The sequence below is a fragment of the Callospermophilus lateralis genome, chromosome 2, assembly GCF_048772815.1.
Source record: "Callospermophilus lateralis isolate mCalLat2 chromosome 2, mCalLat2.hap1, whole genome shotgun sequence".
NCBI lineage: Eukaryota > Metazoa > Chordata > Mammalia > Rodentia > Sciuridae > Callospermophilus > Callospermophilus lateralis.
The window spans coordinates 206,205,564-206,327,455 of NC_135306.1; the positions used below are offsets into that span (position 1 = coordinate 206,205,564).

The 121,892-nt window shown below is 40.0% G+C and overlaps 1 protein-coding gene, 1 long non-coding RNA gene, 1 other non-coding gene and 1 pseudogene across 9 annotated transcripts; 3 read left to right on the forward strand and 1 right to left on the reverse strand.

Moving 5' to 3' along the window:
* Positions 1-2,612: 2,612 nt before the first annotated feature.
* Positions 2,613-113,862, forward strand: Kdm2a (lysine demethylase 2A). Of its 7 annotated transcripts, none has more exons than XM_076847670.2 (22): positions 2,613-2,941; positions 4,041-4,166; positions 11,278-11,399; positions 59,371-59,509; positions 60,376-60,454; positions 61,058-61,104; positions 72,971-73,149; positions 79,416-79,522; positions 79,891-79,984; positions 81,871-82,024; positions 83,829-83,944; positions 87,650-87,776; positions 89,770-90,164; positions 99,978-100,061; positions 101,429-101,698; positions 102,213-102,344; positions 104,350-104,439; positions 106,276-106,988; positions 108,998-109,161; positions 109,686-109,844; positions 110,387-110,602; positions 111,082-113,862. In XM_076847670.2, exons 4-22 carry the CDS (start codon positions 59,380-59,382, stop codon positions 111,261-111,263), a joined length of 3,438 nt encoding a protein of 1,145 aa, XP_076703785.1. In that variant the 5' UTR covers positions 2,613-2,941; positions 4,041-4,166; positions 11,278-11,399; positions 59,371-59,379; the 3' UTR covers positions 111,264-113,862. The 7 variants fall into 7 exon arrangements, with proteins under 7 accessions (XP_076703785.1, XP_076703783.1, XP_076703779.1 ...); XM_076847668.2 differs by lacking the exon at positions 11,278-11,399 and adding an exon at positions 57,888-57,956; XM_076847664.2 differs by lacking the exon at positions 11,278-11,399.
* Positions 13,418-13,518, forward strand: LOC143393210 (U6 spliceosomal RNA; annotated as a pseudogene).
* On the forward strand, positions 47,733-47,837 carry LOC143393300 (small nucleolar RNA U13). Its single transcript, XR_013090594.1, has one exon. It is a non-coding gene; the product is annotated as a small nucleolar RNA U13 (small nucleolar RNA).
* Positions 113,863-117,710: 3,848 nt separating the features above from the next.
* On the reverse strand, positions 117,711-118,563 carry LOC143393067 (uncharacterized). The gene is made up of 2 exons (XR_013090441.1): positions 118,383-118,563; positions 117,711-118,062 (listed from the first exon to the last, which is right to left on the reverse strand). It is a non-coding gene; the product is annotated as an uncharacterized LOC143393067 (long non-coding RNA).
* Positions 118,564-121,892: the final 3,329 nt, after the last annotated feature.

Here is a 121,892-nt window from a genome sequence, read left to right on the forward strand (position 1 = left end):
CTCAGATCTCATTGTTTCAATGATTGTCTTCTTTGTATTGATGCACTGAAAATCTGAGAACTCAGAACACAACTGGTATAAGGATAAAGAATGGTATTGCCAGTGATTGAAACAAGACCATACAATGCTAACGAAGCATTTTTGTTGTCTGTAAGATGTTTCAGTTGGCAAGTGCAGAGTGCTGGCCTCCTCTATCAGAGTAATTATGCAAGCTGTTTAACCTTATACTTCAATCTTCTATCTTCAAATGAGTCTAAAGATACAAAGCATTTAGCTTGTCTTGGAAGGATGTTGAGAAACAAAGCATAGAATGTTAAAAAAAACTTCCTAAGAATGCATGAACGAAAATTTGGGGCTGTAATAAATACCTTGGGTTTATGCAGCACCTTTAACCTAGAGTTCAAACCTTCATAGAAATAGGTGGCATCATTGTATCAATTGTCTTTCGCTAAAGTCTTCAGAGAGTTGAAGGCTGTTTACGCGCTTATATGATTCACCATGTCCTTCCTCTCTCCTCCATTTCTTCAAAAGTTTGAAGAGTTGGAAACCAACGCAGGAAGAAAAAGATGTGTGACACCACTCAGCATGGACATAGTGAAGTTAAAAGTGCCGACCTCAAGCACTTGGATATGTAACGCCCAAGCCACCATTCTTTATGGGATTTATAATTTAAACGGGCCCCAAAGCACGAGATTGGCTGGGGAACGGCCCTGATCGCGGCTGGGCTGATCGCATGGCATTGCTCAGATATCTCCAGCCAGGCTCCGTCGACGTCCAGACCTTGCCTGCCCGTCGGGCGGCTGTCGAACCTCAGGAGCCGGTCCGGGGGCAGGGCCGGCGCAACTCGGGCCGCCGCTGCCCCGCCGCTGACCCTCGCGCGAAGCTGCGCGCACCGAGAGGAGACATCTTTCCGGCTGGGCCTCTTGTGCCCGGCGCGGCCCGGGGCTGCAGGGTCGGCCTGGGGGCCGGGAGCGGCTAGCGCACCTCTCCGTGGGGGGCGCCCCGGCTCGCCGGGGGCGGGGTCACGCCCCACCCGGGCCGCCGGGGGCACCGGCGCCGCGGAAACCTGAGCGTGGCCGGGGAGCGGGGGCTTCCTGGGCCACCTCCCCGGGCGCCAGCGGCCCGCGGTGGGCGCGCTGGCCGCCGCCGCCCCCGGGCCGTCGCGGAGACCACTCCCGCGCCAGGCACCTGCGGACGCCCTTGTCAAGCGCCCGGAGCTCCCCCGGGGGAGCCGAACACAGGACAGACATGCTACTCCCGTTTTCTGCCCCTTCGGAGCGGCGAGGAGTGGGTGAGGTGGGCCGGGCCGCTGCGCCGAGGAGCCCCCCGAGCCAAGGGCTTCGGGCCCAGTGGCGGGGGCGCCGAGGCCTGCCTGGGGATGGCGGGCAGGCCGGCCTTGGCCCACCGGCCGGCGCGCGACGGGAGGGCGGCCGACGGGAATGCCCCGGCTCCCTGCGCACCCTCTCCCTGGGCAGGCCCGAGCGGGACACCGGGGTCGGGCCGACCGGGCCCGGCGGCCTGACCCCGGGGAACCCCGCTTCGAGGCGGGCAACGGCTGCCTAGCCCAGTTCGCCCGGCCTTCAGGATGTTGGGACTGTGACGGGCCGCCTAGGGCAGAGGGCGGCCGAAGGGGGAAGGGGAGCTGCTCCCCACTGCTCCGGGGGTGCTGTGCTTGGCTGGGGGTCGGGGGTCACCACCCTCCCAGGAGAGGTGGGGGAGGGCGGCCGGCGCAGCTGGCCAGCGAGGGGCGGGGTCACAGAGGCGAAGTGTGTGTTCAGGCGAGGGTGTGTGGGGGAGGGCGCGCGCGGAGGAGGATCGCGCCCTGCGCGCAGGCGCCAGCAGCCGACCCGGCCCGAGCCCTGGAAGAAGGCCGGCGGGGAGCGGGGGCGGGCGGCCGGCGGGAGGGCGGGTGGGCTGACGCGAAGCGGGGCGGGGAGCCGCGTCGGCGTCGCGGGGCGCGGGCGATTCGAGGCCGACGCATCCGCGCGTGCGCGCGCAGGCGGCGTGTCCGCGTTAGAGGGGAGTGACGCGTGCGCGCTCACGTGCGCCTGGGAGAGCGGTAAGAAGCGCAGGGAGGCTTAAGGCGGTGGGGGTGGAGAGGTGAGCGGGAGGAGGGGTGGGGAGGCGGCGCCTGCGCAGTGCGCCGCGAGGAGCTGTGTGTATGTGAGAGTCTGACGGGTTCAAAATGGCGGCGGCTGCTTCAGCGGCTCCTCCTGTGTGAGGGAAACAACACCCCTCCCCGGCAGCGGCGGCGGCGGCGGCGGCGGCTGCGGCTCGCAGAGCACCTTCCCTGCGGCTGGGCCTGTCGCCGCTCTGTCTCTCCTGGGCAGGGACCGCTCCGGGAGGAGGGGCAACGCCAGGGGGCCCATCCCCCGGAGTCCCTCCTCTGTGACCGGGGAGTAGCCGGGGACTCGTCCCGCAGCGCAGACCCGGCAGAGCGGGAGACGCGAGGGCAGCCCGGCCCCCAGCCCGGCGCGCCGCGCCGCTCCCGCTCTCGCCGCCCCCCGGGGCCGGGGCCCGCGTTCCGGGGGGCCGGGCGGCGCGCGGAGCCTCGGCCCGGCCGGTCTCAGCTGATCGGCCGCCGCTCCCGGGCCCGGAGGCGGCCGGCGGCTGCGGGCGAGGGCACGGCGGGGAGGGCGCTCCCCGCGGCAGGGCCGGCGCGGGCCGGGGCAGCTGACCGCCGGCCGGGGAGCGGGGGCGCGGGCTCGGAGCCCGGGGGTCGTGCCCGGCTCCCGGCCCCTGCGACTCCCGGTTTCCAAGCCAGAAGAGGAGATCGACTCGACAACTGTTTCCTCTCCTTTCCGGGTCGCTCTGACCCTCTCTGGATACTGGGTTGACCCGCGGAAACACCGGAGACGACGTGTGGGATTTAATTTTTCCTCTGTCTTTGGACTCTTTTTTTACTTCTCACTTGGACAAGAACTCAAGAGCGAAATCCCCGGTGAGAATCCCCCTCCCCCCGCCTTGGGAAGTTTGGTTCTCTGTGTTGTCCTAAAGACTTAAAGTTTCTGCCTCTTTTCCCGGTGGGTGAACGGTCGAAACGCCTTCCCCCGGGGGAGCCCGGCGAGACGTGCCGGCTTCCCCGTCCCGCCCGGGGGGTGCAGACACCTTGCCCCTCCCGACCGCGGGCAGTGCCACGATCTGCTCTCGCAAACTATGTCATCGGGTCCTCTGGTCTCCTAGCAGTTCTGAAGGATGCTGCTGTTAACGTGGCGGTAGTGTAGTTACAAAAGAGAGAAATCTGCATTCCCAGTGGAAGCCATTATCCACGAGAGTGTTTAAAAAATGAAAACCCTTGCTTGGTGTTAATAGATTGACTGACGCGCCAATCGGTCTTTATTTAATTTTTGGAGAGGACCTAGTTTATTCTTATTTATAAGTCGAATCTTATTACTTTGTCCAAAAAGAAGACGGTATTTTTGTCTCGGATTTGCAACTCTCAAATTTGTTTCAGAGTTGTACACATCTTGGCTTGGGGGTGGGAGAGTAGGTCTGGGAAAGGAAGGAGACGATTGTGTAGGGCCTTATGGGAGGGGTATGGGGAATTGTTTGGAGTCTTTCTTTAAATCCTGATTTCTTGTCCTCTTTTTATATAGATAGTCTGCCCTTCTTTCTTCAGTTTCTAATTACTGGTGTGAGAACTAATTCGGTTAGGATCTGGATTGGTTCAGTGCGTGCTTCACCTGGTCAGCTCTCTAGAGATAAAAGTCCTGGACTTGTTTGCTTGCTTTTTCTTTTTCTTTCTTTGGCTAATGCTGAATTTAAGGGGAGCTTTGGTAATTACAATCCCTTGGGCAGAAATAAGTGGTATGGCCTGTCCATACGGAACTGAAACCAACATCTCCTTTTGCCTAGGCCTCGGACAGTTGTAATGTGGTGATTAATGTTGAACATGACATAGACTCACTTGCCCAAGAGCAGAAAGATCCTAGACTTATGAAGGGGAACCTCATTTCTACAGAGCCTTTAATTTAACACTCCTTTTTTTAAAAAAAGTTCAAGAATGAGTTCTCATCTCTGCCCATATCATTATTCTTCAGTGTTGCAATCTGGTTCCTTAAGGAGGAAGAGGAAGGCAGCCCTGGAGTGGTTTCTTTACAGTAATTTCGACAGAAGAGTGAGAGATGGAACCCGAAGAAGAAAGGATTCGTTACAGCCAGAGATTGGTTAGTATTTTCTGCCCCCAACCCCAGTTTTGAAGTAAAATAACTATTTTGTTTCCATTTGTGAACTTAATTTTATTTAACTTTTCAGGTGGCTTTTCTGAGCACCAGAGGATAGGGGGTGGTGGTATATTAATGTCCCATTTGGGTTTTGGCCAGGTGGTTAAGGCCTTAATATTCATTCTATTTGGAAATGGCATTATAGCCTTAACTTATATAGAAACCATTGTGAATCAAAGGATTTTGTGGATTACAGTGATACAGGATTCCTAATTTTGCAATATGGTATTATAATCAACTGAATAAATTACATTAGAATGTATATTTTTAGGGACAAAATTGAGGTAGGATAATTCTGTATAATTTTTTAGGATTATGTGGTACCAGGATTTATCCTTTTTGAACTGAAGAGTAAAACTATTATTTTAATAATTTAACATGTTGGTAGGTTTGGGGGTTGTCAAGGGGATTGATTGAAGGCAGGTATAATACTGAATGTTGATAAAGTTCTATATTTTGTATTTTGGGAAGGATGTATGAGATGTATCTTGTTAAAACTTTGTAGTCATGACCTGGAGGGATTAATTTGTGAGTAGGATTACTTTTCCTGTAGGCCTTGCTTTCTTATGATTTGTCTGTTGGAATTCAAGCATTTGATTTTCTCTTTGGTAAAAGAGAGTTTTATTAATATTCTCACCAAATAATCATTTCAAAAAATTGAATTCGTTTTTGTGGAGTGGGTGGTAAGGAAAGCCAAAGAATGGTATGTAGTAGTGAAATTTGCTGAACTGAAAGGCCTAGGAGAATACTAAAGGAATTTATGGTGGTTTTATTTGGCTCTGTGTTTTACACTCATTTTGGAGGAAAAAGGAATAATTCTCTAATCCATTTTCTGATGCTCCTCAGTCTTTTTGAGAAAAGACTTCATTTTTCTTTTTTTTCAATGTTATTAGTGAAAGGGTTTGGGCTATATTAGAATGTGTGTCCAGCAAGCATGTGTTCTGGTGAATCTTAGTTCAAAGATTTGTGCCTATTTCCAATTCATGTGTTCAGATTTTAATTCTTCATGTCTAACTTTTTCAAATAAAGTGTATCAGTAGTGCAGTTTTATGTTTAGAATTTATCTATGGGAAAAGAAAAAGAGGATTCTGCAAAATTCTCTTATCAGATAGTCACTGCTATATGGAATTTATGTTTATCATGTCAGGCTTATAGAATTGTTTAACTGTTAAGGATCTAAGTGATCTTGGGGTATAATTTTTTTTTTAAAGAGAGAGAGAGAATTTTTTAATATTTATTTTATAGTGTTTTTTTTTTCCGGTGGACACAAAATCTTTATTTGTATGTGGTGCTGAGAATCGAACCCAGGGCCGTGCGCATGACAGGCGAGCTCTCTACCGCTTGAGAGCCACATCCCCAGCCCCCTTGGGGTGTAGTTTTTGAAGGAAGAATCTTTCACTAAGCAAAACTTTTCATATTTTTAAGCAAGGATGAGAGGTATAGTGGTAAAGAAATCTAAATACTCTTATGACTTTTTTTCCTGTTAAGGTTTGTTTGTTTCTTTCTTTTTAAATGTAACTTGATTACTACCTGTTGCACACATTAACTTTTTTGGGGAGCGAAAGGGTGGGTATTGAGGATTGGACTCAGGGGCACGTGACTACTGAGCCACATCCCCAGATCTTTTTTTTATATTTTATTTAAAGACGGGGTCTCACTGAGTTGGTTAGTGCCTCACTTTTGCTGAGGCTGGCTTTGAACTCCCCATCCTCCTGCCTCAGCCTCCTGAGCTGCTGGGGATTACAGTCGTGTCCCACTATGCCTGGCACACATTAACTTTTATCTTTCTCTCTCTCTTTCTTTCTGTTTTTGTATGGGGGAGTGAACCCAGGGGTGCCTAACCACTGAGCCACATTCCCATCCTTTTTTTGTATTTTATTTCGAGACAGAGTCTCACTGAGTTGCTTAGGGCCTCACTAAGTTGCTGAGGCTGGCTTTGAGCTCAAATCCTCCTGCCTCAGCCTCCCAAGCCACTGGGATTTCAGGTGTGCACTCAGCCTCTTTTTTGTTTTTCTTTTCTTTTCTTGGTGCTGGTGATTGAATCCAGAGGCACTTTACCCATGAGTTACATTACATCCCCACCTTTTTATTTTATTTTTTTATTTTGTGACAGCAGCTCCCTAAGTTGCTTAGGGAGCTGAATTGCTGAGGCTGGTCCTGAACTTGTAGTCCTCCTGCCTCAGCCTCTCTAGTTGCTGGGATTACTGGCATGCATCATCATACCCAGCCTTATTGTTTCTTTTGGTTACCGTGCTTCTTCTCTGTGTGTGTGTGTGTGTGTGTGTGTGTGTGTGTATGGGGCTAGGGATTGAATTTGGGGTGCTCCAATGCTATACATTCCTAACCTGTTAATTTTATTTTGAAACTTTTGTTGTTATTGTTTTGTTACTGGGGATTGAACACAGGGGGAGTTTTACCACTGACCCACACCCCCCAGCCCTTTCTATTTTTTTATTTTGATATAGGTCTGGCTAAATTGAGACTGTCCTTGAACCTGTGATCCTCCTGCTTCCCCAGTAGCTGGGATTATAGGCTGTGTCATTGTGCTGGGCTGGTTAATGTGCTGTTGTAGTGGTATTAAGAGTGTATTATGTATTTGGTGGGGATCTTTCTTAGAATTTTGAATAATGGTTTTGAATATTAGGGTGACTGATATGTGTTTTCTTATGATTACATGACAAAATTATATCTGAAGTATGACTTTTTTTATTTTGGTGAAACCTGGATTGAATCCAGGGCCTTGTGCATTCTAGGCTAGTGCTTTGCCATTGAACTACATCCCAGCCCTCTTATAACTACTACTTCTTTTTCTTTTCTTTTCTTTTTTTTTTTTTTTTAATATTTTTTAGTTGTCAATGGACTTTTTTTTTAATCTATGTGCAGTGCTGAGAATTGAACCCAGTGCCTCACACATGCTAGGCAAGCATTCTGCTACTGAGCCACAACCCCAGCCCCACATAACTTCTTTTGATATGAAAGCATGTTGGGAACTTATTTGAGTGGCAGTCTGCTGACCAAACTTCTTTTTGGTACTAGGGATTGAACCCAGGGACACTTAACCACTGAGCCACATTCCCAGCCCTTTTTGTTTTATATTAAGACAGGGTCTTGCTAAATTGCTGAGGCTGGCTTTGAACTTTCAATCTTCATCCCTCAGTTTCCTAAACATTGGGATTACAGGTGTATGCCACCACACCTAGCTCCAAACTTTTTTCTTTTTTGTGGTGCTGGGAATTGAACCCAGGCTTACACATGACAGGTGAGTGCTCTACCATTGAGCCACATCCTTAGTCCTGGTCATTCTCCTGCCTCAGCCACCAGAGTTGCTGGGATTGCAGGTATGTTCCATCACATTCCAGCTAGAATTCTGTATTGATTTAAGTTAGATCCTATCCTAAGTTTTAAGATTAATGTATAGACAGGGTAGAGAACATCTATTAAATTAACTTACTATAAAACATTTTTTTTTTCTTTGTTCTCAATAAGTTATGCTCATTTTTGGTCAGGGGTTATAGCTCAGTGGTAGAGCGCTTGCCTAGCATGTGTGAGGCACTAACTTCCATCTTCAGTACCACATATAAATAAATAAAAACATAAAGGTGTTAAAAGAAAGTTTGTTTTTTTTTTTAAAGTCATGCTCATTTTTATAGTGGTTGACTATATTTAATTTTTTTGTTCAGTGCTGGAATTGAATCCAGGGCCTAGTGCCTCCTAGGTAAGTGCTCTACCACTAAGCAATACTGTGAGCCCCATTGTGTTATAGAACTTAATCTTTTTTGGTTTTGCAGTGATTGGCCAGGGAACGTGAAGTTTGAAAAGGAGACAAAATGACACATTTATTAATTTAGCTTAGTAGGTAAAGTTAGTTTGTTCCCATGCAATATATATATTTTTTTACTTATTTGGGCACTGGGGGTTGAACACAGAGGGTTACCACTGAGCTCCATTCCCAGCCCTTATTTATTTATTTATGTATTTTTTTTTTTTTTTTAAGAGAGAGTGAGAGAGGGAGAGAGAGAAAGAGAGAATTTTTAATATGTATTTTTTTTTTTAGTTTTCGGCAGACACAACATCTTTGTTTGTATGTGGTGTTGAGGATCGACCCCGGGCCGCACGCATGCCAGGCGAGCACGCTACCGCTTGAGCCACATCCCCAGCCCCTTATTTATGTATTTTTTGGTATCAGGGGTTGAACCCAGGGGCATTTTACTATTGAGCCACATTGTCACCTTTTTATTTTTTATTTTGAGACAAGGTCTTACAAAATAGCTTAGGGTCTTGATAAATTGTTGAAAATGGCTTTGAATCACTGGGATTACAAGTGTGTGACACTGCCTTCATCTTGACAAGTCATTTTTTAAAAATCAGAAATAGCTAGTTTATGGTCACTGTCTGTATATATTTAAGCATTCACTTACAGGGAATGTTCATCATCATATCTCACAATTCCCTAATTTAAAGTGTTAGTTAAGCTGGGCATGGTGGTACATACCTGTAGTCCCAGCTACTAGGCTAAGGCAGGAGGATCTCTGCCTCAGCAACTTAGTGACACCCTGTCTCAAAATACAAAACAAAAGGACTATGAGGGATGCAATTCAATGGTAGAGCACCCCTGGGTTTGAACCCTAATACTGCCCCTCCCCCCAAAAAAGAAGTTGTTAAATTCATATTAATTCAGTTGGTGAATTTTTAGGTTTTTGGAACCACATTATCTCTGCATAAATCTTATTATTGCTTAGAAAAACCACAGGCAAAATAATAAGCATCTAAAATAAATATATGAGTTTTTTTGCTGTGTAGTGCAGTGATCTTCAGCTTTAATTTGGATCTTTTAAAAATTTTATTCGAAAAGATGATCTGTGTTATGTATTATAATATACTGGGTTATGATATCTGCTCCCCATCTATATAGCATATTGTACACAGGGTTATATTTCATGGGAAAAAAAATCACTAATCCATTCCAGCGGCAATTGTAGAAACAAATGAACACTCAAGTCAATATAAAAAGAAGTGAGCATACTTCAGAGTAAAGGTTGTTATACATACAACCTGATAACTTTTACTCAGATTCACCTAATCCTGGTAGTATTATCTGAAGGGGGGGAATGTTGATTTACTTGAGAATTCAGTTTGCTTGTGAATTTTGATGATGAGATTTAAGTAAATTTTCTGAAGGTTATTATCCTTTAGTCCTGCTAACATATATTATATGTGATTCAGTCTTTTTTATCTATTGCTAGGAATTGGGGACACTGAAGTCCTGGTGATATTCCCACCTTTCCTGGGTTAACCTTGAATTATCTCTTTGAATTCCTTTTACAACATTCACACTTTGAATGGCTCCACTGTAAGGTCTTTCTGACCAGAAATGTATGAGGCAAAATAGAATACTGATTTTAAGCCATTTTTCCCTTCCTAGCCTGAAGTATCATATTGTTAACAACTAGCAAAAAAATTATAGGTGGTATAAATTGTTGCATTTGCTTACTTATAATTATTTCATCAGATTTAGCTTTCAGTCTGTTGGTGAAGGAATATACTGTTCTGATTGTTGTAGCCTCCTTCCTGATGATGCAGGAAAAACCGGACCATTTTTGGGTGATTCAAAATGCAGATAATGAGGGAGCTAATTCTTTTTTCTAACCCGGTAAAAGTATCTTGGGTACCCATAATGAGGATATATTTAAGCCCTATGACTTTCTCTTGTTATATTTTGCTGAATACTAATCACTACTTTACTTAAATGTTTGTGTATGGCTTTCTGCTAGAGTGTAAGCGCCATGAGAGTTAGGGAGTTATTTTTGTACCTGCTGTGTGCTGAGTGCTTCACATAGTGCCTGGTATGTAGCAAGTGTTCAGTAAGTATTTGTTGATTTTATTGAAATCCTTCATGTATACTTTGCTACCAGTTTTCTTAAATGCTAGGAGTGGGCCACTATAATGGAGGAGAGTTTGGTAAAAAGGGTTGATCAAGATATCTGGATATTGAGTCTTGCAGTTTAGATAAAAACCAGAAGGCCTAGCTGTAACACATAAAAACATGTTTAGCACACATGTCAGATGAATGCTTTTATAGTATTTGAGCCATTAGAACAAATAAGGAAATGTCTAGTTGACTTTAAAAGTGTAATCTGAATTTTAAGTTCTACCTCTATCCTGTCCTAAGACTTCTACATCAAGGTTTTTGATTATCTTTAAGTCTTGAAGTTGTGAAGTTGCAAGCAGTTGTGTTCATGTTATTCTTAGGTCTTGGTTTTGGCCATTAAGTCAGAGAGTTGATATGTTTACTATATATCCTGCAGAGGGATGTGGTCCTTTTGTATTTTTTGTTTTGGGGATATGGATATCCTTAATCAGGTTTCATTAATTTTTTTCTGTATATTTAATTTTGGAATGATACTTTAAATTTTGTTTTGTGCTTTCAGAAACATCAAAAAGGTTAAAAGTCAGTATATACTTAATTTTTTTCTTTTTATTTATTTTCTTCAATAAACATTATATGCCAATACTGTAAGGTAGATGGTGTGGTAAAGGGTTTTTATTTTATTATTATCTTGTTTATGGTGTAGTTTTCGATCTTAATTTAAAAAAAAAAAAAATTTATTTTTTTTTAAAGGGAGGTTCAAGGAGGGACCATGATTTGCCCAAGAATACAAAGTTGATAAGGGTTAGGATCAGACCTTAAACTCAAGTGCCCTGACTCCAAACACATTTCTTTTATACCATTTGATCCCTTTTGTGGTATACTTCATACAGAAAACAAATGATTCTCTTTTTTATTGTGTTAAGCTATAGAGTTGGTATTTCTGCTTTTTAAAGGCTACTTTGAAATTTTCTTCCCTAACAGCTGTCTGCTTCAGCATCTAAATGAGAACTATAAATATTTGACAGCTAGTGTTTGATCATGTTTTTAAAAATCTGCACATCCTTTTTGTGAACTTTGAATTCATTGTACTTGATCTATTAAAATAGCAGTTGTGCAGTTTGTGTGTATGTAAGCTTTTTATTTATGCATGTTACTCATATCATTGTTTTCTGTTTTAAATTTTAGGTTCTTGGGGGTTTTCTCTGTCTGTGAGTACTTGGTAAAAACTTAAACCCTAAAGATAAAAGGCAGCAAATAGTGACCAAACGAATGTTTTTGGCAAAAACAGTGGTGAAGGCCTCCTTCAGGTAGGTAGAGAGGAGGAGGGAAGAGGGCATACTTTCAGGTGGTAAAGACAGCATAAGCATTACTATGGAGTTGGAAGCCTTTAAAGCCTGTCCTATGGATATCTGATAGACTGGTAGGACCAAAGTAGGTGGTTTGTTTTGGGAGGCACTGCTGAATAATACTGGGAACACATTTTAAGCAACTTTGAAAGCCAGATACGGACAGCAGACAGCTATTCAAAGTTATGGTTTGTTTTAATAGAGATTTGATCAAAGTAGTGTTTTGGAAGAGTAATTCCTGCAGTTTTAGGTCAGGTGCTTGTCTAGAATAATATGAAAATAGATTACTTATTTTTTCTTTTGGGTACTAGGGATTACTAAGGGGCACTTGACCACTGAGCCACATTCCCAGCCCTGTTTTGTATTTTATTTAGAGTCAGGGTCTCACTGAGTTGCTTAGAACCTCACTTTTGCTGAGGCTGACTTTGAGCCACATTCCCAGCCCTGTTTTGTATTTTATTTAGAGTCAGGGTCTCACTGAGTTGCTTAGAACCTCACTTTTGCTGAGGCTGACTTTGAGCCACATTCCCAGCCCTGTTTTGTATTTTATTTAGAGTCAGGGTCTCACTGAGTTGCTTAGCACCTCACTTTTGCTGAGGCTGACTTTGAACCCCTGATCCTCCTTCTCAGCCTCCTGAGCTGCTGGGATTACAGGCGTGTGCCATGGTGCCTGGCATAGGTTTACCTTTTGAGGTGACAGGTACTTGACCTCTTTGTTGTTTTTTTTTTGGTACTGGGGATTGAATCCAGGGGTCACATCCCCAGCCCTTTTTATTTTTTATTTTGAGACAGGATCTTGCTAAGTTGCTTATAGCCTCACTAAATTGTTGAGCTGGATCTTAAACTTGGGATCCTCCTGCCTCAGCCTCTTGAGTTGCTGGGATTACAGGTGTGTGCCATCACACCTGCTAGTATTTGAACTCTTAAGGCAGTGGTTTTCAAAGTGTGATTCTCCTCAGCAGTAGCATCACTATTATCTAGGTGTCTGGAACATGTTAGAAGTACACATTCTTGGGCTCCCGCTCAAACTTACTGAATCAGAAACTTGTATTGGGCCCAGCAATCTGTTTTAACAAGCACATGATACTGATGCATACAAAAAGTTGAGTATTAATGCCCTAGATATATGTTAGTAGAAATGGAAAGGAAAAGTTAGAACGAAAACACATTGGTACTGAAGGAATGATAGAACTTGATGACTGCTAGATAGTAGTGTGTTATGATAGAAAAGAGCTTAATTGGGGATTGTGAGCCCTGAGTTCTAGCATCAACCTTATTACAACTGGTTTTGAACAAGACTATTGATTTTGGAGGCAAAGACAAGGTCAACTCTGGGGTTAAGCCTGGTTTACCAGGAACACAAGAGGTAGGAATCTTTGAATGGAAAGAGAGAGAATTCAGATGAATGTTTTAGATAATTGGAGATGTTGACAGATTTATTTAAAGCAGTGGGTTCTTAGATGGGCTTGATTTTGTTCCCCAGGGAACAGTTGATAGTATCTGGACACATTTCTGAGTGTCAGACTGAGAGAATGTGTTCTACTGGTGTTTTGTGGGAAGAGGCTAGGGATGCTGCTAAAACATCCTATATGCACAGATCAGGCCCCCACAACAAAGAATTAACTGGTCCATAATGTCAGTAGTGTGAAGTTGACAAACCCTGATAAAAAGGATTTGTTATTAGATAGGTTCTATTTGTATTTGTATACTAATTGTCTGCTGTTTGGTTAGAGTTATGTGTCTAAGCTATAACAGTCTAAAGATTCTGTTTCATAGGACTTTGCCCAAAAGTAAACATGAAGCATTTTTTTTTGTTGAATTTTCACAAAACAAACTACTTGGTCTTATCCATCCTCAACCCAATTGCAGATTTCTTTATTACTCCTTTTAATTCTACCTAAGATCAACTAGTTTTGATAACCTAAGAAAGGATTCAGTGTCATCATATAAGTGAGTTATAGCAAGAGATGTCTTTTTATGCACTCTTCAGCAGCACAGATACAAAAACTGGACCAATATAGAGATTAACATGGTTCTGCACAATGATGACATGAGAATTCATGAAGTGTTCCATATTTTGAAAAAAAAGAGAGCTGGGCATGGTGGCACATGCCTGTAATTCCAGCAACTCAGGAGGCTGAGTCAGGAGGATGGGGAGTTCAAGGCCAGCTTCAGCAGATTAGCACTTAGCAACTCAGTAAGTCACTTTTTTAAAAAAATATTTTTTTAATAATAGTTGGTCACAATACCTTTATTTTATTTGTTTATTTATTTTTTATGTGGTGCTTAGGATTGAGTCTAGCACCTTGCACATGCTAGGTGAGCGCTCTACTGGTGAGCCACAACCCCAGCCACCTGCCCCCCTTGTCTCTAAATAAAATATAAAAAAGGGCTGGGGATGTGGCTCATTGGTTAAGCACCCCTGGGTTCAATTCCTGGTACCCCCTCCCCCCTCAAAAAAAAAGAGTGAGAAATAGCTTTCTGATATTCTTTTTTTTTTTGGTACCGGGGATTGAACCTAGGAGTGCTTAACCACTGAGCAATCCCCAATGCTTTTTATATTTTATTTTTAGATAGAGTCTCACCAAGTTGCTTAGGGCCTCACTAAGTTGCTGGGGCTGGCTTTGAACTTGTGAATCTCCTGCCTCAACCCATGGAGTTGCTGGAATTATAGGTGTGTGCCATTGCACCCGGTTATTCACATACCCTTATATGAAAATTGCCTTTGTAGTTCTTCATTGCACAGCCTGTGTGACTGTACTTGGTGGCCCTTTGTGCTGGGTGCAGAGATAATATAAAGGAAAAATCAAATGTAAATGTGAAACTAGAGTAAAAAAACCCAGTCTGTGTAATAACACACATTAACTGAATGTGCAGTTGGCCCTTTGCATCTGTGGGTTCCACATCTGTCAACTTGTATTCAGTGAACTATAGTTCAAAAACACTTGAAAAAAAAATGTGTTGAGGGGCTGGGATTGTGGCTCAGCAGTAGAGCGCTCACCTAGCACGGGTGGGACCCAGGTTCGATCCTCAGCACCACATAAAAATAAAGGCATTGTGTTGTATTCATCTACACCTAAAAAATAAATATTAAAAAAAAATGTGTTGAACATGTATATGTTTCTTGTCATTATTTCCAAACAGTATAGAATAACTATAGCCATGTGCCTCATGGTGGCATTTCAGATAGACGGCATATACTATGGCATATACTACATAGACTAGGTGTATAATAGGTTATGACATCTATAAGTTTAAGTTCACTCTGTGATATTTGCAGAACAACATTAATACACAAGGACACATTTTTCAGAATATATCCCAATTGTTAGATGATGCTTGACTATTTTTTTTTTTTTTAAAGAGAGAGAGAGAGAGAGAGAGAGAGAGAGAGAGAGAAGGAGGGGGGAGAGAGAATTTTTTAATATTTATTTTTCGGTTTTCGGCGGACACAATATCTTTATGTGGTGCTGAGGATTGAACCCAGCGCCCCGCTAGGATTGAACCTAACCCCCGCGCATGCCAGGCGAGCACGTTACTGCTTGAGCCACATCCCCAGCCCAGATGCTTGACCATTTTTACTAATTTATTTCTCAATGATCCTTGAAATTCTATGATACCCATTTTTTCATATTTGGAAATAGAGGCATAAGATAGTTAAATAAACTTGCTTCAGATTATCCAGCTAGGTTAGTTCAGAGGTACTAAGCTATTTTACCACTTCTTCAGCTTTTTTGGGGAACAGTTTATAAATGTTTTGATGATGAATTTAGGGTGTTTCCAACATCATCTTTATTCATTTAGGAGATTTATTCACTTAAATGTTTGTTGAGTTGTTATACTGTGCCAGGCACTTTACTTGGGTCTTTAAAAACTATAGTTTCAGATAGTGCTGATTATTTTGAAGGGAAAGAGCACGGTGAGATACTTGTAGGATGGGAATTACTCCTTGAGCTAGATTGATCAGTGAAAGCCTCTCTAATAGGATAGCTGTTTTATACTGTGACCTGAATGGTGAGCAACCAATCTTGTGATGTTCAAAGGTTCAAGGGACCAGATCTGTATTTAGAAGCTCTAGATAGAGGGACTAGCTAATACAAAGCCCTAAGGTAGAGATGAGAAAATTTTACTAAGTATTTAACTATGTATCAGACACTATATAAAGGTCTTGGGATAGAGTAATGAGCAAGACAGGCATGGTCCCTTTGTCATGGACTTCTATTCTGGTGGGAAAATCAGACTTTAAACAAACACTTATGCTAGTAATGTTAATTATGGTTGAGCAAAGGGCTTCAAAGGTAAATACAGGATGCAGTGTGAGTGTATAATAGGATTGCCTAATCTAGACTTCAGGAGTGGGTTGAAACATCAGAGAACATTTTTACTAAGAAAGCCTTTAAAGCTGAGATGTGAAAAGGGAGGTGAGTAAGAGGTAACCAGGCAAAGAAGAGAAATGATTAGCATATGCAAAACCCCTAGGGTTGGAAAGAATTTCAGATGTTTGAGAGACCCTATCTAGCAACTAAAGACCCAAAAGGCTAGTGTAACTGTAGTGATGTGAGTAGAAGAGAGAACCTCTCCCCGCCCTTTACTGAAGATTTAACCAGGGCCTTGCCACATGCTAGACAAGCATTGTAGTACTGAGCTATACTCCTAGTCCGAGTTGGAATCTTGACAAGGTACTCAGGGGTCAAGTCAAATAGGGCATTATCTTGAAGGCAGTAAGAAGGCAAAAAGTCAGCCAAGGCATATTATGTGTACTAATATCAATGGATGAATTATAGAGAAAAGATCAGGAAGAGTGTGAGAATGATTTGAGAAGACCAGTTAGGAGGCCGCTTCAGTGGTTCAGGAAAGATGTGATGTAGTATGCTTGAGGGAGCTGACAGAATTAGAGAAGAGATAGTTTGAGAAATATTTACAAAACAGAATTACAGGACTTTGGTTTATTAGATGTATAGAGGATAAATGGAAGGAGGTACAACATGAAAGTGTGATTCCCACGTTTTCCTCATGGGTGACTTGTACCACAATCCCATTATTTGAAATAGGGCGCACTGAAGGAAGAGTAGTTTGGGGCATTGAGTGGAGGAGTTAAAAGTTCAGTTTTTTTTTTTTTTTTTAAGTTGTAGATGGACAGAATGCATTTATTTGTTTATTTTCATTTGGTGCTGAGGATCGAACCCAGTGCCTCACACTTACTAAGCAAGTGCTCTACCACTGAGCCACAAAACCAGCCTTAAAGTTCAGTTTTGAGGAAGTTTGGATAGGTTGAATGTGAAGTGCTTGAGAAACATCGCAATAGAGTTGTTGGCTGGGTAATTGGATATGATTCTGGGGGCCTCAGGAGGGTCTTATTGGCAGGTGTTTGAATTTCCTTAATGTATGTATGGTAATGGAAGAAGGGTAGACAGGAAGCGAGAGAGAAGGAAGGTCCAGAGAACTAGGAAGAGAATCAGGGTAGAGATATCCTGAAAGCCATGGGACTGTTCAGGTACTGTTCTAAGCATTTGTATATTTTTACTCATTTAATGTTTATAGCCTATGAAATAGGTGCTTTTATTGTCCTTATTATAGACAGGAAAATGATACAAGAGGACACTATATAACTTGCTTAGGATCACCAGGTAATAACCAGAGAAGTTGATTTTTGGACCTAGGCTGCCTGGCTCCAGTTTATACTTTTAACTACCCCTTGATATTGTTAGTGTTTTTTTTTTTTTTTTTTTAATTTTTTTAATTGTTGTAATGGTTTTATTTTTTGTTGTTGTTTTTCAGTGCTAGGGATTGAACCCCAACCTCAGGCATGCTAAACAAGCTCTCATCCACTGAGCTATATGTATCCCCAGTCCCTTGCCTAGTGTTTCAAAGAGGAGGGAGTGGTCTTTGAGGTTGACACTGCCTAGAGGCCGAAGATACTGAGGACTGCCATTGGATTTGGCAACATAGAGGTTATTGGTGACTTTGAACTGAAGTGTTATGCCATGACGATTTTTACAGACTTAGTCTGAGGCACAATTAGAGTCAATCAAATCTATTTTATAAATGCTCATCACACTATATAACTAAGGCACATCCTAATTCTAAGTCCTAACTCAGTCTACACCCAAGGGTCCCAGGTGCTCACCTGTGACGTGTACACCTAGGGTGTAGACTCTTACATCACTAACTTAAGTCTAAGTTCTGTAGTCTTAAGTTCTGCAGTTCACATTATGGAACATTGCTTATAGTCATTCACTATTTAATCAATTCACATTCACTAATTAACATACTCAGTAGTCTATAACATTTCTGATACTCATGTCAGTGGCATATTTTGGGGCAGAAAACCTTCAAAATAAATGTGAGACTAAGTAGAGTGAAGAAAAGTTCAAAAAAGTTTGACTTGTGAAGGGAGAAGGGGAGCAAGTTATACCTGAAAGTTAATGTAAGATCCAGAAAGGCTCTTTTGGATTTTTATTTTTTGTTTTAAGTTGGAAGTGACCGCTGAATTTTTTGTTTATAGCATTATCCAGGTATACCTCTTACTCTGTATCACTTCATGTTTAATTCATTGCTAAGATCTGATTTCTAGGGGCTGGATTTGTAGCTCAGTGGTAGAGCACATGTGAGGCACTGGGTTCTATCCTCAGTATCAAATAAAATAAATAAATAAAGTAAAGGTATTATGTCCATCTACAACTAAAATAAAAAAGATTTGCTGATTTTTTTTTAAATATTTTTTAGTTGTAGTTGGACACAATATCTTTATTTTATTTATTTATTTTTATGTGGTGCTGAGGATCGAACCCAGGGCCTCGCACGTGCTAGGCTACCACTGAGCCACAACCCCAGCCCAAGATTTGCTGATTTCTAATATTCATCTTGCAGTTCTCACTGCAACTCATAGGTTTTTTTTTGTTTTTTTTTTGTGGAGGGTGGGGTACTGGGGATTGAACCCAGAGGCACTTTACCACTGAGCCACACCCCCAACCCTTTTATTTTTAAAATTTTTATACCTTTATTTTCTTTGTTTATTTTTATGTGGTGCTGAGGATGGAACCCAGTGCCTCACACATGCTAGACAAGTGCTCTACTGCTGAGCCACAACCCCAGCTCACCCTTTTATTTTTTATTTTGAGACAAGGTCTCGCTAAGTTGCTGAGGCTGATCTTGAATTTGCAATCCTCCTGCCTTAAGTCTTTTGAGTCTCTGGGATTCCAGGCGAGCACATCATGCCTGGCTGCAGCTTCTAGTTCTGATATTTAGTCTGAGCCATTGCAGTAGCCTATTTCTTAGGTTATTATTATTATTTTGGGGGAGGCTTTTTTTTCGCCCCACTATTTCTTTTCTTTTTTTTTTTTTAAATTTTTTTCTTTTAGTTGTTGATAAACCTTTATTTATTTATACGTGGTATTGAGAATTGAACCCAGTGCCTCACACATGCCAGGCAAGTGCGCTACTGCTGAACCACAACCTCAGCCCCCCACTATTTCTTTTTTTTTTTTTTTTTTTTTGGTGGCGGGGGGGTACTGGGGATTGAGCTCAGGTGCAGTCGACCACTGAGCCACATCCCCAGCCCTATTTTGTATTGAGTTGCCTAGCACTTTGAGTTGGCTGAGGCTGACTTTGAACTTGTTTTCCTTCTGCCTCAGCCTCCTGAGCTGCTGAGATTACAGGAGTGTGTCACTGTGGCCAGCCCACTATTTCTTTTTTCCTTTTTCTTTTTTAGAGAGAGAATTTTTTTAATATTTATTTTTCAGTTTTCGGCAGACACAGCATCTTCATTTTATCTGTATGTGGTGCTGAGGATCGAACCCAGCGCCGTGCGCATGCCAGGCGCACTACCACTTGAGCCACATCCCCAGCCCACTATTTCTTAAGTTGTGCTTTCAAGGTCCTGATGTTGTCTTTCATCCTCCCTGACTTTCTCACTGTGTAGTCACTGGTGCTGTGGGATAGATCCTGAACTTAAATTTATGAGACTGGGCTTTGAATTTCAGTTTATAAACACTATGATATTGGGCAAATTACTTAACCTTGATAAACTTTATTTTTTCATCTGTGGAATAGTGAAAATAAATCTTACTTGGTTGACTTAATCGTTTTGGCATTGTAGACACAAATTCCTTAGTGTGGTATTCAGGCCCAGTTGACTGTCACAGTCTTATTTTCTACTTTTAACCTGTGTACATTTCAGCCAAACCAAGCTAACTGCTTGTTTTCTTCCACTTACATGTAATTCCTGTTTCCTGGTTCTTACACCAGTGCTCTTCCTATAAAGCTTATTTGAAATACTGAGTATGGAAGGGGACTTCTTTCCTAAATCCTAAAGATATTTTTTATACCTCTCATGATAGCCAACAGGATACATGATAGGAAGTTTAATTATATCTGGATAACTTGCTCCTTGAGGACAGGGCATGACTCTTTTTTACCATGAGTATTTCTTTTCTAGTGGTACATAGCATGGTGCTATTTATATCATTGAGACTCTCACATTGTTTGGTTGAAAATGCATGGTTTCAGGAAGACAAAGTAAATGTAATAAAAGTAATTTAGACAAAGTAAATGTAATAAAATTCTATGGTAAAGTGCTGATAGTAATATTAAGGGACTAAGTCAGAACAGGGTCAAAGAGGAGTGCCAAGGAATGAGAATTGCTCCATTTGCCTGGTTGTTAAGAGAAAGGAGGACCAGACTATTTATGTCCCTTGAGATCTCTAGTTACCTTTGCTCTTATACTGTGTTCACCAGGCTATTTTCATGGTTTGGTTCTCCTGGTTCCTAGATACTGAGAAATGGCTTCTCTGGATAGTGGGCATGAGTATTCATAGTTGGTACAAGGCATTCTGAAGAAGTTAACTGACAGTTCTTTTGTCTTACAGAGCTGAGAACTGGCCTGCCAAGATTTCTTTGTATTTAAAGAAGACAAAAATGTCCAATTGGCAGTAATAAAATCTACAAACACTTTCATTTGGGCAGGTGTTTTGCTTTTGAGAAGGCTGTTAGGACTTGTGTATGCTAAGGTATCATCCTTCACATCTTAGCTCGGGTCTTTTTCTCAGAAAAACATTTCTTTGACTAAGTCAGATCTTCCTACTGTAAGTTCTCATAGTATAGAATACTTCTTGTGCTTAGCTCTTTTAAGAATTGGCATTTTATATTTCCTTGGATTATTACTTGATTGTCTGTTTTCCTGTCAGGGTGTAGCATCATTAAAGGCTGCTACTGTGTTTTTTCCTCACACATGATATAGGTATAGTCTTGGTCCATGGTAGATGGTTAATGGAGTTTTTTTTCTGTGAACGTGCCTATCCAAAATGTTCTTTCTTCCACCCCATCCTGTCTTTTTTTTTTTTTTAATATTTATGTTTTGATTTTAGGTTGACACAATATTTTATATTTATGTGGTACTAAGGATCAAACCCAGTGCCTTATGCATCTTAGGTGAGCACTCTACCAGTGAGCCACAACCCCAACCCCATCCTGTCTTTTTGTCAAGCTGATTATCCTCCAATGTCCCCAGATGTTCTTTAGAGCTCTCTGTAGTCACATTCCCTAGGCCCTTTGTATGCATTCCCATTGTGGGACCAGTCACTTTGTGTTACATTCAATATGAATCCTATTTTTCTCAGCAAGTGTAGACTTTTTTGATGCAAGGGTCTTGTCTTTTCAAATACTTAAAATTGCCTGTTGAAGAAAAATGTGTCTGTATTTACTAAAAATATGTCATATAGAATATATAATGTAATAACAGTTCTAGCAATGGAAAGAACCTTAGATTGCTAATCAGGGAGCCTGAGTTAGTTTATTTTATTTACTGCAAAGTCCTCAGTTACAAGAGTTGAAGCTACTTGTTTTCAAAGTGTGGTCCTAGGCAACATTACTCGGGAATGAGTAAGAAATAGAATTCTCAGGTCCTAGTCCTGAATCAGAGACTCTTAACAGACTGACTGTGCGTACCTGTTATCCCAGCTACCTGGGAGGCCAAGAGAGGAGGATTGCAAGTATCAGTCTAGCTTCAGTAACTTAGTGAAACCTTGTCTTAAAATATCAAAAGAGCTAGGGGCCGGAGTTGTGGCTTAGTAGAGTGTTTACCTGGCACAGGTGAGGCATTGGGATCGTCCTCAGCCACCGCATAAAAATAAATATATAAAAATAAAGTTATCGTGTCCATATACAACTAAAACAATAACAAAAACAAAAAAAAACGGTCTGGGACTGTAGCTCAGAGGTAGAGCCTTTGCCTAGCCTAGCATGGGTGAAGCCCTGGGTTTAATCCCCAGTATCACCAAAAATAAAAAAATTAAAATTAATTCAAGACAGTGTCTTTGCTGAGTGGCCAAGACTGACTTCAAATTTCCTTTTTCTTTTTTTTTTTTAAAGAGAGAGAGAATTTTTTTTTTTTTTAAAGAGAGAGAGAGAATTTTTTTTTTTTAAATATTTATTTTATTTTAGTTATCGGCGAACACAACATCTTTGTTTGTATGTGGTGCTGAGGATCGAACCCGGGCCGCACGCGTGCCAGGCGAGCGCGCTACCGCTTGAGCCACATCCCCAGCCCCGAGAGAGAATTTTTTAATGTTTATTTTTTAGTTTTCGGCGGACACAACATCTTTGTTTGTATGTGGTGCTGAGGATCGAACCCGGGCCGCACGCATGCCAGGCAAGCGAGCTACTGCTTGAGCCACATCCCCAGCCCCGAGAGAGAGAATTTTTTTAATATTTAGTTTTTAGTTTTCGGTGGACACAACAACTTTATTTTATTTTTTATGTGGTGCTGAGGATCGAACCCAGCGCCCTGTGCATGCCAGGGTAGCATGCTACCGCTTGAGCCACATCCCCAGTCCTGACTTCAGATTTTCGATCCTGCTCCTGCCTCAGCCTCCTGAGCAGCTGGGATTACAATTTTTCACCACCTTGCTTGGTTTCCATTTATCCCCTGCCCCCCCCCTCTTTTTTTGTATCAGGGATTGAACTCACAGGCACTTAACCACTGAACTACATCTTCAACCCTTTTAATTTTGATCAGGATCTCCCTTAGTTGCTAAAGCTGATTTTGAACCTGACTTTTGATCCTTCTGTCTCAGCCTCCTGAGCTGCTGGGATTACAGGTGTGTGCCACTGTGCCCATCTGAAGGAGCTTGTTTTTCTTTGGTCTTTCCTAACATGAAAGTTGTCGTAATCCCTCTACTTAATTGCCTTCTTTTTCTGTTTTTATTTTAGTTGTAGTTGGACACAATACCTTTATTTTATTTTTATGTGGTGTTGAGGCTTGAACCCTCTACCACTGAGCCACAACTCCAGCCCCCTAATTTTCCTTCTTCAGAACTTTTCTAGCTATTCCTTGGTCTGATTATCAAACTACAAAAATTATTAAGAGTTTTACATCCTTTCTTGTTGCTCCCCCCGCCCCTTATTTACTCAGCAAATTCTATCAGATATACCCTTGGTGTTTAATGAATGTTCTTGGTATATAAAAATATCTTAGATGAACATGTGGCACATTCCTGTAATTCCAGTAACTTGGGAGGCTGAAGCAGGAGGATCACAAGTTTGAGTAGCCTTTGCAGTTTAGTGAAACCCCGTCTCAGAATTGGCCTGGGATGTGGGCTGGAGTTGTGGCTCAGTGATAGAGTACTTGCCTTGCACGCGTAAAGCCCTGGGTTCCATCCTCAGCACCACATAGAAATAAATAAGTAAAAATATATTGTGTCAGGGCTGGGGATGTGGCTCAAGCGGTAGTACGCTTGGCTGGCATGCGTGGGGCACTGGGTTCTATCCTCAACACCACATAAAAATAAAATAAAGATATTGTGTCCACCTAAAAAAAACTAAAAAATAAACATTTAAAAAATATATTGTGTTGGGGCTGGGGATGTGGCTCAAGTGGTAGCACGCTCGCCTGGCATGCGTGCGGCCCGGGTTCGATCCTCAGCACCACGTACAGACAAAGATGTTGTGTCCGCCAAATACTAAAAAAATAAATATTTAAAAAAAATATATTGTGTCCATCTACAACTTAAAAAAAAAAAAAAAAAGAATTGGCTGGGGATGTAATTCAATGGTAAATCACCCCTTCGTTCAATCCCCAGTATTGCAAAAAGTGGGGAAAAGTGGATATCTAGTACCCTGTTCTCATAGTCTTATATTAAGAGAAGCCACATAAATAAAATTCTATAATGTGATAAATGAAATTTAGGGGATATGAAGTACAGAGGTAAGTAGAAGAATGATTGAGGAGTGCTAAAAAATTCTTCAAGTAGGAGATAACTACTCAGTTTGGATATTGGAACCCTTAAGATTTGTCCACCTAGCCAAGGGGTGAGGAAGGAAATTCTGAGTACAGGGTCCAGCATATTCAAAGGCAGAGAAGTATGAGATAGTACCAGAGGTGCAAAATGCATTTCTAGGTTCATTATTGCCAGAACACAGGAACAGCATAGATATGAGTTGTGAAGAGTCTGAGTCAGTAAGTTGTTTGTACCTGACTCACTAGGTGATGGAGAAACCTCAGAGGAACTACAAATGTGGGGGAGACTAACCATATTTCTGTTTTAGAAAGATTGCCCTTGGACGCAGCAGAGTAGTGTAGTCCTATAATCCCAGCTACCAAGAAGACTGAGGCAGGAGGATTGCGAGTTCAAAGTCAGCCTGGACAAGTTAGTGAGACCCTGTCTCAAAAAATAAAAAGGACTGGGATATGGCTCAGTGGTAAAGAGCTCCTGGGTTCAATCCCCATACAAAAAAGAAGAAAAAAGCAGAATTATTGTCTAACATTTTTCATTTTGTTGTTATAATATCATTTAAATGGTTTGTGTATGCCTATCCATATTAATGAAATTCATCAACTTCTGCTAATAGAATGACAAGCTGAGACATGTCTATTGAAGGGAAATTTATTCATTTCACAAGTGATGATGGGTTTTTTTCCCTTTATGACTGAACAAAGAACACTGATTTAGGTGTATAACAGTCCCTGTTCAATTTGTGATGCAATATATTGTTTCAATTTCCTTTGGCTGTAATGTTCTTTATATACTATTAAATTCTAAAAATACTTTATTGACTAGTTATGCTATAGGATTAATTTGATATTAAAAAGACTCTTATTGCCAGTTGTACACCTGTAATCCCAGCAGCTCAGGAGGCTGAAAAAGGAAGTTTGAGGCTAGCCTTCACAATTTAGTGAGATCCTGAGCTTCTACTTCCTAAGTAGACCCTGTCTCAAAATAAAAAATATGAAAAGGTTTAGGGATGTGGCTTAGTGGTTTAGCACTTCTGGATTCAATTCTTGGTACCAAAAAAAAGGAGGGGGGCTGGGGATATAGCTCAGTTGGTAGAGTGCTTGCCTTGTATGCACAAAGCCCTGGGTTCAATTCCCTGCACCACACACAAAAAAAGGTGGGGATGTAGCTCAGTGAAAATTGCCCCTGGGTTGAATCTCCAGCAAGCCCCTCCCTCACCAAAAATAATTGAATTTGTTATTAAATATAGGAATAATGTATAAAGAACTTGAAAGAAATTTAAATAAGTTATTTCCATGAGTGAAATTTTGTTTTCTCTTTTATGGTACTAGTCAGTCTTTGGGAATGTAATACCGATGTTTCTTCAGCAGTTTTATTTTTACTTTTTTCCTCTCAGTTTTGATAGAATTAAAAAAAATATTTATTTTTTAGTTGTAGTTGGGCACAATATCTTTATTTTATTTATTTATTTTTTATGTGGTGCTGAGGATTGAACCCAGGGCCTCTCATGTGTGCTAGGCGAGTGTTCTACCACTGAGCCACAACCCCAGCCCCTCAGTTTTGATAGAATTCATACTTAGGACAATGAATGAGAAGGGAGTTTAAAGAAGTTTCCTCAGGGCTGGGGATGTGGCTCAAGTGGTAGCGTGCTTGCCTGGCATGCGCGCATTGCTGGATTCGATCCTTAGCACCACATATAAATAAAGATGTTATGTCTGCCGAAAACTAAAAAAAAAATAAATATTAAAAAATTCTCTCTCTTTCTCTCTCTCTAAAAAAAAAAAAAAAGAACGAAAAAAGAAGTCTCCTCAAAGGTGATACAAGTTAAATATTCTGGTTGTATAAATATAAGAAAATAAGGCACTCATAATCCCAAACTCAGGTATTATTGCTATTTTAGCATATTTCTTTTCAGTTTTTTCTATGAATATTTTTATATAATGAGATTGTACTTGATATAGTAGTCTATAGTAATCTTCTAAATTTGTAATAATTTTCCATGTCATTAAGAATTCTTATAAAAAGTCTTATAAAAATTGTGCATGATTTCCTACTGTAGTTTATTTGCTCATTTCTCTGTTATTAATCATTAGGTTATATATGCTTTTTTAAGATGTTAAAAATAAAACTGCAGGGCTGGGGTGGCATCTCAGCGGTAGAGCATTTGCCTTGCATACACGAGGCCCTGGATTCGATCCTCAGCATCACATAAAAAAAATAAAGGGCTGGGGTTGTAGCCTAGTGGTAGAGCACTTGCCTAGCATGTGTGAGGCACTAAGTTTGATTCTCAGCACTGCATATGAATAAATGAATAAAAAAAAAAGGCCATCAACAATTTAAAAATATATTTTAAAATTATTAAATAAAAATAAAGATATTGTGTTCATCTACAACTAAAAAATATATTTAAAAGTAAAACTCCAGCAGGGAAATGGATGGCATTAGAGAAGATTATGCTAAGTGAAGTTAGCCAATTCCAAAAAAACAAATGCCGAATGTCTTCTCTGATATAAGGGGCGGGTGATTCAAAATGGGGTTGGGAGGGAGAGCTGGAGAGGAAAATTACCTCTAGATAGGGAATAGGGGTGGGAGGGAAAGGGAGGGAGAAGGGGAATAGCATGGATGGTGGAAGATGTATGAAGATGTGAATTTGGTGTCAATATACCTTATATACAGAGATAAATTGTGTTATAAAGGTGTATTAAGAATTGTAATGCAGGGCTGGGGATGTGGCTCAAGTGGTAGCACAAGGCACTGGGTTCGATCCTCAACACTACATAAAAATAAAATAAAGATATTGCGTCCACCTAAAACTGAAAGATAAATATTTTTTTAAATTGTAATGCAAATAATAATAGAAAAAATGTAATTAAAAAAAAGTAAGACTCCAGTGAGCTCAAGTATATTTGTTTTTTTCTAAGTTTCCATTATATTCATTTGTTTGTGTGGGGTTCTGGGGATTGAACCCAGGGGCATTCTACTGCTGAGCTACACCCCCAGCCCTTTATATTATTATTAATATTTTTACTTTGAGACAGGGTCTTACTAAGTTGGCAAGTTGTACTCAAACTTAAGAACTTTATGCCTCAGACTCCCAAGTAGCTGGGATTATGTGTGTGCCACCATGCCCAGCTCCCATTATATTCTTATCATTCCTAGAAATGCAGTTATTTATTAAAGTTGTGAAATTTTTTTTTGAGAGAGAGAGAATTTTTTAATATTTATTTTTTAGTTTTCAGCGGACACAACATCTTTGTATGTGGTGCTGGGGATTGAACCCGGGCCGCACGCATGCCAGGCAAGCATGCTACCGCTTGAGCCACATCCCCAGCCCCAGTTGTGAACATTTTTATTTATCATGTCCCCAGTCCTTTTAATTTTTTATTTTGAAACAGGGTCTCACTAAATTGCTGAGGCTGGTCTTGAGTTTATAATCCTCCTGTCTTGGCCTCCTGTGTCACTTGGATTATAAGCCTTTGCTACCAGGCCTGGTTAAGGTTGCGGATCTTTTAAAAATTTCCTATTGAGAGCCGGACACGGTGTAATCCCAGTGGCTCAGGAGGCTGAGCAGGAGGATTGCAAGTTCAAAGAGCCAGCCTCAACACTTTAACAAGGTCCTAAGCAACTCAATGAGACCCTGTCTATAACAAAAACAGGGTTCGGGAGGCTCGTATTGTTGCTCAGCAGTAGAGCGTTCGCCTGGCATGTGCAAGGCCCTGGGTTTGATCCTTAGCACCACATATAAATAATAAAAGGTATGGTGTCCAACTACAACTAAAAAAAATAAATATTAAAAAAAACAAAAACAGGGCTGGGATGTGGCTCAGTGGTTGAGTGCTCCAAGATTTCATCCTCAGTACCAAAACAAAAAAACTTCCTATTAAAAAGTTTAAAACATACAAACAGTATAATGAACTCCCATATATTTATCACCAGCTCAGTGGTCTTCAGTGTAATCTTCTTTCCTCTGTACCTTCCACTTCTCTATTATATTTTGAAGTAAATTCGGACAAGTTTTACTTCACCTATAAACATTGTAGTTAGGCATGCTATTCATTTCAAAAGCATCTAATGACTTCCTTTCTGAAGGACTTATTTATTTATTTATTTATTCATTTATTTTTGTGATGCTGGGTGTTGAACCCATGGGAATGCTTTATCACTGAGCTGTATCCCAGAGCCATTTTTATTTTTGTTTTGAGGTAGGGTCTTGCTGCTTTGCCTAGGCTGGCCTTGAACTTGTGATCCTCATGCTTCAACTTCCTAAGTAGCTGGGATTACAGGTGTGTGTTGCTGTTCCCCATGCTGAAGGACTTTAAAGTAAGAGTACTGGTTTAGGTGTAAACTAGCCTCTATTTGCTATTTTGAGGCAGGGTGCCACTAAATTGCCCAGAATGACCTGGAACTTGCCATTCTCCTCCTCAGCCTCCTTAGTAGCATTAATTAAAGATGTGTACCATTGTGTCCTCTAATAAAAACTTCCAAAAACCATAGCCATCCTACTATAATCACAGTAAGATAGTGAACAATATCTTTGTGGCTTGAATTCTCCCATTTGCCTCTTTTTTTGTAGTGTTTGGTTGATTCAAATCAGGAGTCAAGGTTCATGCACATGGTGTATGATTATAAATGTCTAAAATCTTGCTAAACCTATAGATTACTTCTCTCTTTTCTCCCTTTTTTCCTGAGGATCGAACCCAGCGCCCCGCTCATGCCAGGTGAGCGCGCTACCTCTTGAGCCACATCCCCAGCCCCTGTTTATCTTTTAATTGTTGATTTATAGACCTATTTATATTCTGGATACAATTCTTCATTAGATATATATTTGCTATACATACTGTTTCCCAGTCTGTGCCTTGCCTCTTCATTTTCTTAATGTCATACATTGGTAAGCAGAATTTTTTAAATAATTTTTTTCTTTTATGGCTTGTCACATGCTTTTTAAAATTCGATCCTTAGGGGGCTGGGGTTGTGGCTCAGTGGTACAGTGCTTGTCTAGCATGTGCAAGGTGCTGGATTCGATCCTCAGCACCACATAAAAAATAAATAGGGCTGGAGTTGTGGCTCAGTGGTAACGTGTTGCCTAGCATGTGTGATGCACTGGGTTTGATTCTCAGCACCTCATACAAATAAATAAAATAAAGGTCCATCAAGAACTAAAAAATATTTTTAAAAAGTATTGGGGCTGGGGATGTGGCTCAAACGGTAGTGCGCTCGCCTGGCATGCGAGTGACCCCGGGTTCGATCCTCAGCACCACATAGAAACAAAGATGTTATGTCTGCCGAAAACTAAAAAGTAAATATTAAAAAAATTCTCTCTCTCTCTCTCAAAAAAAAAAAAACAGTATAAATAAAATAAAGACATTGTGTCCAACTACAACTAAATAAATATTAAAAAAAAATTTGGTCCTTAAGCCATCGCTTTGAGGAGCAATATGGTAGTATCCCCATTTTGCTCATTAGGAAATAGAGGCTTAGAGAGGTAAAGTGACCTCCCGTAAAATTATACAATTAGTAAGAGGCAGAGAAGACTGGAAACTGGGTTGTCTTATTTCGGGTTAAATTTCTTTCCGTTACACTGTATTCTCCCTTTCTCTTTTCCTATTACCTGAAAATGATACCATATTTACACTTTTTTCTTAAAGTTCTATACTCTCTTTTACTTTTACACCTTTGCATGTGTAATTCCTTCTCAGTGGACCACTTTCCCTTCTTTAACTCTGTCAGGTATCAACTACATCCTCTTGGAAATTTTTGACATCTCCTTTCTTCCTAGATAAGGTGCCTCTTCTTTCCTTTCTTTAACATTTGAGTTGTCTGTTGATGTAGGGAATAATACCCTTATTGCCTTTCCACTTATTCTCTTTAGATTTTGAGCATAAGCACCATAACAGTCTTTTTAAAAATTGGGGGTGGTGAGTGTACTTAGGACCTTGTGCATGCTAGGCAAGTGCTAGCTCCAAGTCTGAGTCTTATTTACCAGAGGATCAACAGTATCTAGATGTAAAAAAAAAAAAAAAAAATTAATGAATTCATGTGAATATAATTCTCTTACTGTCTACTGTGACAAATTTCTTTTTTGTTACCATATACATAGATCCCATAGTGTATTTACTTTAGTATTTCTGTGTGGCATTGTTATGTTCCATTTGTGAGTTTTAAAAAATTCTTGGAATACTGTAATGTATTTTATTTTTTTTTTATTATTTGTTTTTTTTAAAGAAAGAGTGAGAGAGAGGGGGAGAGAGAGAGAGAATTTTTTTTTTAATATTTATTTTTTAGTTATCGGCGGACACAACATCTTTGTTTTGTATGTGGTGCTAAGGATCGAACCCGGGCTGCACACATGCCAGGCGAGCGCGCTACCGCTTGAGCCACATCCCCAGCCCACTGTAATGTATTTTAAAACAAGGACTATAAATGTTTATTTTATATCCATGTATTTCTAGTAAGTATTAAAAATTATTGAATTTGCTGGGCGTAGTGGTGCGTGCCTGTAATCCCAGCGCCAGGAGGCTGAGGCAGGAGGATCACGAGCTCAAAGCCAGCCTCAGCAAAAGCAAGGCACTAAGCAACTGTCTCTAAATAAAATACGAAATAGAGCCGGGGATGTGGCTCAGTGGTTGAGTGCTCCTGAGTTCAATCCCCCGTACCCAAAAAAAAAAAAAAAAAATTGAATTTGCCAGGTGTAGTGGTGCATGCCCAGTGGCTCAGGAGGCTGAGGTCAGATGTTCTCAATTTCAAAGCCAGCCTCAGCAATTTAGTGAGGCCCTAAGCAACTCAGTGAGACCCTATCTCTAAATAAAATACAAAATGGGCTGGGGATATGGCATGGTGGGTAAGCATCCCTGGGTTCAATCCCTGGCCCCAAAATAAATAAATAAATAATTTGAGGGCTAGGGATGTAAGTCATTGGTGAGTAGTGAGTATTTGAATCTCCTAGGAAATTTTCTTTACAATTGGCAGTATTTTATAATAGCTTTTTTTCACCCCACTCTGTGATATTGGGGATTGATATTAGGCTCACACATGCTAGGCAAGTGCTCTGCCCAGCACTCAATTGACACTGTTCTAAATGTGAAAGTTAAGCTAATTTCATAGTTTTTCTCTTTGACTTCAAACGATTACATCTTTTATTCCTAAGAATAGTTTCTTCAGTCTTGGTAATTCAGTAAGACTGTGTCTCAAAGTGAAAAGTCAAATGGGCTGGGAATGGAGCTTAGTGGTAGAGTACCCTTGGATACAATCCCCAGTACCGTCAAAAAAATTTACTGAGGTATGCACCTGTTCTATAGTTGGGTGAGAAAATATCCTTATTTTTAGAAAATAATACACTTAAGTATTTAGAGGTAAAGGGCCATGGTATTTGCAGCCTACTCTCTAGATGGTGTGTTAGCCTTTTGCCTCTGTGATCAAAATACGTGTCAAGTACAACTTAGCTGGGGTGTGGGGGTGTATTTTGGACTCACAGTTTCAGTCATCTCAGCTCATGGTTATTAGTCTCCATTGCTCTGGCTCTGAAGTGAGGCAGAACATCATGACAGAAGGGCATGGTAGAAGAAAGCTGTTTAGGTCATGGCAGCCAAGAAGCAGAATGCAAAGCAGAGAGAATATGTGTGAGAGAAGAGTTGGAGACAAATTTCCTCAAGGACACACCTTCAGTGACCTAATTCCTCTAGCCACCCTCCATCTGCCTATACTTAACCACCCAGTAATTCATATTATTCATCAAATGGATTCACTACTGATTAGGTCAAAGTTTATGATCTCATCATTTTTACCTCTGAATATTTCTGCATTGACACATTAGCTTCTCAGGGAACATCTCATATCCAAACAATAACAGATAGTTTGGTGGCTGTAAGTGGGAAAATATACATTTACACATACATAAATGCAGGCAATTCTCACTTTGCATGGTAATATGAGACTGTATAAATGACACTATAAGCTGAAACCATTTATTAATCTTTTTTTTTAAAATATATAATTTTAGTTGTAGGTGGACACAATACCTTTATTTTTATGTGGTGTTGAGGATCTAACCCAGTGCCTCACGCATGCCAAGTGAGCGCTTTACCACTGAGCCACAACCCCAGCTCCCATGCATTAATCTTTTTTATTTATTTATTTATCTATTTATTTATTTATTTTGTAGTTTTAGATGGACAGAATGCCTTTATTTTATTTGTTTATTTTTATGTGGTGCTGAGAATCGAACCCAGTGCCTCACGCATGCTTGGCAAGTGCTCTGCCACTGAATTACAGCCCCAGGCTCATGCATTGATCTTGATAATCAACGATAAAAATCATGACCTGTAACCTACTAAATTTTTTTAATCAAAACATCATGTATGATTTTAATATTAGTTTAAGTGTATAAGAGAATGAGATAATAGCAAAACTAATATTAGAGATACCATAATTCTACATTTTAGAAATTGAATATTAAAGTCTTATTTCTTTGTTTTAAACTAATCAATAGTTAGATGTTGTGGAACAGGCTGGTAATCCCAATTAATCAGGAGGTTGAGGCAGGAGGATTGCAGATTTGAAGCCAACCTGAGCAATTTAGCAAGATCCTGTCTCAAAAAGAAGTCAGCTCTGTTGTAGAGTACTTGTCTACATATGTGAGGCCCTGGGTTGAGTACCTGGTATTGCAAAAATCAAAAACCAGTAGTTTGAGAAGTGCTTGTTTCCTGTTGTTGTTGCTGCTTTTTTTCCCCCCTTGATACCAGGGATTGAATTTAGGGCACTTGCCCACTGAGTCACATCCCCAGCCCTATTTTCTATTTTATTTAGAGACAGAAGTCTCACTGAGTTGTTTAGTGCCTCAGTTTTGCTGAGGCTAGCTTTGAACTTTCTATCCTCCTGCTTCAGCCTTGAGGATACAGATGTGCACCACTGCATCCAGTCATCCCTAGCCCATTTTATTTTATTTTGAGACATGGTCTCAGGAAGTTACCCAGACTGGCCTTGAACTTTTGATCCTCTGGTCTCGGCCTCTCAGTTGCTGGGATTTTAGGCCTGTGCACCACTGTGCTTGTCTTGTCTGTGCTGCTTATATAGTTTATGACATGGAGCGAACATCTTTTGGATGCTGTGGCTTCTGGTATTTTATCCTTTGTATTTTCAATGTTGTGAAATATTTTTAAGATTTTTTTTTTTAAGTCCTCTGGGATTTCTTTACCCTTTTTATCATAACTCCTTTCCTCATTTATAATGGTAAGTGTTGTTTCACTGAGTTGTTACATGTAATTCCATTTACTTTCTCTTTGAATTTCACTTCCAGCATTATCACTTTTTATTTCGTTGCTTCCATTTTCATCTTTGTTGGCCAATTCTCTCTGTAATTATCTTTTTTTTTGGGGGGGGGGTACTGAGGATTGAACCCAGGGGTTCTCCACCACTGAGCTATATCCTCAGCCCTTACTAATTCTGATTTTGAGATAGGGTCTTGCTACATTGCTGTGGTTGGCCTTGAACTGGGCCAATCTTGAACTTTCCTGCCTCAGCCTCTTGAGTAGCTGGAATTACAGGTGTGGGCCGCCAAGCCTGGTGTAAAGGAGTGTTTTAGATATATTTTAAGTTTATGGAGCTTTAGGTGAGGAGATTCAGGTTAAACATTGTGGCAAAAATACTACATAGGTGATATTGTATACATATCACTTCAAACCAGGAGACACAGTGTCCTGTTTTCTTACTCTTGGTGATGGTATGTTTGATCACTTTGTTACTGGTGTGACTGTCAAATCTTGCTTGTCCCAGTATATTTTTTCCCCTTTGTAATTAGAAGAAGCCAGGGCCTTCAACATGCTAAGCAAGTGCTCTACTACTGAATTATATGCCCAGCCCTAATCTATTTTTTAAAAAATTGTGTTACTGAATTTTAAAAGATAAGTAATATATTTTTCATTGCAAAAAGGAATAGGTGATCTCAAAAAGAAAAGTCTTTTGAGTACCATTAAACTTTTATCCTTTCATAATGAAAGACTTTGCAATTCCTGAGATATTTTAGAATTGTGTGCTCTATGAAGTATGTCGGGGCATTTTTCCGTATTCTAATTGTTGCATTCTCATAGAACACAATATAACACCACACAAACACATTTGGCTTATTAAACTTCTCTGAGTTTTCATCTTTGTTGTCTGGTAGTGGTCCTCGTCTTCCTCTTACTCCTTCTCCTTCTCTTCCTCCTCCTTTTCCTCCTCCTTCTCCTCCTTCTCCTTCTTCATTTTGCAGTACCAGGTGTTGAATCCAGGGGTTCTCTACCACTGAGCTACCCCCAACCCTTTTTATTTTTTTATTTTGAGACAGAGTCTCAAACTTGCTATCCTCCTGCTCAGTCTCTTGAGTAATCAGATTTACAGGCAATGTGCTATGAGTTTTCTTTTTAATTGGCATCAGTAATTAGAATGTACACTCAGTTGCAGAAACATCCAAGAGTAAACAGGGACTGGAGTTATTATGGCTCAGCGTAGAGCACTTGCCAAGTATGTATGAGGCACTGGATTTGATCATCAGCATCACATAAAAATAAATAAAATAAAGATACTGAGTCCATCTACAACTAAAAAAAAATTTTTTTTTTTTTTTAAAGTAAACAGAGGGCTGGGGATGTGGCTCAAGCTGGAGCGCGCTCGCCTGGCATGGATGCAGCCCGGGTTCGATCCTCAGCACCACATACAAACAAAGATGTTGTGTCCGCCGAAAACTAAAAAATAAATATTAAAATTCTCTCTCTCTCTCTCTCTCTCTTTAAAAAAAAAAAGTAAACAGAATATGATGTCTGATTGATTAGTCTCAAAGTGGTGGCCAAGAGTAATGTCATTATTATAAATAGATGATACTGCTGAGTGTATGGCACACACATATAATCCTAGTAATTTAGGAGGCTGAGGCAGGAGGATTGCAAATTCAAAGCCAGCCTCAGCAGTTTAGTGAGAACTGGGTCAAGGGGGAAAAAAAAAGGTTGGGGATGTAGCTCAATGGTTTAAGCTCCCCTTGGTTCAGTTTCTAGTATCAAAAAAAAAAAAAAAAAAAAAGTAGATGGTACTGTGTGGATTATGACAATAGCCATTTAGGAAGCAGGATTGATGTTGGCTTCTTTGGAATTGGGAAATCTTAACTGAGGAGAAAACCAGAGAAATAATAATTTTTGAAAGGAAGTGGGCAAGGTACCTTATATAATTGAATTGTCTTGAAATCTGAATTTACTGAGACTTAGTGAAAAGGTGATAATGAGAGTAGGAATAAAGAGAGAAGGGGTGACCAAGGTGGTGGGGAAGAATAGCCAGAATTGTTATGTATTAAAGTTTTGTTGTTCTTTTTAAAATAAGTCATCAGGTCATTTGTAAGGACATTGGGTAGAGCTGGGAATGGATTTTGGGAAAGGACTTTGAAACAAAGTGTTTATTTTATGAACTGAAGCTGTATAATGCAAAATGAGCAATATTGAAACTGTGGATGGAAATAACACCATTTATGTGTTCTCTTATTGTTGAGGAAACTCTTAAATTTAATGTTGGTTATAAACTATAAAGTTATGCTGCCTCCTTGCCTGAATGGGTTTTATATACTTCTTTCTTTTCTTTTTTTAACTATTTTTTAGTTGTAGTTGGACACAATACCTTTATTTATTTATTTATTTTTATGTGGTGCTGAGGATTGAACCCAGCGCCTCACACATGCTAGGCGAGCGATGTACCGCTGAGCCCCAGCCCCAGCCCCTGTACTTATTTCTTGAGGATAAAAGTATCGTATCAAAGTTTATCAAGGTATATAGCCTTCTGATCTCATTTGGGATCATGTTAATGTAAATGTTTGATATTGCCTCAGAACCTGGCTTAGGTCTAAAGTTAATTTGTAGTTATAGCAGTTAAGATTTCCTGAATCAGAAGTAAATAGCCAGAAAAGATGGAAGCTGAAGCAGAGCTAAGATTTATGAAAGTGTCTGCATGTAATCAATTTAAAAATATACAGTGTGACACCTATAATCCCAGTAGCTCAGGAGGCTGAGGCAGGAGGATCTCAAATTCAAAGCAAGCCTCAACAATGGAGAGGCGCTAAATAAGATACAAAATAGGGCTGGGGATGTGGCTCAAGCCGTAGCGCGCTCACCTGGCATGCGTGCGGCCCGAGTTCGATCCTTCGCACCACATACAAACCAAGATGTTGTGTCCGCCAAAAACAACAAAAGAAAAAAATAAAAATTAAAGTTCTTTCTCTTTCTTAAAAAGAAAAGAAAAGGGCTGGGGATGTGGCTCAAGCGGTAGCGCGCTCGCCTGGCATGCGTGCAGCCCGAGTTCGATCCTCCGCACCACATATAAACAAAGATGTTGTGTCCGCTGAAAACTAAAAAAAAATAAATATTAAAGTTTTCTCTCTCTCTCTTAAAAAAAAAAAAAAAAAGATACAAAATAGGACTGGGGATGTGACTTAGTGGTTGAGTGTCCTTGAGTTCAATCCCCAGCACTAAATAAATAAATTAACCAGAATATTATTGGTGATTTGGTGTAGGTGGGAAGATATAAGCCTTGTTTATGTTTTATCCAGGCTTATCTCGATCTGTGTCATTCTGGGAAAGGTCAGGTTAAAAGATTTGTCTTTCTGGGGCTGGGATTATAGCTCAGCAGTAGAGCGCGTCTCTAGCACATATGAGGCCCTGGGTTTGATCCTCAGCACCACATAAAAATAAGTAAATAAGATAAAGGCATTGTGTCCAACTACACCTACAAAATAAATATTTTTTTAACATTTGTCTTTCTTGCTAGAAGTAATAAACAAATTCAGCAAAGTAGCAGGTTACAAAATCAACATACAAAAATCAATACCTTGGGGCTGGGGTTGTGGCTCAGTGGTAGAGCGCTTGCCTAGCATGTATAAGGCACTGGGTTCGATTCTCGCACCGCATATAAATAAATGAATAAAATAAAGGTCCATCAACATCTAAAAAAATATTTTTAAAAAGTCAATACCTTTTCTTTTCTTTTTTTTTAAAGAAAGAAAGAATTTTAATATTTATTTTTTAGTTTTCGGCGGACACAACATCTTTGTTTGTATGTGGTGCTGAGGATCGAACCAGGGCCGCACGCATGCCAGGTGAGCGTGCTACCACTTGAGCCACATCCCCAGCCCCAGTCAATACCTTTTCTATACACCAATAATGAATCTGGTGTGAAGGAAATCAGGAAACCAGTTTCATTCACAATAGTCTAAAAAAAAAAAACTATGAATAAATGTAACAAAGGAGATAAAAGACTTCTAAAATGAAAACTAGAGCAGTGGAGGAAAAAAAATTGAAGACACAAGAAGATGGAAAGACATTTCATGTTCATGGCTAAGCAGAATTAATATATATATTTATATATATATTAATTATATATTAATATATATTAATATATAATTAATATATTAATATATTAATCAATATATATTAATAATATATATATTAATAATATAATATATATATTTTTTAGAATTTTAATATTTATTTATTTTTTAGTTTTTTCGGCAGACACAACATCTTTGTTTGTGGTGCTGAGGATCGAACCCGGGCCGCATGCATGCCAGGCGAGCATGCTACCGCTTGAGCCACATCCCCAGCCCCAGAATTAATATTGTTAAAACGGCCATACAACCAAAGCAGTATGCTGATTTGGTGTAGTCCCCATCAGTTTACTAATGACATTCTTTATAGAACCAGAAAAAAACAGTCCTAAAATTTATTTGGAAAAATGAAAGACTCATAATAGCCAAAGCAATTCTAAGCCAAAAAAAGCAAGGTTGAAGGCATCATAATACCTAACTTCAAATTATATTACAGTCATGGTGGTACATGCCTGGAATCCCAACTGAGGCAGGAGGATCTCAAGTTTAAAACCAATCTCAGCAACTTAGCAACAACTTAATGAGACCCTGTCTCAAAAATAAAAAGGATTGCAGGTGTAGCCCAGTGGTTATGCACCCCTGAGTTCAACTTCTGGTACCCATCCACCAAATACACAAACATGCATATATGTATATATATGTATGTGTATAAGTGTGTGTGTGTGTGTGTGTGTGTGTGTGTGTGTGTGTACTGTAGAACCTTGTGTTTTGAAATTTCAGTGTGTGTGTGTGTGTGTACTGTAGAACCTTGTGTTTTGAAATTTCAGTCTAAGTTATAGTAAATAACTGGCGTAAAGATAGGCAGGCCATTAGTACATAGTAGAAGACACAGAAACAAACACATACAGTCATCTGATCCTTGACAAAGGTAGCAGAAACATATATCGGAGAAAAGACAGCCATTTTTTTTTTTTTTTTTAAGAGAGAGTGAGAGAGAGAGAGAGAATTTTAATATTTATTTTTTAGTTATCGGCGGACACAACATCTTTGTTTTGTATGTGGTGCTGAGGATCGAACCCGGGCCGCACGCATGCCAGGCAAGCGCGCTACCACCTGAGCCACATCCCCAGCCAAGACAGCCATTTTTAACAAATGATATTGCAAAAACTGGTTAGTCAAATGTGAAAGAATGAGAATAGACCCTTATTTTTTATAAAAGTCAAGTGAAAATGGATCGAAGACCTTGGAATTAGACCAGAAATTATGCAACTCCTAGAAGAAAATGTAGGGTCAACACCTTAACATATAGGCACAGGCAATGACTTTCTCAAAATGGACCCCTAAAGCTTAGGAAATAATTTCAAGAGTTGGTAAATGTGATGGCATTAAATTAAAAAGCTTCTTTACAGCAGAGGAAACAAAATGTGAAGAGAACCTACAGAATGGGAGAAAATCTTTGCTAGCTGTCTTTGGGCAGAGGATTAATATGGAGAATATACAGAGAACTCAAAAAACTTAATATCAAAACAAACAAACAATAAACCCAAATAACTCAATTAACAAAAAAGGCAAATGAACTAAACAGACACTTCTCAAAAGAAGAAATGCAAATGGTCAACATCATTATATATGGAAAAATGTTCAACATCATTAGCAATTTGGGAAATGAAAATTAAAGCCACAGATTTCATCTCTAGTCATTTGCTGGAAAGGATATGGAGAAAAATGAATACTTTTACACTGTGGTTTATAAATTAGTACAACCATTATGAAAGTCAGCATGGCGTTTCTCAAAAGACTAGGAATGAAACAACCATATGACCCAGCTATACCAGTCCTTGGTATTTATCCTAAAGAATTCAAGTCATCATAATAGTGATACATGCATATCCCATGTTTACAGCAGTCCAATTCACAATAGCCAAACTATGGAATGAGCCTAGGTGTCTGTCAGTGGATGAATGAATAAATAAATGTGTATATACACAATGGAGTTTTCTTAAGTCATAAAAATAAAATCATGTAATTTTTTTAAAAATATTTTTTAATATTTAGTTTTCAGCGGACACAACATCTTTGTATGTGGTGCTGAGGATGGAACCCGGGCTGCACCCATGCCAGGCGAGCGTGCTACCGCTTGAGCCACATCCACAGCCCAAATCATGTAATTTGTAGGAAAACAGAATTTAAGAATATTTTGTTAAGTGAAACACACACATTCAGAAACTCAGGGTCATATGTTTTTGTTGTATGTGGAAGCTAGAGAGGAGAAAGGAAAAGAAAGGTGGGGAGGGACCTCATGAAAATTGAAAGGAGATCAGTAAAGGAAAGGGACCTGGGACAGGAAGGTGGGGGAGGGGAAATACTGGGGAATGATGTTCGCTAAGTTATATTGTTACGTTGTGCACAGGTATGAGTATGAAACAACAAATTTCACCATTATGTAAGTAAAAAATAAAAAAATGGAATAAAAGGATTATTGTCTTTCCCTGGATTTCAAGAGTCAGTGATCATATCTAAATTTTATTATAGAGAAGGAATGAGAATTTCAAGGTTCAAGACTCTTCCCAGTCTATGTAGTTATCTTAGAGGTTTTTATAGCAAGATTTTTCTATCAGATGTTCTAGTGGTAACATAAATTGATTCAGTGCATACGTATTGGCTGGTTCACTTAAAGTCTTTACAAGATCACATATATGGTACAATTATTTGTCAGTATTTTTGTGAAGGTTCTTGGGACTGAACTCAGGAGTTCTTTACTATTGAGCTATATTCTCAGCACTTTTTATTTTGAGGCAGAGTCTCATAGTTGTCTAGGTTAGCCTTAAACTTGCTATCCTTTCTATCCTTCTATCTAAGACTATAAAATGGCTAGGATTATAGGGACTTGGCAGTATTTATAATTACTGCTATCCTTTAAGAAAATTTTTTTTCTTTTTTCTTTTGTGGGATGAGCCTCAAATATAAATAACAATCGTCAGAAACAAATAGCTCCCACCCTAAAGTACAACTTTTTTTATAGGTTTCGGACAGTTATAACCATGTTCAGCATGGTTTATGAACTATCAAGAAATATCCCGAGGTGTTAATTTTTGCTTTGTTTTCTGAGGCTGGAGATAAGTAAGCAGATTTTTTCCCCTCTGAAGCTCTTTAACAATGTAAAAGTTTTTAAAGTATTTTCTTTTTATTTCTGAATTAACTCAATATTCCCTTGGCAGGGCTGCAGTCTGATTTTGGTGCATTTTCTTCCCGGTTTTAACATTTGTGTGACCTTGAACAGGGCACTTACATTCTCCAAGTCTCAAGTATGCTTATTTCTAAATTGGAAGCTAATAATAATAACTACCTTTTAAGGATTGTTTGATGGTTTAATGGGTTAGTAAATACAGACTGAATTCAGTGAACTTTCAGTAAATGTGACTTATTATAAATCTCAAAGCTTAATAAATTTCATGGCCAACCAGTCATAAATTACATGACCAACATCTGATTGATGTTTAACCATGCTATACAGCCAACAAGCATGGTATGAAATTAAATACCACAGATAAAGCCAAAGAACCCATCAGCCTTTCCTATTTATCTACCCCTATGCCAAAGGTTAACTATTTAATCAGTTTGTATGACTCTGCCTTTTTCTTTGCCTTTTTACATATTCCTCCCCTCTCTCTCTCTCCCCCTCCCCCTCCCTCCCTCCCCCCTCTTTTTGACACACACTCTGCTTCATAGATCAAGAATAAAATGAATAATAATAGTAATTTTGTAAGTATAATAATTAATACGTATTAGAATCTGTATTTGATAGAATCAGTGACCAAAATATAGAAAGATTCAGATTATTATGCAGTAGGAGATTTTCCACCAAATTATAGAATATTTTTTCAACTCTAGAAAGGTTTAGCCAAAGAGAAGAAATTAGAAGGAAGAAACATAACTTCAGCTATTTACCAAAAAAGTACACGTGGCTTTTCTGGCCAATAAAACTTAGGAAATTCACTTTTTTTAAAAAATATTTTTTTTAGTTGTAGATGGACATAATAATTTTATTTTACTTATTTTTACATGGTGCCAAGGATCAAACTCAGTGTCTCACAAGTTCTGGGTGAGCACTCTACCACTGAGCTGCAACCCCAGCCCCCAATTCACTATTTCTTTTCTTTTTTTTGTACTGGGGATTGAACTCAGGGGCACTCAACTACTGATCCATATACCCCCAGCCCTGTTTTTTATTTTGTTTAGAGACAGAGTCTCATTGAATTGCATAGGGCCTTGATTTTGCTGAGGCTGGCTTTGAATTTGAGATCCTCCTACCTTAGCCTCTTGGCTGCTGGAATTATAAGCATACGTCACCAGGCCCGGCTTAAATTCTACAACTAGGGGTCAAAGATATCATTTGTTAGTTTGACAGGTAAAAAAATGATACTTCCTTTTGTCAAATATGAAAATTTGACCATCTTTTTTTTTTGGCCGGGGGCAAGGGCAGGATTGGGGGAAGATAATAGTGAAGAGTAATTGAAACTACTGTTCACATTTCACTGATCTTCAAGTGTACTTATTTTTGGCATTTTTATATTTTATTTTTAATATGTAAACACTGAGAAATGGGTTGCAGGCTACTTGATTAGTGAAGGAGATTGATCTTGAAGTGACACTAGTTGTTCTATAGACACTTGTTCTGACAGAATTTTTCTTCTTTTTTTTTTTCTCCTGGTACTGGGGATTGAACCTAGAGCACTCTACCAGTAAACTGCCTCCCTTTAATTTTGAGACTAGGGTCTCTTTAAGATGCTGAGACTGGCCTCAAATTTGGGATTCTCCTGCCCCAGCCTTCCAAATTGCTGGAATAATCTCAGCAACTAGATCTGATCTGATCTCTCTCCCCTGGGCAATTAGAGGTCAGTTGAATGAGAAACTGTATGGGGGGAGTCAGTAGACAAAGGAAAATACCAAGGTAAAATGGTGCTAATTCTAATCATTTGGGGGTGTTTCATTGTTGTGTTCAAACTGAACAGAGAGACAAAGGCTGCATAGAGAGGTAATAATCTCCTTTGCTTGGAAGATACGGAGGATTCTAGGAGCAGGGGTTGAGTTTTCTTTTTTGGATACCAGGGATTCAACTGAGGGGCACTCAACAACTGATTCATATCCTCACCCCTATTTTGTATTTTATTTAGAGACAGGGTCTCCCTTAGTTAGTGCCTTGCCTTTGCTGAGGCTTGATTCTCCTGTCTCAGCCTCCTGTGCTGCTGGGATTACAAGTGTGCACACCACCATGTCCAGCTTGAGTTTCATTTTTAAATAGCATCTCGTAAAATTATGTTAGTCTCACTTTCCTACTGGAAATACAGAGCAATTTTAGGATATGTTTCCTTGGAATTCACATTCATTGCCTTCTTGAACCAGCGTGGTGGTGCATGTCTATAATCCCAGCCACCAGAAAATATTTAAAAATATTTATTCATGTATCTTTAGTTTTAGGTGAATACATTATTTTGTTTTTATGTGGTGCCAAGGATCGAACCCAGTGCCTCGTGCATGCTAGGTGAGCACTGAGCTACCACCCCACCACCCCAGCCCCCAGAAAAATAAATTTTTTAAAAAATTGCTTTTTTTGATGGCTGATTTCCTTTTTTTTTTTCCTTTTGGTGCTGTGGGTTGAACCCAGGGCCTTGTGCACTACCAGCTGCACTGTATCCCAGCCCATGATTTCCTTAGTTTTATAGTTCTCTGCTTCTTTCAACAGAATTGTGCTGTCCAGTACAACTAGCCACATATAGCCATTGGACATGTGAAATGTGAATGTGGCTAGTTTAAATTAAGATGTAATGATGATAATGAGGTACACATTGAATCTTGAAGACTTGATACAAAAAAAATATATATATATATATACATACACATATATATATATATGGCTAAGGTTGTAGCTCAGTGGTAGAGAGCTTGCCTAGCATGTGTGAAGCACTGGGTTCATTCTCAGCACCACATATAAAATAAAGGTACATGAACAACTAAAAAAGTATTTAAAAGAAATAGCCCACTAAGTTTTTATACTTATGATGATATGGTATCGATTACATTTTAAATAATTTATAGGGTTTTCTCCTGTTCTCAAAAGTTTAATAGTTTCACAATTTATGTTTAGGTCTGTAATCCATTTTGAATTAGTTTTTCTGAATATTTTATGGTCATTGTTTCAATTTATTTATATGCTTTGTGCAAATGTCTAGTTTTTCCAACACCGTTTGTTGAAAAGACTATCCTTTTTATATTCAATTAATTGCCTCTGGTCTTTCAAATATCAGTTGATTATGTTTGTGTGGATGACACTGTCCTATAAAATGCCCCTCATGCCTGCCAGGCATGGTGGTGCATGCATGTAATCCCAGCAGCTCAGGAGGCTGAGGCAGGAGGATTGTGAGTTCAGAGCCGGCCTCAGCAATTTAGCGAGGCCCTAAGCAACTCAGTGAGACCCTGTCTATAAGTAAAATATGAAAAGGGGTTGGAGATGTGGTTCAGTGGTAAAGTGTCCCTGGGTTCAATCCCTGATTACCCGCCTCTACTCCAAAATGCTCTACATATTGTATTTCTCTGTTTCTTCATTGTGTAGTTGTTGTTGTTTGGTAGTATTGGGGATTGAGCCCAGGGGTCATTCTACACTGACCTATATCTCCAGCACTTTTTATTTTTTGAGACAAGGTCTCACTGAGTTGCCTAAGTCTTTTGAACTTGTGACCTCTTTCCTCAGTCTCCTGAGTCGCTGGAATTACAGGTATATACCATCACATCTGACCGTTATGTAGTTTGTTTTTCTAAAAAGTTTCCTTGTAAACTGGAAGTTGGGTTTAATGAGAAAAGGTGTAAAAGAAAGATTTTACTCTCACAGAATTTGCCTTTTTTTTTTTGGTACCAGTTAATTGAACTCAGGGGCCCTTAACTACAGCCACTTCTCAGCCCTTTTTTGTATTTTATTTAGAGACAGGGTCTTGCTGAGTTGCTTTGGTCCTTGATAATTTGCCGAGGCTGGCTTTGAACTCACAATCCTCCTGCTACAGCCTCCCGGGCCTCTGAGATTACAAGCATGTACCATTGCGCCCGGTTTAGAACTTGACCTTTTTCACTTCAAAGTTCATTAAGTAGTTGGAATTGGTCTATTCTTGGAAGGGAGAAATAGTTGCAGTTAGAGTATGTTAATATCAGAAAAAGAGGATCTATGGGGGAAAAAATTCCAGTGAATGCGGTTTTAGTATGGGATGATGAAAAAGTTTTGGAGACAACAGTGGTGATGGTTATTTTACTTGTATGGTTATCACACATACAAAGTGTATGTTGCTGTGATGTATCACTGAATTTAGCCCTGCCTCCCTGCCTTCTCTGATAATTCATCCAGCTTCCTTTTGGCTTATTTGGACTCTTTGGTAAAGGAACTTTGAAACAAAGTTCTACAGTTCAGTCTTGGTTGAGTAAAAGTGGCAATGATGTTATATTTCAGCCATTGATACCATTAGAATTATTCTTTGTAGCCTCTCAGGGAGACTATTGTTGAAAACTCTGGATGTCCTGAATTTTGCTCAGGGTGAAGATTGAGCTGCTGGTGAGAACAGGCTTTGCCTTTCATGATGTGTGGTTTCCATTTGTTGCAGTTAGCCAGAGGCAGGCCTTCTTTGCCCAGATAGTAAGAATTCTACAGCTTGATCCATTTTCCAAATGCTGCTTTTACACAAGGAATTCTATAAGTTCAGGATAAGGACAGTAATCATAATGCCAGAAGGAAAATGACTGTTAATCAGTTTGCTGTGAAGTCAGGCCCTTCACTTAGGAAACATACCTCAGATTAATAGCAAGAGCTCTGTTCAGAGGAAAGAAAAGAGCACCTTTATTTGTGACTAACAAGAGTTCAGATGACCTCTCTACCTGCCTTTTTGTCTGCCTTGACTATGGACAGATTTGTGGTAAAAAAGACTTTTATGATGACTGTGCTAAAAGCATGATACTGTAAAGTGAACTGTGACTTTGCTGAATTTATAAAATTATATCCACTTGAAACCTTTAATTATCTTCAATCTAATATATCACAAATACTTAGTCTACAGATTTTTAGGTTGTGTGTGTATAGCCTTTGCATAGGCAGTAGACTAGGGAAATTAGTATATTGTAGTGCATCGTTTTTCAGAATTTTTGATTACTGTGTAGTGGGAAATACATTTCATATTGTGGTCTAGAGCTATACAACTAGATATAATTAGTTGTAACAAAAATTTTCAGGGAATGGTACTTACAATTAATGAGCTTCATAAAATTTCATCTCTATGATTATATATTTGGTGTGGAGAGATTTAAAGACAATGGAATCTTTTTTTTAATATTTATTTTTTGGTGGTACACAATACCTTTATTTTGTTTATTTATTTTATGTGGTGCTGAGGATCAACCCCAGGGCCTCACACATGCTAGGCGAGCGCTCTACCGTTGATAAAATAAATAAAATATTGTGTTCAATTACAACTAAAAAATAATTTTTTTTTTCCAAAAAGTTCCTTCCAAATCGTGTGGAATTGGAATCATATTAGAGGCCTATCACTTGGGATGGTGGAAGATAAAATCTTATCTCATGTTAAATGACATTTGAGAATAGGTATATGACATAGACCTTGTCTCAAGCCATATAAACCATTCTTTTTGGGAAAAGATTATCTAATCCAATGTTGATTCATATTCAGAACCATAGTTGGTAATATTTTTTTTAAAATGCATGGCTGCTTTAATCTTTTATTTCATTTGTCTTCATACAACCCTGTACAGTGGCGTCTGTTATCACTAATTACATTACTCATGTACAGTGAGAGGCTGAACCAGGATTTGAACTCCAGAAACCAAGTCCAGACCCTGTTACAGGGCCTCCCTTTTCATTTATAAGGCCAAGTTTGCAAAGTATTTGTACATTAAAAAAATACAAGTACTTATATTCTCATTTAAACTTCATAACTATCCTGTGCATTAGGGGTGAAATTCTTGATATTTTCACACACAAAAAAATGAAGGTTAGGGAATTTAGGCCCAAGTGGCAATACCTAGACACACACCCATTTCTGACTCTAATTATCTTGTTGTCGTTATGTAGTTTTATTAAACATAATAAAGAGAGGGGTATGCCTAAAGTGGATATTTTATTTATAGGAATTTTAACTTGATTGAAATGATTTGATGATATGACAGTTCAGGTCTGTAGAAACTTAGCCCTAAGATGCAGACTAAGTCACCTGATGACTAAGATGATTAACTAAGTCATCGTTCCTGGTGACTTAGGCATAGTTGTTTTTATTAACGTTTCCTTTTTAATTGTGTGGGTCAGTTTGCCATTCTTACACCAGTGTTCTTAGGTAAATTCACAAACGAAAACAGAGTTTTCTGCTTTAACTTTGGTTGGTACAGATGGGGTAACTACATGCTTAGAAGAGGTCTTGTCAGAACTTTAATGTAGTGGTGGGAGAGTGAAGAATGTGTTTATGGGGAGTATTTTAAAATACCAGCTCTTAATCTAAAGCTTTTATTCCTAGATATGAAATTTCATAAATCTGAAGTTTGACTATTTGAAAAGAGGTCATATGTTGATTAAGAGATTGGCCTTTTTGAATCAAAACATTAATCACAGATCCAGAGAAGGGTCCTGGAGGAAATCAACCTGATGAGGACTGTGGCAATTGGTGCATTTACATTATATCTTCAGGTTTCAGATGACTGTTTAAACTCACTTAAAGACCTAGACACAGCATGTGTGAATCATTTCATGGTTTATGTTATTTACTGAGCAAATATCTAGAGGTAGTGACTGTTTTCAGGACAAGCTGTCCTTTCAGGCCATAGTTCCTTTTTTGGTGGCTGGCAAAAAAAAAAAAAAAAGGAAAGTCATTCATATTTTTCCTTTATCTTCAAGGTAAACTTGTAGGGGCTTATTCTTTTTCCATAAGTTGTTTTTGTGTAACAAATATATCCTTAACTTTTTTTTTTTTTATTTTTTAGTTGTTGATGGACCTTATTTTACTTATTTGTATATGGTGCTGAGAATCGAACCCAGTGCCTCATGCATGCTAGGCAAGCGTGCTACCACTGAGCCACAACCCCAACCCCTATCCTTAACTTTTAGAAACTAAATTGGCACGGCCTGTACCATGTATCATATGACTTTCAGCTACATCAATTACAGAAAATGATGAAAGTGCTCGCTTCGGCAGCACATATACTGAAATTGGAACTATACAGAAAATGATGAAAAATGTAGGCATTATATTGTTTGTGTTCTGGGTGTCTGTTGCTATAGAAATAAATCAAGCCGGGTAAGGTGACACAGGCCTGTAATCCCAGCGGCTCAGAAGGCTGAGGCAGGAGGATTGCAAGTTCAAAGCCAGTCTCAGCAAAGATGAGGTGCTGAGCAACTCTGTGAGACCCTGTCTCTAAATAAAATACAAAATAGGACTGGTACATGGCTCAGTGGTTGAGTACCCCAGAGTTCAGTCCCCAGTACCCACCCCCCCCCAAAAAAAAAAAAAGAAAAAGAAAAAGAAATCAGGAGGTAACCAAAAGCGTATAGGGAGTATTTGAATCTCACTGGATGTTTCATCAGAAACATCAGAAAATAAAGTTAAGAAATTGATTGACTTGAAAACTGAGTATTTCTGAGTTACTGTGGTTTTCCAATTTTTTGTGTAGGGGTGATTTTTAAAGATTATTTCTTAGATCCTTCAGTTCGTAAGCACGATGATGATTGGGTGTTCATGCTATCGTGTGAGATGTGCCTCCCTCAAAACCTTGTTACAACATCGGCACATTACCTGTATGACGTGAGGGGGAAAAATTATTTCTTGGTGATCTCAGGCCTTTTAAAATTCTCTTTTCTGGTAGGTATGGTGGTACACACATGTAATCCCAACTTCCTAGAAGGCTGAGGCAGGAAGATTGGAACTTTAAGGCCAGCCTCATCAATTTAGTAAGATCTTGTCTCAAAAAATAAAAGGACTGGGATAACTCAGTGGTAGAGTGTCTGCCATGCAGAAGGCCCTGATTTTGAGTCCCTAGCACAGGGGGCTGGAGGGATCCCCTTTTCTATTCTAGAAGGTAAATAATGAGAAAAGCAGATATTTTATTTTCTTTGGGGTTATGATTTCATTTAGTGCAGGCTAATTTTTATGTCATATATTAAGAATGCTAAATTTTAAAACTGTTCTAGTGCTATAGAAAAGAAGTGAAATTTTCAAAGAATGGGGCAGCAGAAGATAGAGTGAAGTTTCACATCTTTATTTTACATTTACTCAAGAAATGTGTGTCCAAGATTGCTTAAACATTGACAAATGTTGTTAATTTCCAGATTCTCTGCCCCTTTATACCCCTGTTTTTTTTGTTTTTTGTTTTTTGTTTTTTTTCTTGGTATTGGGGATTCAGTGCAGAGGCACTTTACCACTGAGCTATATACCTAGCCCTTTCTATTTTTTGTTTTGAGACAGAGTCTTGCCAGGTTGCTTAGGGCCTCAGCCTCCCAAGTCACTGACATTACAGACATGTGCCACCACATTGGTTCTTTGGTGGTTCGACTAGATTACTTTTGGAGGATAAACCTCATGCACGTTTACATATTAATAGGAAGTTTAACATTGTAAGAACTGCATTTGTCACTATCCAAGATGACGGGTTTCTGGGAAAACAAGGAATGATTTTTTTTTAATTTTTTGGTACCAGGGATTGAATGCAGGGGTGCTTAATCACTGAGCCACATCCCCAGCCCTTTATATATATATATATATATATATATATATATATATATATTTTTTTTTTTTTTTTTTTTAAAGAGAGAGAATTTTTTTTTTAATATTTACTTTTTAGTTTTCGGCGGACACAACATATTTGTATGTGGTGCTGAGGATCGAACCCGGGCCGCACGCATGCCAGGCGAGCGCGCTACCGCTTGAGCCACATCCCCAGCCCTCAGCCCTTTTTATATTTTGAGTCAGGGTCTTGCTAAGTTGTTTAGGGCCTCGCTAAGTTGCTAAAGCTGGCTTTGAACTCAGGATCCTTCTACCTCAGCCTTCTGAGCCACTGGGATTACTGGCCTGTGCTACTGTGCCCAGCAAGAATGTACTTTAGTTAGAACATCTGAACTAGGATTACTTCTGTTTATGTATATATGTTCATTTAAAAAAAATTTTTTTTTTTTTTGTAGTAGTGGGGGCATGGATCCAGGGCTTTGCACATGGTAGGCAAGTGCTCTACCACTGAGCTACATTAGCAGTTCTTTTAATTTTATTTTGAGACAGGATTTTACTGAGTTATTCAGACTGTACTACAACTTTCAATCTTTCTGCCTCAGCTTCCTTAGTAACTGAGATCATAGGTTTGTACCACCATACCCAACCTCAGATTACTTCTCTTTAGGATGAAGTTAAGATGTATGTCTTTTTTTATCTGAATTTCAGAGGGTAGTTTTACTTCTTAGCCACAGAACTCTGTACAGAACTGTGGTGATATAATGGTTAAATATGCAGCAAGTACACTGAACAACAGTTTATTATACCAAGTGGTAGGAAGAAAAGCAGGCAGTGTTGGTCAAAGAGATTCAGCACTCTCATTTCTCTGCCATTCTGTTTTGTGGAGGGCATATTTGTGGTGAGGTTGAGTATATCCTGACTTTGAGAGAATTTTAGGGTCATTCTGCATATGATAGCTGTTTGACATTAATTCTGAGGAGAACTTTCAGGGAAAGTTCATTTTGTTTTATGTATTCCTCTTTTGTTGATCATTCTGCTTTCTGAGCATGTGTCTGTTTCTGTCTCTCTCTCTCTCACCAGAAGAGATAGGTGTGTATATGCTCTTGCCAGATTCTGCAAAAGATGCCTTTCTTTCTTTCTTTTTTTTTTTTTTTTTTGTTTGTTTGTTTGTTTATTTTTGGTACCAGGGGTGCTTAACCACTGAACCACATATCCAGCCTATTTTGTATTTTATTTAGAGACAGGGTTTTGCTGAGTTGCTTAGATCCTCACTAAATTGCTGAGATTAACTTTAATAAAGCTCACGTTCCTCCTGCCTCAGCCTCCCAAAATTCTGGGAGGTGTACCATCATGCCTGGCTCCTTTTATGGATTACACTGTTTTGTTGTTGAAACTACTGTGATGTCCTCATGTTTTTCATTTATGGAAAGTGTGTTATGTATTACAGATCTCTGAAAAAATCAATCTAACTTGTTCCAGAAGATATTTGAAGATTGACTTGGGCTGAACTTTGAGTGAAACAAATTCAAGTTTTTCCAGCCATGTCAATCAAACGTAGTAGACTTTCTTTGTAAGATATAAAGGAGTTATATTAAGCTGGGATTGGCAGTGCACACCTATAATCCCATGGTGTCTGGAGGCTGAGGCGGGAGGATTTCAAGTTTGAGGCTAGCATGGGTAATTTAGTGAGGCTCTAAGCAACTTTTTGAGACCTTGTCTCAAAATAAAAAACAAAAAGGGGGCTAGGGATGAGGCTCAGTGGTAAGGCACCGGTGAGTTTTTAAATCTCCAGTACCAAAACCAAAGAAAACCCAATTAGGTTAAAATTCTATATGTGGTCTTCTTTTATCCCTGTGTTCAAGTTTCTTGTCTTTCTTTTTTTTAAGGGGCAAAAGATAATAACTTGGGCCCAAGGTTTGGTCATTGTAATTATAGGCTGAGTCTTACTATTTTTTGTGCCACCATAGCCCTTCTCATTAAAATCCTGCTTTCTGAGCATGTCTCATGAGGTGTAATGAAATGTTCAAATTTCGTAAACATTTTGATAACATTTTAATAACATTTTATTTCAGAAGTGTTTTATATTTCTATCTGTATATACATGTATATTTTATTTAAAAGGAAATACTGAGAGATATAGTAGGGGTAGGAAAACCTCCACAAAGTTTGAAGAGATCACTGCTACAAGAGGAGCAATAGTGTGTGTCAACCCCCTCCCGCCCCCGCCTGCCCCCCACCTGCTTTTTTGGAGACAGGATCTCCCTGACTGGCCTTAAGTTGGCAATCCAGTCCTCTTGCCTCATCCTCCTGAGTAGATGGGATTATAGGTGTGACCAGCTGTAGAGAGCAATAGTCTTTATACATAGTTGCTGGTATTAAGTAAGTGTTCCATAAAGTTATATTAAATGAATAAACATCTTTTCTAGTGTCATTTATGTGGAGTCTTTGGCATTTCCTCTATGTTAATTTTAATACTATATTTATTTGTCTTTCTTCCCCTACTGGCCTGTGATCTTCTATAGAGTTAATACTATGCCTTTTGGGCTGGGTTTGTAGCTCAGTGGCAGAGCGCTTGCCTAGCATGCATGAGGCACTGGGTTTGATCCTCACCACCATATAAAAATAAATAAAATAAAGGTATTGTGTCCATCTACAACTAAAAGAAAAAATGACTATGCCTTTTTATCTTTGTATACTGAGAATCTGGCTATTATTTCATATTCTGTGTAACCTTTTTGTATGAATAAATGTATTCAGATAAATACATGAGACTGGTACAGAGGGAAATAGACAGTGATCAACACATACCCGCCCCAAAGTGTGATCTTGCAAAGAAATTGAAAATAATCACATTTTAAAATTTAATTGCTTGTTTGAATAGTATGCATTTATTTGGAGTGAGAACTTAGCTTCTTTCTTTATAGTAGATACTGCATATTAAATAGATAAATGTATATTAAAGCTATGAAGTAAGGATTTGGTATATGTTGCAAATATTCATATTTAATCTATACAACTTCACAGTTTTACAAAATGCCCTAAGCTTTTTTTTTTTTTTTTTTTAAAGCAGGAGCTCACAGGTGAGACATAAAGATCTAGTTGTTACTTGGCTTCTTGTCGTCATCTACCAGCAAGAAAAAAACTTTTTTCTTTCATGCAGTGGGGTAAAATTAGAATTTTAAATTTCTTTGTAGAAATAGGAGATGAAGAAATTAATCTTAATAAAAAATATTGGTAGTTTCATCATTGAAGAAGATGTATAATAAAGTGTCACTCTGACTATAAATATCTTCATGAGAATAAGAACAGATTTTCATAGTATACATATAATAAATGTACTGAGTGCAAAGTACTTTTGAGATATAGAAAGGTACCTTGTCCTAACAGGTAATATTTTTATTTTAGTCGAATAGGGAATAATCAGTATAATAATTTGTGAAGTAAAAGCTAGAATTAGAAATCAGGGGGCTGGGGATGTGGCTCAAGCAGTAGTGCGCTCGCCTGGCATGCGTGCGGTCCAGGTTCGATCCTCAGCACCACATACAAACAAAGATATTGTGTCCGCCGAAAACTAAAAATAAATATTAAAACAAAATTCTTAAAAAAAAAAAGAAAGAAATCAGGAATGGTAGAATATTAAATAAAAGTGGCATAAACAACTAGAAATATAATGTATCTTAGCAAATATAAGAAACCTCCCACTCTGCGGAAGAGGCTTTGCTAATTATCTATTTACCAAGCATGATTTTCTTACTTAAAGACAGTCTTCTTTGGGGCTGGGGTTGTGGCTCAGCAGTAGAGCACTTACTTCACATGTGCCAGACCATGGGTTCGATCTCAGTACCACATAAAAATAGTGAAATAAAGGTCTCGTGCCCAACTACAACTAAAAAATAAATATTAAAAAAAAAAAAAGTCTCTTTTGTTGCAAACTCATTCCACCGCTTTACTTTCTGTCTCTGCCAGAACCATTTCAGCTGTCTGAAGTCTCCTTTGACAGTTTCTTCCAGCTGCCTCAAGCTACTGATTTGGCTGAAGTTTTGTTCCCACACAATTTCAGGAGCATATAGAGCTGCATGGTTAGGGCTGTCAGCTCCAGAACCAAAGTGCCTGGGTTTTAACCCCAGCCACTCTAGTTCTTAAGCCATACCAGTTATTTTGTAAGTTGGGTAGTTACTACTTCTGTCCTTCATTTTCCTTGTTTGTAGAGAGGATAATATATCATGTAGATATTGGATTTAAATGTGACAATACATGCATGGTGCTTTTTAAAAAAATTTTTTTAAGTTGTAGATGAACACAGTATCTTTATTTATTTTTATGTGGTGCTGAGGATTGAACCAGTGCCCCCACATGTGCCAGGCAAGCGCTCTACCACTGAGCCCCAGCTCCAGCCAGTATGGGGTTTGTGGTAAGCACTCAGACATTAGCTGCTGTCATTACTTTGCCCTGGCATCATTGTTCACTTTTCTGATTAAAAGACGAGCAGACTTTTTCATATTTTACATTACTACTTCTCTTGACTCCTTTGGGCCTATTTGGGAATAGAAACACTTAAATTCTCCAAAAGAACTGACTTTTAACATCTGGTTGATTTTTTTTTTTTTTTTTTTTGGAGGGGGTGGGTGGGTGGGGTGGGTGGGGAGGTATCAGGGATTGAACCCTGGAGTGCTTAACCACTGAACTACATCTACATTTTATTTTGAGACAGCATCTCACTTAAGTTGCTTAGGGCTTCAATTGCTGAGGCTGAATTTTTGAACTTTTGATCCTCCTGCCTTAGTCTCCAGAGTGTTGGGATTATAGGTGTATACACTGGGTCCAGCTCCACCTGGTTGATAGTTGAGGTATATAGGAGTTTGTTTAATTTTGGAGGGTGTTGGGTGTTGTGGAGGAAGATGTGGAAGCCTTTAGACAGCTTACTGCCTACCACCAAGCTCCTTCCTTCTCTATCACTCAGCTTCTGGCATAGGCCTATTTTTTTTGGTACTGGGGATTGAACCCAGGGCCTTGTGCATGCAAGGCAAGCACTCTACCAACTGAGCTATATCCCTGCCTCCTGTGTTGTTTTGTTTTTTTTTTGAGAAACATATATTTGGGTGGCCCAATTTTTTTTTTTTTTAAATTTTATTGGTTATTGATGGGCCTTTATTTATTTATATGTGGTGCTAAGACTCAAACCCAGTGTCTCACACATGCTAGGCAAGCACTCCACCACTGAGCCACAACCTCAGCCTGCGGTTGCCCATTTTTTAATTTGATTTGTTTGTTCTGTTGTTTTTGTAAGAATTCTTTAAATATTCTGGATATTAACCCTTTAGTAGATAAATGATTTGAAAATATTTCTTCCATTCTGTGGTTTGTGTTTTTAATCTCTTGAGTGTCCTTTGCACAAAAGTTTTTAATTTTGTTGAAATATAATTTATCTATTTGATTTTTCTTTTGTTGCCTGTGCTTTTGGTTTCATGTCCGAAGAAATCTGACCAAATTTAGTGTCAATTTTCCTTTTTTTTTTAATATATATATATTTTTTGTTAGGTGGACACAATATTTTATTTTTATGTGGTGCTGAGGATCGAACCCAGTGCCTCACAAATGCGAGGTGAAAGCTCTCCCTCTGAGCCACAATCCCAGTCCCCCTCTAAGAATTATACAGTTTTGGTTTTTATGTCTCAATCCATTGTGAGAGTTTTTGTTTTGTTTTTGTTTTGCATGTGACATAAAGTAAGGTGTTCCAACTTCATTGTTGGATATCCAGTTTTCCCAACATTCTGCATAAAAAATGTATTTAATCTTAATTTAAATCTAATAGCCACAAATCACTAGAAGCTACCATATTGGGCTGCATAGATCTAGATGACCATATATTACTTCTTCAATGTGTTAGTGTGGTGAATTAGATCACTAGATGTAATGGAAATTCTCAGAATTAACAAATTGCTTTTGCATTCCTGGCGCATAATATTAGTTAATGAAATACTGTTTTGTTTTATTCCCTGTTCCCCTTCACAGAAAATTAACTAAAATGACTATGGGAATCATTTAGAAAAATATTGTAGTTTCTCAAAAAATATTCTTGAACAGTGGCTTTTTTTATTGGTCCACATCAAACCTTTTTTCATTATATATGCTTTTCACAAACATATCCATTATGCTATCTTATTTTTTAACATATTGTTAATTATTATTTTTTTAAAATACATTTTTTAGTTGTAGATGGACACAGTACCTTTATTTTATTTATTTATGTGGTGCTGAGGTTTGAACCCAGTGCCTCATACATGTAGGTAAGTGCTCTACCACTGAGCCACAGCCCCAATCCAATAATTATTATTTTTTTATTGATACAATTTATATGTCAAAAAATTTACCGCCCCCCCTTTTTTTGAATACCGTGGATTGAATTCAGGGACACTTGACCCTATGAGCCACATCCCCAGCCTTTTTTATTTAGAGACAGGGTCTCACTGAGTTGCTTAGCACCTTGCTTTTTGCTGAGATTGGCTTTGAACTTGCCATTCTCCTGTCTCAGCCTCCCAAGTTGCTGGGATTACACGTGTGTGCCATTGCGCCTGGCTTACCCTTTTAAAATTTATAATTCAGCAGTATTTTTAGTATGTTCACAAAGTTGTGCAAACATCAGTTACCAGTATCTAATTTCAGAACTCTTTTTGTTATCCAGATAAACCCAGAACACATTAGCAGTTATTGCCCATCTTCTGTCCACCCAGCTGCTGACAACCACTAATGTACTTTATGTCTCTATAGATTTGCTTGTTTTGTAGATTTCATCTGAACAGAATTATAATGTGGTCTTTAGTGACTGACTTTTTTTCACTTGTTATATTTTTCAGTTAATAGCATTTATCAGTAATTAACTCCTTTTTATTGTTAAACAATATTGCATTGTATAGATATACTGTGCTTTATTTATCCATTCTTCATTTGATGGATCTTTTGGTTGTTTCTACTTCATGGCTACTCTGAATAATGTTGCTATCTCTAATGTTGCTCTAAGAGCTGAGAATGGTAGTATAGGCCTATAGTCCCAGCCCAAGAGGCTAATGTGGGAGGATTCCTTTAACTCATGAATTTGAGACTAATCTGGGCTATGTGGTAAGATGCTGTCTTTTTTTTTTTTTTTTTTTAAAGAAAAAAAAAAAAGGCCAGGTATGGTGGTACTTGCCTATAATCCCAGCTACTCAGGAGGCTGAGGAAGGAGAAGCACAAGTTTGAGGCCATCCTGGATAATGCAGCAAGACCCTGTTAAGGGCTGGAGGTATAGTTAAGTGGTAGAGCATTCCTGGGGCTTCAGTCTTAAAGGGTCAGGGAGGAAAGTTGCTATGTACAAGTTTTTGTGTGAGTCTGTTTTCATTCTCTTGGGTAAATAGATGCTTGGGAGTAGAATTACTATGTCATAAAGTAATTTTATGTTTAATCATTTGAGAAACTGCCAGTGTTTTCCAAAAGGCTACAGTGCTATTTTAATCCTCACTAACACTTAATATTTGACTGATGGGTTGGAAGTGATATCTCACTGTGGGGTTTCTTTTCTTTTTTTAAAGGTACTGGGGTTGGAACTCAGGGTCACTTTACCACTGAGATACATGCTCAGACCTTCTTATTTTTTATTTTGAGACAAGGTCTCATTGAGGTCTTGAGGGTCTCACTGAGTTGCCAGAGCTGACCTCAAATTCAACCTCTGCTTCCTAAATCACTGGGACAATTGGTGTGTAGCTACCACGCCCAACACCTGGATCTTTGTTGTTTTGGATTTTCATTTCCCTAATGACTAGTGATGTTAAACGAATGACTAAGTGTTTTAGTCGGCATTTTTACTGCTGTGACCAAAAGACCTGACAAGAACCATTGCAGAGGAGGAAAAGTTTATTTGGCCCTCATGGTTTCAGAAGTCTTAGTCCATAGATGGTTCACTTTATATCTCTGTGCCTGAGATGAGGCAAAAATCATGGCAGAGGATGTGGAAGAGAAAAACAGCTCAGAACTTGGCAGAGACAAAATACCCAAAAGGCACGCCCTCAGTGACCCACCTCCTCCAGCCACACCCTATCTGCCAGCAGTTATCACCAGGTTAATCCATACCAGTGGATTATTAAGGCATCAATTAGACTAAGACTTTCATAACCTAATCATTTTACCTCTCACCATACGACATCACATATCCAAACCATAATACTAATAAATTGATTATTGATTTTCAGGAATACAACTTACTGTTAGCATTGAAAAATTCAAATTACTTTTGAAAGAAAATTTGGTTGAAATAGATTTCCATATTCAGTTTGTGCCTGTTACCTACTGAGATGCTCAGTTCAGCTAGGGTTAGCAACTATGGGAAGTCAGTAATTTCTCTTTAAGTCTGCCTAAAATCACTGTATGAAAAGCACCTGGAATAGAAGCTCAGAGCACACCAGTAAGTCAGTTGGAATTATTAGTGACGTGGGAGGAGATTGGTGGCTAATTTACTTAATGTTCAAGTGACCTTGCCTTTGGAGTTTCACCTATAGCAGAGATTGTTATGGCATACTGATCTCCAGTGTTATTGTGAGAATTGGTTATGTTTTTTTAAGGCACTTAATGGAATAGGTCTTAGAAGTTTAAATTAATTTAGGGAGATAGGAAAAAACTTCCCCTTATCCTTGACAGTGTTAAAACTGACACAGTGTTTACATTGTCACTGATTTCCCTGGTTGGAACAGTCAAAAAGAAATTAAAAATATAGTCATATTTTTTAAATTATCTTTAAGAAATAGGAATGGCTTGACTGGAGCAGGAGGCTTCCTTATATCCTTATACTCTGTGTACTTAAAATTGCAAATCTTTTATGTACAGGAAAATAAAAGCATGTGAAAAGATAGGATGGGGAAACTTTGTGCTTGTGTGTTAAAAATTTTGAGATAATAGCACAATTGTTTCTTTTTTTTTTTTTTTTTGGTAGGCCTAGGAAAGGGTGAGGTTTGAAAATATGACAGGATTATTTTGTTGTTAAAAAGTGCAAGCGAGTGCTTTCTAAAAGTGACTATTTTGGAAACAAAACTACACTTATTATAGTTTTGTATTGTACCTTTATTCTATGAGATACTTGGAACTCATCTCTGGAACTTCTTTTCAGTCATATGTAGGAAACAAGGCAAGGGAAGAACCGGATGATGTCTTTAAGTAAATGAACAAACACCTCCATGTAAGAAACACATCATTGAATGCCTCTAATAGAAATGCACCTAAATATTTTGAATAATGATGGTATTTTTAGAGCAAGTGAAAGTTAGCTAAAGTTGAGTCTTTTGGACTTTGAACTGTGATTTATGGCAACCAAAGTACCAAGGAAGGCTTTTACCAAATATGGAAAAGATATCCTTGGAGTGTTTCTACCTAAAAGTGATAAATTGAATTTTGTAGTCCTGGCACATAACAAATTTACTTTCCTTTAATTTTTATTTTTATGGCTTAATTCTGCCCTTTCAGACTTTTTCATTTCTTATTAATTTATTTATTTACTTATTTATTTATTCGTTCATTTGTTTGTTTATGGAAGGTGATCACCATTTCACACCTTTAAAATAATTATCTGGCTGGATGCGGTGGCTCACACCTGTAATCCCAAGTGGTTCAGGAGGCTGTGGCAGGAGGATTGTGCGTTCAAAACCAGCCTCAGCCCTCGTTTTTCTTTTTATTATTATTATTATTTTTTTTTTAGTTGTGGATGGACCCAATATCTTTATTTATTTATTTTTATGTGGTGCGAGGATGGAACCCAGAGCCTGACACATGCTAGGCATAATTGTAGCCCCCTTTTTCTTTTTGCTACTTGAGATTAAACCCAGGGGTGCTTAACCACTGGGCCATATTCCCAGTCCTTTTTATTTTTTGAGACAAGATTTTGCTAGGTTGCTAAGGCTGGCTTTGAATTTAAGATCCTCCTGCCTTAGCTTTCTAAGTGGCTGGTACTACAGGTGTGTGCCACCGTGCCCACCTATGGATGTAAATTTCTCCACACACCAAAACTTGTTATTGCCCAAATTTTGGTGGTAGCTATCCTGGCAAGTATGTAGTATCTCATTATGGTTTTGATTTGCAACTCTGTAATGATTAATGATATTGAGCAGCTTTTTAGGTATTTTCCTTGAAGATGTATTATCTTTTAATACTAATAATCATCTGCTGTTTAGCACGCTGTTGTTTAGATTATCTCGGATAAAAGAGTTTGTGATCTATTCAGATGTTTTAGTCTATTCTTGAGGTTGTTTCACAAAGTTAATCTTAGGTATACCTCTCCTCTATGAAAATAATTATATTTTGTATCTTCACTTGAATGTCTATAAAGATCGTTTATCTCCACTTTGATAAGCCATGGTAGACAAATAAAATATTTAGGAGATCCTATTTGGTTGTTTTCACTGTGAATGTAAATATCTAGGCTTAAAGAGTTAGCAGAGGTAAAATTCACAGGTAGGGAACCCAGTGGCTCATTAAAACTTTGTTATACATTCTGTGTATTCTGAGAACATCAGCTGATCTTGAGTTGAGAGAAGAGATTTATAAGAGATGGGCCTAAAAAAGTGCGTGATTTTATCCTTATGTCCCTTCTTTCCCAGCGTGGTACCATGAGACGACGCTATGAAGATGATGGCATTTCAGATGATGAAATTGAAGGGAAACGAACTTTTGACTTGGAAGAGAAACTCCACACCAATAAATATAATGCCAATTTTGTTACTTTTATGGAGGGAAAAGGTCAGTATCAATTTGATTCAGAGCTGTAACCCCTTGATGTAGGAAGGCATAGAATCTGAGAACTTGATGTGGGAAGGCATAGAATCTGAGTTTAACATCCTGAAACTGAAATATTACCTATTGATGCTACGTATTTATTTTCTTTCTTTTATATAGTGCCACTTGTATGCATCCTCTGTCCCATTTTTATATTCTTGAGTTGTTCTCTGATATATTAGAAGTAGTCTTTTATTGGGATAGGAGTATTTTTGGAATTTCTAAAGGCTTTTTCTTCCTCCCATCCCTTGGATTGTGTTTAATTAAAAATAGTACAATAGGGCCAGGATTGTGGCTCAGCGGTAGAGTGCTTGCCTAGCAGGTGTGAGGCACTGGGTTTGATTCCTGGTACCACATAAAAATAAAAAAACAAATACAAGAAAGGTATTGTGTCCATCCACAAGTAAAAAATAAGAAGTTTTAAAAAGTAGTGCAATAAAACTTCTTTTATGTATATAACCACATCACTGAAGCCAAGGAATTCCACATGTGTCACATAGCTTTGATTCTTAACAAACTGACAAGAATGTTAAATGCATATCATTTTTTGGCTAAGAGACAGGGTGATGAAAATTCCTACTTAGGATTTATGAGACAACTCTGTTGCTTAAATTCTGAACTTCTTATGGAGATACAAATTTAGCAAACTTCTCAAGCCTGGCTTCTCAGGGTGTTTTCCCTACTTCTGAAGAGATGCTTCTTAGTAACAAGTGTTTATTTATTAACAGAGTACAACTGTATGCGCAAAATAATCTATACCTTACTACTTAGATCCTTTTATCTTTCTAACTGTACTTGTTTTTCTAATAATGTTTTTTCTGCGATGACAGATTTTAATGTAGAGTATATCCAGCGAGGTGGCTTGAGAGACCCTCTGATTTTCAAAAATTCTGATGGACTTGGAATAAAGTAAGTATTCTGGGTCTTGCTGGATATGATTATGAAATGGCCTTTCCTCAGGGCTATAGGCAATGGCAGTATTGAGAACCCAGAACATTAGGTAATTGAAAATAATTTCTCACTTATTTTAAAAAAGTACATGTTTTTGTTATACAAATGATTCGTGTTATAGGTAAATAAATGAAAAAGTATAGATGAGCTAAAAAGAAAAGAAATTTAAATCTCTTGAAGTATACCATTCTTAAATAATCATTGCTCATTTGTTGGATATTTTTCTGTGTAAGAATGTAAATACATAATCATTTATAAAGTTAGGCATGGTGATACATGCCTGTAATCCCAGTGATTGAGGCAGTAGGACTGCAAGCTCAAGGCCAGCCTCAGCAATTTAGTGAGACCCTGTTGCTGGGATGTGGCTCAGTGGTAGAGTTCCTCTGGGGTCAATCCCCATGGAGGGAACCATAATAAGTAATTTTTTTTTAAGACATTATACCTAAATATGTCCTAAAGATTGATGTGTCTGATTGGGGAGTTCTCAGTACTTTAAGAAAATCTCAAATTGACTAGAGAAGTTGTATTTTCCATTTATACTTACTAGTGTTTGTTTCATAGGATGCCAGATCCAGACTTCACTGTGAATGATGTCAAAATGTGTGTTGGTAAGTATCAAGCTTTTGGCCTCTGAATCTTTGAGCTTAAAGTCATGGGAATATTGAAATATTTACTTGATTAGAAACTACTTGAGTTATAAAAGTTTTCTTTTTTGATACTCATTAGGCATAGAACCTTTGAATCTTGATCCTTTTCCTACCTACCATCTTTATTCTCACTCTCTCTAAGGAGACTGTTTTTCAGGGCATCATACCCAGGAACTCAAAACTTGTACCTTTGAGCCAAGAAACAAGCTACATTGATATCTATGATTCTTTATCCTTATCCTTAAAGTAGTAGATACATTTCTTAGAAATTCAAACCAATGCTACATTTGGTAACTTGTCTAATACTTGAAATTTTGTGAACTGAGAAGTAGATACGTTAAAATTTCTTCTCAGTGATTTAATTAAAGCCAGTCCTTAATTTGATTTATATTTTATTGTATTTAAAAGGCTGGGGATATAGCTCAGTTGGTAGAGTGCTTGCCCAGCAGGAACAAGCCCCTGGATTCAATTCCCAGCACCACCAAAAAAAAAAAAAAGATCCAAAAAATTTAGGAAAAGAAAGCAAATTTTTACAATCTAATTAAAGAAGAAAACTTCCCGGAGTCAGTAAAGGTTCAGCTTAGTTTTCTACAGACAACTGGTTTATTGTGGCCCTAAGATACTTCAGTGATCCTAGTAGTTCAGGAATGGTAATTTTTCCATACATGATAAGACAGTAAAGTGACATAAAGTCTTCTAGAAATGTTTTCAACAAGATACGAGGCAAAAGGAGTTTTCGGGGGCTGTTTTCTTTTAACCCTTCAACTCTTACACTTTGTCCGTTGAACTGAAACTCCAGTGCCATTCTTTGCTTTAGAAATTAAGTATTGGGCTGGGGATGTGGCTCAAGCGGTAGCGCCCTCGCCTGGCGTGCATGCGGCCCAGGTTTGATCCTCAGCACCACATACAAACAAAGATGTTGTGTCCACCGAAAACTAAAAATAAATAAATATTAAAAGAAATTGTTTACTATTAAAAAAAAAAAAGAAATTAAGTATTGCAGTACTATCTCATGGCCACTTGAGGGCCCTTGTTAGACTGCTGAATAAAAACTCCTCTGTTATCTAAGAGTGAAAGTCATATCCTAGGTAGAGAAAGGTTCTCTGATCCCTGTATTATTCATCCTTTCACTGTTTGTGTGTTAAATTCTAGCCACTTGCTTTTCACCATGTATCCAAGTATCTAACATAGCTCCTGGAGTGTAGTAGTAAGTGCTCAGGAAATCTATTGAATAATTAAAATGCACAGCTTTCTTTCAGGAGGACTTAGATAACCTACTTGAATACTTACAAATCCATCATTTCACTTCTTTTCTTTCTTTTTTTTTTTTAACTTTTATTTTTTTTACGTGTAGATGGACACAACACAATGCCCTCATTTTTATGTGGTGCTGAGGATTGAACCCGGGTCCCTCCCATGCTAGGCGAACACCTCACTTCTTTTCTTGATGAATGTACAGGACAATAATTTCCTGGACCCATGAGGTAGTTGATAACCATAGCTTTTTTCTTTTGGTTAGACATTATTAGTTTAAATAATAAGGTAGGACATCTACAAAGGTAATTGTGGACTACAGATGACCTCATGAGAACTATTTGTGTTAACTTGTTAGAAATACAGACTCCAGGGGCTGTGGCTGTGGCTCAGTGGTAGAATGCTTGCCTCGTACAGGTGAGGCATTGGGTTCGATCCTCAGCACCACTTTAAAGAAAGAAAGAGAGAGAGAGAGAGAGAAAGAAATTGTGTTCATTTACAACTAAAAAAGTATTTTAAAAAAAATACAGACTCCAAGAGGAGATTCTGGGATGGTGGTAAGAACTTTGCTTCCCACCCAGACAGTAATTGTACTGGCAGAATTTGTCCACTATAACTTTTTTGGAGCTGCAGTTCATTGAAGGCTTACAACATCCAGGATAAGACTTGGATGGTAATAGGTAGTAAATTTCGAGTTGTAGCACAATAGCAGACACCCCCTCCACCCTGCCAACCAAGCCCATGGAAGTCAAGCAGCAGTTTGCAGGAGGCAGGATGGGCAAAAAGTGTCCTTCAAAATATTGGAGAATCTGTGCTTTGATCACTTGATGGCTGCTTCTGATCACAGAGGTACAAAGAGTTAGGTGGCCATTGTTGGTGCAAGCCCCTTCCCCCCTACCCAAATGATTTCCAGGAGATTTAAAAGGCCCATTCCCTTTACCACCCTCTTTCCTCTCCCCCTCCCTTTTTCCTTTACCCCGCTGGGAGCCTGACATTACAGACTATGACAGTCAAAGGCAACTGAATATATGGGGAAAATTAGAAACTAACTATACAAGCCCCAAGGAAAGGTGCAGGCTCAAAAAAGACCTTTTGTTTACACTTCAGCTTGATCCTTGCCACACAGACAGCCTACAGCAATCAGAAGCCCCAAAACAATAACAATATTTATAGCAAAACCTGGGAAGGGAAAAAATCTGATTTCAAGAGTTACACATTATTAGATTTATGTGTTCAGTTTTCAGTAACCGATTAAAAAGTGTACAAAGAAACAGGAAATTATGATGAACTCAAAGGAAAAAAGTAAATCAACAGAAATTGTCCTTGAGAAAAACCTGATCTAGTAGAGAACAACTTTAAAACAAATATCTTAAAAACATGCTGAAATAACTAAAGGGAAATACAGAAGATTAGGAAAAATGATGTACAAATGACATGGAAACATAAGCAAAGAGATAGAAAACCAAAAAAAAAAAAAAAAAAAAAAAAGGGAGAGGGCAACTAAAAAGTACAAAAATTTACTAAAGAGATTGAAAGGCATATTTGAACAAACAGAAGAAAGGAAAAGTGAACTGAAAGGTAGGACAATGGAAATTGGGTCTGAGGAACAGAGATACAAAAGACTGAAGAAAAGTACAGTCTGCCACGGTTTGAATGTTTGTCTCCTCCAAAACTCATGTTGACATTTAATTGCCTTTCTAACAGTTTTAAGAGATGATTATTTTGTGAATGCTCCACCCTCATGCTGCCCTTAAAAAAAAAATTTAAAAAACCCCCAAAAACCTGAGTTTGGTTCCTTCTTGTTCTGTTTCATCCTCTTCCTTTTTGCTAGGTTTAAAACAGCAAAAAGACCTTTGTCGTGTGCTGGCACCTTGATGTTGTTCCTACTGACCCCAGGAACTATGAGCCAATAAATTCCTATTCATTATAAATTACCCCTTCTCAGGTGTTCTGTTAAAAGCAGCACAAAACAAACCAAGAGCCCAAGGAGACACCTTCAGGGAGTACCAAAAGGAGGAGAGAGAGAAGGGGACAGGAAATATTTGAAGAAATAATGGCAGAAAATTTCCCAAATTTTATGAAAGTCATCCAAAAAAAAGTTAAAGAGTTCAATGAACTCCAGATAAACTCTGAGACCCTCGTGAAGACACATAAATAAACTTTTCAAAAGCCAAAGTCAGAGTCTTGCAAGCATCAGAAAAATGACTCGTCACATACAGGGAGTCTCAATAAGATTATAAGCAGTTTCTCAGGGGAATTGAAAGGACTATACAATAATTTGAAGCCATGTAGAGAAATAAAGGTCCCAGTAAAGTTAAATACGTGGACAATTATATAAACTAGTATTATTGTAACAATGGTTTGTTTATTACTCTGTGTGTGGGGCGGCGGGTAGGTAGGGGTGTGTGTGCTGGGGATTGAACCGAGGGACGCTTACTGAACCCCAGCCTTTTTTATTTTTTCTTTTTGAGACAAGTTCTTGATAAATTGCTTAGGGCCTTGCTACTTTGCTGAGGCTGGCCTTGAACTTTAAAATCATCCTGCTTCAGCCACCCAAATTACTGGAATTATGGGTATGTTCCACCACGCCCAGTTCCTTGTTTTCTACATGATTGAAGACTAATGTTTATTTATTTATTTATATTGCAATGCTGGGGATTGAACCTAAGACCATGCACATGCTAGGCAAATGCTTTACCATTGAACTTCATCCCTAGTCCTTTTTTTATTTTTTATTTAAATCCTATAAAGTCATTCTGGTCTTGTGATCCTCCTACCTCAGTGAGCTCCCAGGTATCCTGGAAACGTTGTAGGCCACTGTACCCCAGTTTAGGACTGTTTTAAAACACACTTATTAGTCTAAAAATTAGTATTATTGAGGGCTGGGATGTGGCTCAAGTGGTAGTGCTCTCGCCTGGCATGCATGTGGCCCGGGTTCGATCCTCAGCACCACATACAAAAAAAGATGTTGTGTCCGCCAAAAAATAAATATTAAAAAAATTAAAAAAAAAAAAAAAGCACTATATTAAAAAAAAAATAAAAATTAGTATTATTGAAACTTTAGATGTGACTCCAAATTTTTATTTTCTATGTAATTTAAGAGATAATGCATTTTAAAGAATTATTAGTTTATGTTCAGAGGCACACATATAAGGATGTGATTTTGTGACATCAAAACTCAAAGGGAGGGCTGGGGTTGTAATGCTTAGTGGTAGAGTGCTTGCCTAGCATGTGTAAGGCACTGGGTTTGATTCTCAGCACCACATATAAATAAAGTAAAGGTCCTTTCACAACATTAAAAAAAAAAAAAAAGAAAACCAAAAGGATAGGAATGGTTTGTGAAAGGAACATAGTTTTTGTATGTTATTTAAGCAGTTTGATATTCAAAATAGAAAGCTTAACTATTGGATGTTAGATGTAAATTCCCTGATAACCAAAAAGAAATGAGAAAGAAATTTAAATATTTAATTACAGAATCAACTAAATACAAAGGTAATGGTAAATCAGGTAGAACACTTGTCCTAGCATGTGTGAGTCCCTGGGTTTGATCCCCAGATCACTAAATAAATAAATAAGTGTGTCTATATGTATACACTGGCTGAAGTGAAGGGAGAAATATGAAATACACAGTTCTATGCAATAACGTTTGAAGACTTCAGTAGCCTTTCTCAATAATGGATAGAACAACCAGACAGGAAAGAGGACTTAACAGAAGAAACGAATTAGACTTAACAGGTATATATAGAATACTAAACAACAATAGCATACATATTCTGAAGTATTACATGGGACATTTCCAAGATAGATCATATGTTAGACAACAAATTAAGTTTCAGTAAATTTTTAAAGAAATATCAAAGTATCTTTTCCAACCACAATGGTACAAAGGTAGAAATAAGTAACAAAACTAGAATGTTCACAGAATTAACCAATATATCCTTAAACAACCGGTGGAACAAAGAAGAAATCACAAGAGAAATTAGAAAAATATGTATAGGCAAATGAACACAAAAACAAAGCTTACAGAATGTGGTGAATGGAATTTATAGTTATAAAGACTTAAACATTAGGGCTGGTGATATAGCTCAGTTGGTAGAGTGCTTGCCTCACATGCACAAGGCCCTGGGTTCAATCCCCAGCATCCCGACCCCACAAGAAAAAAAAAAAAGACATTAAAAAGAAGGGAAATCCTAAATTAAAAACCTAACATTACAACCTAAGGAATAGAAAATGAAGACCACAAAGATTAGAGCAGAAATAAATGAAACAGAGAATAGAAAAACAACAGAAAATCAGTGAAACCAAAAGTTAGTTCTTTGAGAAAGTTAACAAAATTGACAAAACTTCAGCTAGATGGATCAAGGTAGGGGAAAGATTAAATTACTAAAGTAAAAAATGAAAGTGAGGACATTACTATCAATTCTACAGAAATTAGAAAAATTATGTGAGAATACTATTCATATTTGTTCACCAACAAATTGGATAAATTGACAAATTCCTGGAAACACAGAACCTAACCAGACTAAATCAGGAAGAAATGGAAAATAGAATGGCTGTATAATTGGTTAAAAAGATTAAATCAGTATTCAAAAATCTCCCGGCAAAGAAAAGCTTGGATCTGATGGCTTCACTGGTGAATTCTACTAAACACTTGAACCATCCTTCTCAAACATTTTCAAAGAATTGAAAAGGGAGCACTTTTTAACTCATTCTGTGAAGTAATGCTACTTCACAGAATGATACCACAAAGACAATATAAGAAAATAAAAACTACAGACCAAAATCCCTTATGAGCATTGTTTAGAAATCTTAAGCACAATATCAACAAACTAAATACAGCATTTGAAAAAGATCACAGACCATGAACCAAGTTGCATTTACTCTTGGAAAGCAAAGATGGTTCAACAACATAAAAATCAATCAGTGGGTACCACATTAGCAGAATGAAGGAAGGAAAATCACGATCCCTTCAACTGATGAAGAAAATATATTATTTGACACAATTCAACACCATTATTTTTTTCAATATTTATTTTTTAGTTGTAGTTGGACACAATACCTTTATTTATTTTTATGTGGTGCTGAGGATCGAACCCAGGGCCTCGCAATGCTAGGTGAGCCACAACCCCAGCCCCTCAACGCCATTTTCATGATTAAAAAAAAAAAAAAAAAAAAAAAAAAAAAAATTCAGCACATTGGAAACAGAAGGAAACTACCTCAACATAATAAAACCATCTATGAAAAAGCTACCCAGTTGTGAAAGACTAAATGCTTTTGCTCTAAGATGAGGGATAAGGATGCCTACTTCTGTCACTTCAACATGGTACTGGGAATTCTAAATAGCGTACCTGCAAAAAAAAGGAAATAAAAGGCATCTAAATTGGAAAGTAAGATGACCTGTTCACAAATTGAAAGTAGAATTACCATATGATGTTATAGTAGAAAACTAAATTTAGATTGCCCCAAAACCTGTTAGAAATAAAGGAATTTGTCAAAGTAACAAGATACAAAGTACATAATGTTCAGTTGCATTTCTGTATACCAACAACGAACAATCTGAGAAGAAAGTTTTGGAAACAATTCCATTTACAATAAATATGAAATAAATATAAATATGAAATGAAATAAAGATATTGTGTCCATCTACAACTAAAAACTTAATATTTTTTAAAAAGGAACAAGATGGGGACATTTAAAAGACATCACTATACTTATTATTTAAAAAAAAAAAAGTCAAAACTGCCCAGAGTGATCTACAAAATGATGTAATCCCTATCAAAATTCTAGATGTTATTTTACAGAAATAGAAAATTCCTAAAATTCATATGGAATCTCCAGGGGCCAAGAAAAACCCAAACATTCTTGAAAAAGAAGAGCAAAGCTGGAGGAAATACATTTCCTGGGTTCAAAACAGTGCAAAGCTGTGGTAATCAAAAAATGTAATACTGGTAAAAAGATTGACCCACAGAACAGTGGAATAGAATAGAGAGGCTAGGAATAAACCTTCACATATATGGTCAAACTAGGGTAACTTTTCTTCTACAAATCATGCTGGGAAACCTGCCTGTCTACATGCAAAATAATGATGTTGGACTCCTACCTAACATCATATATAAAAATTAATTCAAAATGGATCAGAGACCTAAATTCAAAACTTTAAATTGTAGAACTCTTACTAGAAAACATGGCACCCAGGGACCCAAAAGAGTGAGGCAGGAAAATTACAAGTTCCAGGTCAGCCTTGGCAATTTAGATGATTACAAAATTAAAAAAAAAAAAAAAATTAAAATGGCTGGGGATGTAGCTCAGTGATAGAGCACTCCTAGGTTCAACCTTAATACCTAAGGGGAAAAAAAAGAAAACAAAAAACCTAGGGCAAGGCTTCATAATGTTAGATTTGGCAGTGGTTTCTTAGCTATGACTCCAGACAGAGAGGTAATAAAAGTGTAGATATATTGGACTAATTTAAAAATTTTGAAATTTGTACATCAAAAAATATAAACAACTTAAGGAATGGGAGAAAATATTTGTAAATTATATATCTAATAAGGAGTTAATATCTAGAGTATATATAGAAATAAGACTCAACGATTTAAAAAATGGATTCAGAAAAGGGCAAAGGAATTGAACAGGTATTTCTTCAAAGAAGATGCACAGATTGCCAATAAATAAAAAGATGCTGGACATTACTGATCATAGGGAAATAGAAATCAAGACTACAGTGAGAGCCTAGGGATGTAGCTCAGTGGTAGAGTACTGCTTAGCATACAGAAAGCCTTGGGTTGGATTCCTAGCACTGCAAAAACAAAACAAAGCAAAACCGCTACAATTAAAAATTAAACAAACAGGAAATTAACAAGTGTTGGTGAGGGAAGGATATGGAGAAATTGGATCCCCTGTGTGTTGTTGGTGGGAATATAAACTAGGACTGCCACTGTGGAAGATAATATGTTCCACAAAAATATCGACAGCAGAACTATCCCCAGAAAATCCCCTTTTGAATATGTACCCAAAAGAAAGAAAGCAGGATCTCACTGTGTTTGTAGCATTATTACTACTGTTACTACTACTAAAATTTTAATACTGGGAATTGAACTGAGGGTCATTCTGAGCTACATCCCTATCCCTTTTCATGTTTTATTTTGAGATAGGGTCTCACTAAGTTGTCCAGGCTGGCCCCAAATTTGTGATTCTCCTGTTTTGGCCTCCTGAGAATAGCTGAATTTACAAAGGGTAATGAACCATACCCAGCTCATAGCAGCATTGTTTTTTGTTTTTTTGTACCAGGTATTGAACCCAGGGCCACTTAAGCACTGAGCCACATCCCCAGCCCTTTTTAAATATTTTTATTTAGAGACAGGGTCTCACTGAGTTGCTTAGGGCCTCGATAAATTGCTGAAGCTGACTTTGAATTTGAGATCCTCCTGTCTCAGCTTCCTGAGCCACTGGGATTGCAGGCATGCACCACCCCACCTGGCTCATAGAATCATTATTGACAATAACTGAAACTAAGCATCCCATAAGTAGATACCCATTAGTAGATGAATGATAAGTAAAATGCAGTGCAATGTCATTTCTCACTTAACAGTGGGGGATATGTTTTGAGAAATGCATAATTGGGTGATTTTTATCCTGTGCAAACATCATAGCATATACTTACACAAACTAAGGTGGCTATGATGTTACTAGGCAATATAATCCATCATTGGGGCAATTCATGGCTGTATATCCATACAATTGAGTATTGTTCAACCTTAAAAAGAAAGAAAATTTTGATACACGTTACAACTTGGATGGACCTTGAAGACTTAACTAAGTAAAATAAACCAGTCACAAAAAGATAAAATACTGAGCCAGTCATGGTCGCACACACCTGTAATCCCAGCAACTCAGGAAGCTAAAGCACAAGGATCACAAATTCAAGGCCAGCCTCAGCAACTCGGTGAGACCATGTTTCAAAATAAAAATTAAAAATGTGGGGATGTAGTACAGTGATAAAATGTCCCTGGATTCAATCCCCAGTACTGAAAGGGGTCCGGGGAGACATACTATATGGTTCTACTTATATGAGGTAGAGTAGTCAAAATAATAGAGACAGAAAGTAGGAATGGTGGTTGTGGGAGATGAGGGTAACGAGGAGTTATCGTTTAATGGGTGTAGAGTTTCAGTTTACAAGATGAAAGGAGGGAAGAAGATGGGTATACTAATGATTCTGCAATAGTGCAGATATATTTAGTATTACTGAACTATGTATCAAAAATGGTTAAGATAGCTGGACAGGCTGAGGTTGTAGCTCAGTGGTAGAACACTTGCCTAGCATGTGTGAGGCACTGGGTTCTATTCTCAGTAAACAAATAAAGGTTTAAAACAAATTGATTTGGCTTCTCCTTAAAAAAAAAAAAAAAAAAGCTGGGCATGGTGGTGCATGTGGTGAGGCAGGAGGATCACCAGCTCAAATCCAGCTTCAGTAAAAGCAAAGCACTGAGCAATTCAGTGAGACCCTGTCTCTAAATAAAATACAAAAAATAGTACTGGGGATTTGGCCCAGTGATTTAGTGCCCCTGAACTCAATTCCTGGTACTCAAAAAAAAAAAAAAGAAAAAAAGGTTAAATTTTAAACTGGCATGGTGACACATTCTTGTAATTACAGCTACTTTGGAGGCTGAGGCAGGAGAATTTCAAGGTCCAGGACAGCCTTAGCAATTTTGTGAGACCCTGTCTAAACAAACAAGTAAATAAATTAAGGCTGGGAATGTAGCTCAGTGTAGCACCCCTGGGTTTAATCCCTGTCCCCACTCCAATAAGTTTTATGGGGCTGGGAGTATAGCTCAATGTTGAGTGCTTGCCTAGCATGTGCAAGGCCCTGGATTTAATCCTCAGTACTGCTAAATAAATAAATAAATAAATAGAAAATAGTAAGAAGGAAGTAGACTCCTGGGTATGTAGATATATGAGGTCTTAATCAATTTCCTCCCACTTTCTTAGCATTTTTTTTTTAATTTTTAATTTATTTTTTAGTTTTCAGCAGACACAACATCTTTGTTTGTATGTGGTGCTGAGGATCGAACCCGGGCCACACGCATGCCAGGCGAGCGCGCTACTGTTTGAGCCACATCCCCAGCCCCTCTTAGCACTTTTTAATTTCTTCAGCATCACTGTTTGAGAGTCCAATTTCTCTGCATCCTTGGGAGCACTTACTTTGCATTTTTTATATTATATCTATCCTAATGAGTATGAAGGGGAGTATCTCATATCAGTTTTGATTTGGCTTTGACTTTTTCTTCCAAAATATGAGGATAAGGTTTATTTAGTCCATTGTCTTACATTCTATGTATTTTTAAATCTGCCTTATCTATTTCACTTGGCCATATTCTTGTCCTCTTGCATATTATCTCTTCAACTAGACTTGAATGCAGAGGACTAGGTCCTAGTATTATTTGGTATATCCAGTAAGACAGGGTACAGGTACATTGTAGGTATAATTTAGTCCTATAAGTTGGACAGCTTTTTAACCACCTCTCTGGATCATTAGCTGTACTGTCTTTCCATGTCCTCTCTTGTGCTATTGCATCTGCTTGGAATTGTCCCCGCTTAATCTTCTCTTATTGGAATTCTGTTTATCCATATGCCTCTTTTCCTAAAATTTTCTTTGATCAATCTGGCAAAATGTGAAGTTTTCCTTTTGTTTTTACTAATAAAATTGAGTACCTACTTTGTGCTAAATGTTTTATTTCATTCAATTTAAATCCTCTCTCGGCCCACAAGGTGATGCTAGCCCTTAAAAATGTATTAAAAGTTCAGAGAAGTTACATAACTTGCCCAAATGGTACTGGAACTGGGATTTAAACTTAGTTCTCTTGGGCTCCAAAGCGGTTTTCTTCCCCTGTTATTTTAAGCTAACTCTTGTGACATTCTGCACTTTTTGTTGTTGTGATAGACAATGGAGAATCTGATATAGACCTTTATGTCCATCGTGGTATTATTATCAGATTGGAAATATTTGTGGAATGAATGAAAAGGAGGTTTTGTGTTAGAAAAAAGTATTGGCAGGTTTGTGGAATAAAACTGTTAAACTGAAGAATGGACAGATTCCATCCAGTACTCAATAATTAATGGATCCTTTATTCAAACTGGGGTAGATTAGGTCAGTCTTTAAGCCTGTATCAAAGCAATATTTCTTAGTGGGTAAGAACATTGACTGTAGAGTTATCCTGCCTTCTTTGTCTTCTAAGTTAGGTGACACATATTTTCTCATGTATGAAATGGGTATTAATACTTCACATTTGAAATTGTTAGAATTAAATGAGACATGGAATATAAGATTCAACAACTGACAGTATTGTGAACATGCCAGAGGAAATGATTGTTATTTTTTAACCTTAACTTTTGTCTTTCCCATTCTCTGTAATTTGTTTTTTATTATTTCCTCTGAAGTGAGTAGTCTTTCCTTGTCCACTGCTGAATATCCTAAACAAGAAAGAGTAGTTTGTTTCCTTCCATTTGCGTTTTTTATTAACATGTTTAAAGGTTTTAGTGGTTCAGTAGAGACAAATCAATGCATCTTTCATGGCAGGGAGTCGTCGGATGGTGGATGTCATGGATGTGAACACACAAAAAGGCATTGAAATGACTATGGCTCAGTGGACACGCTACTATGAGACCCCAGAGGAGGAGCGAGAGAAACTTTATAATGTCATCAGTCTAGAATTTAGCCACACCAGGCTGGAGAACATGGTGCAAAGGCCTTCCACGGTTAGTCTAATTGTTTCCTCCCTATTGTCATTGTTACTAGAGGGTTGATTTTATACTGGAGAATTTATAACTTTTTGCACACACCAAAATTAAGCTGAATGTGAAAAACTAGTTGATAGTTGATTAATTGCTGTTTTTAGAAGACTCTTCATTTTCCAAAATGACTTAATATTATATAGGATAGGATCTTTGCTTCACCAGTAGCCTCACTTAGGAACATTGACTTTTGCATGTAATGGTAAAGAATCTTAAAAAAAAAAAATCACTCTTGTAACTGTTGATGGGAAGTTTGCTTAAGAAATTTTTGTCCTGTAGGTTTACACTTGCTGAGAAACTTAGGAGAAAACTAGTTTCAAGCCAGGTGAGTATTTTATGAGATAGTTGCTTAAGTAGGATCTAGTGGGTGTCTATTTAGTAATAGATTGGCAATCCATCTTAAGGTTAGTTAGTTTAATTTGAATTTGAAATTAGTCTCCTAAAGGCAGATTTTGATTTAACCGATCTTTTTTAGCAAAGGAATGGCTATCTACACAATATTCACTTTTTGCAATGTTTCTAGTCATTTTTGGGATGTTTTTGTTTTCATTTAATTCCTGACTCAGAACTGTCACAAAGGCAGGTATGGTGGTGAATGCCTATAGTCCCAGCTACTGGGGCTGGGCTGGGGCAAGAGGGTCATATCTCCATTGAAATCCTAATTATACCCTTTGATTTTCAATGTTGAAATGTAATTGCATATAACATATGTGTGTGTGTGTGTGTGTGTATCCTACTAATAAGTTCCATTATTATCATTAATACATAGATGTGCATATATGGGGGGAATGTTCTCAGTATTTCACTACTGTTTGAAGATAAAGTGTAGTTTTTGTCATTTCTTTCCTTTTTTTTGGTAACAGGGATTGAACCCAGGATGTAACCACTGAGCCACATCTCCAGACCATTTTATTTTTTATTTTGAGATAAGATCTTACTAAGTTTGCGATCCTTCTGCCTCAGCCTCTTGAGCCACTGGGATTACAGGCATGTGCCACCGTGCCCAGTGTTATTGCTTCTTGTTGTTAGAGATGCTACAACTAAAAGCAGAATTTCTCTGTGAAAAGCTTCTTGGGCTAGAGGTGTGGTGTAATACTAGAGTGTTTGCCTGACATGTGAAGCCTTGGGTTCAATCCCCAGCACTGTCCCCAAAAAATAAAAATAAAAATGTTTTCTTTTTTCCCCTAGTATGACAATAATCTTTTTATATTTATTATCATTGTTTAGCTATGTAGAAATATAGGAACATAAGTGGTTAGAATTTAGCCTCCTTGGCCATGCATGGTGGCACATGCCTGTAATCCCATTGGCTCAGGAGACTGAGGCAGGAGGATCTCAAGTTGAAAGGCAGCCTCAGCAACATCCTGGTATCAAAAAAAAAAAAAAAAAGAGAGAGAGAGAGAGTTTAGCCTTCTCGGGAGGCTGAGGCAGGAGGATCTTGAGTTGAAAGGCAGCCTCAGCAATGGCAAGGCACTTAGCAACTCAGTGAGACCCTATCTCTAAATAAAATACAAAATAGGTCTGGGGATGTGGTTGAGTGCCCCTTAGTTTAATCACCAGTACCAAAAAAAAAAAAAAAAAAAAATGAATGGGTTAAGTAATACAGGGAACGTGAGAATTACAATAACATTGTTTACATATGTATTTCCTTAATATTTCTGGAATTTTATTTTACAGATAACATGATTGTAGTTATAAATATAAAACTTGGCCTGAGGCAAACTTTTCTATGGTTAAGATTTAGAAATATCTGACTACTCAAACATGAAGTCTTTGTAACATCCTTTTTTATTCTCTTTGTTCTTAAGTTTTTTCTGTTTGTGTTTTGTTTTTTGAAGTACTGGGAATTGAACCAGGGATGCCCTACCACTGACCTATATCCTCCCCATTTTTACTTTTTTATTTTGAGCCATGATCTTACCAAGTTACCCAGGTGGGCTCAAGTTTTCCATCTTCCTGCCTCAACCTCTTGAGTCTCTGAGATTATAGGTGTGTGCTACTGGGCCCAGCTTGTTCTTAGTTTTGTTTTATTTTTTTTTTTAGTTGTGGATGGACACAATACCTTTTTATTTTATTTATTTTTATGTGATGCAGAGGATTGAGCCCAGTACCTCACACATTCTAAGCAAGCACTCTACCACTGAGCTACAACGCCAACCCCTAGTCTTTAGTTGTTTTTTTTTTTTTTTTTTTTTCATTTATTTTATTGGTACACTATAGTTGTACATAATGGTAGGATTCTTTGTGAAATATTCAAACATGCTTCATACATGCACACAATGTAACAATAGAATTTGACCAATATCATTCCCCAGTATTTCCCCTTCCTGGGAAGGGAACTATTACTCCAAAATTCACAGATTTCTTGGGATTTCTCCTGATTCTTGCTAGATGAGGGAACCCAGTGAGAGCATGAACTTATTTAGAATACTGAGTGTTCTGGGGAACAAATTTTAATGACTAACTTGGAGGTTAGGCTTCTCAAAGTAACTATGCTACATCATTTTATAAAATTTGCAGAATACTTTGCCATTAAATGGAGGACTGGAAGCCATGAGAGGGCTCAGGAATAGAAAATTATCTAGAGGGCAGAGGTCATAATCCACCAATATCTTTCAGGGACCTAAAACATTTCCAGAAAGATTGAGTCAGCTATTACCAAGGTCACCTCCTAAAAGTAAGCAAGCATTCTGTGATTTTGCTGTGTAAGCAGTAACATGCTTTTTCTACTGGTCCTTTTCCCCATATTATATCCCTTCATTTATCCTGCTCTTTTCGTGTATTTCTCAATAATGCCCTTAACTTTTTTTAATTGAGCTCAGGTTGACATGCAATGGAGTGCATGCCCATTTATGTGTACATTTCAGTGAATTTTAACAAATTTATTTACTCGTGTAATACTATTACAGTCAATATATTAGAACATTTCCTATTGGTATTTCTTTTTCTTTTATGTGGTACTAGGGATTGAACCCAGGGGTGCTCTATCACTGATCTCCCCCCAGCCTTTTTTTTTTTTTAAGTTTTTATTTATGTATATATTTATTGAATATTTATTTTTTACTTATAGGTGGACACATACCTTTATTTTGTTTTTTTTTTAATGTGGTGCTGAGGATCGAACCCAGGGCCCCGCGCATGCTAGGCGAGTGCTCTACCTCTGAGCCACAATCCCAGCCCCTATTTATTTATTTTTTAATACATATTTTTTAGTTGTTGATGGACCTTCACTTTATTTATTTATTTATTTATTTGTGGTGCTGAGACTTGAACCCAGGGCCTTACACATGCTAGGCAAGCTCTCTACCACTGAGCCACAACCTCAGCCCTTAGTTTTCATTTTGACACTAGTCTTGCTAAATTGCTGAGGCTGTCCTCATACTTTTGGTCCTCCTACCTTGACCTCCCAAGTCACTGGAATTACAAGGCATGCACCACTGTGCCAGCTCCTATACATATTTGTTAACCCAGAGCAACATAATCTCTTGTTCCCTGTGATCTTTGGCATATTAAGAGTTTATTATTTGATTGCATGGTAAGCACTGTGCCAAGTATTGGAGGACATAGAAAACTGGATCCTTCTTGTCCTCTTAGAATATTTAGAGACCTAGGAAAGAAAAGTACAATATGATAAGTGCTTCAAGGTAGATAAATACAAAAATCGGGATTGTAGTTCAGTGGTAGAGTGCATTTGACTAACATATGCAAACTCCTGGATTCTCCGTAGCACTTAAAAAAAGAAAAGAAAAGAAAAAAGGCAATAGATACAATACAACATGAGCATTGGGAAATTGGTTAATGGAAGGTAATGAGTTGCTTTTGCACTGTGTGAAGAGATCATGACTTAAATATTGGACTTCTTGCCACTTTGACCCTAGTGTTAATACAGAATAGGTCGAAACTAGTGATTGTGCTTACTGAAGCCTTATTCTCTTATGGATTCTGGTATTTATCTAGAAGGATAATATTCTGTCTGTAGTCAGAAGATACTGGAGACAGGGAAATAAGAATGACTGACTCTCTGGCATGGTGAGAAATTCTGTGTGTTCTGAATGAACACTGGATAAAAATATTGAAGTATTCCCAACCCTTTTTCTATCCAGACATGAAAGTGTATATAGTGTACTGAGTAAACAATAACAATAAAAGACCAATAAAATGATAGTAAAAGGAGATGGGCAATACTGGCCACTACATTAAGAAACTGAAAGTTGGGCTGGGGTTGTAGCTCAGTGGTAGAGTGCTTCCCTAGAATGTGGGAAGTACAATATGATAAGTGCTTTTTATTTTATTTACTTTTGTGCGATAAAAATGTGTTTGGCTTTAATAACACGTAAAAAGATAATTAAGGCTGGAAATATAACTCATTTGGTAGAGTGCTTATCTCATATGCACAAGGCTTGGGTTCAGTCCCCAGCACCCCCCGCCCCCAAAGATGAATAAAATGTATTGGATCCATCTATAACTATAAAAATACTAAAGAAAAAGAAACAGAAAGTAGGTTTTGTTTGAAGGAAAGAAAGGCATCTGTAGGTGCTTGGTTAAAACTGTTGGCTCTTTGAGTCTTGAGTAGTTTTTCCTCATCTTACTAGTTTCTTCCATATTGTTGGTGAACTTTTCCAAACTCTCCCCCACCATTGACTTCTGGATTTCCCAGGACTCATGCCTCTTATCATTATGCACAGATTGCATTTGTCTAGATACACATTGTAAGGGAAATAAATTCTAATAATATGTAGATATAAATATGTACATATCTAATATGTAGATGTTGTTGTAAAACTTACCAAATACATACTTTTAATAATTATAAGCAATATTTCCAATATCAGCACTGTGCAGAACTCATGTTTCTTTGACTTTCATGCATAATCTACCTTGGAGCTGTTTCTTGGAGTTTAGTGCTTGGGTACAGACATTTGAAGGTTCAGGTCATGTTGTAATTCAGAATAAAGTGTTAAAATAACTTCTTTCTGCTTTTATATCTCATTTATTTCAGCAAAAATTATTTAAAACAGATGCTTGAATTCTGACAAATACTATTATTTTGATAAACATTATTTCAAAGATTTAATCCTCACTATTTGTGTTTGAGGTAATAAATTTTATAGATAAGTTCCAGGCCTCATGTGATCTCAAAAATATGATAGACCTGGAACTTCTCATTCCCTATCTAGTACCCCCTCCCCTCCCCTCCCCTCCCCTCCCCTCCCCTCCCCTCCTCTGTGATTAAACCCAGGGGCATTTTACCTCTTATTTTGAGACATGGTCTTTCATGGTTAATACAGCTGGCCTTGAACTTAGAAACTTTCTGCCTCAACCTCAAGCTTCTGGGATTATAGGCCTAGGCTACTCAGGCTAATTTAGTAATTTTCATAACATGTTTTTGCAAAGACTAGAAGCTTATTCTAGGTTTCGTTTCTTTCTCCACACCCCCACCCCTTCTCTCCCCTACCCTTCTTCTCTTTTAACTTTTGGTATCTTAGGTATTCCAGCAGTGGTGTATCTTTTGGTGAGTTTACAGACAGCTTCCAAACAGTACCTTTTATGGGTCAAAAAACCCACAGGAAATTATATAAATATTGCCCTAAAGAAAGTTCTTGGGGGCTGGGGATGTGGCTCAAGCAGTAGCGCGCTCGCCTGGCATGCATGCGGCCCAGGTTCGATCCTCATCACCACATACAAACAAAGATGTTGTGTCCGCCGAAAACTAAAAAATAAATATTTAAAATTCTCTCTCTCTCTCCCTCTCTCACTCTCTCTTAAAAAAAGAAAGAAAGAAAGAAAGAAAGTTCTTGGTTGAACACATAACTGTGTTAGTGACCTCTTTTGTGTGGGGAGGGGGATGTTGAGGATTGAACATGGTGATACTCTACCACTGAGCTACATTCCCCAGCCCTTTTTATTTTGAGAAAGGGTCTCTAAATTTCTCAGGCTGGCCTTGATCTTATATCATCCTGCCTCAGCCTCTAGAGTAGCTGGGATTATAGGTGTACACCACCATGCCTGGCTTAATGACTTCATTTTGATGAATGCAATCTTTAGTCTTTGTTCTCATCTTACAGTTATTTCTAGAATGTTTGCCTCATGAACTTAAGTTTTACCAGCAGATTGTTTTAATGTGCTTGTAATTGTCTTTTCGTGAGTATTTAAAGAAATTCTGATTTTCTTGACTTCAAATGAAACTCCAACCATTTCCTTGGAGCCTAAATGTCTTCTTCTTTTTAAAGGTGGATTTCATTGACTGGGTAGACAACATGTGGCCAAGGCATTTGAAGGAAAGTCAGACTGAATCAACAAATGCCATTCTGGAGATGCAGTACCCTAAAGTGCAGAAGTAAGTGACTGCCTTACTGTATTTTCCTCAATGTGCCATGAGGGACCAAAGTGATAGCAACTAACTAGTTGCTCCCTTTTGAGCTTTGCTATACTAAATAATTTTAAAAAGTGAATTATTTAAGGGGAGACTGTATTCCAAAAGAGAGTGTGTGTGTATGTATGCATGCACCCATGCATGCACACCACAACACATGATCCCATGGTTAAAGGAAAACTATCCTTCTGGCAGTATGATGACTTGAAATTGCATTTCTCCCACCTACTAGGGGTCGATTAGGTGAAAGGTAAGGGAAGAGAGTGGCATTTTGATGGGTGAATTTTCTTTTTTCATCAGTGCACTAATGATGGTGCTTTTCTTTGGGTCAGGTACTGTCTAATGAGTGTTCGAGGCTGCTATACTGACTTCCATGTGGACTTTGGTGGTACCTCTGTTTGGTATCATATCCACCAAGGGGGAAAGGTACGGTCATGGTTGTGATGGGAATTGAAATCTGAAGCTGATTATATGACTTCGCTTTGGTTTTTTTTTTTGAAGTTGTAGATGGACAGAATGCCTTTATTTTGTTTGTTTATTTTTATGTGGTGCTGAGGATCAAACTCAGTGCCTCTGTCATTCTAGGCAAGCACTCTGCCATTGGGCTACAGCCCCAGCCCTGCTTCAATTCTTGCATGCTTAATATACTGTAGAAATGAATCTCTTAGGAATCACCCCTGTTTGCATCTGGAGAGAATTGTAGAGTAAGCTGACCTTTGTGGCTAGTATTCAGTAGGAGTTTTAGTATTTATCTAGTCCACTGTCATTGCACCAGTATTAGCATGGTACTTAGGGATTCTCAATAGTCCTGTTTCTAGATACCCAAAACAGAGTCTTCAAAATGAAGCCAAGAAGATGATTTTAGGACAACAATGTAATTTCTGTTCTTGAAAGTGTAATAATGTAGTGGAAGCAAATACAAATTTTGGATAGATTCACAATGAAATCAGCAAATTGGGGTCCAAACCAATTTTCACTGTGTGAAGGCATTTGTCTGAAATGTGGCCAAAGGAAGCCTTGTGTCCTGAGGATGTAAATAGATTTTGAAGAGTACCTTAAAAAAAAAAAACTAAAAAAAAAAAAAAAAAACCACTTTATTTATTTATTTTTTATGTGATGCTGAGAATCAAATCCAGTGCCTCATGTGCTTGGCAAGCACTCTGCCACTGAGCCACAATCCCAGCCCCTATTACCTTTATTCTTAAAGAATTATACTCCAGTTTGTTGGAGTATTTTTAATGTTATGTGGTAATAGAAATGTAGAATTAATATCATAGAAGCCAAGTATGATACTACTGCATGCCTGAATCCTGATCCCAGTAACTCAAGAGAGGCTAAAGCAGGCGGATCACAAGTTTGAGGCTACTCTGGGCAATTTAGTGAGACCCTATTTCAAAATAAAAAATAAAAAGGACAAGCTAGATACAGTAGCACATGCCTATAATCCCAATATTTTGGGAGGCTGAGACAGGAAGATTGGAAGTTCAAAGCCAGCCTCAGCAAAAGTGAGGCACTAAGCAACTCAGTGAGACCATGTCTCTAAATAAAATATAAAATAGGACTGGGGGTGTGGGTCAGTGGTTGAGTGCCCCTGAGTTCAATCTCCAGTACCAAAAAAAAAAAAAAGAGAGAGAGAGAGAGAGAGAGAAGAAAAGAAAAAAAGGGACAGAGGACTGAGGCTGTAGATCAGTAATAGGTTGCCCTGGATTAAGTCCCCAGTGCCACAAGATAGATGATGGATTATAAGAATGAATATCAGTGTTAGCCTTTTTTCCCCTATTAGAAATTAATGTATTTATAGCAAAAGTACAAATGAAATTAAATATGAGGTCTATTATAAAACAACTATCCCTAAACCCAAAAATCTTTTTTTTTTTTTTTTTAACTTTAGATTCATGTATCTTAGGTGTTGTCCTCATCATCTTTGTTACTTCCTTGGAACAAAGCAACCCTGACCTATCTCTTGAAGATATTGTACCCAAATAACTGTGCTACTTAGGACTCTAGAGGCCAGATAGCCAGGGATTTTTTAAAGTTCACCTAGGTAAAGAGCTGAATGTCTTGTTTCTCTGTTGAGTCCTGGATGGGTTCTGCATTCTACAATCAGATCCCAGGAAAGGCCTGATGCTGAATGACAAGAAAGATCTACTTAGGCCCTGCGAGTTTCTCGAATAGGCAAGTTTTACAGGCTGGGAGAAAATTCTTGCCTACCTTCTATCTTGTAGTTTTAACTTTGAACCTATTCAGCAGTTGAGTGAAACGACTGGGTCATGCCAATGGCTGTTAACAGACTGGAGTCTTTTAACTCACAGGTCTTCTGGCTCATCCCCCCTACAGCCCACAACCTGGAGCTGTACGAGAACTGGCTGCTGTCAGGGAAACAGGGAGACATCTTTCTGGGTGACCGGGTGTCAGATTGCCAGCGCATTGAGCTCAAGCAGGGCTATACCTTCGTCATTCCCTCAGGTAAGCAGAGTAAGGGAAAGGGGATTGTTTAGTCACTTTCTTTATTTAAAACTGATGGGCTAAGGGTTTTACCAGGGTGGGCAGCAACAGTGGTATCTTTCCTGTCGTTAAGGGTAGATACTAAGAGAGAAAAAAATAACACACATGCATCATTTTGTATGTGTGTTACTAGATATTGAACCCAGAGTCAGTCTGCAACTGAGTTGCATCTTCAGTTCATCCCACAAGCCCCCTTTTTTTTTTCCTGACACAAAGTCTTGCTAAGTTAAATTACCCACGCTAGTCTTGAAGTTTTGATCCTCCTGAGTCCCTGAAATTATTGGTGTGCACCTGCTGTGCCTAGCCGAGAATATATATGTGTGTGTGTGTGTGTGTGTGTGTATATATATATATTATATATATATTTTTGGTGGTGGGTGTACTGAGGATTGAACTCGGGCACTCGATCACTGAGCCATACCCCCAACCCTATTTTGTATTTTATTTAGAGACAGGGTCTCACCATTGTTGAGGCTGGCTTTGGACTCACAATCCTCCTATCTCGGCCTCCTAGGCCACTTGGATTACAGACGTGTGTATAAAAGTCCAGTGATTTAACACTAAAGGGATATATCAGAATTGCCAGTGGAGACTTTTCAAAAGATTACATGTATGGGGCCCCACATTAGCTTCAGTCATTCAGAATCTCTACAGAGAAAACAACATCTGCAGGTAATGTGCCACCCTTGATGAAAAACTACCTAAACTTCTAGAAATAGCTGTGAAAGCTAGAGTGCTTTGAATCAGCAATATTTTTTTTCATCAAGTCACTATCTCCAGAGTAAATACTAAGTACAGATTTTATCTGGGTGCAATGGCACATGCTTGAAATCCCAGCTACTTGGGAGCCCAGGAAAGGTGGATGTCAAGTTTAAGATCAGCCTGAGAAATGTAGCAAAATTCTCTTTCAAAATGAAAAATATATGGCTGGGGCTATGGCTCAGCGGTAGTGCACTTGCCTAGCATGTGTGAGGCACTGGGTTTGATTCTCAGCACCACATATAAACAGATAGATAGGTAGATAAATGGATAAATGTCCATCAATAACTTAAAAAATGAAAAATATGAAGAGGGATGTAGCTCAGTGGTAGGGTACTCCTGAGTTCAGTTAGTTCAATCCCCAGTACAGGAAAAAAACAAACAAAAAACAGATTTTGGATTGTTGACTATATATTTACCTGCTTTATACACTTGGTTGGTATTTAAATGTCTTTTATTTTGTTGTAAGGAATAAATGAAAATATAGTGAACTGTCTACTCCAGAGCTGGTTCACATTTGGAGTTCCAGTAGCAGCATTTATTAAGTTTTTTTAGCTGAAGATGTAGCTCAGAGTTAGAACACTTTGCCTGGCATGGGCAAGGCCCTGGGTTTGATCCGCAGCAACACACAAACAACACACACATTTCTTACACTGGACATGGTGGTATGTGCCTGTGATATCAGCTACTTGGGAGATGAAGGTGCAAGGATTGCTTAAATGCACAAGTTTAAGATCAGCTTGGTGAGCATAACAAACTCCTGCCTCAAAAAAAAAAAGTTTAAATGGATTTTCTCATCAATGTTCACCAGCAACCATATGAAGTATAATTTATCCTGTTTTTACAGAGGAAATTGAGCTTTGAGAAATTAAGTATCTTGACTAACCATTAAATACCAGAATCAGAGAAAAAGACTTTGTGATCTAGGAGCTTTATACTGTTACTCTGAGAAAGCCATACTGCAATGTGTGCTTTCAGCTCCTGCCTCCATTCACTTTCTTTCCAGGCTGGATTCATGCTGTGTATACTCCTACAGATACATTAGTGTTTGGAGGCAATTTTTTGCATAGCTTCAACATCCCCATGCAGTTAAAGATATACAACATTGAAGATCGGACTCGGGTAAGTAACTTTATGTAAGTAATTTTATGTAACAGTACTGTGAATAGGTTTACCCCACTTAAGACAGATGGTTACACCAGAATAATGGATATTTTGTCAAAACTTGATATTTTCTTTGGGTTAAAATACAATGTTGACATTTGGATGCACAGAAATTTTAGCAGAATTTATATACTTGGTTTTGTGGACTTCAGTTCTTTGAAGTTCTTGATATCTTGGGTTTTTATAGGACCAGAGATGGGTATCTGGTACTTTCTTAGGTCATGCTTTTCATTTTTATACTCACATTATAATTTGGTGTAGTGGGTTTTATCAATTCAAGTTCATTTATCTTTATTCTCATTATTAACACTCATACCATCTTATTTTAGTATATAGAATGTTTGTATACAGTCTTTTTTCATCTGGAGTTCCATGAAAAAAATTAAGCTCTGTAGAAAATAATTTGGAGTCTTATTTTCTCAGTTTTCTATAGAATGTACTGAGCTGACGGGTACCATTCTACATGCAAAAGAAAGAGTTAATCATTAGACACCATGGATACCTAAAGCAAGAGTTGGCAAACTTTATTAAGACCCAGATAGTAAATGTTTGCTTTGTGGACCATAACATATCTGTTGCATCTGCTTTCTTTACTCTGCCTTATATTATGAAACACTTATGCATACTTCAAATAAAATGAAGTTGTCTCTGTGACACTTGCCTATAATTCCAACTACTTGGGAGCCTGAGGCAGGAAATTTGAGGCTAGCATGGGCAGCTTAGTAAGACCTGCCTCAAAAAATATATTTTATATATATATATCTCCCCTCCGCCCCACCATGGACCTTGGGATTAAACCCTAGGGCCTCTTGCACACCAGGCATTTTCTACCACAGAACTATATGCCCAGTGCGCCCCCCCCCCCCCCCCCCCCCGCCAAGGATTGAACTCAGGGGTGCTCAACCACTGAGTCACATCCCCTCCCCCCCAGCCCTTGTTTTGTATTTTAGGTAGAGACAGAGTCTCACTGAGTTGCTTAGCATTTCTCTTAGTTCCTGAGACTGGCTTTGAACTTGAATCTTCTGGGATTACAGGCATGCACCCCTGTGCCCAGCCCCGCCCCTTTTATAAAAAATTTCAAGAGTCTTGCTAAATTGCTAGATTGGCCTCAATCTTTTGATTCTCCTGCTTCCAACCTGAGTACCAAGTACCCTTGCCACCATGCCCAGCCTAAAAAGAAAATAAAGGATACAATACCCTATTTTCTTCCTCCTTTACCCCACTTTTCTCCTCTTCTCCTCTCCCTACCTTCCCTCTCTGTATCACTCTGTCTCTGTCTCTTTCTTTTTTTCCATACTTGGGATTGAACTGAAGTCCTTGCTCTTGCTAAGCAAGCTCTCTTATCACTGACCTACATCCCAGCCCTTTTAAATTTTTATTTAGAGAGATAAGATCTCACTGAGCTGCCCAGGCTGGCTTCTAACTTGCAGTATTCCTGTCTCAGTATCTTGAGTAGCTGTGATTATAATCATACCAGGTATGTGCCTATAATCATACCTGGCTGCTCTTCTTTTTTGATAATGGTGATTGAATCCAGAAGTGCTCAACCACTGAGCCAGCTGTTTGTTTGTTTGTTTGTTTGTTTCTTTCTTTCTTTCTTTCTTTCTTTCTCTCTCCCTCCCTCCCCCTCCTCCCTCCCTCCCCTCCTCCCTCCCCCAGGGCCTTGTGCATGTGAGGCAAGCATTCTACCAAATGAGGTATTTCCCCAGCCCCTTTTATCCTTTTTTGAAGACAGAGAGTCTCAATAAGTTTTTTAGGGGCTTTCTAAGTTGCCCAAATTGGTCTGGAACTTGTGATTGCCCTGCCTCAGCCTCCCAAGTCCCTGGAATTATAGGCATGCACCACCATGCCTGATGGCTGCTGTGCTTTTAAAAAATAATCCGTATTACTCAGCTTTCATCAGATTTCTAGAGAGCTTTAGAGTTTGTAGTTATCTCAGATTCCCACAGTCCCTTCCAGAAAACTGTTGATACATTTTGAAGGCTAGTGGAAAATCATGGTATGTTATATTTAATTTTGGGAGACCAAATATCTATTATTTATCACCTCACACGTTTTTACTTTCCCCTTTATCAGAAATAAATTAATTTCTTTTTCTTTTTTGGTATCAGGGATTGAACCCAGAGATGCTTAACCACTAAGCCACGCATCCCCAATCTTTTTTTTTTTTTTTTTTTTTTTTTTAAGAGACAGGGTCTTGCTAAATTGCTGAGGACCTCACTAAGTTGCTGAAGCTGGCTTTGAACTTGTAGTCCTCCTGTCTTAGCTGCCCAAGCCACTAGGGTTACAGGCATGTGCCACTGCATCTGGCTAACTTAACTTTTAAGTAAGGGAGGAAAAGTCTCTTTTAGTTAGTTATTAAAGCTGTAACCATGTAATAAGAGATTCAGATTCAGGGTCTGGCTATTCTGCATTGGAAAGTTAATTTGTGTTGACTCTGTAAAATATATGTCTCTCCTGCCTTGTGATAAAAAGATAATCTTCTCATTCCACACTAGTGCCCCATAACCTGGTAGGTTTTTGAAAAGGAACTTCCATCTAGTTCTCTTTAATTCAGGAAGACTATCTGACAGTAGACACTTGAGAAGGAGCAAGTGAAGTGATCACTCTAAGACAGGAGAATATGGGAATATCCTCAGGAGTTACAGATTCAAAATTACATTTGGCTTTTGAGACATGGCCTCTCAAATAAATAAACAAATAAACAAAGGCAAAATATGTTTAGGATAGTTTGCATCAGTTTTGCCAATTAACCCATGCTGATTTGCCTTTTCCTTGATGGTGGCAAATCTAAGGGGCATTTCCTTTAGTCATTATTCAACTGGAATAATTTTTCAAATCCTTTGGGGAAACTAGGAAGAAAACTCATGGTACTTTTGAGAGAGAATAGAAAGAAAACTAAAAATAATGGCTGATCAGGCCACGTGGAATATTGATCTGATTTATGTACATACCATTTTGGCAAAGTATAGGTCAGGCAAGCTGAAAGTTGATAGTGGGAAAAGTAGTGTTATCCCCTAAGCTCCACACTTTGGGAATGAGTCTCAAATTATATGTATATGTAATGACTTACTGTGAACATAATTTTATCTCATGTCCTGTTTTTCCATTAGATTCTTTGTTCCTTGGCCTTTTGATTCAGAATAAAACTAGAGTAAAGCAAGAGTGCCTGGCATGCCTTTTATCTAATACTGTAACAATTTTCACAAGTATGTTGTGTCTTACTCTTAAACATTTTATCCTCTGTCCCCAGACCTAATTAATTAATTAATTAATTTTGCAATGCTGGGGCTTGTACCCAGGGCCTTACATGTGCTAGGTAAACACTCTGCCTCTGAGCTACATCCCCAGCCCTCAGAATTTCTTTTTGACACTCTCCTGCTCATTTCTTTTTGATACTCTCCTGCTCAAGCAAGACAGCCTCTTGGTGGTCCTGAATGGTCTTCCCAAATGCCTTTTGTCTACCATGATTGTGTCCCAAGGCTAATGTTTTCCAAGTTGATGGATTGACTTGAGTTTTTGTTTGAAATGCCAACTCAGGTTTGGAGGTTGACTGGCAAGAATTTTTCCTTGGTTAATTATTATAGGCATTCAGATCGTCTTACTTTTTTTCCTTGAAAATTGTCTTTGCCTAGCTTTTCTCATTATTTTGTCCCTGTGTAGGTTCCAAATAAGTTCCGCTATCCATTCTATTATGAGATGTGTTGGTACGTGTTAGAGCGCTATGTGTACTGTATAACCAACCGCTCCCACCTAACTAAGGAATTTCAGAAAGAATCCCTCAGCATGGGTGAGTATTCTGCCTTTGCAAACTTTCAAGATACCTTTAACCCAGGAATATTCAGTAAGCTGTTGCTTAATTACATATGTATGTTTAGGTTTTTTACTTAGCCACTTGGAATTACCAAATTCATCCCTTGGAATTGAACACTAGATACCCATCTAAATATGAATTACTAGGCAAAGAGAAATACTCTGGGTCTGATCTTTGAGTTGCTAGTATGTAGCTCTTCAAGAAGGACAATTGTTTGTCTAATATGTCTTATTGTATAGAAAATGGTCTTTGGCACAGTATTTTATTAAAACACCTCTTCTAGGCAGTCTACTAAGCAGTTTACATGCAATAAATTCTTATTACTGTGAACTAGGTATAATCCCCATTTTACAAATGGGAACATTAGGTTCAAGAAAATTAATAGACTTGTCCATGATCTTACAGTTAATAAGTGAATAAGTGGCAAAGTTGCAGTTTGAATCAGGTGGTTAAACTCTAAAATTTTAGACTATTCCATTTCCTAAATTGGAGAGGAACCAAAACTGTAATATGCTGTGATCACATGTTTCTCTGAAATCTCCAAATCCAAAGAAAATATTTTTTTGCTTTAGCATTTTCTTTTTACCCTGTTACTCATGGTATGTATTCTCATTTGAAAATTTAAAATGCTCACCCAAAATGTGAAAGAAGGATAAGAGAGTTGTATATACAACAGAATTCAATCTTATTTTAAAATAGTTCTAATCATAGTTACACATATATACATAGAAAAAGATGGAAAGAAAATACATTTCATTGTTTGGTTATTATCCTAGGGTAAAGGGATAAAGCATTATCTAAGTTATTTGTATTAAATGTGTATTTTTATAATAATTTTAAAAAGACCAAGGATGTTATCACTGTGTTTTTAATTATCAGAATCTTCATTTTCACAAAATGACTACTTTTCAAAAAGGTGACTACATAGTTTTGTTATCTGTGTTGCTAGGATTTCAACTCCCCTAAGCTTTATTTTATGACCAAAACTTTGTTCAAAAATACTTAAATGTATGTGCTTCCTACTTTCTCCTTTTATAGAAGATAATGAAATCATGATCCCAAATTTAAGCTTGAATCTGAAACCAATTTACAGCCACTTTAGTAGGTAACTTATTTCTAGTACACAAAGACTGGGCCCCTCCCAACTTCCCCCACCAAATTCTGCTGATTAAACGCAGGGCCTTGCCCATACTAGACAAGCACTGAGCTGCATTCCTGCCCTTTTAAAATTTTATTTTGAGGCAGGGTCTCACTAAACTGGAAATCCTGCTGACTGTTACTTCAGTTACCTTACTAGAGCAGAATTCTATTTCTAACCTGTAATCATGATTTTTGACAGTAGACTAATTGATTGAATAAGGAGAGGGGACCACCACCACCCCCGCGTGCTATCTATCTATCTATCTACGGCAGGGATTGAATCCAGGGGCTCTTAACCACTGATCCACATCCCTAGCCCTTTTTATTTTTAAAATTTTATTTGTTTATTTTTTATGTGGTGCTGAGGATCAAACCGAGTGCCTCACTTGTGCTAGGCAAGTATGCTACCACTAAGCCACAACCCTGGACCCCTTTTTAGTTTTTTATTTTGAGACAGAGTCTTGCTAAGTTGCTAAGGCCAACTTTGAATTTGTGATCTTCCTGCCTCAGCCTCCCAAGGATTAGAGCTGCTAGGATTACAGGTGTGCTCCACCACACCTGGTGTGAGAGCATTTTTAAATGACAGTATTTTCGTGGGCTGGGGTTGTAGCTCAGTAGTAGAGTGTTTGCCTAGGACATGTGAGGCACTGGGTTCAATCTTCACCATCACAAACAAACAAATAAATAAATAAAGGTATTGTGTTTATCTGTAGTTTAAAATTTTTTTAAACGATGGTTTTATTATTTATAACCTATGTCACCTATTTCTCTTGTTGATCACATGAACAAGTGACATGTTCTTACTGCATTTTTTTCTTTGTATTGGTAGATTTGGAATTAAATGGGTTGGAGTCTGGAAATGGGGAAGAAGAAGGAGTCGACCGAGAACCCCGACGCTTGAGCAATAGGCGTTCTGTCCTCACTAGCCCTGTAGCCAATGGTGTCAACCTGGATTTTGACGGACTGGGAAAAACTTGCCGAAGTCTTCCAAGTCTGAAGAAAACTTTGTCTGGGGATTCATCCTCTGACTCTAGTCGGGGCTCCCACAATGGTCAAGTGTGGGATCCCCAGTGTAGTCCCCGAAAGGACAGGCAAGTGCATTTGACCCATTTTGAGCTTGAAGGCCTTCGCTGCCTTGTAGATAAGTTGGAGTCTCTGCCACTGCACAAGAAGTGTGTCCCCACAGGGATAGAAGATGAAGATGCTCTCATTGCTGATGTAAAGGTAAGCAATTGTTGGGCTGGGGATGTGGCTCACGTGGTAGTGCGCTCGCCTGGCATGCATGAGGCCCGGGTTCGATCCTCAGCACCACATACAAACAAAGATGTTGTGTCCGCCGATAACTAAAAAATAAATATTAAAATTCTTTCTCTCTCCCTCTCTCCCTCTCTCACTCTCTCTAAAAAAAAAAAGGTAAGCAATTGTTGACTGGGCTAAGACAACCAGTTTCTGGATTTGGAAGGAGAAAGTGTAGGGATTTAGGATAATCCCTGGTTTCATTCACAGAGAAGTTAATACATGCTTATGTTTGTTAATTCTGCTCAGTGCTTAAGTTCCTAGAGTAAAGTGAGACCCCATTGCTCAGTGATAAAAGCAACCCTAGGTTCAATCCCCAGTACCAAACAAAAGGAGGAAAGAAAGACGGTTACAAGTAACTGTGGAGGTTTAACAAGGACTTAAATTTAATCCTAGGGCTAGGGTTGTGGCTCAGTGGTAGAGTGCTCACCTAGCATGTGTGAGGCCCTGGGTTCGATCCTCAGCACCATATAAATAAATAAATAAAGGTATTGTGTCCATCTACAACAACAACAAAAAAAATTTTTTTTAATTTAATCCTAAAAACATAGTTAAGGATGACCCTCTAAATAAAGGTGAGCCTGAGAAAGTGTTTTACAGTAAAAAATTTTACTTTAAACCTAAGTTATGCTCAGATATAGAGACATATTGCAAGACAAAAGAGAGACCAATAGCATTCTCATCCTAAATGAGAGAAAACAAATTGTTCTTTGTTGGCATATATTGAGTAGGTTTAGTATCTTTAGTTTCAAATTCATCTATTATTAAAATTTAAATACCTACCTCATAGGTGATAACAAAACAAAATGTCATTTTAAACATTCATTATGTTACTTTATCAAGTTTCTTCATCATATATATAATATAATATATATAAATTTTTTAAAAATTTATTTCTATACACACACACACACATACACACAAAGAATTAAACCCAGGGGCATTTTACATGCTGAGCTACACCCCCAGTCCTTTTTTTATATACAGTGCTGAGAATTTAACCCACTGTCTCATACATGCTAGGTAAGCGCTTTTCCACTGAACCCCAGTCCCACCCCCAAACCCCCAATCTTTTTTTTTGTGTGTGTGTGTGTGTGTGTGGTATTAGGGCCCAATCCTTTTTTATTATTTAATTTGAGAAAGGGTCTTGCAAAGTTGCTGAGGCTGGCCTCAAACTTGTTAACCTCTTGCCTTAGCCTCCTTAGTTGCTGGGATTACAGGCATGCATTACTGTACCTGGCTTTTAAAAAAAGTGTCAGTATTTAGAACTTTTGTGCAAGGCATGGATATGTGTATCAGGAAGCTAGTCCACAGTTGGTAGTATTATTATTTTAGAAAACTACCACAGGTATAGGAATCTGGCTTAATGCTAGAGTGTTTCCCTATCATATGTGAAGCCCTGGGTTTGATCCTTTGCAACCACCAAAAATTAAGAACATAAAAGGAATAAATTAAGGAATAATTTTTGTCACCCCAATAAATATCTCAGAGTAGATCTTTTTTTTTTTTTTAAATAACAGGGATTGAACTCAGGGGCACTCGACCACTGAGTTATATCCCCAGCCCTATTTTGTATTTTATTTAGAGACAGGGTCTCACTGAGTTGCTTAGTGCCTCGAAGTTGCTGAGGCTGGCTTTGAACTTGCAATTCTCCTATCTCAGCCTCCCAAGCAGCTGGGATTACAGGCATGTGCCACCGCACCCAGCTATTATAGTAAATCTTTTCCATCATTGATTCCTGGTTCAGGTTTTCCTTGACTACCATATGCTCAGCTTGTACCACCCCAGGAAAGAATTCCCAAGACTGCAGTCGGACTTCCTCTTTCCCCTGCCCCCTTTTTCTTTTCAGAGTTGACATTTTAATTATATCTTATACTGTTCATGTATCAGCTAACAGGTTAAAAAGAATACAGAATTATCTAAAAAGGGGTGGTAACCTGATGAGATTGGTCCTCTTCAATAGTAATAGAAGCTGGGAAGTTAGTATTAGAGTCTGATTTCATAAGTAATGCTCTAAAAGAGGCAAGTGCATGACTTATATATGAGGAAGGAAATGACCAAGTTTCTGGTTAGTATGGTCCCATTTCTGGGAATGACTAATATGCACCAAAAGTTTTGCTATATTTTCCCAGACTAACAACTTAAATCCCAAACTTAGACTCTTGAGTGAGCAAAGGACATTGAGGTTTTTCTTTTGCACTGTGGTGGAACTTATATAATCATAAGAGCTTAAGTGTAACAAACTTATTTCTTTTATACAGAAGTCTTTTTTATATAGCTATTCTATCATGAATACATATGGGAAATAATAAATTTGATTTCTGAGACTTGTTAACTTGTATAATTATCTTTAGGAACCTATAAAGAAAGATCTGTAAAATTATATCTAATAACATCCTTTTGGCTTGGGTGTCTATTATTTTTTATTTATAAAATAGAAGAATATCTTCATTCCTAAGGATTATCTATAGATAGATTTGACTCCATAGAATCCAGTTGTAGAAAGCAATGTTGTACTCCATCAATCAATTGTATAAAGTCAAGTATCCTGGTAGAAATACCATTGGAGTAGGTTCAAGTAGCTAATAAGATTTGTGGAGATGATGGTATACAGGGGAAAATGTAGAAAGATTTGAGTCAAATATTAAGCAGAATGAAAGGAGGAGGCAACAGCAAGGGGAAAGAGTTAAGAGGAGACATCTAGAAAGGACTCCTGGCATTATGAAAAGCCCATGGGGAGAGGTTTTTTTGTTTTGTTTTAAATCAGGATCACAGGGAAACATGGCTGCCAATACTGGCTAAGATACCGAGACAGAGGTCAGAACTTGAGGGATTAGTGGCTTGAGGGATAACTGCATAGATTGACAGTGTTCGAATTCTTCCCTCAGTGGCTTATCCATACCTCCTTATTTGCCCCAAGCAAGAGAAGTAAAAATACAGCCAACCCCATATAGCCAGGCACAGTGGCACTCACTTGTAGGGAAACTTAAACAGGAGAATTACTTGCTAAGGGTTTGAGGCCAGCCTGGGCAACAAATCAGGACCCCATTTCTTAAAAAAAAGAAAGAAAGAAAAAGAAAGTGCTTGAATTCTTCAAATCTAAGTATCACTCAAAAGAAAAAAGAAAGGATTGGATTGGGTAGGTATGGAATCACTGCACAGCTGGGGATTCTGCAGTGCCAGAGAACTTAGTGTTCATAGATCTAATGGCTTCACTGTAGTGGGGTGGGAAAGGAGGCACAGAAGTTTGCTGTTTCTGTAGAGAGAGGATTGTTTTCTATTAAAATCTACCTGGTTCTCAGAACTAACTAATAGAAGGAATGAGAAGAAAAGTAATGAGATGATATACACATAATTACATATCCCTAGAAAAAAAGTTAATTTTAATGCTGATAAAAGGGCTTTGAAGGTTCTAAAATGTTAATTTCTACAGTGTTAAAGAATAATAGAATTATAGAATTAGAAGGAAATTAAATGAAAAATAGGACATTGAAGGGTGTTGATTTATTGGTAAAGTAAATCAGCATGGGTATGGTTCTTTTTGGGAAGAATGTGAGTAACCTTGATAACTAAAAAAGTTTACATTTTTAGTAGGATTTCACTGTTTTATCTGTGCCCATTTTGATGATAAAGGTGTTCACAGTATGTACACATCTACAAAAATAAAGTTTTTGATAAGTCTGACAGTCATACTTCATGATTGCACATTCTAGGCAAGTGCTCTACTACTGAACTATAATCCCAGCCCTTGTTATTTTGGAACAGATCACAAAGTTGCCTAAAACCTGTCATCTTCCTGTCTCAGCCTCTCTGGTAGCTGGGATTGTGTTTGCCACTACACCTAGCCATACTTTCTGACTCTTGGGCGGATTACTTGTTTTATTTTTTTCAGTGATTGGGATTGAATCCAGAGCCTCCTGCATGCTAAGCAAACATTCCATAACTCATCTACATCCCCAGCCATGCTACTAGATTTATAAAAGCCTATTTTCTCCTTTGTAAAGTTATCTCACAGGATTGCTGTTTACATTCATCATAAGTTATAGCTCAATACTAGACAATGTGCTAATCAGCATGTAGAAGGCCCTAGAATAAGCCCCAGCACCAAACACATATTAATACACCCACACCCCAACCTAATCTCAAAGCAAAAATAATATTAGTAAAGCAGTAGCATTATTGTACCCAAAAAATTAGGTGTTATAAATCAGTGAAATGCATTTATTCTACTACTGTGAGGAAATCCTGCTTCCTCTGTGCCAGGAGCCAGATTGAATTTTGAGGAAACTATATAGACATGTACTTGTCCCAAACTTAAGGGCCTTAAGTGGAACAGGCATTTAAGTAGGCTAAGAAATAAGTGTAGTCTGGGTTTGTAGGTCCTATGCATGACGCAGGGCACCAAGCAAACACTGAGGGAGGGTGCAATAGGCTAATGCTATAAGAGTCTAACATTTTATTTTGTAACTATGGTCTAAAAATTTATACTAGGCCCCATCCCAAGAATATGATAGGACTGAAGCAGAGAGTTAGGGATAGATGGGTGCTATGGTGCAAGCCAGTAATCCCAGCAACTCTAGAGGCTGTAGCAGGTTTGAAAGTTCAAGGCCAATTAGGAATTTTCTTCATCTGACACTTGGGGTAATGATTCTGACACTAATAAGAGAAGAACTGATAGAAGACCTAGTTTAATCATCTCTTTATCCAATAAGCCAATTTTTAAAATAATCAACCTGTACAAATAAAACTTTTTGTCATTTTTACTGATGTGATATTTTTAATAATTCATACATTCTTACTGAACTGAAAGCTTAAAAAACTAAATCATAAGGCACTTAAGGTTAAGTAAAATATATATATTCTTTAAAATACTTTCATTGTATTCCTGTATTATATAATGTCTTGTTCTTACTAATTCTTATGTTGGTTGCCTGTTTTTTATTACAAATTAATAGTATGTGGGGGGATTAGTCCTTGTTTCATTTGTAATTTGAAAAATTATTTGGTGTGTTTTCTGGTGCCCTGTTTTTGTCCTTTCCTAGTGGCCTCTAGAATTTGCACTTGCTACAACTTGTATGTTATTGTTTGGGAGTAATGTGTTGCTCTTAAAAATTTGTAGTTTATCATCCTTCTAGGTAAAATAGCACTGAAGACTAAAATAAGCATTTTCCAAGAAGACCTCCCAGTAGCCAGCTTACTGTTAAGAAAAGTTTTTAAAACAAAATAAGCTGATGCACTGGGTCTTTAAATCTTAAAATGAAGTGCAAGGGAGAAATTTAGGATTAGGATGACCATAGAAGCATTTCCAAGAAAAAATCAAGAACCCTAAAGTCCCTCCTTCCCTTGGTAAACTACTATAAAAATTAGCAAATGCAAGCCCTTAAGATATGGTATGCCTGTGTTCTCACTTACTGGGGATGCTAGAGGCTCCAGGCTCAAGGCAGAAGGATGGTTTGAGGCCAACCTAGGTGACAGTGAGAACTGCACTCTGAGTAGTCACATGCCCCTTCCCCACTTCAGCCTATTTAAGGACACTAAGTCTATTCCAGAAAGTCACTAAAACAACTACTTTGTAAATGCATAAGAATGTATCAGTGGGCTGGGGATGTGGCTCAAGCGGTAGCGAGCTCGCCTGGCATGCGTGCGGCCCGGGTTCGATCCTCAGCACCACCTACAAAGATGTTGTGTCAGCCAAGAACTGAAAAATAAAAATATTAAAAAAAAAAAAAAAAAGGGCTGGGGATGTGGCTCAAGTGGTAGCGCGCTCGCCTGGCATGCGTGCAGCCCGGGTTCGATCCTCAGCACCACATACAAACAAAGATGTTGTGTCTGCCGAGAACTGAAAAATAAATATTAAAAAACTCTTTCTCTTAAAAAAAAAAAAAAAAGAATGTATCAGTGATGAAAGCTGGGTGTTTATGTCAAAATAGCATCTAATTTCCAAAAAAAAAAAAACTTTTAAGTTACAGTTTGAGGGTCTGAAAATGACATAAATTTGGATCCACACTGCTGCTCTTAGTCTTCTGTTCCTGCTTAGCTTCTCATCCCATGCTGATATAGGTGCACTGTATATCTCTGAAAACCCAACCTGTGTAGGCACCTTCCCTTGTACCTGTGGCCCAAAGACTAAGTGTTTGTGTTCAGTGGGAGTTTCATGAGGGATGGTGCTGTGCCCCGAGGTATGGGTAACATATAAGTTCAGTGGCTGTCAGAAAGTGGCATAGAGGTGTCTGACAGGATGCAGGACTGCCTGCTTCATCTAGGGAGTATTAAGAATGAGGCAAGCAAAACAGATTTGAATGGAAGTGGAAATCCAAGAGTAGTATCCTGGGGCTGGGGAACATTCTCATAGGTTGAAGAGACTGGTTGGAATTGGGGAGAATGCCTGGTCCCTGGCCTCCTGTGCCTTGTTTAGATGCAGGATGGTAAAGTGCTTTGACCTTGGGTTGTGCTTCAGCCATTTGACTTGGTCATGATGGAACTGTTAGACATTTCTAGAATGCTGGTTCTCATCAGAACCAGAAGCAGACATCTGTTGTAGATGTAATTGATGGGAAACAGCCGTATTTTATTGACTGTCTCAGTATTGGCTGAAATGTGCTATTTTTTAAGGTTTTTCTGGAAACACATATGCCGGTTCTGGATGGTGGGTTGAGATCCGCGGGAGCAAGGGCAGGTAAAAGCCTGCGGAGAGAAGGAAACTTGGGAGGAGTGTAGCCCGCTGCCTAGTTCCTCCTCAGGTCAGACTTTAGGTTCTCCCAGGTGTTTGCCAGAAGAGGGAGAGAAATATGTGTGTGCAGTCAGCCAAAGAGATCTGGCTGGAACAATAAGAATTGACCCTGAGAGGAGAGCTCTGCGGTGAGACAAGGACAAATGCAGGCCTGGGTGCCTAAGCCCATAGGTAGGGCAGAATAGCTTAAAGCCTTCCCTTCCGCCAGCGGCTTCCAAAGTCTGCCACCGGGAGCCCTGGGGTTCTCCTGGTGCGGCGGAGAGGGAGGGAAATGGGGCGGGGCGCCGTGCCTCCCCGGTGGCGCCTCCTCCAATGGCTAGAGGAGAGCGGTCGTGAACACACCCCCTCCCTGCGCTGCAGCAGAACGCTGGGCCCTCTGCCTGGCTGGCTCACTCGAGCTCAGCTCCCCCTCCTGCCATCTTCCGTTGCAAAGCATTTCTGGGAGCTGCATGTGGGTGACGCAGCAGCATTGTTCGCAGGCACAGGAAGCCGCGGCTGAGCTGAAGGGCTGAGAAGGAGCTCAGAGCGCTGTCTGCTGCTGCCTCTGGAGAGCCTGAAGGTTTAGAGCTGGACTGTTCTGCCTTATGTGCTCTGAGAGATTCCAGAATTTTCAAGTAAATTGAGATTTTCCTAGAGGCAGAAAAACCTAACTCCTTCCGCACAACTTCCAACACAGAAAACAAAACAAAGACGCTGGGGAAACTTCACCCAAGAGCCTCGGCAGCTCCAGAGCGACGGGAAACGCAAGGTCAGGCGGTCGATTGTCAAGCCCTTTATGGTCTGGGGTGTGTGTAACTGTAGGGACTTTGTCTCAGCCGAAAGGTAGAAAAACTGCCTGCCAGGGAAGTCCAGGACAATGCTTATGATACTTGAGCCGTCATTGCACTTGCTTGCTCACTGGTGGGATGTGCTTTGGAACTGGGTCGCTTGGCTTTGGGGAATCTTTTCCCCCTTCTGCCCAGACGCCCTCGGTTCTTTCCCTTCCTGTGATCTGTGGGGTGTGGGCCTGTTTGAATGTTCTCCCGAATGCCTGGAGCCTAGATAGGCGGCAGCCTTTCCGCACTCCACCCCCGCTCCCCCATCTCAAACCCCCTCTGGTGAGGGGTGGTGGCTTCTTTATATGGTTTCTTGTAGGGCCTCAGCTGGAGTCAGCCTTTTTTGATGAAAGCAGGGCGTGCTTGGTTGAATGGCCCCAGAGAAATAAAGCTTGGAAGGAAATCTGCATTTCCCTCCACACCCACACGCACCCCAGTAACTGAGCCATGGACGTGTGAACAGCTGGCCCCCCCCCCAACGCCAACACAGTTTCTCACCTCCCCTTCCCTGTGCCACCCATAAAAGTCTTGCAGGTAGAATTAGAATGCTTTAGGTGAACAGTTAAGTTCCTTTTCTACTCTCTTAAACAATCAGATCTTTCTCTGCAGTCTGTTTTGCTGAAAGTGGAAAGTCCCTGTTTGTGGACAGCTCAGTTCTCTCAGCAGAGGAAATGGGCAGAGTCCTACTCCTCGGCAGTGCGGAGTGGGGGAGGGGAGCGTATACTCCCTAGCGCACATTTTGAATGGACCCGAATTTTTCACCCTAGGGAGATTAGTGACCCAGACCAGCTCCTTGTTCCACGTGGCACCACACCCCGCCTCTTCACCCCCACGCAGTATGGTGCTAACAGGAGGCTCCAGAATAGGATGCCATAGCAACTTGAAGTAAATAAAACGCCTGCAAACCAGGAGATCAGTTTGGGGGAAGGTGCAAGGCATCTGGAGACTTGGCAAAAAGCAATCTTGATAGAAGAGCTTCACCACATCTTACAGGGTCTTTGGAAGCCCAACTCTGGGATTTGAAACATGATTTTTTGTTAAGGATGAAAATAATTAAAAGTTCTGATTATGAAAAGTGGTTATTAAAAATAGCCCAGGCATGCAAATCTGTCTAGGTCAAAGTTTAGCTTTTTCTGAAACAAGTTACTCTCTCTACACACCGAAGGCAAGTGTAACTTGCCTTTCAGATTTGCATTCTTTTGTTGTGGCATTGCTTTAGGGCTTAATGAGGTCAGAAGAAAAGATTTCATTCTGCTGGAAGATCTGAGCTTCTGAAATTTGTCTAAAACATAAAAGGTTTATCTCAAAAATAACAGTCAACCAATGTTTTTCACTTAAGTGGCAGTTTTTTACTGTAGCATTATTACTAAGTCTTTCAGACTTGATTGGTTAAAGTCATGAGAACTATTGCTCCTGAGATTACTACCCCATTAATAGAAATAAAGGCAAATTGCTCTCTGTGAGTGTACATGCATACATGTGTGTGCGTTTGTGCACACACAAACCAAATAGAGATTTCTGTAATCAGCCTTATGAGATCAGATCAGAGTCTTGTGTTGAATCAGGATGTTAACATTAACTCTGCTGTTCTTCCTAGTAGTTCAGTATTAGCCCAGTCATTTTGATGCATGCGTCTGCAAAAGGAAGGCAAAACCTAACTACCTGATAATATTCAGTAGCCCGTGTAGAGAAGTAAAGGGACAATATAAACTTTTACTGTCACAACTACATGACAAGTAACATTCGTCACCACAATAGCTCGTTGCTTCATTATTAAGTGTTAATATGCATGTATAAGTAAAGGGTTGGGGGCTGGATTGTGCTTCAGTGGTAGAGTACTTACCTGGTATGTATGAGGCCCTGGGTTCCATCCCCAGCACCTCAAAAAAGAAAAGAAAAGAAAAAAAAAAGAGGTAAGGATTTGGGAGCAAAGGTAAGTTTGAAGTCTTGATAAAATTGCTGTAGTCCATATTTTCTCCTTTATCTTTGATTCATTTATTTTGCAGCAAGTCCCTGTATGAAGGGAGATTGCAGACAGTTGCCAACCTTCTCTTCCTTTTGGAACTTGATGAGAATAAGTCTTAAGTGTGGATATTGTTGGGAAAGGTTGAACTCTGTGTTCGATTGCCCTGATTTTTTTTTTTTTTTTTTTTTTTTTTTTTTTTTTTTCCTTCTTCTCTCCTATCCTACTCTCAGATTTTGCTGGAGGAGCTTGCCAATAGTGATCCCAAGTTAGCCCTCACTGGAGTCCCTATAGTACAGTGGCCAAAAAGGGATAAGGTAAGAAACCCTTCTGCTTGATCTTCAGACTGCTCAAGCCTTTTGCTAGCTGATGATTGACATTCCAGGAAGAAATGAACAACTAGAGGCAGGCAGCTTTTAGTGCATTTAATACAAACTTGACAGAAAATTACTTGGACCTGACCAAACTCTTAGGGTCAGTGTAATTGGCTATCTTTGGAGGTAAATCTCTTAATAGAACCATCAAATCAGGAGGCTTCCCTCTAGATTCAGATGCCAAGCTCTGTATTTTTTGTTCAAAGTAGATCACCTTCTATCCTTCTGGCCCAGAGACTCAGTTATCTTCATAGGCAGGATTTAAAACTAGTTAAAAGAGAATTAACACCAGCTAACAAATTGTCAGTTATGAATTTTCATGCCTCTTTAGTTAAGGTCCTATAATTTTTTTTGCCATATTTTCCTCTGTCAAGGTTATATGTTAAATAAATGATAATATTCTAATCCTGGCCATGAGTTTCACCCCTCTTTTGTGTTTCCTAGATGAAATTTGGAAAACCATCACAATACAGTGGTGTTTAGGCAGAATATAAAGTTGTGGAGTATAACAGTGTTTTAAAGAACCACCTCCCCCATTCTTAGTCCCACCTGGCCACATAGGACTGCCAAAACAGTTCAGTCATTTCTGGTTATTGAGTATTTTGTATCAGGAAAGAGTTTAAGACATGGTGGGGAATTAAAGACTATATGGTTCTTGTTCTTTGAAAGGTCACTAACAAGATAAATGAAAGTGCTGAAGGTACTAAAATTATAAACATATACCAGAGAGATTTATTCCACATTTCAGTGTTATTGGGAGTGTTTGCTGTGTACCAGATCTTGTGCTGGGATTCAAAGTGATAAATGTTAAAACCAGTTTCATCCTCAAGTAGTTTGCCATCCCATTTAGGAGCATATTCTAAGTAGTCAGTGTAAGGAAATACTGGAGGTCCCCTGGGGTAACTTCAGTACATGGCACTTACCCAGAAAGCTTCAGGGAGTGGCAGATCTCAACAGCTCGGCAAAATGAAAGGGATGTGGCTAAAATAGTAGGCTGAAAGACTAAGTCGGGATTGGCAGATTTTTATGTGAAGGTTTAGATGTTAAATATTTTAGGTTAGGTACTCCATATAGCCAGCCATAGCACCTCAGTTCTGCCCTCATAGCATGAAGCCAGCCATAGATGATAGATAAACAAAGGAACACAGCTGTGTTCCAATAAAATTTATTTCTAAAAACAGGCAGCAGACAGATTTACTCACAAGCCAGAATTTGCTAGTCCTGGACTAGATACACTGCTATGTAATCTTCTACCCTCTTCAGTCTTAAAGCAACCTGATACGATTGACCTCACCACATTCTCTTTCCAGCTTAAATTCCCCACCAGGCCAAAGGTGCGGGTTCCTACCATCCCCATCACAAAGCCTCACACTATGAAGCCAGCACCACGGTTAACACCTGTGAGGCCAGCAGCAGCCTCACCCATTGTGTCTGGAGCCAGGCGGAGAAGAGTGCGCTGTCGAAAATGCAAAGCCTGTGTGCAAGGAGAATGTGGTGTTTGCCACTACTGCAGGGACATGAAGAAGTTTGGAGGTCCTGGACGAATGAAGCAGTCCTGTGTCCTCCGACAGTGCTTGGCAGTAAGTAATATGCAGGGTAAAGACTTCAGGGGAATGGGTATCAGTGCCAGAGGGATTAGAATACACCTGATATAGTCAGGGATTTCAGAACTGAGAGAAGGAGGTAGCTACATTCTCTTTGGCTTTCTTCATTTTGTCCGTCTCTACCTGGGTTCAGAAGGAAAATCTGTAGCTCTAAAAATAATCTAATCTTTTGGCCTTGCTTGATTTTCAGAGACTAGCCCTTGAAGGGTGATCACTGTGTTTCTGTTTCCTCCATAAATGAACTAGAAAGGACCTGTGAGGCTAAGGATAAACCAACTGAAAGTGTATTAGGCCCCATTTGTCTCTGATTCCCAGCAGTTCAGTCCCCCATCTTCTTCCTCTGTTATTGTTTTCTATCAGAACCATCTTTCCTATCTACCTGTGTCACTAGAGAGTTATAGGAACCAGTCTCTCATCTTCAGTTAAAGGGAAACTGAAATGATAAGGATCTAAGTCTGCTCTCTTTGTTTCTGTATTTGTTCTCTTATAGCCCAGACTGCCTCACTCAGTCACATGTTCCCTTTGTGGAGAGGTGGATCAGAATGAGGAGACACAGGACTTTGAGAAAAAACTCATGGAATGCTGTATCTGTAATGAGATTGTTCATCCTGGATGCCTGCAGGTAAGGAGAGGCTTAAGATCCCCATAAGTATCAGCTGATAGAGCAACAGGAGGTAGGACACCTGTCACAAGAGACTGCCACCACCTGTACTGTGGGCCCTTAACCCATGGTCACATGAGTGGTCTGACATTGGCCCTTAATTCAGGTCTGCTGTGGATCAGGCTCTGTTTTAGATCCCAAGGATAGAAGAGTATGTAATACAACAGTTCCTGCCCTTATGGCACCTACAGTCTGGCCTCTGGACAATGCATTTGCAGTCATCTGGTCATCATGAAACTGCAGGGTCTATTTGGAAATGCCTTAAGCCTTCAGGCTTTCTGCTATATCTTAAGTGTCTCTCTGAATATATGTTCCCAAGGAACAGTGGGGGTGACACTGTCAGCTAGCATTGAAGGAGTATTCTCTGCAGCAGGCTTGGGACATGTCTGAGCTTTTACAAAGTAATAAGGAAGTGCAGACCACAACTTCAGAGATAAAGTCAGCTGGTCTGGCATAGGTCCTGTATTCATAAGATCTCCCCAGATGATCCTGTTGTGCAGCCACGGCAGAGAATCACTGTTTTACATACATTTTCTTTGTTGCAGTAGGGATTACAGGAATATCCTACCATGCCCAATTTACATACATTCTGTGTTTTTTTTATTGTTGGTTTTTTTTGTTTTTTTGTTTTTTGTTTTTTAGTTCTACATGGACACATCTTTATTTTTGTTTATTTATTTATTTTTATGTAGTGCTGAGGATCGAACCCAGTGCCTCACATGTGTGAGGCAAGTGCTCTGCCACTGAGCCATAACACCAGCCCTAAATTCTGTTTTTATTGTTGTTGTTGTTTGTTTTTAATGTGGTGCTGAGGATCGAACCCAGGGCCTCGCACATGCTAGATGAGCACTCTACCACTGAGCCACAATCCCAGCCCCCTACATTAAGTTCTTAATGTTTAAAACAAGTCTATAAAGTTGAATCTCTTATTTCTCATGGATGAGTGGGCATGGTGGTACATGCCTATAGTCCCAGCTATTTGGGAGACTGAAGAAAGATTACTTGAGTCCACAAATTTGAGATTAGCCTGGGACAATATAGCAAGAACTTATCTCAAAAACATAAAATAAGGGCTGAGGTTGTGGCTCAGTGGTAGAGCACTTGCCTAGCATGTATGAGGCACTGGGTTCGATTCTCAGCACCACATGTAAATTAATTTTTTAAAAATTGAAAAAAAATATATAAAAAGTGTATGTGGTAGAGCACTTGCCCTAGTGTGGGTGAGGCCTAACACAATTAATTAATTAAAATAATAAATACATGGTGCTGGTACTTTCCCAGAAAGTGTCTACTATATTATGATTACTACTTCAACGGTGATTATAAGACATTGATAGTTTGAGAAGCCCAGTTTCAGAAAAATTAAAGTGTGAAAAATATGGATCTTACAATTGATAAAATAGAGAATTACCTTCACTGTGATGACAGTGGTTAATACAAAGCATTCAGTAAATGCCAGGCACTTTTCTAAACATGTTGCATAATATACAATTGATTTATCCTTAACCACAACCCTGGTAAGGTACATATTGTTGTGTCCGCAACAGTTGTGTTTTTGCATTGTTATACACATTTCCATTTTACGGTTGAAAACACTGGGTCACAGAGACTAACTTGATAATTAGTCTCTAAACCCAAGTAGTTGTAACCATGACCAACTGCCAAGTTCAGGTCTGGTGCTGTTGAGAATCTGTGTCAGGAGAAGAGATCCCAAAATGATCCTGATCTTTGGAAGTCTCTTAATGAAGTTTAATTTTGGTCAAGTAACCATGAGTAGTGGTGGCCAGTTTCCCAGTGGCTGGGAGTGGGTATCCATGCCATTTGGAGCTGAGCAGCTCTGTTTTTCCTCCCCTGTGGACCAGCTTGTTTAGAAATGGGTAACTCCCCTAGTTTCTTCGAACCTATATTACACTGTGTGATGATGAAGGCAAAAGATATTGACCTTAACACCCCTATCTGTCTATAGATGGATGGAGAGGGATTGCTTAATGAGGAATTGCCAAATTGCTGGGAATGTCCAAAGTGTTACCAGGAGGACAGCTCGGAGAAGGCCCAGGTAATGGAACTTAATGGCTTCATTTATGACTGCAAAAGAAGCATCCGGTGTGGGAATATTTGGTTTGCCTCTGCAACAACATTCACAGAGTGTCTCTGACCTAGGAAACGATTTTTGTTTGTTTGATCCTTTTTTTTCTTTTTTTACTTATTTGATTTTTCATTGTTAAAGTTTTTAGGTTTTTTCTATTGTTAGTTTTGTTTTGTTTTAATTAAATATTGTTTCTCTTGAAAATCACAAATTCCTGAGGTCTTTCATACTCGGGGGCAGTAGAAATTAGGAAGCTTAGCAGGGCTAGTGGGAATTTAGGTGTGCAGGTTCTCTCCTGAGTAATGCAACTAGAGGGGAGGCAGTGGCCTAAGACCAACCGTAAATACTAGAGCCATGTGCTTGAGTTTCCAGTTAAGCAGGTTCACATTTTTATCATCTTCATCTCTGTGGCCTGACAGAAATGCCTGTCCACCCCACCCCCCACCGTACCCAAATCTGTCATTCAAAGACAGCCCCTCCCCTAAAGGATATTGGGACCAGCTCCATGACCTTGTCCCAGGGCAGCTGAGGTTGCTGGCCTAATGGTTGCCAGTAATTTCAGTGTCCAAAAGGACTCTGGTTACTGAGGCTGGCAAAAGAGGACCTAATGGGACATACAGAAGAGGCAGCTAGGCTATTCTGTTGTCCATTCTCCAGGAGCCTGAACAAGAGTGCAGAAGAAGCATAAGGGAGTTCCTTATCTTCTTAGTATTTCTTCCACTGGGGCTCTGAGGTAATTGAAATTTCAGTCTAAATATCTTTGAGAGCAACTTAACTAGTGCTTAATTCATTCCAAGTTCTTGAACTCTAGTAGCTTTTATATTCGTCATCAGTGGTGGTGTTGAGGGTTGGCATCTCTGCTATAGAAGATGGGTTGGTGGATGCTGTTTCAGTTATGTTATAATACATTGCAAAACCAGCATCTAGAAGGCAGTCATTACCTCCCAACTGTGTGACCAAAGAATTTAAGAAGGAAAAGGAGCAGAGGTCAGGACTGTTGCTCAGAAACGTAAAATGTCTCCTTAAGGAAAATCTGAATTATTAATAGGATTCCTAGTGGCATGTAGTGACTGGGCTTTGTCACAGCATATCCAAGTTGGTTTCTAGGAAGGGACTAGCATCTTTAGAGCACAGGTGTCACCTAAAGAGGTGTGGGTGGGTCTGTAGGGTAACTCACTGTGGTCCTGAGCCATTCCCTCTGCAGTTAATGGTTTCTCACCAAGGTTCTCATTCTGTTTTCTCTCTCACATGGTGAATGGAGTAGAAGCAGTAGCTGGGAGGGTTGTGCTAAATGCCAGAGAGCTCAGAGTCTAAAAGTTGGTGATGTTTGCTCCTCTCAGCCCCTGCTTCCTCATCCAAGAGACAGACAGACTGTTTCTTTCCAACCACTAACGTGAGACACATTACATGGGTGAAAACTAAATTAGAGGCAAGATTTTAAATGGTCAGATTATGAAGATGTAGAGTTATAACCTGTTTAAATAGTATTTTTACCCAGAGAATTATAATTCAAAATCCAGAGTTGAATAAGGTGGGATATACATTCAAGCAGTCCAGATTTGGATCTCACTCCTCTGTACTTGGACACAGACCATTTTTTGACCCACTTACAGATTTTTATTCCATAATCAAGTGTTATCTGGCACAGGTCTGAGCTCAGTTGCTAATCTTTATAGAGTGTAAATTGCAAGCTCTGAAAAGATAACTCCCTCTGGCAGCAGCGACATCTCTCAGGCTTACCTTGTTGGTTTAGAGGGTTTGGGGGAAAGGAAGCACTGATGTTGCTTTTCTGGGCATATTTTGCAGAAGCGGAAAATGGAAGAGAGTGATGAAGAAGCTGTACAAGCCAAAGTCCTGCGGCCCCTGCGGAGCTGCGACGAGCCCCTCACACCCCCGCCTCACTCACCCACTTCCATGCTGCAGCTCATCCATGACCCTGTTTCCCCCCGGGGTATGGTGACTCGGTCATCCCCTGGGGCTGGCCCCAGCGACCACCACAGTGCCAGCCGCGATGAGCGCTTCAAACGGCGGCAGTTGCTGCGGCTGCAAGCCACAGAGCGCACCATGGTACGGGAAAAGGAGAACAATCCCAGCGGCAAAAAGGAGCTGTCTGAAGTTGAAAAAGCCAAGATCCGGGGATCGTACCTCACTGTCACGCTACAGAGGCCCACCAAAGAGCTCCACGGGACATCCATTGTGCCCAAGCTGCAGGCCATCACGGCCTCCTCTGCCAACCTTCGCCATTCTCCCCGTGTGCTAGTGCAGCACTGCCCAGCCCAAACCCCCCAACGTGGGGACGAGGAGGGGCTGGGGGGAGAGGAGGAGGAAGAGGAGGAGGAGGAGGAGGAAGATGACAGTGCAGAGGAGGGGGGTGCAGCCAGGCTGAATGGCCGGGGCAGTTGGGCTCAGGATGGAGACGAAAGCTGGATGCAGCGGGAGGTCTGGATGTCTGTCTTCCGCTACCTCAGCCGCAGAGAACTTTGTGAATGTATGCGAGTGTGCAAGACGTGGTATAAATGGTGAGCAGGGATACAGAGGGGTATGGGCATAGGTGGTAGGTCTTCCATTTGAGAGCAGCATGCCCTTTGGTACCTGAAGGCTTGTGGGGTCCTACAAGGAGCAAACGGACCCAGTCTATTTCCCGGACTGTGTGTCCTATTAAAGATATAGCCTTCTGTACCAGCAGATACTATTAGGGGAATTTGGCCATTGCCTCCTCTCCCTGCTCTTTGCTTCCCCATCTTTCTCTGCTGGGTGAAGAGAAACTGTGATGGTTTTGTACATTTTTATACTAAATCTCAAGTCCTAATGAGCTGGAAGTCTTATCCCACCCCCATGGGTTCAGTTTATCATGTGGTGGTGGAGAGCCTGTGACATGCAAGTCACTTGTCTGATTTTCATGACACAGATGACTACATCCAGGCCCCTGCCTTGATAACTTTTCTACCCACTGAGAGAAGTGGGCATGCTTTCCAAAATGAATTTGAAGGTACTCATAATTTTCCACAGTTTTATTTCTAATCCCCCAAACCTTAACCAGTCCCTTTTTCCAGCAAGCATGGTCCAGTTTGGGAACTTCCTGAGACTCAGTTGCCCTTCTTTTCTTTCTATCTATCTATTTATTTATATACGGTGCTGAGAATCTAACCCAGTGCCTCACACATGCTAGGCAAGCGCTCTGCCACTGAGCTACAACCCCAGCCCTTAGTTTCCCTTCTTAATGAGACCAGCCTTCTCAGGTTGAACAGACTCTTGGAAGGGAAATCCCTAGGATTGATGATGAACAAAGGGCTTTCTGTTGGACATTTCAGGTTTTTCCTTATGCTCTAGGACATATTTCTTTTATCTGTATCACATCCTAATACAGCAGTTCACAAAGTACATTGTCCTAACCACCAGCATCCTCTTGGGAACTTGCTAGAAATGCAGATCCTCAGGGACCATCCCAAGCCTGCTGAATCAGAGCCTTGGGCGTGGGTCCAGCAAGCTCTTGCAAGCCCTCCTCTAGGGGACTCTGCTGTGTGCTTATTTGAGAACTTCTGCTTTCTGTTCAGCAGCTTCCTCCTGCCATAGAAGTTTGATGTGCCACCGGTGAAATTTTGTCAGTCTTTAAATAAAGACCCTATTCTTTGCCAATAAGAGTTTATTTTTCAAAACACTATGTGATCTTCTCCCGATTATCTTAATATTTCTCTTTCTGAGGCTAGTGTGCCTGCCCAGCTCTACCCCTTGGACTAAACTAGTCTAAGGTACATTAATCTCCCATTATGTGCTGTTTCCCCACTCTCTGCCAGCCAGACTCTGCTGGGCAGGGGTGGGATTATAAAATAATATGGAACCCGCATGGTACAACACAGTGTGTGGCCTGTGGATTTGTAGTCTGCAGTGGAAAGGCAGTCCTCTACATTTTAGGGCTGGCCTGAACTGACTCAAAAATGTCAGGCTAGCACCAGGGCAGAAACCCAAGGTGGAGAGAGGATCTAGGCCTGATAAAGAGCCTCTTAAGGCCTAAGACAGTAATGAGTTTAAGGTGCGGGTATTGTGCAAGTGCTGAGTAAAACTCTGTGTTTCCAGCAGCTGTTAGTGACTGATAAAGACTGGATAAGCCAAATACCTTCAGTCAATAAAAAGTCAAGAAATAGTAAAATGTTTATTTTCATACTCTTCAGTAGGAACCAGCCATTTTAGGGCATAAGGCATTATAGTGTATTGTTTTTGTGTCCCTAACAACTGTGTTCTCAACTGCTCCAGAAATAGGGTAACTGATTATATATTTAAGTTATATGTTACTTAATATGTAGGTCTGCAAAATGTCTAGTTGCTATTGAAAACAAGGCAGTTTTTGCCTAGGCTTTATGGCAAAAAATAAAAAGGGTGTGATCTTCGTTCTTCCTATAGAAAAATATAGGGAGAATGATCCTTCAGGAAGCATTCTGCTTATTCCAAAAGTCTGCAGCAGCCTTTGATGGGCACTATGTTGACAGGGTATCAAGTTAATTGCAGCTTGTGCTCTTCTCTTCTGTCACAGGTGCTGCGACAAGAGACTTTGGACAAAAATTGACTTGAGTAGGTGTAAGGCCATTGTACCCCAGGCCCTCAGTGGCATCATCAAGAGGCAACCAGTTAGCCTTGACCTCAGTTGGACCAATATCTCCAAAAAGCAGCTGACATGGCTGGTCAATAGGCTGCCAGGTGGGTGAGCAAGCAAAGCTGAGCTGTTAATGGTGCTTCTTAGAATTACTTTATGCCATTTTTGAATTTTGCTTAGTAAGAGATTTGTCTGGGACCACCTTAACTGCTGGTCTCCCAAGGAGTCACTGGACTGGTGACTACACTAGACAACAAAGAAATGGATCAGGTGATGCCACCAACTCTTCACGTCTCCTCAGCATAGCCACTGGAGAGGAAACTTAAGTCTGATATTGCCTTGACTAGCCCCTTGTGAGCTCTTCAGTATTTTGAGGTCTCAGAAAGACAGGAAAGCCACTCATTCTTGTATTGTTCTGTTAGGAGCTAAGCACTCAGTTTAATGTCAAAGCTAGAAGATGTAATATAGGATACCAAAGGAATCTTTGAACTTAATACTAGATTAGGATACCGTTCCTTTCTTCCAGTAGACTAAAGATCCATTCACCTTGTTAAGGTCAGCTGTTAATTGAGGCTTTGGATGTGCTGGTAAATGGTATGTTGCACATCTCTGTTTCCATCTGTTGCAGGACTGAAAGACCTCCTCCTAGCAGGCTGCTCCTGGTCTGCAGTCTCTGCCCTCAGCACCTCCAGCTGCCCCCTTCTCAGGACCCTTGATCTTCGGTGGGCAGTAGGAATCAAGGACCCTCAAATTCGGGACTTGCTGACTCCATCGGCCGATAAGCCGGGTATGTTCTAGACATTATTTGTCCGTGCTTGTCTTTATTATAACGGACATCATCCTCAGAAGCTAAGGTAGTTCTCAGAAGTGAAACTGTGGAAGAATAGGAGAGTACACATTCAGAACAGAATGGTAGACTTTGAGTAAGTACAGATAAGCAGATAACTACTTACAAAGGAGGGATTCCATTCTCTGGTCAGTGGAGTTTGCAGCCTGGAGACCATAAGTCTGAGGAAGGCTTGCATAGGCTTGGAATGTCAAAGCTCTTTGAAGGATGGTCTAGAAAAGCGTGAGGCTGTGGGAAGGGGAGGAGCATTCCACACATACCAGTGTAAGTAAGGCATAATCTGGCACTGGGAAGGAAGAAAACTTGTCTTGTTTCCTAGAAACTGTCCCCACGCATTGCTCCCTAATGGTAGGGTTGGGCGTGGGCATTCCGTTTAACTCTGTCTAGCGGGCCTGGCCAGCAAGTAACTGATGCTCCTAGAGCTTTGGAGCCAGATTAGAGAATTTAGAGTCTTGATCTAGGCTCTCTTTTTGCCTGTACAGGTCAGGACAATCGCAGCAAGCTCCGGAACATGACTGACTTCCGGCTGGCAGGCCTTGACATCACAGATGCCACGCTTCGCCTCATCATTCGCCACATGCCCCTCTTGTCTCGACTCGACCTTAGTCACTGCAGCCACCTTACAGATCAGTCCTCCAACTTACTCACTGCCGTCGGGTCTTCCACTCGCTATTCCCTCACAGAGCTCAATATGGCAGGTATGCTGCTGCTTTTTCATGCTGGACAGTGCCCCTGCTTCCAGGTCCCAGTCCTCTCTGGAACTTGACCAGTAAACCACAGTGATTTGGGGTGCGTTGATTAAACTACATTAATTTATTTTTTCATGATTGAGAACACAGATTTTTATCCCTTTTCTAACTGATGTAGGGCTGGGGACCAGGATAGGTAGGTCAGGAGCCCACATACATGGCTGCCATCCAGCTATGGTTTGGTCAGCTTTATAGCCCTTGTGTGCTTGTATCCCATGGTGCTGTGAGTGAGGCAGCAGTGCTGATAGCATCTCTGAACTGTGAGCCAAGAAGCTTTTAACATTTGGGGGAAAGAGGACTTGGGAAACTGAAGGGCGTAGGAGGTCATCTACGGCTAGGGTTTTTTTTTGTTTTGTTTTGTTTGTGTTTTGTTTTGTTTTTTTTACTTATGTTTTTGACCATTATCCTCATGGCCTCTGTGCCCACAGGTTGCAATAAATTGACAGACCAGACGCTGATCTACCTACGGCGCATCGCCAATGTCACCTTGATCGACCTTCGAGGATGCAAGCAGATCACTCGAAAAGCCTGTGAGCACTTCATCTCAGACTTGTCCATCAACAGCCTCTACTGCCTGTCTGACGAGAAGCTGATACAGAAGATCAGCTAAGACATGCCCAGCCTAGACTGAACAGGAAACCGATCTTCCCTTGCCTCCCCACTGAGGAGAGCTTCTCCCTGACCCTGCACGGGCTCTGAGGCCAGCGTCACACTCCCTCTCTGCTCTCCTATCCCTGAGCTCTTCTCCCACAGGTGGAGCAGAGAGGGTAGTGGACACCAGGCTTACCTGCCTGCTCCTCTTCCTCCAAGGAAAGGGGAGGAGCAGTGGATCCAAGGGAAAGGAACGCACAGACTGTGCTGTCACGGTGTCTGCTCATTTGCTCGCCTGCCAGGAGGCCAGGCTCTCTGTTTGGGGTTTCATGCAATGTTCACCTGCACCGGGCCCTGGGCCCCTCTTCCCCTCCTGTGGTCCCCAGCAGTGCCTGGTTCTGAGCAAACTCCAGGGAAGAAAGCGGCCCTGCTTCTGGCCAGGTTCTCCTCATGGTGTCCAGTGCGTGTCTCTCCTCCATCATTCTCTCCCGGCTTCTGCAAGAGGGGCCAGCAGCCCCAGGAACGCTAGGCCCAGCAGATCCCACTGGTGCTGTCGAAATGTTCGAAGCCTAGGGCCCCTTATCTGTGCTTACCCTCCTTTCCTGTTCCTGAGCTTGATGCTGTCCAGTGCTCATGCTATTCACATATTGTGGTGTACCTCCCTCCCTGCCCAGCCCCTTGACTTTTCTACTAGTCTCTGTGAGGTCTTTATTGCACTTATTGGGATTGAAACTCTTTAGAGGAGCTGGAACTGTACCCCAGAGATGCCCCCATTTCATTGCTACCCAGGCAGATTATGAGACAGGCACCATCTCCTTGTACTCCACCCCTGCCTCCCATTGACTGCCCTCTTCTATATGTCCTCATTCCTGCCTGAATAGGGCTTTCCCAGAATGTGTGTCCCCAGAGGGAGCAGCCTGTCTCCCCCAGGTAAGGAAAGCAGAGAACTGGCTGAGTCCCCACCTGCCTCCAGGCCAGGCTCCTCCAGGCTTCCGATTCAGTGTAGCCCCCCCGAGCCCAGGTCTGTGTGTTGCCCCATGACTCACTGATCTGGTGCCTTTCTAGGGGGAGGGGTCCTGCTTGGAAGCCAGTCACCTGCCTTCTGCCCACAGCTGTGGAAGGGGGTGTGCATGTGCCTCTGTGTGTGTGGCTGAGTGTTCTTTGCGTGTGTGTGGAGGGAGGTAGTGAGGGGAACATGGTGTCTCACTCCACTGCCCTTTGTCAAGCCCCATCAGCTGCCCCCTTTTACTTTGCATCAAACGGCCTGTCCAAAGATCCTCTCTCTAGGGCAGCAGAGAGCTTTTTGCACTTTAAAGAAAAAAAAAAAAAAGGAAGAAAGAAAGAAAGGTTGGAATTTCTTTTGGGTCATTTTTTAAGTGTGTGAGGAGATGCTCAATAGCAGCAGCCTTTGGCAAGAGCGTATAAATGATGGATGCAAATTTGCACTCTGCTCCCCATCTGTAAGGAGATTGATAGCACAACCTTGCCCCTGCCTTCTCCAGCCCATCCCTTTCTGGACCCTTTGCTGTAGCCCAGTCTCAGGCTTTCCTCCTGAACCTCTAGTGGGGGGTTGGGGGGGATGGAGCCCGGCACCAGGGGTCTGAAGTTTGAGCCACCCTGAGGAGAGATGCCCACTGTTCCTTGCCACTGCCAAAGCAGTAGAGGCAGAGGGATTTCCTCTTTGCCACCTACCCAAGCTTTGACCCTGGCATTAACTGGCCACCTTAGAGGAAACTGGGCCCTGGTAGCAGGTGGCATTGTTTCTGTTCCAATTTGCTGGTTTTCGTGGCTGCACCTTAAAAACAGCTCCTGTGACCCTCTGCCCCTCCCATTGGTCTCCAGGCCCCAGCAGTATGGGCCTGAAACATTGAGGAAATGCCAGTGACTTATTCCAGAGTGCCTGTTAGGGGAATTTCTCTGAAAAGAACCCTGGGTGTTGAGCAAAAATCTTATTAATATTATTGTTAATGACCTATAATTGGAAGCTTCCTGCCTTTTTTTTTTTTTTTTTTTTGGGTTGTTCCTGTGGAAAATACTGAAAAGATTACTAAATTTTGTTTTGTTGTCTTTTTATAAAAGGGGAGGTGGAGAGACCCCTTCAGAGCAGGGATTGTGCCGGGAGAGTGCCTCTGACTTTGGGACATTTCATCCACAGAAATTTCCAAGCTGGTGGTTGGTTTGGGGTTCTGGTTTTTATGTTTGTTTTTTGATTTGGAAAAACAAGCATTTTTACCGTGCACGTAAATTGGTCAGCAGAAAAGGGAGCCCAGGATGGCAGCAAATGGACCAGTGCCTTTGCTGGGTTTTACTTTTCTTTGGGACTATGAGGGGAGAATGGTTTTTAGAGGTGAGGGTCGGTCCACATGGAAGAGAGAAGTGTCTCTGTTTGGGGACAGAGGAACTCGGGAGTTCCATCGCATTCCTGCATCTGCTCTTAGCTGCGGCCTTGCCAAGAGAGCCTGCCCTCCTCAGACTGCAGGACCAGACCTCTGCCTCCATCTTTCCAAGCACCGGGGCAAAAAAACACAAAGGAAAGGAAGAAAATTTATATATATATAATATAAAATCACTTGGTGATTAAAAAAATAACTGCTCCATAAATAAAACTCCTAAAGTCACTATGTTTAAAGGGTTTGTTTGTGTTTTTTGTTTTTCGGAAAAATATTGTAAATATATATTTTTTGTTGCTGATTTAGAGTCAATCTCCAATGTTGTGCTAAAAATTTTAAATTAAATGTAAGCATTAAGGGGATAAGTCTTACGCTATCTCAGTTGACACATTGGGGTTATTTTGGGCCAGGGAAGGAGGGAAGCTAGTTGAACTTTGTTTTGTTTTCTAAAAATTCTCCACTATTGGTTTTAGAAAGAGCAAGGACATCTTTCCTCTTACACGTGGGAATGGGAGATATTTGTGTAATAAAATTTTTAAAAGACAAAAAAGAAATAGCCTCCAATGGGAAATATTTTAATTTGGGGTTTTTCGTTTTGTTTTGTTTTTAAATAAAAAAGCTTTAAAAACAAAACCAACCCTTTTTGGCTCTGGTGTGTGTGTGTGAGAATATCAAGTCATGCCAATTGGTGTTGGCCTCATCACTCTGGGTAGAAGCAAAGCTGTGGCACCCAGACAACTTGGATCTGCTTAGTAGCTTTTTGTCATTTTAATGTCAGCAGAAGTTGCTTCTAAAAATAATATGTACTTAATCAAGGCAAACTTTTTTTTAATGGATGTGAAAATTCTAAGTGCCAATAAAGGCAGTGCTTGAAATGGCTCTGCTGTCATTTGTAAGACTGAAGGGACCATCAAGGTGTCCTGAGAATAGGCCTGAGCATTTCTGATCTCTCGCCCCCACTGCCACCAAGTACTAAAGCTACAGAGCAGGCTTCTCTTTGAGGGTAGTGCTTTCTCAAAGTAGCCAGGCAGAGAGCCTGTGATTGGCATTTGTCCCCACCTCCCTGTGAAAGTTGTTTGTATCTTGGCATGTTAAGAACAAGCTTCTAATCTCTAAACATGCACCAAGTGCTACCAAAGAGCAAGCACCTCCTTGGTGGGAATTCCTGAGCAGGCTCTGGTCACTACCCTCAGAGGATCTAGTGGGTCTCTGCTTGTCTGGTTACTACCCTCTGCTTGTCCTACTCTCCCAGACTGATGGTTAAAGACCATTTTTGGTTCTGCTGCATGTTCTAGAAACAGATGGGACATTAGATGATGGGCTGACCTGATGTTAGTTTCCTGAGGGTGGATGTGGATATGACCATGTTTGGATGTTATCAGGAATAGAACAGTTAATTTTGCATCCCTGTGCCTCAGAAATCTGCTTCTTGATATCCTCATCCCTGCAACCCTAGAGGAAGCCACTACAGTTAAAGACCTCCAGCACAGCAACAGCCCCAAGCAGCCTCCCAGCCTTCAAATCAATTCCATCTCCATACCAACACCCAGAACATTTCTCTCAAGATAGATTTGAGGGCTCGGGTCTTGGCTCAGTGGTAGCTGCTTGCCTAGCATGTGTGAGGTACTGGGTTCCATTCTTGGCACCACATATAAATAAAAGTTCAACATCTAAAAAAAAAAGATTTGACTATATTTTCTCCTGCTTATAACATAAGTGCATTCAAGCTGGCATGGTGTCACACCTGTAATTCCAGCTACTTGGGAGAGTGAGGCAGGAGGATTGCAAGTTCAAGGCCAGCAGAGGCAACTTAGCAAGGCCCTGTTTAAAAAAATTAAAAAAAAAAAAAAAAGGTCTGGTAATGTAGCTCAGTGAGAGACTGGCCCAGGATTAAGCTCCCAGTATCAAAACAAAAATAGTGTGTTTATCTCAGGCTTTGTCAATCATGTTTGGCCTCCCGATCCTCTACCCATAGCTGACCTCGGTTCCGCCATCTCTGGGCCTTGGCTTGTGCTGTCCCCATGCCTAGCATACCTTCCTGTGACTTCTCTGAGAAACTGCCTCCCACAGCTCAAGACTGAATCGGACACTCCCAGGCTCTTCTGATCTTCAGGACTCTAAGGTCAGTCTTCCCACCTGGCCTGTGAACGAATATCAGACTGTGCCATTTACCACCTGGGCTGGCAATTGGCACAGAGTGTTCTCAGAAGCCTACTTATACCCCGAGGAACTTCTCTCCAAATGTACTTTTTCCACTACCCCGTATCTCCCTATCTACCCGCTCCTACCTGCTGCCTCCATTTTTTGTTGTTGTTTTTTAGATGGAGTCTCACTGTTGTCCAGGCTGGTTTCAAACTCAGCTAACCCTGATGCTCAGTATCCCAAATAGCCAGGACAATAGGCCCAGCTACCCTTCCTTTCTTATGTGGATACCACTGGCCTCTTTTTTTTTGGGGGGGGGGGGGCATTTCTGATCTAGCCTGCATTCAGCTATGAATTAATCTTCCTTGGGCATATATAAATATCTTCAGTAACCCTCCAGGTAGTGTCTAAACTCGGAATACTCTCAGCCTTCCACAGGCAACTAGAATGTGGGAAGCTCCATGGCTGGCACGCTTTGGGTCCTTCTAAGAGGCCTCGAACCAGACATCTCTGTGATCCCCAGGCTTGCTGTTTATAGAGTATGCCATCCCACCACAATTGAAAAGTCTTCCCTTCAGACACCTTCCTGCAGAAGCCTGTCCTGTTTCTCACCAACCAAAAGAAGCTAACCTGGATTTTCTGAGGATATTTCTTAGGTAACTGTATAGTGACGCTGGCTACATATGCTAGTCCTTACCAAGTTGGTGGCCACTGTTCCAAGCACTTCACTTGTAGTATCTCCTATCAACCTATCTTTTCCATTTAAAGATGAGAAACTGTAGGCCAGGAGTGTTGGCTCACACCTGTAATGCCAGCAACTTGAGAGAGGCCGAGGCAAGAAGACGAAAAGTTCAAGGCTAGCCTGGACAACTTCAGGAAATAATGTCTCAATTTTTTTTTTTTTTTTTTTTTTGTACCTGGGATTGAACCCAGAGGCACTCAACACTCAACTACTTTGTATTTTATTTAGAGACAGGGTCTCACCGAGTTGCTTAGTGCCTCACCATTGATGGCTTTGAACTCATGATCCTCCTATCTCAGCCTCCTGAGCTACTGGGATTACAGGCATGCACTGTTGCACCTCTTTTTTTTTTTTTTTTTTTAGTTTTCGGTGGACACAACATCTTTGTTTGTATGTGGTGCTGAGCTCGAACCCGGGCCGCACGCATGCCAGGCGAGCGCGCTACCGCTTGAGCCACATCCCCAGCCCCCGCTGCACCCTTTTTAAAAGTGATAGAGCATCCCCGGTTTCAGTCCTCAGTACCACAAAAATAAATAATATGCCAGGTGTACATCTGTAATGCCAGCCACTCAGAAGGCTGAAGCAGGACTATTGTAGTTTCAGGCCACTCTGGGCAACTTAGCAAGATTCTGTCTCCAAGTAAAAAATAAAAATAAAAAGTGCTAGGGATGTGTTGCAGTGGTAGAGTACCCCTGGGTTCAATACTCAGTACAAAAAAAAAAAAAAAAAAAAAGATGAGAAACTGAGCTATGGACAATGAATAATTTTCCCAAAGTGACTTGGTTAGTAAAATCCAGAGACTGACTCTGGCTCCAGAATCTGCATTCCCCAGGCTGTTCCCCAGCCTCTCTGTTCATGGTTCTAGGCAGTTGTCTTCATCCTACAGGTAACAAACAAAGCCAAGGCTCAGGAGGTAAAGTATGGGTATGAAGCTCAGTGGTAGAGCTGGGACTCCACAGCCTACTATGCCCTACTGAGCATCCTGAATGAGAAGTTATCCAGGTCTGTCCCAGGAGTAGGGGATAAGATGTCCTTATTCTGATTGTAATGAGAGATAGCTAAATGGAGATTGGAGGCAGAACCAGTTAGTGGTGAAAACCCCATGCAGTCACGCCAGACCCTGCAATCCCAAGGATCCAAGCTTAGCTTCATCCTTTGCTCCCACCATCCTGAAATTCTTAAGACTTGGGAATAAGGGACCTGAATTTTATTTTGCACAGGGCCCTGCAGGGTGTAGCAGGTCCTGTGGGGAGAAGGCATCCCAGCTTCCCCAACCCCAGGCCAGCTCTGCCAGGTGTGGCTTGAGTGGCCAGCAGCACCTCGGGCCTGGCACCTGCTAGCCGCAGAGATCCATTCTCCTCCCATCATCTTTCCAGTTCCACATCTTGCGCGGAAGAAAGGCTCCTCATGCCACCAGTTTGCTGCCTTTGCTGTCCTTCCCCTTCCCAACTTGCCTCTTCCCGGAGGCCACAGCGGCAGGAAGCGCTAGTTGCTGACCCCCCTTGAGTGTGCCATCAGGGTGCTAGCACAGTAGACAGAGAGACCTAGGGCAGGACAGACAAAAAAGTAGTAGAGGAAAGAAGAGAAATGAGAGAAAAGAGGCCTTTGGAGGACATCTAAGGGGAGACATAAGGGAGGCCCAAGATATTCCAGAGTGACCTTCACACACTTTATCTCGGTTAATTTTTTTTTTTTTTTAAGTTGGGCAGAATGACTTTGTTTATTTTTATGCGGTGCTGCGGATGGAACCCAGTGTCTCACGCATCCTGGGCGAGCGCTCTACCACTGAGCCACAGCCACAACCCCTCCATTACTCTTCAGAAGAATCCAACGAGGCCATGCTAAGAGAGTTTAAGTAACTTGCCTAGGGCACTCAGCTGAATAACAGGATCGACCCATGTCTTTTCCATCTTCTCCCCGCACCACGTATGCATGCATACTCACAGCAAGTACCCGCGGCCACAGCGTAGGGGCTGTGAGCCAAACACTCGGGCCGGTTGGGAGTGTCAAGGTACAAACGCAACAGCTGCGAACACTGCAAGCTTTGAGGCCAGGCTGAGCGGCGCCGGGACGCATGCGCATTGGTCAGGACTCCTGATGGCCGCGACTAGGGCCAAAACAGGGTGGGGCGGGACCAAGACTAGGCGGAGCCAGAACGGGGTGGGACATGGCCAAGGCTGGGCGGGGCCAAGGCTAGGCGGAGCCGGAGCGGGGCGGGGCGGGGGCAGAGCTGGGGGGGCCCCCGGACCAGGATACCGCACGCGCCAGGGACAGGACGTAGGGCGAAAACCTTGGCCAGGACTCGGCCAGAGCCGCGTGAGACCCACATCCCAGCAAAGCGGAAAGGAGACTAGGACCGGGAGCAGTGCAGGGATGGTGATCTTCCGGAGGTCCCGGGGAAAAGATGCTGTCCTGGAGGCAGGTCCCGAGGAACCAGCAGCACTGGCAGGTCCTTGACCTGTGTGTGAAGGCGCTAAGGACTCGCGTCCTGGTGATATGGGTGCCTCTTCGATAACCTGACCCCTTTCCTTTCTCAGGGATTCTCCACGACTGGAAAACTCTCTTTTTCTTATCTCTAATACAACTGCCTTCCTCCCCTTTTTCTGGCTCTGGGGAAAACACCCCTTCTGCAGTGGTTTTCCTAGCTTCACCTGAGAAGGCTCCTGGCTCTTGAAACTTGTGTGTTGGTGTGGGTGAGGGGGTCCTCATAAGGATATTTGCAGAAGTATAGGAGATCAGCTGGCCTCTGGGATCAGTGACCTGTGCTGGATAAGAGCTCAATAAATTTCAGCTACTATCATGCATTGTTTGCTCATAAATTCAGTCTGTTTCTTCCTGTGTTCCTTGTATAAGGCCAAGCACCAGTGTGTGGAGTGTGAGAGGAGCTCAACAAATATGGTTAAATGGATGAGTGAAGGAATTCCCGAAGCTCAGCCAGGCCTTCAGAGTCTGAGCTGTCCAGGAGACTGGAGTTTCTCCAGGTCAGTCTGGCTCACAACTGGGGAAGCCTCCAAGCTGCTCTCCTACTCTTCAAAGCTCAGGATGGAGAATAAAAGAAAGAACTTGCATTTCCAGGCCTTAGCATGTGCCAATCCTCACCCCCAGCCTCCCTTACACTCACATGCTTACAATGTCATGTCCAAGACTTGCCCCAGTCCTCCTCCACCTTTCCGCTGATCTCTTCTCACCTCCTACAGTATGGCTCTTGCCAGGTTATTTGAAGATACATATTTAGGGTTTTTCTTCCCCACAAGACTGGACCATCACTGAGTACTGTAGTCTTTGCAGCCCTAACTCTGTGCCATGCATCTTGCTGGAGGTCAGAGATGCAAGACAAACAGGGACAGCAAAGAAAAGCCCTCTGAGTAGGAACATTTTAGGCTATGAGAAAACAGGATGAGCAAGACCCTGCCATATGGGGAGGAAGGAGGAGGGGACTGCAAAATTAAGGCCCAGAGGTGGAAATGGACTGGCTTGCTCTAGAAACAGAAGGAAGACCAGACAGAGTGGAGACCAGAAGGGTTGAAGGTGCTGAGTTAGAAATATGGGCAGGGCTAGATTGCAGTCCTGCAGGCACAGTCATTGGAGGTGGGGTTTAGTTCAGGCCTGTGAAAAAGAAGCAGGTATTCCAGAGAGGAGGCAGGTATAAGAGGTAGCAGGAACTAAGACCATCTTCACCAGGGCCCAGTGGAGGATGCAGGGCATGTTTCAGAGACAGGCTCAGCCATAGTGCCAGTGACAGACGGTGTTCACATGGGGGCCAGAGACAAGCTGTAGGAGAGAGGAATAGATTACGGAAAACGGAGAATCCACGACTGAGATGGGGAGGCGGATGGACAAGGGCTGGGTGGTGGGAGCAGGAGCTCAGTGTGGGCCTTGTTGAGTTTGCAATACCTATTAGTCACCCAGTGGGGACGCCAAATAGTGATGTGTGAACAGACTGCCAGCTGGACATAGATGAGGTTCCTCTTTTCTTTGCACCCCAGGCATATTGGCCACAGCCCAGCACAATCTGGGCACCAAAGATTCAACAAATCTGACAAGCTAGCCTGAAAGGTTAAGTTTACAATCGACCTTTGCAGAACCACCAGAGGGCAGCACCATCCCACAGACCAACCTTCCCAGGGTCAGGATCTGGCCCTGGGCCCTAAGCCTGGAGCTTCTCAGAGCCACTTTCCCAGGTTCCAGGAATCAATGAAGTGTGCCCTGAATACCAGCTCTCCGGAATGGCCCCAACCTCAGGCCTGGCTGGGACTGTGGGTCAGGTTATGGGTGAGATGGTCAATCTGGGTTTTCAGGTGGTGGGGGGAAGGTGGGGCTGCCTTCTGGAGCTGGATGGCTGACATTTCTGAACCCACACAGACTCTGGCCTGACAAGTTCATCAAGCAGCAGAATTTTTTTTTTTTCCCTTCTCTACTAGGGATGAAACCCACTGCCTTACTCATGCTAGGCGAGTACTCTACCATTGAACTACATCCCCATATCCTTAGTTTATTTATTTATCTATTTATTTATTTATTTATTAAATTTTTTAGTTGTAGATGGACTTAATACCTTTTTTTTTATTTTATTTTTACATGGTTCTGGGGATCAAACCCAGTGCCTCACGAATGCTAGGCAAGCACTGTACCACTGAGCCATAACCCTGGCCCAGTTTATTTATTTTTAATATTTTTCTGGACAATGTTAGATGTAAATTTTATTTTTATTTTATTTATTGATTTATTTTTTGTGGTCCTGAGGATCAAACTCAGAACCTCATGCATGGTAGGCAAACACTCTACTACTGAGCCACATCCCCAGCCCCTTTACTTTATTTTTTGAGACAGGGTCTGCTAGATTGTTCATGCTGTACTTAAACTTGTGCACCTGGCCATAATTTTTAAAATAGGGGTCTTCTGTTCCAGAAAACCCAGGCCAGTGTGTGGCTGTACTTTCAGTCCCAAAGAGTCAGGGCAGGAGTTGGAGTTATGGCTTAGTGGTAGAGTGCTTGCCTGGCCTGGCATGCAGGGGGCACTGGGTTTGCTTCTCAGCACCTCATATAAACAAATAAAAAGGTCTGTTGACAAAAAATTAAAAAAAAAAAAAAGGAGGGTAGGACAGTGGCAAGACATTAGAGACCTACTGCTAGGTCATCCATCCCTGTTCTACCCCAAACTCCATGTGCCCCAAGGGCTCATTCATTCAATCGTTCCTGGATCACTCAGTCACTCACTCATTCATTCACTCATCAAAAACTGACTGATGTCTTTCTTCGTCTGGTCCTGGACATGGTGGAAGAGATGAAACTCAGGAACATCCATTATGGTGGGATACAATGTGTACCTCCCCATACATCAACATTTCTGACATCCGTGCATTTTCAAATTTTGA

Bases quoted from the DNA above. Each gene is read 5' to 3' on its own strand.
- Kdm2a (XM_076847664.2), top strand. From the start codon at position 4,125: ATGGAACCCGAAGAAGAAAGGATTCGTTACAGCCAGAGATTG. The intron at 90,165-99,977 runs GTAAGCAATTGT...TCCTACTCTCAG, and splicing joins CTCTCATTGCTGATGTAAAG to ATTTTGCTGGAGGAGCTTGC. The intron at 100,062-101,428 runs GTAAGAAACCCT...TTCTCTTTCCAG, and splicing joins AGTGGCCAAAAAGGGATAAG to CTTAAATTCCCCACCAGGCC.